Source organism: Siphateles boraxobius, unplaced genomic scaffold (genome assembly GCF_051911475.1).
Source record: "Siphateles boraxobius isolate OS27281-9 unplaced genomic scaffold, OSU_SipBor_1 26, whole genome shotgun sequence".
Lineage (NCBI taxonomy): Eukaryota > Metazoa > Chordata > Actinopteri > Cypriniformes > Leuciscidae > Siphateles > Siphateles boraxobius.
In genome coordinates this window covers 3,047,497-3,191,675 of record NW_027508876.1, presented here as the reverse complement: position 1 = coordinate 3,191,675, position 144,179 = coordinate 3,047,497, and the positions used below count along the sequence as shown (strand labels likewise).

Here is a 144,179-nt window from a genome sequence, read left to right as displayed (position 1 = left end):
GTGTGTGTGTGTGTGTGTGTGTGTGTGTGTGTGTCTGTGTGTGTGTGTGTGTGTGTGTGTGTGTGTGTGTGTGTGTGTGGTTATATGGTCATTTTTAGATGGATACTACTGGTGGCTGCTATGTGAAGTAGCCAATGTTGTTTGTTCAAACTCCTGACCCCAAGTAAAAGCCAGTAGTTATACTTGCATTATCAAACATGACTAATAATGTTTATGCGAAGTTGGGGACAAGTTACCAAAGTTTTCATTGAAAGCTCTTTGGTTCCTCCTTGTGGTACATAGTGGTGCAAAAATCCTTTGTTTCTGAAAAACATTTATTTGACAGTGTTTAGCACTTTTAGCCATAGTTTATTTATTTTATATTTCTTTATTTTGAAATGCAAGGATTATTTTAGATTATGTGGTTCATGGTTCTTATTCTGATTTACTGGTCCCATTTCTGCACTTATCCTCAAGGGGGCAGAATGTGGATGGGGATATGGATTGTGTGTGTCTAGTGAGGTTTACCATGTAGATATAGTGACACCTTGTGGAGGATTGCTTAGGTCTGAGGCATTAAGGCAGGGTGGTTCAGAGTTTTATTGTAGCCTATCCAAACGTATTTGTGCATTGCACTGTATGGACAACTTCTCTGCATCTCTTAACCTTGCTGATTGTTAGTCTTAGCTGGTCTCCCAGACTGGTCAGTTGATCTGCTAGTTTTAGAGGTGTAGCTGCTTACCAGCTGGTCAGGATTGGAGATCAGCTAACACCAGACAAACCACCTTCCACCATACATGCTCAATATGTTTGTGTAATTACATTTTTAGTGTCATTTTCTTTTAATTTGAATTATGTTTGATAATTTATTATTATTATTATTATTATTATTATTATTATTATTATTATTATTATTATTATTATTATTATTATTATTATTATGTGCCACAAACCTACCAGCATATAGGGACTGATTTCATGTATTTTTTTTTATAATACAGTAGAATATTTCACCTGACAAAGTCAAACAGTAGCATCTCTGGTTCTGGTGATGATTTGTGCTTGAATATTATCCAGTCAAGATAAATGCACAGACTTCCACAACACTTGAACTGGACTCCCATGCTTTAGTGGGACATTTAGAATTATCCCATGCATTAATTGGGACTGTTAAAACAGTGTCGTGTTAGCTACGACTAAGTTAATAACTAATGATCATCGCAACGGAAGTGAATCAATCAAAACTAACTTTAGCTGGACAATAACTTTATCCTAGAGCTGTGGTAAAGCCTAAACAATCTGTTACGGGAATTTCTATTATCACTGTAAAGCTCCTTTGAAACAATCCATACTGATAAAAGCACTTTATAAATGAAGGTGACTTGACTTGACTGACTGGTGGACTTCATTCCACTATTATTACATTCCCAGTGCATTAGTGCAGTCCTCACAAACTGTAAATGCTGAGAATTAAAGTGGTTGAGGTGCAGTACATTGATTACTTAATGGTATTAGCGTTTTTCAAAACTCTTCTTCAGAAAATTCAAAAATCCAATTGTACAGTATAAGTGTCCATTGTTTCACTGAAAATGTCATATGAGGTAAAAAAGCATTACATCTAAACAGCCTGTACTGTATTATAACCAGAGTTGGCCTTTGAAATTCCAAATTACTTTATTACCTCTGTTGTGTTGCACAATGTTTCACAATGTTATCTCATATTTCACTCTTAGTCTAAATAAAATGCATTCCATCTACCACTATCCAAACATCTCTTTAATCAGAAATGTTATTACAATCACAACCGAAAACAAAAACGGTGTTCAATATTCGTCACTCTCTCAGCCCCACAGCTAAAATGAAATTATACTTTTAAATATAATAATCAAAACTGCCAGTAGGTGGCGGCAAATAATTGTCTTGATAAGTGAGTCCTTGAATCATTCAATCAAACGATTCATTCAAAATAGCTGATTGATTCAGGACAAAGCAAAACTGTCTTTTTAAGTGAGTCATTGCATCCATTAGACCGATTTGTTCAGAAACGAAACATCACTATGTTGCTCAGAGACGTGGCGCTACTGAGAATATTGTCATTTGCCTCTATTTTGCCAACGAAAATAGTTCCAAACAAATCCTGAGTCTAAAATGTAACTCGCCTAATATTAACTTATTTTTTATTTAACCGTTTTATAAAATCAATATTACATTTGCAAACGTGTTGGTATTCGGGAAAACAGCACCCTTACTAGCATGGTATTGCTTAAATACTATCAACAAGAACTCATACAGGAACATTTTTGCCCCATATTCAAGTTTGGGGGATTTGTATTAATTGTGGTGGCATTTTTGCCCAAAACTCCTATTCATTTCTGCCCCGGTGTGTGCGGCGTGATGGCGGGCGGCGGCGTCTTTTTCAAGTCCAAGTGGAGGCCCCTTCTCTTGCGAGGCCCATTCCAAGTGAAACTGGTGAAACATAGCAAAGGCCCTTACTGATTATAACCCCCAGTAAGTTCTGATGTGAATGTTTCATTTCTGCAGATGTTAACAATATGTCTGGTGATTTTGTAAGGGAAACCTGACAAGAACTTTTACTAACATGCTAACAAAAGATTAAAAAAAATACGGGGGAAAATGGTTATAGTCCTGTTAAATGATGACATTGTTGCTAATACATAATTGCCAAAGATCCTATTGCACCAAGACTGGAAGGAAACAAAGTAATTTACTTTTCAACTAATGTGCTCAAAAAATTCACAAATGTCAAAAAAAAAATTATGCTCAGTCTGAGATTTGAATTATGATGTAAGCTCATTAATTCTAATGGGCTTTGCAGCCATTCCTTCTTTACATAATCGGTTCAACTTGGTCAGCACTGTCGTGTGAAACTGAACACCAGTCATGAAATACATTACAAATTCTCTCAGCTTTCATTCAGGCTTTCTGAATAGCCCACAATTTTATGTTCTTAGAGCAGACACACTGGATCCCCCACGGAGGCTGGCACTGGGTGGATTCAAGCCTGCTGGCTGACTGGAAGGGTAAAATGTTGTCTGCTTCTCACACCCAGGTCTATTTCATGCATTCATAACTTCCTAGCTGAGCCATGTTGTTTTGGCTAGAGAAAGATTTGTACATTCTACTGATCATTCACAGTTTAGACTTAGAAAACCAAAGCCCCACCACTTCCAGGGAGCTCAACTTGAGGCAGTTAGCAATTACTTAGCAATTCCCTTGCAATCACTTATCGACCACACACAACACCCAGTCAATGACCTAGAAACAACACTGTACACCTTAGAAATGTCTTCACAAACACCTGGAACAGTGGCAGCCACCTTACATAGATATTCTTTGTTTTTCCCCTTATTTCATCATTATGGCTAAAAAATTCCCATGATGTTTCCCATTAAACAAACCTTGCACCTTCAATTAGCTCTGATATGATTGTGTTCTTCTACTTATATTATCTCATTTGTAAAGCCAAATTTAATTTTTCATTAAAAATGTGTTAATGGGAATTATGTGATGTGAATTTTAATTTTCATTCTGTGACGGGAATTCCATTTATTTGAATTTCTGAATGTAATTTCACATTTCACATTGGACTCAAATTCAGTGGACCTGTGAATTGACTCATACACCTGAGAAATGCAATGTTTAATCAAATGTTTATATTGTTTTTAGTCATCTCTGCATCTTTAGTTGATTGATCCTTTCAGTCCATGCTCAATGCATCTTTCTTGTACATCATGTCTGCAAGTGTGTTCACTACTGACTTTGTAAACCAATCCGTGACTTAGCCTAGTTACAGCTAATCGTAAGATGATCACAGGATGGTCAGAAGTGTTTTTCTGCTTTTCTGCTCAGTTATTTGACAACAGAGAACATTTTGGACTGATCTGCTCAAGTCATCTTTGGCTAATTTAAAACACTGGTATAAATGGGAAGGACATGCTTCTTAACATGCTTCTTTCTTCTTTACATCAACCTGTACCTCTACGAAATGCTACCTGTCTGCCATTTAGAAGGTATGCAACATTAACTTACAGTAATGCCAATAATTTCTCATAAAATGTCCGCCAATTTCCAGGAACCTACCATATAACTTGATGTAGTGAATATGGAAAGAAATGCTTTTAAGTAATGATTGCAGAGCTGAAAGGGAGATAATAGATTGATCCATTAAACATCACTTAGTGTGGTTAGAGCTGTGTTTTGTTGAGAAAATTCCAGATGCACAAGGTAAAGACATCATGGAATGTGAGCAGGTCTGAAAGAGCAAAAGAAATTAGAGAGCTGCCAAGATTGTGCCCCGGAAGAGTCCACTGCTTACATGTCCACTAGGAAAAACAACCCACCTTCAGAGGCAGCCATTAGTCCCAATAGCACAGTATTTGGCAGGAACAAGAGAACTGGGAAAGGAATAAATGAAGGAGAGTGAGCTGTTTAAAACCCCGGGTAAGAAACAGCAAATCCTGTGGCTAAGAATATCTCTGTGATGTTTGAAGTTATTGGATTTTTATTGGTTTTCAGGGAAAAGGGGTTTTTGAGAAAAAAAAAAGAGATGTTGCTAAAGAACAGCCAAACGGATTCAGCTGCTTTGTCTCCATTCACTTTGTCCGTTCTGAAGTGGCAACCTATTGTTGTTTAGTCTAACTGCGTTTCTCCAGCTCATTTTCCTCCCTATGTGGCTGCTTTCCTGGAAGACATTGCCGGTTGCCATTAGCTATTGTGCTCTTTGAAATCCTAAAAGAGCAGAGGACCAGCCCAGTGAATCTGTTCTTACTGTAATGATGGGGCTAAAATAAGATGCTTCCAACTGGACTGACAGAGAGTTGGAGGGGACAAAGAGTAAGAATACAGGATGGCATGGTTATTGTGGTAAATGCCTTTGTTGTTATATTGGGCATAATGCAATACGGTTCATGTTATGCATCCATCACCAGGATTGTAAATTTATACAAAGAGAAAAGGAGAGAGGAATGGGAAAGGCACAGAGCCCAAAAGTAAATTAGACTTGCCACAAGACAGAACCTCAGTCTTCAGTCCAGGATCCACAGTGGGAACGGTTTCTAGAGGCACACAAGCAAGTCTTGAAAGAGAGACGAGAAGAAAAGTGACATATAGGACCAGTGTATATGAATGTCTGGTCAGGATCTTTGGAGATTCTGATGTCAAAGTCACTGGGTTAAAGCACAGCTAGATTTGATCTCCAGGTCTTTGTGGTCTTGGAGTAAAGCTGTACTAGGTACTAGTGTTTCCACAGGAGGAAAAGAAGGGTGATGGGTTCATGCTGCACCTAACGCACTCCCCTTTCCCAGACTTTGCTTCTGCGTGCAGCAGGGGACTTGGGGAAGTACTAAATGCAAATTAAACAAACACAGGGCCAAAAGAAGTATGCGATTACCATATTCAACTAGAGATGTACAGAATTCGAGGAACTGGGCTAAGTCTGGAATACTGATGCATGATTGGCTCTAATTGAATGGGTTATTCACTGTCATGGATTGTCAGCTTTGATATAAACCACAGCAGCAAAGAACTCAGTCTGTCTGTGTGGGATGTACTCTCTCTAACATAGTGAGAGAATTCATCATCCTTTCTAATCATGGAGACCCGTGATTAGCATACCATATTTAGGTTTGACTCAATGTTAGGTTTGTACTAAATCTGATATGCCTGAAGGTTGTATTGTAATTGTACTTCTATGAGGTTTTCTTGGCTAGATCTAACCATTTGATGATATACTATCAATTGAGTCCATATGGTGCTTTTTAATTACTGATGCTGAATGTTTGATTAATTCCAACAATTATTCTAACAGTTCCATAACTTTCTGTACTTTTGAAGTATTTCCTATTTCTTTCTGCCAGATAATTCAACAGCCATCTAATTTACTAAATTTGAAGAGAACTTATTCCTGTGAGTCATTTATCTTAAGCCAAGCTAACATTACAAGACTGAAGCTTGTCGCCCATTCATGTTCTTAGTCTGCAACAAAAATCCCCGGGTTGTAGCTATCTCTCTCAGCATGTGCCCAACCCAGGCGGTCTTCTAGTCTAATATAAGCAGTCTTGAGACGTGTTGTGACTAGTCACAGATGCTACAACAGATTTCAGACTGTTTTGAAATTTGGCCGACTAGTTAGGTGTGTGCAATGTCCCTACTACTGAGAAACAACAATGAGCAACAACCAATGAAATTGCAGGACAGCAAACAAATGGGAGAGGAAGGTAAGGCAGGAGCCAAAAAAAGACTCCATCATATTCCCCTTAATCACTGAATTAATCATATATACAGTTGGTGAGGACAGTGACCCCATAAAAGGCCCTTTTTTCACTTGACATCAGGTAACTTCAGTTTGGAGTATTAGAAGACTGTAATACAATGTTAGGTTAGAGTTGGGGTTAGTAGAATAAGTTAACATTAGTTACAAAGTTACGTAAAGTCAGCAGAATGTATGTTGGGGGACCATCAAAATTAAGTGTTGGCAGATATTAAGCAGACAGTCTATTATTATTCTAATGACTGCTAGTTGACATGAAGTTGCACATTTTCTTATACTGTAGTTAGCAGGATGTCTAAAGTGGACCATCGAGCTCTCCCAGGCCCTTGTACCACCTGCCACAAATCCGACTAGTGGATTGCAGCATCTATTCTCATCTAAATTCGAGGCAAGTTGTCTGGCATCACAAACGATTACCGATCAGGAAGATTTGTCGCTTACAGTCGGAGGAGGAATTGTAAATAGAGCAAACAAGTCTCGTTATTCTTACCGTAGTGATGCTCGCACAGTGTTTTATGTCTTTATTGCAAATAATGTGGATTAGATGCAATATGTGTCTAATATGCAGACGTTTCAGATGTTTGCATGTACAGTAGATACACTTTTCTAAATACTTTAGTACTGTTTAATACAGCGTTTTTTAAGTTTTTTAAACTTAAGTAACTTAATTTTTTATCAGTTTTATTTTGTTAAACAATATAGGATTAATATTATATGAAAAGAGTTTTTACTATTATAAAACAAGGTTTTGAGAGGATTAGCAGAACTGAAGGTGTCATAAAAAATGGATGCCATTGTTGTCCTTTTTAATTTAATACCACATAGCGCATAAAATAAAACAAAAATATTAGTCATAACAATAAGAATACACAAACAAAGAAAAAGGGGAAAAAAGAAAGAACAAGTAGGCTATATATACATGTATATTCAAATTAAAAGGAGGAATTTGAGTCATTGTATATGTCCATAGTCCTAACAGCTTTCAGTGTTTCACAATAAAGCTTTATTTTTTCTTGAATTGTATAGTATCAGGTTTTCTCTCAGACCACTTACATTTATGCATGTGAAACGTACCATTGTAATATGAGAAGATTTCATAACCCTCCTGTTCCCCTCAAATCTGATAACATCTTTTACCCACTTGGGTCGATTTGACCCCAGTAATTTAAACCTCCAGAATATGATTTTTTTTTTTTTTACAAAGTTTTGTGTCTCAGGTAATTTATGTCTTTGTTGACTACTTAAATAACCTTTTAAGTTGACATCCACCCACCACCCCCCTCCCCACCCCCTATACATCCAGAATACCCATTGCACGACTATGGACAAATTTACAAATCACCATAAAATCTTACTGATTGACCTAAAATTGGAAAAGTATATATATTTTTGGTGTTTTATTTGTTTTTTAATATTCCTAAGTATAGATTTTGGTAATCTATAACATTTGGAAAGAAAAACGTCTCGGCTACGTATGTAACCCTCGTCCCCTGAGTAGGGAACGGAGATGTTGAGTCGGATGGCGACGAATGGGGTTTCGCTTAGAAAGCCTATCGACTTCGAGTATAACAAAACGAGCCAAAGAAATGCCATGGGTCTGCGGAATTTTGCATTGCGTATCTCCACCTTACCCCGTGGCAATAAAAGGAGGACGCCGCAGGTGGAATATTTCAACCCCAGGGGTGGCAAGGTGGCTTGCCAAGGGAAAAACACATGCTCAGAGAGGCTTACAGTGGAAATACACATGTGGGGGTCGCTCAGAGGAGGGACCTTGCACACGGGGGGCACCTAGCCGACGCGCAGGCAATAGACACTGGCACCGACGTACTGGAGGAACTCAGGGCTTTCGGGGAAGCTCACCTGAGGAGAATATCGCACGTTTCCAGTCAAGTCAAGTCAAGTCAAGTCATCCTCATTTATATGGTTTTCAAGTGATTCTTGAAAAATGTTTTTTCCAGCTAAAGTTAGTTTTGATTGATTCACTTCCGTCTAAATGATCATTTGTTATTAAATTAGGGGCCGCTAAGACGACACCGTTCTCTCTAAACAGACTTTAAACGTGAACCTGTGATAGACGCTGATGGCGTTCACATGCGCATTAAGAATTGATTCTATAGTTATGTGCGTTTGAATATATGTGCGCAGGTTTGTAATTCCTTACAAATCATGCCTAAACGAACTACTTGTCTTGTCTATAAATTTTGATGCAGAATTTTATTTTATCTTATCACTTTGGGTAGGTACGCGAACTGAAGAGTTCCAAAACGCTTTATCTGTAGAGTGGTATAGGGATCCTCCATAGGGAGAGGCTAGTTGGCACTTCAGCACTCCATTGTCATCAGGTCCAGGCGAAAGTCCTTCGTGAGATCTGGAAACGGCCTGGATCCGGCAGGCTACGGGAAAACCTCGGGATAAACAAAGACACTAAAATTAGCGTAGATGCCATTCTTCTTATGATGTAACGAGTACATCATTTTTTAAGGGAAGTGTTCCCAGTTCCGGCTGACCTAATCTAAGCAGCCTAATATTGAATTATAGAAGTCTATAGAGTGTTATGTGAATGCTTCCCGGACAATGTTAGGAAGATTTTTCCAAAGTTTTGGTGCTAAATAGGAAAAGGATCTACCGCCAGCAGTCGATTTAGATATTCTAGGTATTATCAACTGGCCAGAACTTTGAGATCGCAATAGACATGAAGGACTATAATGCGTTAAGAGCTCGCTCAAGTTCTGGGGAGCTAAACCATTTAGTGCTTTGTAAGTAATCAGCAATATTTTAAAATGTATACGATGTTTAATAGGGAGCCAATGCAGTGTTGACAGAACCGGGCTAATATGGTCGTACATCCTGGTTCTGGTAAGAACTCTAGCGGCTGCGTTTTGAACTAGCTGTAGTTTGTTTATTAAGCGTACAGGGCAACCACCCAGTAGAGCATTACAATAGCTTTGAAGTCATGAATGCATGAACTAGTTGTTCCGCATTTGTCAATGAGAGCATATGACGTAATTTAGATATATTTTTAAGATGGAAAAATGCGGTTTTACAGACACTAGACACGTGACTTTCATATGTAAGATTGGTATCAAAGAGCACACCCAGGTTCCTAACTGACGACGAAGACTTAACAGAGCAGCCATCAAGTGTTAGACGGTATTCTAGGTTCCCTTTCAGTCGATAACGTCAGACGTAGTCGACGGTCGACTGAATGGGGACTGCGTCCTCCGTTCCCTCCTTCAGGGAACGGTGGGTTGCATACGCAACCAGGACGTTCCCTTTCAGTCGATAACGTCAGACGTAGTCGACGGTCGACTGAATGGGGACTACGTCCTCCGTTCCCTCCTTGCATACGCAACCAGGACGTTATTACGTGTGGACGTTTTTTGTCCAATAAATAGAATCTCGTTTTTTTTCAGAACTTAGTAGTAGGAAATTACTAGTCATCCAATTTTTGATATCAACTATGCATTCCGATAATTTTGTGAATTGGTGAGTTTCGTTAGGCTTGGAAGAAATATAGAGCTGAGTATCATCAGCATAACAGTGAAAGGTAATTCCATGTTTCCTAATGATATCTCCTAAAGGTAGCATGTACAGAGTGAACAGCAGCGGTCCTAGTACTGAGCCTTGTGGTACGCCATACTGAACTTGTGATCGATAAGACATCTCTTCATTTACTGCTACAAACTGATAGCGGTCAGATAAATATGATTTAAACCATGATAATGCAATTCCACTAATGCCAACATAGTTTTCTAGTCTATTTAAGAGAATGTTGTGGTCAATGGTGTCAAATGCAGCACTAAGATCAAGTAACACTAATAGAGAGATACAACCACGATCTGATGATAAGAGCAAATCATTTGTGACTCTAATGAGAGCTGTCACAGTGCTATGGTGCGGTCTAAATCCTGACTGGAAATCCTCGCAGATACCATTTCTATCAAGAAAGGAAAACAGTTGTGAGGATACTGCCTTTTCTAGTATCTCTGACAGAAAAAGTAGATTTGAGATCGGACTGTAATTGACTAATTCTGTAGGATAAAGTTGCGTTTTTTTTAACAAGCGGTTTAATCATAGCCAACTTAAACTTTTTTTGTTACGTATCCTAGAGACAAAGACGAATTAATCATGTTAAGAGAAGGATCTATGACTTCTGGAAGCATCTCTTTCAGTAGTTTAGTCGGTATAGGGTCTAACATACATGTTGTCGATTTAGATGAATTAACGAGTTTGCAAAATTCTTCCTCTCCTATGGCAACAAATGAATAAAATTTTACCTCAGGGAGACTATAATGCACTCCCTGATGTGATGCTGTAGTAGACGGTTGCATAGTTATAATTTTGTCCCTAATATTATCAATCTTATAAGTGAAGAAGTTCATAAAGTCATTACTGCTGGGTTTCTTGGAAACTTCTGGGCTTGAAGCATTTTTCTTTTTCGTTAGTGTAGCCACTTTTTCAAATACATACCTTGGATTATGTTTATTTTCTTTTAATAGGGTTGAAAAATAAGCAGATCTAGCAGCTTTTAAAGCCTCTCTGTAAGCAATCGAGTAATCCTTCCATGAAATCAAAGGCAGCGCTTGCAAGTTCACCACCTGGTCCCGGAAGGGAGTGGTAGGAACCTTGGGCACATATCCAGGCCGGGCCATATCCATATCCACCAACAAACTTGATGGAGGCCAATGCAACCAGGAGCGCTGTCTTCATTGACAGGAACTTAAGCTCCACTGATTGCAAAGGCTCAAATGGAGCATTTGCAGGGCAGTTAGAACCACTAAGAGGTCCCAAGAGGGAACGAGAGGAGGGCGAGGAGGAGTCAGTCTCCTCGCTCCCCTCAGGAACCTGAAGATCAGGTTGTGCTTTCCTACGGACTTACCTTCCACTGTAACATGGTGTGCGGCAATAGCTGCAACGTATATTTTCAGGGTGGAGGGACACAGCCTTCGCTCCAACCCTTCTTGAAGGAAGGAAAGCACGACACTGATCGAACATATCCGGGGGTCTTCTTGGTGAGAAGAGCCCAGTTGATGAAGAGGTTCCACTTCAACGCGTAGACATGTCTCGTGGACGATGCTAAGCGGAAGTGATGGTAATAACCACCGCTGGTATTCGGATACTCAACCTGCCTCATCCCATCCAGGAGCCACACGTGGAGGTTCCAAAGATCAGGACGAGGGTGCCAAGGGTGTTTAGATTTCATTTTCAAATGAGAGAGATGGAGAACATAGAGAGCACACAGAGCACAAAGAGAAATGGTTTAGAAGGCTTCTGTTCATGCTTTTATAATATTTGCTCCTCCCCTTTGTTTGGTAAACCTTGAGAATTATGTTTTCCCCTCCCCCACGGCACGGGGGGAATAAATTGATGTAAAATTATAATGAACATTATACAATTATAACATGTTATAGTGACCTCAATAAAACAACCAAAACAAATGTGTGTGAAATTTTAATATTACTTATGTTTTATACAGCTAAAAGTGCCTGGGGTCAAATTGACCCCAAGGAACACCGATGCTACAAAATGTGTACAGGACATTCGAAAAATATCAGCAGGTTAATTTTATGTTTACAGAGTTGTCCCCATTAAATTAGGAAAAGTCATTAAATCTGAATCAAAAAAAAAAAAGTTTTTATTTACAGACGTTAAAGATTGATGGGGTCAAATAGACCCCAAAGATAATACGAGGGGTAAATACATATTTCTTTTTATATTATTAAATAAATATTGCTCTTGTTTGTCCTTTTTCCCGTAGTAAAAATAGCATCACTGCATCGTTGTTGTACAACTCAATTCAATTACATTATATATTGATGTTGTCACTATAGCCTACTTTCCATCTAAGGCATTAGCAGATTATTAAAGCTAGGGTAGGCAATGTTTTTCATAAACACTGTTTGTTATACTTGTTGATATATATAACTCTTTTCACATCCTGATAGCAAACAATAATTGAAGCGGTCTAAATATATAAAACAATACATTTATCTTCTGTGGAAGTCTAAAAGGAAAGGTAAATGTTTGCAAAGGTAAAATGGAAGTACTGATTCACTGCTCTGTGGAAAGGCAGAAGTTAATTGACGTCATTATGAAAAGGGCCTATTTAGTGTTCCCAACTCTGTTCCTGGAAGCACACCAACAGTACAGATTTTGGATATCTCCCTTATCTAACCCATCTATTTCAGGTCTCTGCTAACAAGCTAGTGAATTTAATAATGTGTGTTGTCTTAGGAAGAGTTCAAAAAATGCCTCTTAGAACAGGGTTGGGAAACCTAAATTTATTAACCATATTTAATGCAACTATATTTCATGAATAGTTGTGTGAGGTGCACATCAACACAACACTAAGCAATAAACTTTAAATCTGCACATGATGACGACTTTCAGTCTTATACTGTGTGCCTTGGTTTTATACCTCAAAGAAGGGGCAGTTTGTGTGAGGTTTGGGAATTTAGTGTTTTGGTAAGTTGTGTTGTCATATAGAGACATAGATGAAGGTGCAGGACATGTAATTGTCTGGGATGTATAGTTTGTGTGTTGTATGTTTGATGTGTACATGTGAAGAGTACTCATTTTGGACGTCTCAAGAGAGACGGCTCCTGCGTGGGCAGCAATAATCAGTAATAAACACTTAGCAGACAGCCATGACACAATATCAGCACAAATACAAGATGACAGCACTGCAAACAAACATGACAGGGATGCGCCCAACACATGCATATTTTTCCCACTGCTATGTGTAACTTATTCTGATTTATCAGACAGATATATGATTAGCAGGTTTACTTTGTTGATATCCCTGAGACTCACTCACATACATACCTCAAAGAACCTGCATACATCTGTTTGAAAACAGCTGTCTTGATTATTTTGATCCTTGTAAAGGTTTTCCCACCGCACTGTTTGTTGAATTACTGAGGACTAGATTTTTGTTTGGTCTGGTCATGATTTGTAGCTGCTTGCACACATGTGATCCGGTTGTTAGACATTGGCCAAATTGGGCAGAAATGAGTGCTGAGGTTCACTTTGTGGAGTTACAGCCCTGTTGAATCAGGCCGTCAGATTTGATAAAGGAGTGTTTCGGTTCGTTGCTCAAGCTTGAAAAACACATTACATCCACCCCGAAGTCTTCCTCTTCCTCATCGTCTGGCAGTTCAGAAAGAGAAACACTATTGTGAAAAAAAAAGACTTTATTGGGTCCATTCATCCCATAAAACCACATGAAGTATGCATCTTTGTCAGAACAGACTGTTTGACACACAAACCTGACTGATTCTCTATGTACTCAGTGTCTGGCCATGGTTGGCACACCGTGCTGACAGATTGGATCTGTAGGCATCATGCTTTTATGATTATGATCACACAATAAAACATGCATGTGATCTATTCCACTTTCCAGAAACACCTCAATGTCAACATCATAAACCCTGGCAAACGACCTTGTTACCCTCAACTAGACTCATAAATCCACTGGAGAGAGGGTATGTATTAAAGAAAGAAAGAAAGACCGCCTTGGAGACAGTACCATGCACCCTTGCTCATGAAACTGTTTGTGGGTAAAGATCTCCTTTTGTGTCTTTTCCATAAGTTGAAGGATAAATGTCTGGGAGTGTTCGAGTTTTAGATTGTTTTTCCAGAGTGTTGCTGTGTAATTTTGCTAAATGGGCTTTGCCCTGCATTTAAAACAATCCAGTAAAGATTCTCATTGCTGGAAAGTAAACAAGCTTATGCACTCACAAGCATACAATCAACCCTAATTACTGTTTAGGAGAAAGGATATACCACTCACCTGACAAAGTAGTAATGGCTGGGTTTTAGCGTCAAATGACTGGTCTTAACTATGAGGGCAGTAGGCATTTTTATCACATATCTGCACACTGTGGTGTCTGTGTTTAGCTCTACGGCCTGCGAGTTGTCTGAAATGGACCTACAGGGCCCCAGTAGCAGCTGCCCACATTCACTGCCCACTAAATAAAAAGAATGAGAGGCCTTTTATGGGGTGTTGGCTGTGTTGCCCAGAGGCTGAATGTCCTTTAAACCATCTGGAAGTCCGTGTGATGTCACACCCTTGGCCTCTGAGAAATATGATAATGCCACATAAGCAAAATAACACAGCAAAAGGAGAAAATGCAGGCATTTTTTTGTTGTTCATTATGCATTTATGATAGGATTGCTAGGCTGATAAAATTATATTAGCTGTGAATTTCTGAAGTTATGTGTCAACAATTATTCAGAACAGCATACCTATATTATTATTTATTTGTTTAAAGTAATGTAGATTCACTTCCAAACAAAGCTGTCTCAAATTGTAGGTAGTAAAATTATTACTAAGACAACAAAACAACATATGTTACAAGAACAGCCTTTTTCCACCTTGGAACAGACTTTTTTCCACCTAAGAAACATTGCTAAGCTACGTAACCTGCTATCTGTTTCTGATGCAGAAAAGTTAGTTCATGCATTCATGACCTCAAGACTAAATTACTGTAATACTTTATTAGCTGGCAGTCCTGCATCCTCAATAAACAAGCTACAGTTAGTGCAAAATGCAGCTGCTAGAGTTCTTACTAGGTCAAGAAAATATTATCATATAACACCAATTTTATCATCTCTACACTGCCCTACAAAGCAAAAAGGCAGTAACTACGCAGAGTGCAGAACTGACAAAAATGACTTTAAAGTTATCCTGTTATCCAGCCTAAGTAGTTGTAGGTAGATTATTGGACATGTGGCTGTTTTGTTACTTTATATTAGCTTATTCTTTGTACATATCAATCCTCATATTTAATTTGATATTTTACCCCTATTTTGCAGTTACTGTATTCTTGCTTTGTATTACTTAACAAAAAACGTGGCACAATACCAAGGAAAAAGGCAGTAACTACAGATTCTCCAAAAACTATTTTGCCACAACTTTGGCTCTGGGTGTGTTAGATACACTGTATTTGAAACAATTGGAACCATTTGTTTTTCTGAACATGGATATACCAAACCCAAACTAATTTGACCATTTTAGGTCAATATTTTCCACCCGGAAGCTGTTCTGGTGCTAAAACGGCTGCTTAAAGTCTCACATTGCTAAGCTGTATCAAGGCCCAAATGGGGACAATTTATTTTGAATAGGACCACATTATTATGTGTGAGTATTAGATTAATGTGTGTCTGGGGGTGTTTCTGTATCTGTAATGTAGTATCTGCTATACCTACAAATCACATTAATGTTAAAGCACTGCAAAACAACTTTTCTTTGGAGCAATAATAGGCAAGTTAAACTCCAATTCAACAGAGCAAAGCAAAAACATTTTGCCAAAGTGTTTCTAAGGCTTTTCAAACTCTTATGATAACTAAGATAAACAAGTTGATGATTTTAAAAGGTGCAGTATCTGTTTCAGTAGGTTTATAAACACAAAGTACGGAATGAAATGAATACATGAGACAGATATTTCAAATTTTTAAACATACATTTAATAATAGATTGTAGATTACAAATATATATATATATATATATATATATATATATATATATATATATATATAAATAAAATAAAAAATAATGATAATAATATTAATAATAATAAAAATAATTTATGAACACATTTCATATGGTTATTACTCCTCATCCTCCACAACATTGCTCACAGGCAGGGAATACCAGAACACCCTCCTGTTTGGTGGCATGAGAGGACAAAGATTACAGATGATGTCTCTCTTCTTGACCTTCTCAACCCCTCTATTCTGTGGTCGAAAAAGATTGGGCACCTTCAGCGAGAATTTCTTCATGAGGAAGTCCAATTCCATAAATTCATTATCCGTATGGGACAGTTTGTAAAAGAGGCTCTTGGAGCCACGCCGCATTTGAATCTCCGCCATCTCCCTAAGCTTTGGTGCTTTGGCTTTCTTGACCTTGACGGTGGAGTGGCCATCCCTCCAATCTAGCACATTGGCATTCTCCAATTTGACAACATCCACCTTTCTGGAGTTGGAGCTTGCCACAACACTCACAAAGTCCTCGAAGTCGTAGACCACACCACCTGGACGGCTCCTCATTTGCTGCTCGACACCATGGTGGAAACTGTCTGCGCTCATGAACGTGTGTCCCCTCTCAAAAAACTTTAGTGTGATGTCCTCCTGTGAAATGGTGTCACTGTTCACAAGAGTGACAAGTGAGGATAGATGGCACCAGTTCTTATTCTGTGCACTGCAGTTGTCCACCCAGAATATGGTGTGCCGTACATCCCGCTCCTTCTCCAGTGCAGTTGTGTATGCTGATGTAATTTCCGCTGCACTTCGCCCAGCCATTCCCTCGTACCACAATACAGAGATGGTGTTTTTTTTGTTAGTTTTTTTCCCCACTGAGGCAAATGTTTCGTGGTATGCCACGATGCGACGAGTAAATACTGCTGACTTGACTCCTGGCATGCATGGCAGCATTATCACCTTCTGGAGGTCCACGCTCCGAACTGATGTCATGTCCGGCCAGTCCCTCTCTGCATCTGCCTGGTAGCTTTGGCGGCTCTCTAGGGCAGACTGCTTATGTTTGTTCCACCTTAGGCACTCTAGGCAATCTGAGCTTTCAGTCTCCCCTGCGTGGCAGTTCGCATGTTCAGCATGTTCCAAACAGTCCTCACATTGCTCCTCCCCAAGTTTGGCAAAGCTGATTTTTTTGTCTTTTACCATCTTCCTGTATGCTTCATAGGAGCAGGCGTTTCCTTTATCCAGGTAATCTGAATGCATCATCTTTATTGTGATGTCACTTGGCAGGTACCATCGATTTGGGGCATGCTCCCGTCTGTAATGGCTCACACAGGGATGGAAGGACTCAATGTGGTCATCAAGGGTCTTCACGTCCATCTTGTTGACTGCAGCCTGTCTTCCTCTCTGGTCCTTGGATGGAACCAGTGGCCTGGTGTTCAACTTCCCCATCATGGAAATGACTAGACTGTCATTTTTTGGGTGATAGCCCAATGATGACAGGAAAAACATTTTGCAGACCTGTCTTGGCTCTCCTTTCTGGTTTTGCAGCCGGTAGATGAATGAGCGGCCACGGCGACTTTCTAGGCCGGTTGTTGTTCTTTTGGTTGGCATTGGGGTAACTGAGTAAAACATCCATGATCGTCTTTCTGTGTAGGTCATCTCCCAGTATTGACTCCATATCTCCCTCCGTCTTTCCTCTGAAATTTGGTCTGTACACCTTTTTCGACATTTGGCACCACATGGCCCTCTCATTGGTGGTCGACTTGATTCCACATCAGGCTGTGACCCTGGCTGTGGCTCTGGCTGGGGCTCTGCCTGGGGCCCTGGCTGTGGCTCTGGCTGGGGCTCTGGCTGGGGCTCTGGCTGGGGTTCTGGCTGGGGCTCTGGCTGGGGCTCTGGCTGGGGCTCTGGCTGTGGCTCTGGCTGTGGCTCTGACTGGGGCTCTGGCTGGGGCTCTGGCTGTGGCTCTGGCTGTGGCTCTGGCTGGGGCCCTGGCTGTGGCTCTGGCTGTGGCTCTGGCTGGGGCTCTGGCTGGGGCTCTGGCTCTTGAACTTGTTCCCCTGGGTCTCCAAGTTCCACTTCAGTCAGTGTCATCGTAGGGGTTGGGACATAATCTAGGTCTGTAATGTCATCGAATAAGCTGTCCACGCTGGTGGTATCCAAAGTGTCCAGGATGGTCCACTCCATTTCTTCAGCGGGGGGCAGGACTTTCTGCCTCTTTGATGTAATATCAACATGTGTATCTTAAATGAAAAAGAGAGAAAATTAGTGGCATGAATGTAAATCCACATCTGTCTGTGTCTGTCTGTCTGTCTGTCTGTGTACTGCAACAAATTGTTATTATTATTATTATTATTATTATTATATGGACCTACAGGACAGCATCTTCACTCTGATCAATAATTGTATTGATGTCTGTATATCATAATATTTCATTGTACAGGAAATAACTTAAATTAGGTCCATGACAAAATAATGGATGAATTAGGCTAACACAATAAATTAATAATTTTGCACCCTTAATGAAAATGAAGAAAGAAAAGCCAACACACAAAAAGCAGCCTGGCTTCATAAGTTACATTAGGCCTATAATAGGATAAAACATAGAAGCTTGCTTTCATGCAGAGGGACAACATTTTCATAGGTTAATATAATTAAGGGGAATCCAAATTAAATATATAATTTTATATTCTGAAGAAGAAACCGTGCAATAAATAAATGCTTAGGAACAGGAACCAATGTGTTTGAGCCTTAGCGCTAAGGGGGGTGTAAATACCTGCCGGCTCGCTCTGTCTGCAGAAGTTTGTTTTTGTTGAAAGCATGGATGCTTACAACAGTAAAGAGAAAGATGTCAGTTTTGCTCACAACTTGCTAACTTATCTAAACAGCGGACATAGTCTTCAAACAGCGGCCGCGAAGAGAGTGTGTTTTAAGTTGAACAGACACCTGTCACGTTAAAGAATAACTGTTACACCGATAGCTGTGTTTATGGACACATATATTCTCCTGCTGGACAACAACGCTGTGAATGATTAGCCTATGAAAAAAGAAGACGCCGTTCATGTAGGCTAATAAGAGCGAAGAAGATCACGCTGAGATCACTAGCCTGATGCCTTAAGAAGTTTTACCTCCGCCCAAAGGTTATCTTTTGGTGCTGTGTATGTTTGTCTGTTCGTTAGTAAGATAACTCGAAAAGTACTGTACGAATTTGGATGACATTTTCGGACAACATGGGTATTAGGACAAGGAACAGATTACTACATTTTGGTGGTGATCCGGAACACGGGACATTTGGAATTGCCTCAGTGACCTATTAGGCTACCTTGACAGAGGTTAGTGCTCTCCGAGTGCTTTTCTAGTTATTGAATATTTTTTCACCGCTGGTTGGATTATAACTTTGTGACATGAACAACAAAATGATGACATGGCATCGGCGATGATGTGAAGTTACAGAGAATAAAGTTACAGCTCGAAGCAGGGGGGATCAGGGGCAGGTTAGCAAAGCTATTTAAAACATTGCCTGTCAATTAGCATAATGCTATCTGAATGGACCTCTGAGAGGAAGTCCCGCCCTGGCGGCTGACAGGAGTTTATATTGTGATAGCCTAGCCTCTAAATGTTTAATCTGTCACTCTTACTTACCATTCTCCGGGTATTTTCTTTTCAACGCCAGTTCGACCATCTTCTTTCCCCGGCTTTGTGCCATCTCAAACAAAATTTGTGTGAAGTTAGAAGGGTAAAAATGTTAAAACCGTCCCGTGAGGATGCCGCGAAATCAGCTGTGTGTTCACCATGGCAACAGTAACTACACTGTGCAGCAACACGGTTATTTTTTGTTAGGTAAAACATAACAAGAATACAGTAATGGATGTTACTGTATTCTTGCTTTGTTTCACTAGGGCTTTTTGCAGTTACTGTAGAAACGACTACCATTTTTCTCCAAAACAACACACATTTGAGATAAGATGTTTTGTCACATAACAAAGGATGCCTTGAATGTCATGAAAATGATAATAACTCATTTTTGACCAAAAATGCAGTTACTGCCTTTTTGCTTTGTAGGGCAGTACACTGGTTACCTATTAAGTTCCGTATCAATTACAAAGTATTACTACTGACCTATAAAGCCCTAAATGGTCTAGCTCCTGTGTATTTAATGGACCTTCTATCGCCCTACAATCCATCACATTCTTTAAGATCACTAAATTCGAGGCTTCTGGACATTCCTAGGATATCTAAGTCCACTAAAGGAGGGAGGGCGTTCTCGCATTTAGCTCCTAAACTCTGGAACAGCCTTCCGGATATTGTTCGAGGCTCAGACTCGCTGTCCCACTTTAAAACTAGATTAAAGACCCATCTCTTTAGCCAAGCATTCACATAATGCTTACCTTCTATACCACTGTTGAATCAGATCGAATGCATTAATATTATGAACAGCTGCTATGCTAATTATTTCCCATCTGCTTTTCTGCTGTTATCTCGGGACGCTAGTCCCGAGGTAAATAGCGTTCGTCAGCTCCAGTTTGTATCCAGCCTCTCACAGAGACTTCAGATCCCCCAACACCTGCGATGAGATGACTAAACGCCTGTGAAGAGACGACTCAACGCCGGCGATATGTTATGACCTAAATTACTACATGACTAACTAACTGTATTTTTTCTATCTACATTTCTGAAATACACTTTCTGTAAAGCATCTTTGAAACAATATGTATTGTGAAAAGCGCTTTACAAATACATTTGAATTGAATTGAACAACCCAATATTGCCATAATTTGAGGCTGCATTGCATGTATCTATAATGGATAAGTAAATCCAATGACATGTTGCATTGTTCCTGTCACATGTATGTCCTGTGTTTCCCCCCGTCATTGTGCAATTGGTTTAGTCCTGTGTCCTAGTTTTCCCGCTTACTGTTAGTGTTTAGTTCTATCACCTGTCTACCTGTCATTATCAGTTCATTTGCCCCAACTGTGTCTTGTTTCCCTAATCTGTTCCCTGTGTATTTAAGTCCTGTGTTTCAGTCTGTTGTTGTTACTATATGCGTGCTTGTTCTGTTCGCGTTCTACCTGTTCCTGTATATCCAGATTGTGAAAATTAAAGTCTGCTTCTATTGTGATCCTGACTCCATGCCTGCTTCAACCAGCCCGTGACGGTTCCCAGCAAACATCAACATTTTAAATCAAGATTTAGAAAATTTGTAAACTATGTGTTTTTATTTTTATTGTATGATTATGTCTTTCTATAAAGTAGGCTATCGGTAGGAAAAGTACAATGTAATAAATCTAACCAGTATTTGAGTGTTTTATTTTTGGACAGTATTTTTAGAGTTGCCTCTAAACTTGTTAACAAAGCCATATGATCAGTTACTATAAGGTTCTGTTTTTATTAGGATGCATATAGGCAATATACAGTGCATCAGCTCTCCTGGATTTTCAGAGACAGTACAAGTACAAGTACAAGTACAAGACTTGATCCATCCAAGATGGCGCCGCAGACGGCTGCCTCGGTGTGGGGCTCTCCAGCTATTGTGCTGTTTTTGTTCGTTTGTTCAGCGTTTAGTCATTCTTTTCCTATCAGTTTCACCAAAGACGAACTACTGGACATTAGGAAACACACACCAGATAACTTTTCTACAGTTTTTGATTATTCGGACGTCTTGCAGGACATTCTCATCGGAGGAGCAGCGTTGTTATTCAAACGCGCGGTCAGACGCAAACGCGGGAAGCTAGCCGGCGCGCTGGTTAAACTCCGTGAGCGCGGCCTGCGCACTGCACTCCCCAGAATTCATCCCGCGAATCTCCGATCCCTTCCTAACAAAACGGACGAACTTCTTCTCCTCACCCGCACTAACAAGGATTTTTTAAACTCTGCTGCTCTGTGCTTCACTGAAACCTGGCTGAGTGAAGCCATACCAGACAACGCAATACATCTGCCGGGATTCCAGGTGTTCCGAGCGGATCGCATCGCGGAGCTAACGGGGAGAACAAGAGGTGGTGGATTGTGTTTCTACATTAACGAAAGTTGGTGTTCAGATGTAACAACACTGAAGAAGATGTACTATCCTAATTTAGAGGCACATTTCATAAACTGTAAACCTTTCTACTCGCCTAGGGAGTTTTCCTCTTTCATTCTCGTGAATGTAAACATCCCTCCAGGCGCGTGCGTGAGCGCGGCGCTACAACAGCTGGCTGAACAAATAGCTGAAACAGAACAAAGGTATCCTGACTCTCTTTTAATCATTCTTGGGGATTTTAACAAAGCAAATCTTTCCCGTGAACTAACAAAATACAGACAGCACGTTACATGTCCCACCAGAGACAGTAATATACTGGACCACTGTTAAACCACAATAAAAAAATGCGTATCAATCCGTCTCACGAGCAGCTTTGGGGCTCTCTGATCACTGTTTGGTTCATCTCATACGACCTACAGACAGAAACTGGAATCAGCTAAACCTGTAATAAGGACTGTAAAAAGATGGACTAATGAAGCAGAGCAGAATCTACAGGCCTGCTTTGATTGCACTGATTGGACTGTTTTTGAAGCTGCTACCAACGATCTGGATGAGCTCACAGATACTGTAACATCATATGTAAGTTTCTGTGAGGATACATGCATTCCTACCAGGACATTCTTATCATTTACTAATGATAAACCATGGTTCACTGGGAAACTCAAAAACCTTCGTCATGCCAAAGAGGATGCATACAGAAGTGGGGATAAAATCTTGTATAACCAGGCCAGAAACAGACCGACAAAGGAGATCAGAGTTGCTAAAAGAAGCTACTCTGAAAAACTGAAAAAAACAGTTTTCATCCAACGACCCATCATCAGTCTGGAATGGTCTGATAAACATCACCAACTATAAGTCACCATCCCCCCGATCTGTGGACAATCAACACCTAGCTGATGATTTAAACTCATTTTATTGCAGGTTTGAAAAGCCCTCATTCACACCACACACCGGCTCTGACCTGCACTTCACACATTTACCATCACCTCCTGCACTCCCATTACTCCCCCCTCCTGCCATCCAACCTGAGCTTAAGGTCTGTGTGGAGGACTTGAGCAGAGTCTTCAAAAAACAGAAGACTAGGAAAGCCTCAGGCCCAGACGGCATCTCATTTGCTTGTTTAAAAGCCTGCGCTGACCAACTGGCCCCGGTCTTCACGCAGATCTTCAATAGATCATTGGAGCAGTGTGAAGTTCCCTGCTGCTTCAAACGCTCCACTATCATTCTTGTCCCCAAAAAACCAAAATCACTGGCCTTAATGACTACAGACCTGTCCCTCTAACGTCTGTGGTCATGAAGTCGTTTGAAGACTGGTGTTGGCCCACCTGAAGGACATCACTGGACCCCTGCTGGATCCCTTTCAGTTTGCTTACAGAGCAAACAGGACTGTGGATGATGAAGACAACATGGGACTGCATTATATCCTGCAACATCTCAACAGACCTGGGACTTATGCAAGGATCCTCTTTGTGGACTTCACTTCGGCCTTCAATACCATCATGACTGGTCTTCTCACAGCCAAACTGACCCAGCTCTCCATACCATCCTCGATCTGTTATTGGATCACCAGCTTCCTGACGGACCGGCAGCAGCGAGTGAGACTGGGGAAACTCACATCCAGGAATCTCATCACCAGCACTGGTGCCCCCCAAGGGTGCGTTCTCTCCCCACTGCTCTTCTCCCAGTACATTAATGACTGCACTTCTAAAGACCCCACTGTCAAGCTCCTGAAATTTGCCGACGACACCACTGTCATCAGTCTCATCTGAAACGGTGACGAGTCTGCTTACAGACTGGAGGTTGAACAGCTGGCTGTCTGGTGCAGTTATAACAACCTTGAGTTGAACACGCTCAAAACAGTGGAGATGATCGTGGACTTCAGGAGGAACAGCCCAGCACTCCCCCCACTCACCATCATGAACAGCACTGTGGAAGCAGTGGAGTCATTCAGGTTCCTGGGCACTTTCCATCTCTCAGGACCTGAAGTGGGACAATCACATTGACTCCATTGTGAAAAAAGCCCAGCAGAGACTGTACTTCCTTCGCCAGCTGAGGAAGGTCAACTTGCCACAGGAGCTGCTGATTCAGTTCTACTCAGTCGTCATGGAGTCTGTCTTATGCACTTCCATCACTGTCTGGTTTGGTTCAGCTACCAAATCAGACATCAGGAGACTACAACGGACAGTCCGGACTGCGGAGAGGATTATTGGTGCCCCCCTGCCAAACCTCCAGGACCTGTACTCTTCCAGAATGAGGAAGAGAGTAGGTAAAATCATCACAGACTCCACTCACCCTGGACACCACCTGTTTGAACTGTTACCGTCAAGACGGCGACTCAGATCACTGGCCACAAGAACATCTCGGCATAGGAACAGTTTCTTCCCGCAGGCCAATACCCTGTCTGCAATACCCTACAACTCAGGTGATACTTATATGTAGATTTATTTATTTATAATATTCAAAACACTATAAATATGTTCATAATCTGAAAATGTCTATTCTGACTAAACCCAACTGTGATACTTTTATTCTCATATATTTTTATTTTTATTTTTTATTCTTATAATTTGAAGTATTATGTTTCTTGTTGTATTTGTATATGTCCACTGGAAGCCTCAGTACCAAAACAAATTCCTTGTGTGTGCAAGCACACTTGGCAATAAAGCTCTTTCTGATTCTGATTCTGATTCTGAAGTATGGGAGCTTCTTTCAAAAGACTTTATCTTTGAAGTGAAATTTTGTGTTTACCAGTGGGAAACCTCGTGAATTTCAAACATTTTTAATTGGGGGCATGTCAATTTAAGAATAATTGCAAAAGCAAACTGCTATTTTTAATTTTTAATTAACTGGTAAGTTTTAATTGTGAATGACAGTGCAATTAGTTTGTACTCATTCTGTGTACTGTTGAAGAATAGCAGTAGCACTTGCCAGCTAATGTTAGATCATTCTCTGAGGCAGCATGAGAAGTCTAAATTTTTCACCTAATGTGCTATTCTTTTTAAAGAAAGACATTAAAATAATATTTTAACTAAATGATTGTTATATTTCAGCCAACTTCCAAACACACAAGACTTTAAGGCAGCATAAAACTAGGGTTTAGCATGGCTAGAACCTAAAATTCTGGTTTTGTCTTGAAGTTTACCTTACACAAAGAATACCAAACAGAACCATCCATGATTTCCATTACACGAGAGTAGATGTTAAAACTTCATGCTGATTTGTACTCGGCTTTCGCCAAGATAATCACCAACTAAGACGTAGCTTTACAGTAACCTATGCTTCTCCATCCATTTACGCTTCTTTCCATCTGGTGACGTGAATCTTCTGTCTGGTGTTAATACGGTGTATTGCGCGTCAGCACACACAACGGCTGCAACCACAGTGCGGTCCCCCATAACAACCCTCTGGATTGAGCGGAGTAGGGAACATCTCTAGGGTCTTCAAGTGGGCACCTTTCGTCCTCAGTGTTTCGTCGACTAGCCCACGACACCTCAAGAGGGCTCGACAGTGACTCTGGCGTCCCAGAGTCACCCCCCTCCGTCCCCCACTCAACTCAGCCCAGCTTACTGACCTCTACTTCCCTCTTGCTGCTGAGACCTAACCACAATCTCACAATCTCTCCGCAACCCAACCATACGCGCCAACCCGTTTGACTAAGGCTGTCGAGCCCCACTGGTGCGTTAATATGCAGTTTCAGTGGCAACGGTTCCGTATGGCATACCACTTACCACAAAACACAATATCTGCCCAACCACCCGTCATTCACGCAATATACACAGGAACGTAATGACTGTAAATACTATCTATACAAATAAACCAACAGTTGCTGCTGAGACCTAACCACAATCTCACCGCAACCCAACCATACGCGCCAACCCGTTTGACTAAGGCTGTCGAGCCCCACTGGTGCGTTAATATGCAGTTTCAGTGGCAACGGTTCCGTATGGCATACCACTTACCACAAAACACAATATCTGCCCAACCACCCGTCATTCACGCAATATATACAGGAACGTAATGACTGTAAATACTATACAACCTATACAAATAAATACTACATTCAGAACTGCACACACATAAAATAACATGTACAGGCATATTAACAGGCACTGTTATATTAATAGCACAGCACCTCCTCAAGATCTGTCTTCTCTTGACTTTGTTTCTCATAATTTTCTCCATCAGTACTTTTCCATGTGTCATAATTTGGACTGAGTTACCAGTTCATCTTTTCCCCATCAAGCTTTGCGTGCCGGTCCAGCTGTGGTGAAATTCCTCTAACTGAAGATATACTGAAGGCCTTCGAATCACACTCATCAGTCCCACTATATCCATGAAAAACAAATCAATATGGCATGCAAAATGCACAGACTCTAAACAGAGAGAACAGAGGTGATTTGTCAGCTCTTCAGATCCCAACAGGCTGTTCCCATTCACCAAGCTACTCCGGTTACTGCTTTGAATTCATACATTTATAGCGATGGATGAGTCATGACCCGCCCTATAGCCTTTTCCATTCGAAAAGCACTCAGAAATATCTCAAAAACCGAAATCAAGTGATCCATAAATTCCATTACATGACTAAGTTTTCTGAGCAAGATACTGATTATGAGGTGACATGAAATCAAAAATCAAAATGGCGAGATGCATTAGAGGTTAAATTTAAAATTGACATTTTTTATAAGTTAAAACAAATATTGACTTCATGAAATACAGTATTGTTTAATTGGACTCTGACCTTTTGGACTCAGGCTTGATTAAAGACTCGTACTTGACTCAGACTCGACTAAGGTGGACTCGAACCCAACACTAATTATAGGTAAGAATCCAGGTAGGAATACTAGAATACAGCAAATGATTTAGACTAGCATCCAAAATATGCTAGTCATTTTAGTAGGCTATGAAGAATATGTTTTTTCTTCTTCTTAATAGTGGTATGGATAGCTGTGCCGTAAACTGCAGAATATTTTCAATACCTAATCTCCAGCCTAGGCAAACACTATTTAGTCTGCTGTGTTGAATGGTTGGAACTGGCTTGTGAGCACCAGCTTTTAGTCAGCCAACTGCTAAACAAGAATCTCCACCTTGATGCCTCAGAAAACAGGCTGGTCCCACTCTGTGATAACTCTGAGACCCGGATTTACCTCCACTCCGCCCCATAATAAATGTGTGAAAGTGTAATTAGAGAAAATGAGAGGGTACTTTTGTGTCTGGATCTTTTTCTTAGACATAAACAGATGGGTGGCCAAGTTCCTTATGTGATGAGGCCTGCACTGTGTAATCATTGCCTGTCAGTGGGCACTGCAGTTGGAGGGACACGTCAATTGATTTGTCATTGTGTCAAATTATGCAATTTTGACTCCTTAATTCTTGTCATGTCATGGACAAGAAACATGTCAGACTACTCATTGCTTCCTGACCAATCATTGCTTGCCATCTTTAATGAAGTTCGTGATGTCACAGACAAGGTGGAACTAGGGACTGACTTCTGGAAAGAAGACCATAAACAAACAATGGCTACTGAAGCAGCATGTTAGCATAATGCTATATCCGTTTGCTAAAGCACCTCCATTATCATTCACCAGCATTATCAATTTTCCCTCTGTCATGTTAGTCCCTCAAGGAAACATCAAATAGGATTATTGCTTCCATAGCTCCACAAACATTTCCTCCATTTCATAATTTCTCCTGGCAGCACCAGTACAATTGTCTCTCTCTTTTTCATTTCATGTTTCAAAGTTGTGTACAGAACAGTTTGGAACACAGTTTGGGACTTTAAGCTGTTTGGGAACTGTCATGTAAGACAGTTCTGGCAGGTAATTATACCAAACCACTTTGACAACAGACTTTGCTCAGACAATTCAGAATGAGCAAAACAGCATTTTAGATGCTGCGCAATTAGAATCGGTCCGCTGGTTGGTCCAGTTATACCATCCCATCGCAAAATTACATATCTTTTTTGAGGTGCATCGGGAAATTGATTCGGTAAATTTGTTTCCATTGTAGTTTATACGCATGCTTTCTTAACGGATAAAAAGTTTATCCAACGCAATTGAGTGCTTACGTTTTTTTATGCGCATTTTTGAATTTCCTTATCCTTAGAGTTTCCATCCAGTGTTTTTTATAGGTGGATGGAAACATTGCTATTGCCATTTAAGTCAGATGGATTGTGCCAAATACGGACTGATATTGTGTAGTAGTCGGAACCCAGCATTATACCTTCAACAATGACTCTTCACAAACCATGATTTCCTGTCTTTGACCTTAAATGGACACCGAATGCAAATTTTGTTAATAGCTGTTTCAAATAGTTGTCTTTACAAATTAAACATTGGGTAAGCCATTGATAGTCTGATTTCCTGAACAGTCGAACTACCTGTTTGTACGAAGAATAAAAGATGCGGTAAATGTTTAGGAAGCCTTTTTGAAACCTTTTGAAACTACAGTATTTTTGGAATTCCATTTGGTGTTGCAAAAATTACACAAAACGGTTTTAATGTTTTACTAACATGTAACATGTAGGACCCTCTCGTTGAATGTGCAGAGTATCAGAAAAAGAAATCAATTAAAGTGGCCTGATCTGACTTCACACTTCCTGTTCACTTTCACATTTTACACTGATCGTCTTGACTACAGCTTTCCCTCTCAGCTCTGTTTGATAAGTTATCCTCAGCAAACCTGTAAGTTTATTAACCTTGCAAGTTTCCTGTGCCGCTGCCCTGCATCAATGTCATCTTTCAGAGCCATGAGAAGGGGGAAAGCGGCCACAAAGGGGTCTTTCTGTAGCTTGCTGCTGCGCTCGTGTCTCTGACCTACATGCCTCCCTCCCTCGCTGCATTTCTCAGCAGCTTCTCAAACCCACAGACACAGACGGAAACATTGAACAAGTCAGGGATCTCTTCCCAGCAAGCTCCAACCAACAGACGAAAGATGAAGGGAAGGAAAAAGATCTCACACCTCAGCATTAGTGGGCATATCCACTACCTTCCATCTCCATGGCAACTTTCAAACTTTACTCTGTGGTCTACAGCGAAAGGTCATTCACTTTGACGAGACTTGCAGGTACAAAGAATCATAAACTCATTTGCTTACAATGACAGTTAAGTTACATGAGTTACAGAAACTGCTGATACAACATGTATCAATCTATGCGTGAGTGGGATGTTTTCTACTTTTATTTTATTAATATTTTATTTATTTTTATTGGACAGGAAAGTATAGAGCAGGGTTCCTCAAATCCGGTCCTGGAAGGCCACTACCTTGCAGAGTTCGCTCAAACACTGATCAATTTCAACTAACTGTGCAAGCTGTCACTTTGTCACTTTGTGCCACTCACTTATACCATTCAGACAATAATAATTTAAAGAGTTTAACCATCTACTGAACACATTTTGATGGCACATGATACAAATTATTCCACATAATTTCTTGGGTCATTTGGGAACATTTTATTGATTTATTGACAATTCCCCCAAAAATATTTTCAGAGAGCAATACAAAAGTAATTTTTTTTTTTTTTAAATGTCAGGAAATCATTAAGTAAAAAGGGAAAAACACATGAAACACATTGATATATTTAATTTTAATACAGACATAGGTTTGTATCATGTACTGTGTCATGTCATATCATCTCCATATACACTATATTGTCAAAAGTATTGGGACACCCTTCCAAATCATTGAACTCAGGTGTTCCAATCACTTCCATGGCCACAGTTGTATAACATCAAGCACCTAGGCATGAAGACTTCTCCTACAAACATTTGTGAAAGAATGGGTCGCTCTCAGGAGCTTAGTGAATTCAAGCATGGTACCGTGATTGGATGCCACCTTTGCTATATGTCCATTCATGAAACTGTATTACTAACATACTGTACTGTATTATAACAAAGTGGAAGCAATTGGGAGCAAGTCAGCCACGAAGTGGTAGGCCACCTAAAATCTTAGAGCGGGGTCAGCACATGCTGAGGCTCACAGTGCGCAGAAGTCGCCATCTTTCTGCAGAGTCAATAGCTACCGACCTCCAAACTTCATGTGACCTTCAGATTAGCTCAAGAACAGTGCGTATAGAGCTTCATGGAATGGGTTTCCATAGCCGAGCAGCTGAATCCAAGCCTTACATCACCAAGTGCAATGCAATGCAAAGCGTCAGATGCAGTGGTGTAAAGCACGCCACCACTGGAGTCTAGAGTAGTGGAGAAGTGTTCTCTTGAGTGACGAATCACACTTCTCTTACTGGCAATCCGAAGGACGAGTCTGGGTTTGGCGGTTGCCAGGAGAACGGTACTTACCTGAGTGCATTGTGCATAGTGTAGTTTGGTGGAGGGGGGATTGTTTTTTCAGGGGTTGGACTTGGCCCCTTAGTTCCAGTGAAAGGAACTCTTAATGCTTCAGCATACCAAGATGTTTTGGACAATTTCATGCTACCAACTTTGTGGGAACAGTTTGTAGATGGCCCCTTCCTGTTCTAACATGACGATGCCCCAGTCCTGACCAAAACCCGATAGAACAACTTTGGGATGAATTAGAGTGGAGACTGCGAGCCATCTATCACTCTTTCTCTTCTCCACCAATAAGCTGATGTGTGGTGGGCGTTTTGGTGCAGTATAGCTTCCGTCGCAAAGCGCTTTGTGTACCCAGAAAAGCACAATATAAATGTAACAAAATATTATTATAATTATATAATGAGATTTAACTGTGTGAAACACCAAAAAGCAGTTATTCTCTCCTGTGCACTCAGGAACCCTGCATCTTCCCTTCTTGTAACACATTATATGCAATTGTCCAAGACATCCTTGAAAAGTACCCCTTATTGCACAACATTGCAAAAAAAAATAAAAAAATAATAATAATTGTGAACATGTAAATTAATTTTAAAAAAAATCATAAAACCTGCCAAAAAGGCCTCTCAATACCTTCAAACACACACAAACACACATATTTTTTTTTTTTTATGCACATGTCATGTTATTTTAAATAAGATTACTAAAGCAAATATTCTTGTAGTCTTCTCACACCATGTGCTCCTGTGACCATGTGTCAGAAAAGGATGTCTCACCTTCAAATGGTGCATGATAGTGACTCCCAAACCTTATTGGAATGTTCTTTGATACTTCTTCAAACATTATAATTGGTTGCAATCATTTAAAGAAACATGTACTGAACATAGGACTTAAGAAAACTTTCCATTGCCTAAGGGCAACACTGTGTTGTAGAGGGATAAGCTCATCTCTGATTCCAGTTAAATGATCCAGCTGCATGGAAGGAGGAACCAGTATCAACTCCCCCGCACAATCCTTAAATTGTTGAGTTAAAATTGCATCACCTCATCGATCATACTTAAAGACAAGTTCAAGTATGTGTCACTGACACTGACCATGTACTGTAACAGTGTTTGCGAAAATCTGGAGATGCATGAACACTGTCAACACATTCATTTCTCAGCTGCGATGACTGACTATAGACACATGCATGGTTTGACAAGCCAAGTGGCAAATGATGTATATGACACACAAGTGTATACATACACATTCCACATGTCATACTAATGTAATACAGGGATGGATTTGATCCATCTCTGAACTTACTTAAGGTGGACTATGAGGCTATTTTCTTCTAGAAACAAACTTTGTTGCATTATTGTCCTGTTATCACTGTAAAGCTGCTTTGCTAATCTGCTAATATGTATTTTAAAACGTACTATATAAATAAAGGTGACATGCCACAACATATTTTCTTAAATTAATGGTGTAAAAATAAATCATACTTTTCTAAAGCTGCATTGTATTTTACAAGGTCAGTTTAAATTATCGGAATGTTCCCAATCTTGATCTGTCTTGATCATATTTTTAGTGCAAACATCTTTTTTTATTAACACATTTCAACACAAAACATTTATTGTCAAATATAAAAAGCTTTTTCTCTTTAAAACAACATTTTTATTATTTCAACAATTTCAAAATAATTTAAGAGTTTGACCTGTCTGCGACATTTAAAAGGAAACAGAAAGTAAAACATTTGACATCTCTGAGATATTCTCAGTTCAGAAAATAAGGCATATTGTAACTTGTTTTTACAGAAAGAAAAAAAAGAAAGAAAAAAAAAACACCTTCAGCAAACTTTTGGGAAAAAAACGTAACCAGAATTATTTTAAAATCCTGTCGTTTCTTGTTGTGCAAACATACAAAATCTATTTTGTTGACAGCATATTCATAGTTTCATAGTCATGTAACCTCTTCATGTAAGTCATGTAACATTACCTTCATGTCTTTAAAAACATGGTCAACTGCTACATGAAAGAACTATTGAAGTCATCTTATTTCATTGCCAGTAACAGCTCTACAATCTAGATGTTTTTACAGTTATCTAGATTATTTTACAGTACTTGGAGCTCACCTTCCTTTGTACCAATTATCAATGAAAACTGAATTAAACAATTTTACCTTTTTATTTTATCTTACTGATGGTAGGATGCTGACAGTATTGCTGCCTTGAAATCATGGTGGAATAATTGCATTTATGAGTATTGTTAATTTGCACACTCTTATTTTTTTCAACCCAGACTTTGAGTTGGGGGCATGTCAGTTTGAGAATACTGGTGAAGCTAATCAATATTTATAAAAAAGTTGTAACTCCCAATATTGATGGTACAATTTAATTTTTTGACATTCACTGTAATGTGTTGGTGATGTTGAATAGCACTAAAGTTTGCTAGAAAATAAAAGTTTAAAAGGGTGACAGGCTTGTGCAATGTTTATGCAATTTTATTCTAATAAGAATGGCTTAAATGCACATCATATTGAAATTACAATTTCCAAACAAGTAAATGGGAACTTTCTAGCAGGACTTAAGACAGCAATTGTGAACGAGTGCCAGTGCTAAACACCCTGAACCAAAGCTTTTTAAATGAAGAGTTTACTGAGCTCACCTGATTTCTTTGTCGTTATAGTAGAACAATTATGATCAAATATCTCATGTAATTTTGAGTACTGACCGAGGTTTATATGTATGAAGTCTGCCGGAGTGAGTATCTCTGTGTTTGTGTGCACCCACTTTATTAAACTTCTGATGAACAGCATTTTCTCTTTCGACAGTAGTCAATGTTTCAAAAGATAGCAAACACAAACAGTCACACAACACAAAAACCAAGAATAAATAAGTAAAAACAAACAGCTGACACTACACAAACATATCAAGGCCAGTAAATTTCTAGTGTAGGAACTGCTAGAACTACCAGGGAGTCTAAGGATCAATGAAGGACACTGCTATGTAGCGTGTGCCGTTGGTCGTAGGTAGTCCTTCGTGAAGGTGGGTGAGTCTACCTGGATGCATGAAACTCCAGCCTTTTCTAGGAGACTCTATGGAGCAGTTATATCTGTGAAATCGGCAACCTCCACCCTGAAATAGAAGGCAATGTGTCATAAGTTTAACTACATGTGATTGAAGTATTTAAAATCAATTTTAGGAAAAGTAAGGCCAGCGTATCACAAGCTTGCCTGAAAATCTACGCCCTTGTTGTTGAGAGCAACATTAATGGTGAAAGTTGAGGAATCGTGATGTGGCCTCAGATAGGCTTGTCTGTTTGGAGTGTACTTCACCACAAAGTTCATAATCGCATAGCCCTGAAAGACATAAAAAGATAGGAGACACAATCAAAACCCAGTTCTCAAAAGTATCAGACAGATTTGCTTGACAAAGTGTACTAAAAACATTTCTTCTCGAACTGATGTTGTCAAAGCAATCCCCGTTCACATGGATCTGCGAAAACAATTAAAAACGCTGTACTCGACTGCCAGGCCAGTAATTGGCGATGTCCCTTTGTAAAGAAACACTACGAGCCTACGGACTGAAAACGTAATATGCATGCACGACATCACCATTTTCACAAATGCGCGTTTTTGTAGTTTAAACAGAGACAATAACGGTATCGCTTTCAGAAGTTTGTGTTTTCAGGCCCCCAAAACGCTGTTCCCTTTGTGAGGGAACTCGCGATGCGTCAATGACGCTTTGGGAACGCCTTTGCGTGACTGAGTCTGAAGCACTACTGTCAACTAGTCCAATGGAATGAATGAAGCGTCACGGGTGGGTGACGTCATGACCAGGAAGATATAAAAGCCCATCCGGTGCAATACTCATGTTAGCTTTTGTGTCTCAGCAAAGCGTTCTGTGTCAAAACTGTCTGTTATATTTATTATTGTCTGTCTATTATTTATATTGTTATTATGGTGAAACAACTATTTAAAGCCTGTGCTTCTCCTTGCCCTCGTTATATCACGGGTGGAGATATGCGATGGGAGTGGAGCATGTGATGTCAGCCTTCGAGGGGGCTGACTGTCAGCATTGTGAGCGTCTGCCGCTCCGCATGCTCCGCTCCCGTCTGTCCACATGTGAGGATGATGGACAGGCTCGCGAACCTTAGGGCTCTGGACCCGCGGCTGCCGAGGCAGCTCCGAGAAGATTCACTTGGGGTTCGCAAATGGATCTCTCGGTGGGGTTGGAGACCGGCTCTGCCTTATCTCCTCCTTTACCCGAGTGATCCATTGCTCTCTTGCCAGTGTTGGAAGCCCGCGTTGCGGCTTCTTCCACCCGGGAAGACAGCCCGATGCTTCGTTGCTCTAGCTCTGAGGAGGTAGAGTTACTGAGCATCGATGAGAGTGACACAAACAGTAACACAATAAGGGGAGAGGATTCGCCATCCCTCTCCCCAGCATATGAGGAGCTTATTGAGGTGATAACTCGTGCTGTAGATAAATTAAGTATTGACTGGCCAGCAGAAAAAAAGAGATACTCGTCCTAAAAGCAAATTAGACAAGGTTTTTTTCTCACATCTAATATTACATCTCAATCACGGGCCCTTCCATTCTTTCCTGATCTACATAGTGAGCTATGTAGATCATGGAATAAACCATATTCGTCACGTCTTTTTAGTCCCCATGTTCACACATATTCAAATATAAGGGGGCTGAAAGATTTTGGTTATGGGTCGATGCCCCCAGCGGAACAGAGGCTCGCGAGCTATCTGTCTCCTGGGTCAGCATCGTCCCTGATGGATCCCGTGTTGCTGAATAAACCACTAAAAACCACATCCAATTTAGTGGGAAAGGCTAATACGGCAGCAGGTCAAGCTGGAGCCTGTCTGCACACGATGGCAGTGCTCCAAGCCTATCAGGCAGATCTGCTGGGGGATATCGATAGGAGTGAGGGATTTAGTCCCGACGAAATCCAAGAACTTCGTCGGGCTACAGATTGTTCTCTCAGAGAGAGACTACTGAACTACTGAGAGACATAATTGGTTAAATCTTGCAGAGATTAAAGATAAAGATCGGACTTTTCTTTTAGATGCCCCTATGTCTCCCTCTGGTCTTTTTCGGTGACTCGGTGAATACGGTTGTTGAAAGATTTCAAGAAAATAAAAAACAATCTGAGGCTTTTAAAAAATTCCTTCCTCACCGAGTCCATCCCCCTGGGGATGCTGGGCATGAGCATCCCCAGCCAAGCTCCTCGCACCGTGTGCAACAGGAAATAAGTGTTGCGTCTCTGAGAGACAAAACTCTCAGTCGAAGTTGGCTAAGTCTCAGCGGATCTGAGGACCGCACTTATGGCTAAGAAGGCTTCGGCTCAGAAAAGGTCCTGACGCTATGTACGTCAGACTATCGAGGACAGCCCCAACCGGGGTGGAGCGGTGTACACCTCAGAATACGGTGCCCGCTCCACTTCGGGGTCCTCATGGGACAAGTCTGCCAACCCCGCCCCCCTTGGTGCTTCGGGGCGCAGTGGTATCCAGCGAAAGTTCGGCTTCAGGTCGCCATAGTGGCTGTTCCTTTAACACCAGAGGCCAGTCTTGAGAGACTGGTACCCTTAGTAGATTTTCTAACAGAGTGGAAGAATCTGACGAATATATCTCCTTGGGTCCTGCAGATAATAGAGAAAGGTTACAGAATCCAATTCGGTTCTCCTCCGCCTCGTTACAACGGGGTGTTACTCACGGTAGTACATCCCGAGCAGCTCTGGTAATGGAGCAAGAAGTAGAGTCTCTCTTAGCAAAGGGAGCTATAGAACATGTGTACTCCCCCGACAGAGAATCAGGGTTTTACAGCCGATACTTCATTGTTCCAAAAAAGGATGAGGGGTTGCGTCCTATTTTAGATCTCCGTTTGCTGAATCGTGCAGTCATGAAATTGAAATTCTAGATGCTCACACTCAAACAGATAGTGACTCAAATCAGATCCGAGGACTGGTTTGTCACGATAGATTTGAAGGACGCTTACTTCCATGTCTCCTTCCTCCCTCAACACATGAAGTTCGTGAGGTTTTCTTTCGGGGGCAAAGAATACAAATATCGGGTGCTTCCTTTCAGTCTAGCTCTGTCACCCCATACGTTCACGAAGTGCATAGATGCAGCTCTGGCCCCGCTCAGGCTGCAGGGCATACGCATTCTGAACTACTTCGACGACTGGCTGATTCTGGCGGAATCAGAGCAGTAAACGGTTCGGCATCGAGATGTCGTTCTCGCTCATATGAAGAAATTGGGGTTGAGGCTCAATGCCAAGAAGAGTGTGCTTTCTCCATTACTGTTACGGAATTATGTATTCCTTGTTGTTGTTTTTTTCTGTTTCTTGTTATTTCTGTGTGCTGCTTGTTGTCTGTTATTTCTGTTTGCTCTAATCAGGATCAGCTGTGGGATGGCTCCACCCCCTTTAATTGGCGTGGGTTTAAAACTCCAGCTTCCGCCCTTTGAAGTGAGCTGTTGCGATTCAGGGCCGGTCGCACTTCTCCTGTCTCTTCTCCAGCCGTCAGACCACTACCTGATTTAGATTGTCTGTTATTTTTCAGTGATGGTGTTTTGTAGGGTTGACCTGCCCTTTTCTTTGATATCACGTTCGTCTTGTTTTGTTAGTGTACTTAGGGTAATTTGCTGTATTTTGATTTGGATACTTTGAGGGAAGTTAGTTGGATATTGTTTTCTTTTATTTGTTTTGTTTGTTATTTTGGGCCTTGGGTCTTCCTGAAGTCTATACACCCACTGGTTTATGTTACTCTGGAAATACTTACATTTTATATTTTACTGTTTATCTTTCTTTATCTTAATAAAACGTTTATCGTTTTTTTTCTTGAATTTTGGGCTCATTGGTTTTCTTTTGGTCTGACGACTGGGCATGGGAGATGTTATTTTTCTTTTGTTACGATTTAGCCTAGACGGATCGTAATAAATGGGGGCTCGTCCGCTGCTTTTGATTTATGTTTGTTCGTAAGGCCATGTTTTGTTCGCTCGTTTTTTTTCTTTTCTTTTCTCTTTCGCTCGTATCTTGCTGGTGAGTAGGCCTACATTATTTGCTAAATGCATTTATTGTTGTTTCTGATTAGCAGTTTTTACTTGTGTGAAGGAGTTGAAAGATATATATATATATAATGGAGTTTAGCATTGAATCCTTTAGACTTTCACCTACTTTTCAAGCATTAGAAGAATGTCGTAAATCTGACTTGTTTTTGGTAGCTGATTTTTATGATATATCTGTTCCAAAAGCTGGGACAAAGCAGGTAATTCGAGAAGCGTTGTGTGATAAATTAGTGAGGATTGGAGTTTTGGAATGTGAGGATTCCAGTTCAGAGTTACGAGATGCCGAAGCCGGTGTGCGGGATGCGGAAGCTACTTTTGGGGAATCTGTTGCTGGAATAGTTGTTGCTAATCCACTTGTAGGTTTAAACACAGAGGATCTTAAACTGGCAGTTAGACTTAAGGAACTTGATTTAGAAGTAAAACGGCAGGAGCATAACACGCAGCTTTTGAAGATGAAGCAGTACGATCTGGAAAGCAGAGGCGCGCGTCATTTGCCGGTGAGTACTTTTAAAGTTCCTGTGTCATCACCTGATAGGCCTACTGCTAATGTTGATTCCCATGTGTCACCTACTGTAAATTCAAATGAATTTGATATTAGCAGACAAATTCGACTGGTCCCTACGTTTAGAGAAACTGAGGTTGACTCTTATTTTAATGCATTTGAATGTATAGCTGCCGCCTTGCATTGGCCTAGGGAAATTTGGCCGCTTCTACTTCAGTGCAAGTTGGTTGGGAAAGCACAGGAGGTATGTGCCTCTTTGTCAATTGAAGAGAGTCTTAACTATGATTCGTTAAAGGCGTCTGTGCTTCGAGCCTATGAATTAGTCCCAGAAGCGTATCGTCAGAAGTTTCGTTGTCATATAAAAGCTGCCAATCAGACGTTTGTGGAGTTCGCCCGTGACAAGGGAACTCTTTTTGATAAGTGGTGTCAATCCAGCAAGGTAAGCGATTTTGGTAAACTTCGTGAATTAGTGTTGCTTGAAGATTTCAATAATTCGTTATCCGATAGAGTTGTGGTGCACCTAAATGACCAGAAGGTGAACACCCTTTCACAGGCCGCCGTTTGTGCAGATGAATTCGTTCTAACGCACAAAAATAATTTTTTCCACCTAATCGTCGGGAAAATTCTCAAATTAGTGTGGGTAAAAATGTGAAATATTCGAAAGCTGTAGTTCCAAATCAATTAGAAAATCGTGAATGCTTCTACTGTCACGAATTTGGCCATTTGATCACAGTATGTCCAGTACTGAAAAGAAAGAATCAGTCACTAAGAGGGGATAATCCTAAAAGTGTTGGTTTCGTTCGTGTGAAATCGAAAATCAAGCTCAATGAACGAAATGTTGATTCAGTTTATGATCCGTTCATTTTTGATGGTACAGTGTCCTTCGTTGATCAAAAAGAGATGAAATCAATTCGGATTCTCCGTGACACCGGAGCAGCTCAATCATTTATACTTGATAGTGTGTTACCATTTTCGAAAGATTCGTCCTGCAATTCAAATGCTTGGTTCAAGGCATTGAACTGGGAATACTTGAAGTACCTTTGCATTATGTGCATATCAAGTCTGCTATAGTTTCTGGTCCTATTAAAATTGCTGTACGTCCGCAGTTGCCTGTTAGAGGAATTGATCTGATCCTCGGCAATGATCTTGCCGGAGAAAAAGTTTTGCCACTACCCGAAGTGATCGATGATCCGATTTATGAGCTTCAAAATTCAAAAGATTTGGCTTTTGAATTTCCCTCTGTGTTTCCTGTGTGCGCAGTTACGCGAGCGCAAGCTCATAGGTTCGGAGATGTAGCAGGCCTTTCTGATAGTTTCTTAAATCTGACTGAACCTGTTGATGAATCTAATTCATCTGATGTTCATGTGTTAACGCCCTCTAAGCCGCCCTCTAAGTCGCTGTCCACGCGCTCGAGTGCTGAAGTTGATCTGTCATTGTTTATTGACAGAGCAACATTAATCACTGAACAACAACAGGATGTTTCTCTTTCTCGTTGCCGAATGTCAGCGGTGGAGAAAAATGATTTAGATCAAAGACCTATTGCTTATTTCTGGGATGAGGGATTATTAATGCGTAAGTGGTCATCAATTGTTCGTGAATTTGAATGCAACTCAGTTTATCAGATCGTGGTACCTGTAAACTCGCGTTCTTACGTTTTGAACTTGGCTCATGACCATAATTTTTCGGGCCATTTGGGCATTACGAAGACGTATAAACGAATTTTAAGACATTTTTTCTGGCCTGGTTTGAAGTCGGATGTAACTAAATACTGTCGATCCTGTCATGTCTGTCAGCTCGTTGGTCCGTTGCCAAAAACGAAAACTGGGCACAAATATTTACTCACGATGATGTGTATGGCTACTCGCTTCCCAGAGGCTGTATCATTACGTTCTCTGAGTACTAAAGTTGTTTTGCGATCTTTGATTAAATTTTTTTCTACTTTTGGATTACCAAAGATCGTACAGACCGATCAAGGATCTAATTTTATGTCCAGGGTTTTTAAACAAGTTTTGACTCAACTGAACATAAAGCATCGTGTGGCTAGCGCCTATCATCCAGAGTCGCAAGGCGCTTTGGAAAGATTTCATCAGACTTTGAAGTCCATGGTCCGTACTTATTGTGCTGATTCCGCGAAAGAATGGGACGAAGGCTTACCATTGTTGTTATTTGCTATACGTGAAACCACACAAGAATCTCTGGGTTTCAGTCCGGCAGACTTGGTTTTTGGGCACACTGTCCGAGGTCCGCTTAAGCTCTTGTAGGAAAAGTGGATGTCTAGGGAATCCACTTCGACTAATGTGCGGGATTATGTGAGCTCCTTTCGTGAGCGGTTGCATAAAGTCTGTGATCTGGCTCGTAGTGCATTATCGTCTACCCAGGCGCAAATGAAAGCTCATTTTGATCAAAAGGCTGTTTCTCGCGGTTTCGACAAAGGCGATAAAGTCTTAGTTTTACTCCCAATTTTTGGATCTGCTCTGCAAGCACGTTTCCATGGTCCGTATGTTGTCGAATCCAAGCTGAGTGAAACTGATTATGTGATATGCACTCCTGACAGGAAAAGGAAGACTCGGGTATGCCATATTAATATGTTAAAAACATATGTGACGCGAGATAATGACAAAGAGTCTAGTAACCCTGTTGTCCCAGTTGCTTCTGTTTCTGTGCATGCGACATGTTGTTCTGATGAAGATGGTTTGACTCTACGTAACATTCCTGTGACTGGCATGCGATTGCAGAATTCGCAGATTCTGGCAGATTTAAAATCATTTCTGTCATATCTGCCTGATTTGTCTCGACGTGATGTATGTGAGTTAATACAGTCTCACTCTGCTCTTTTCTCAGATGTGCCTTCTCGTACTACTGCTGCATTTCACGACATTGAGATAGGAGATCAAACTCCGATTAAGCAGCATGCTTACCGTTTAAACCCCACTAAACGTGAATTAATGCAATCTGAGATGAAGTACCTTCTTGACAATGGTTTTGCTGTCCCTAGTAACAGTCCCTGGAGTTCACCTTGTCTTCTGATTCCCAAGAGTGATGGTTCAGTTCGTTTCTGCACTGATTATCGAAGGGTTAATTCAGTTACGAAAGCAGATTCATTCCCCCTTCCTCGTATGGAGGACTGCGTGGATAAAGTTGGTTCAGCTGTGTTTGTTACTAAGTTAGATCTGCTTAAGGGTTACTGGCAGGTACCCTTAACGCCCCGCGCTGCCGAAATTTCTGCGTTTGTCACTCCTGACAACTTACTAGAATACACCGTGATGGCTTTCGGCCTCCGAAATGCTCCGGCCACATTCCAGCGCCTTATGAATTCTGTGTTAGCCGGTGTTTCTAATTGTGAGGCATACCTAGATGATATTGTGATTTATTCCTCTACCTGGGATGATCATTTGAAAACTCTTCGCAATGTCTTTAATCGCTTTCAAGAGGCTTCACTTACCGTTAATCTCGCAAAGTGCGAGTTCGGTAAAGCCACTGTAACTTACCTAGGAGAGCAAATGGGTCAGGGACAAGTTTGCCCCCTGTCTGCTAAATTGCAAGCTATCCTAGAATTCCCTATGCCAAGAACTAAAACAGAACTGAGACGGTTCTTAGGCATGGTGGGTTATTATCGTGGCTTCTGCAGAAATTTTTCAGATATTGTTTTGCCTCTTACGAATTTACTCAGTCAATCACGGGACTTTGTTTGGTCTGATCTTTGTCAAACAGCTTTTGATTCAGTTAAAATTTTGTTATGTAGCACCCCTGTGTTAAAAGCCCCGAACTTCTCATTGCCTTTCAAAATTGAAGTGGATGCCAGTGCTAACGGAGCTGGTGCAGCACTCCTGCAAGAAGATGATCACGGTATAGATCACCCCGTGTGCTACTTCTCGAAGAAGTTTTTAAAACACCAATTGCATTATAGCACTGTTGAAAAAGAAGCTTACTGTCTCTTCAACATTTTGAAGTGTATGTGGGTTCTAGTTCGTTGCTAGTTAAAGTTTATACTGATCACAACCCACTAACCTTTCTTGCAAAAATGCGGAACTCTAATCAACGCATTATGCGGTGGGCATTGATTGTACAAGAGTTTAATATTGACATTTGTTATAAGACGGGAAAAGAGAACGTGTTAGCAAATGCGTTGTCACGCTCTGTATAGGAATGATGTTAACTCTTAGTGGAGGGGGTGTTACGGAATTATGTATTCCTTGTTGTTTTTTTTTTTCTGTTTCTTGTTATTTCTGTGTGCTGCTTGTTGTCTGTTATTTCTGTTTGCTCTAATCAGGATCAGCTGTGGGATGGCTCCACCCCCTTCAATTGGCGTGGGTTTAAAACTCCAGCTTCCGCCCTTTGAAGTGAGCTGTTGCGATTCCGGGCCGGTCGCACTTCTCCTGTCTCTTCTCCAGCCGTCAGAGCACTACCTGATTTAGATTGTCTGTTATTTTTCAGTGATGGTGTTTTGTAGGGTTGACCTGCCCTTTTCTTTGATATCACGTTCGTCTTGTTTTGTTAGTGTTCTTAGGGTAATTTGCTGTATTTTGATTTGGATACTTTGAGGGAAGTTAGTTGGATATTGCTTTCTTTTATTTGTTTTGTTTGTTATTTTGGGCCTTGGGTCTTCCTGAAGTCTATACACCCACTGGTTTATGTTACTCTGGAAATACTTACATTTTATATTTTACTGTTTATCTTTCTTTATCTTAATAAAACGTTTATCGTTTTTTTTCTTGAATTTTGGGCTCATTGTTTTTCTTTTAGTCTGACGACTGGGCATGGGTGATGTTCTTTTTCTTTTGTTACGATTTAGCCTAGACGGATCGTAATAATTACAGAGAACCACTTTCCTTGGTGTGGTATGGGATTCAGTCACGATGCAGGCCACACTATCGCCCGTTCTTGTAGCTGCTATCTTCACAGCCACAAAAGAGTTGAAGCTAGGCCAGTCACGCACAGTGAAACAGTTCGAGAGACTGTAAGGCCTCATGGCAGCAGCGTCCAATGTGATCCCCTTTGGCCTGCTGTACATGAGACCTTTGCGGTGGTGGCTCAGGACCAGAGGGTTCTCCCCGAGGGGAAACCCACTTCGTATGATCAAGATCACGCGGCGGTGCATCCGCACCTTGATTATATGGAGGAAACATTGGTTCCTGTCCCAGGGTCCAGTGTTGGGAGCTCTTTGCCATCGAGTTGCTATCTCAACAGACGCTTCTCTCACCGGCTGGGAAGCGGCAATGGAAGGCCGCTCAGCTCAGGGTCTGTGGAGGAACCATCATCTCTCTTGGCACATAAATTGCCTGGAGATGATGGCCGTCTTCAATGCGTTGAGACATTTCCTCCCAGATCTGAGGGGCCATCATGTGCTCGTCCGTAAAGACAACACATCGGTGGTCTCTTATCTACATCGAAAGGGGGGGTCTGCGTTCGCGTCCAATCTGCAAACTGGTGCACCAGATCCTCTTGTGGTCCCTAGGGAAGATACTCTCCCTGAGGGCAGTGTATATCCCAGGGTACCAGAATATAGGAGCAGACACCCTGTCGAGGCAGGGTCTGAGGCCAGGGGAATGGAGACTCCACCCCGAGGCGGTGGAGCTCATTTGGGAATTTTACGGCCAAGCAGAAGTGGATCTGTTTGCGTCTCAGCATACGAGGCACTGTCCACTTTGTTTCTCCCTCACGCAACCAGCCCCATTGGGGTTGGACGCTATGGTACAGACGTGGCCGAGGCTACGTCTGTACGCATTTCCCCCTGTTGCTCTGCTCCCAGGATTTCTGGAGAGAGTCCGCCAGGACGGAGTAAGTCTATTATTAGTATTTCCATGCTGGCCGAATCGAATTTGGTTTATGGACCTAATTTATCTCCTCGACGGCCCTCCTTTCGAAATACCTGTCAGGAGAGACCTTCTGTCTCAGGCAGGGGGCACAATATTTCAATCCCGACAGGAGATTTGGAACCTATGGGTTTGGCCTCTGAGGGAGCCCAACTTTTAAAGAGTGGTCTCTCGACTGAGGTCGTTGAGACCATTCTTAGCTCCAGAGCTCCAGCCACGAGGAAATTATATACACTTAAGTGGAAAGTTTACACATCTTGGTGTCACCAGCATCAGCGAGATCCAGTTAACTGTTCAGTCAACACAGTACTTGAGTTTCTCCAGTATCGTTTCACATCAGGTTTATGTCCTTCTACCTTATAGGTTTACGTGGCGGCCATTGCGGTCCACGCCCCTGTGGGTATTACATCATTGGGTCGAGACCCCTTGATTATTCGTTTCCTTCGTGGCAGCTTGAGGCTGAGGCCTGCAGTTCGAACTAGGGTGCCGGCATGGGATCTGGCGATAGTTTTGGAAGGCTTGTCTGGGGCTCCCTTCGAGTCCCTAGAGTTAGTTTCAGAAAGTTTCTGACGTTCAAAACTATCTTTCTGTTAGCCATTTCGTCCCTAAAAAGAGTCGGAGACCTTCAGGCTCTTTCCTGTTTGGAATTTGCACCGGGTATGGTTAAGGCGTTCTTATACCCTAAGCAGGGTTACGTCCCTAAGGTGCCAACCAATATTCCAAGGCCTATTGTACTGCAGGCATTCTGTCCTCCTCCGTTTACATCTTTGGACCAGGAAAAACTGAATCTCTTGTGTCCAGTGTGAGCACTGGAAACTTATGTCCACAGGGCTGCCCCGTGGAGAAGATCTGATCAGTTGTTTGTCTGTTTTGGTTCACCTAAGAAAGGTCTTCCTGCTTCTAAACAGTCAATCAGTAAGTGGATAGTCAAGGCTATTTCTCTTGCATATGAGTCCTCTGGCCAGCCGTGCCCTTTGGTGGTCAGAGCTCACTCTACCCGAAGTATGGCTGCCTCTAAAGCCCTCTTATCAGGAGTTTCCCTTCAGGAGGTTTGTGATGCGGCAGGTTGGTCCTCGCAGCTAACATTTGTGAGGTTTTATAGCCTGGACCTGGAAGCTGCCCCAGGATCCCAGGTGCTTTTTACTTAATTTGCTGACAGTTTTATCATCTGGCATTTTGTAATTATGGCGTATTGGGTATTACCGTTCCCAAAGCGTCATCGACGCATTGCGAGTTCCCTCGAAAGGGAACGTCGCATGTCACGACTGTAACCCTAGTTTCCTGAGAAGGGAACGAGATGATGCGTCTCCCAGCCATACTTCCTGCATCAATGTGATCGACTTTGCTTCGGCTCTGTAAGATAACGCGAGTATTACACCGGGTAGGCTTTTATATCTTCCTGGTCATGACGTCACCCGTCCGTGACGCTTCATTCATTCCATTGGACTAGTTGACAGTAGTGCTTCAGACTCAGTCACGCAACGGCGTTCCAAAAAGCGTCATCAACGCATCATCTCGTTCCCTTCTCAGGGAACTAGGGTTACAGTTGTAACATGAGTCGTTTTCCGTTTTGTGTAAACGGTACCTTAATTTGTGCAGCTTTTTCTTCCATGGAGAAAAAAAAAATTGTGGAGGACCTTCACGTTCACCCAAGTTTTTATATACAACAACAGATCTTGTTAAAATTACTCTTTTGTTCCTCACATAAAAATGACAATGTGGCTTTGGAAGACTTAATGGACTACTTGTATACCATACTTTTAAGAGACTTGGTAATTTTGAACTGTTGTTCCATGGAAAAGAGCTTCAAGAAGATTCTTCTAAAATGTAAAAACTTAAAAAGACAACAGCACAAGGGTTTGGAATTTTTGGGTGATCTATCCCTTTAATGGATGACCTACAAAGAACTCAGACTCATTGTGCCAACCAGGGGTTCACATTCCATGAGTCAGATCAACCAGAGACCTAATAATACTCGTCCACTCAATAGTGCATAGAGCCTTCCCGAAAGAACAGCGAGAGAGGGAAAGATGAAAATTACAGAGAGAAAAAGATGACTTGACTCATTCCATGAGTCATGTCAACCAAAGACCTAACAAAGCTCATCTAGCAAGCTGTGTTTTAGCTGGCTGCTGTTATAAGCCTTTGGAAACCATGCAGATGTGTAATGTACAAAAAATATCCATGTGGCCGACAAAAAAAATTCTTTAAATTGCTCAAATTATAGAAAATGCCCTATTTATAACTAACAAGCAGCCACTCAATGGTTGTATTAGAGTGTAAAGTATTGAGTCAAATCATCTAGACTTAACGGATGAATTTCAAGAAGCCTGTCAAGTAAATGTCTGGGTCATATTTCACCCCACAAAGAAAAAAAAATGCTGCAAGAACCATTTATGAGTTCAAAACCATTAGTTTCCAATTAAATTAAAATGGTGGAAAAGTCTAGTGTGGAATTTAAAAATAATGTGTGCGTTTCAAAAAGAAAAAACACACTGAAAATGTAAACACTGAAATGCAAATTTGCAGTAATTCAACAAATAAAACAGATTTCCCGATCCTTACTGGTGTCTTTGGCAAGTGTTTTGTTTTGAGCATGCCACCTGTGTTTGGTTTAAATGTGTAATTTCAGATAATAATACAGAAAGATCTTTATAAGTAAAACATGCATTACTGTAATGACAGTGATTAACTGTAATAAAAATGTCACAACTCTCAAAAAACATGTATGATCTTTTGTTCTTAATGATTTTAATTGCCTTAAATCTTAAACTAATTTGACTTGGGGGTGAAAAATAATAACCATGTTTTTTCAATAAGCTTCACAGATGTTTTTGAATTGTCTTTTTTATATACTTTATGTAGGCTATTTACATTATGCAACATCATTCATTTGTCATGCAAATGTACATGTATGGCACCTTTGAGCAACTGCATACTGTCTATGTAAATAAACATGCCATGTCAGATACAGCTTTTTTCCTCCTTCGATGCCTTTTGTTGATTTGGGGAATCTGTCTATAGTATTCTGGTTAAAGTAATTGATTAAATAAAAGATGACGCAGATACATTTAATAGGGTAATCATACAAATTACCTTTACAAAATAAAAAAAATAAAAAAGGCCCCTTAATTGAAAAGCAGATTTTTGACACTGGTTTCAACGTAGTAAACATAGGAAGACATAATACCTTAAAAAAAAGATCAAGTAGAGGTAGAAGAGACATTCTGATTAAACAGCTGATTATGAGAGTCCAGACCCAGAGAGACTGGCTCACCTTGGTGTAATAGCCAGAGAAAACCTTGAGAGTGACGGGGGAGATGAATTCTCTGATAAAGTGCAGCCATTCCTTATCGAAATCGATCTGTCTCATATGAATGTCATCTGTCGGGACACTCTCATAGCCTCCAGTGATACGCTTGTCCTGCAAAGAGAAAACACAATGACTGGGCAAACAGTCAATGATAAAAACCGCACAATTGCACTGCTGTGTAAAGTCTATTTTCAAGTTAGTTTACAGTGGGGAAAAAGTCCCCAAAATAAGGATTAAATATGTGCACGAGTAGATATTCACATATTTTCTTCTGCCAAGAATAATAATCTATTTTCTTTTGTATTTACACATTTTTAAGTAATTTTGTGCAGACTGTTTTAAGGCCGGCGGGTTTATCTGACCTCGTGACTTCCACCAGACCATGACCCATATTTTTCCATCTCCTCCACCAGCTCATCACAGGCTTTCTCCGAGAACACGGGGAACCAGAAAACATCTGGGCACGGCTGCAGAAAGATAAACAGGTGCTTAATATCAGTTTTTTTAATTTTTATAAAAGCACTAAAGTATGTAGAGATACTGTAGCTCCCAGCCCAGTCCAGCAAGGACATTTATAAAAAAATAATAATAAAAAAATAATAAAAAAAGATTCAGATTTCAGATTAAATCATGAGAATAATCTTTATGAGAACAGAATAATCATTATGAGATCAACAATGAGCATATTAATATATGGCTGCTCACATGTACATATCCATCTGACAATCATAACAGCCATTCTTTCTCCAAACTACATTTCCTATACAGTATAGCAAGGTTGGGCATCTCTGGCCCTTGAAATCAGCTTTCCTGCAGGGTTTAGCTCCAACTCTAATCAATGCTACAATATATCTAATGCTACAGGCAGGTCAGTTTGATCCAGGCTGGAAATAAACTCTGCAGGTCAGTGGACCTCGAGGGCCTGACTTGCCCAGCCATGCTATATAGGGTTGCGGGAATGTTGGAGCCCATGTCTTTGGGCGCTCCGGTTTCCCCCACAATCCAGAGGAAACTCAAACCAACATGGGAAGAAGAATATGCAAACTCCACACAGAAAGGCTGGGACTCAAACTAGCTTGGATGTTTTGACACTGTAAATCCCCAGATCCTGCCATAATCTTTCAAATAACTGTGCATCTTAGAAACTGCTGGTTTGAATCCTATCTCCTCTGTATTTGGAGAAGTTGCCATCAAGTAACCACAGTAGTGACTCTGGGTTCGGTGCTTTGCCTTATCTTCTTCTCAATATACACAACGTTGTTTAGACTTTGTAACAGTTTGACTCTTTGTTTCCCCCTTTTTTCTAGTATATTTTTTAGTCCTGTTTCTTATTTTCCCACTCCTCGTTTGTCTTCAGTTGTCTCACCTGTGTTTAATTAATTATCTTCATCCACTTCACCTGTCTCCTATTCATCATGATCATCAGTCTCTATTTAGTTTCCCTCAGTTCATTCAGTCTTGGTCCGTTCTCGTTCATATTATGACGTGTGTTACGACTCCCGAGTTTTCTTTAAATAAATTCCTGTTTCCTGTTCCTCATCGTCTTCCTCGTGATTCCTCAACAACGTCACCTAACAGACTTATCTTTAATGACATGGATTTTCTTAACACTTCTTTGCCAGAAACACAATTCAAATTCTCATTCTTGCCTTTGGCAGCCCAAATCTCAGCTCAATCTAACAAACACAAAGCCTCTTATCTTCAGCATCATAGTTCAGAAAATCACATCCAGGTCAGACAAGAATTTGAAGGTAGTGTTTGATGACCAGTTTAGCTTCACTCACCATTGCAAAGGCTGTCCAGACATGCAGATTTACACTTTTAGCCCCTCCAGTTCATACTGCCCCCACTTAAACTGCACATGTGGTTAATTTGGTCTTCAAAAGGGTCTGTGCTAAACACTACTTGCCTTGCTTCACTGATTGTGAAGTTCAAGATACTGATGCTTGACTATAGAACAACCACTAGTTCTGCATTTGTGGCCTCCTAATTACATCCAATTTTGCAAATCTTTCCGATAAGTCTGGTTGATAAGAGAGTGAATGAAGTCTCTTTCCGGAATATTAAGTTCATTATGTACATCCATGGTGGAATGATTTATCCCACTCTACCAGAACAGCATCTACTAAATTAATAAATACCTGCTCCAAGAGGTTGTCAGTAAAAATTCGAGTGTAGTTGGGATGGATGTATTTCTCTCTCCAGTCCTGTGTAAAAGAAAGAGAATTAGTACTTGAGCCATTCATTGACCTTCATTGCAAACATTGTCTGCCGAATGAATGCTGAGAAGCTTATCAGACTAAAACAGAGATGGAGGTCAACACAGACTCATGTTTACCCCATCAGTACTCCACTTCATTACTGATGACAAATGGACTACTAAATGAGAACTTCTGGGTTTTTGTAACAGACACTTTGTATACAGACAACATTCGATCAAAAATTGTGTAGTCACTCACCTGAGGGTTTTCAAATATTTGCCAAAGGTCATTGTTATAATGGGATGTGTTATAGCTGGCAGTAGAAATAAGCCTTCCAAACTCATGACGATTTGTAACATACATGAAAACTCCCTGTAGCGGACAAAGAAAATGTAGTTAGATACTACAAATTATATTTATAATGGCAAAAAGTCGAACATTCACAATTCAAAGAAAAAAATACACATGTACATGTAAAATAAGCAATAAACAAAACCCTAATATTTTAAAGTCAATGATAAAAAAAATCACAAAAAAGCGTCATCATCTGTTATAAATAATGTGTGATCAATAACAATGGAGGACAGATTTTGGAAACGGCTTTGAGAGGGAATGGAACGGGAACACAGGGAAAAGTGCAACTCCAGGAATCAACATTCCTGTGTATTATACTACAAGCAGGGACCAGGTTTCTTGCATCTAAATGTGGGAAGATCCAAGGCTTACTCTCAGTCTAGGTTTTTCCAAATCATGCTGCACCAATCTCAAAAATATTAGCATAATTGTTGAATCCAATCTAAAAATACAAAAGTAATAAGTGCTACATAAGTAGCTAGGCTGAGATAAGTCTTGAAGCTCATGAGGGTAAGTTTCATGTTATTGGTATTTGTGTGCTTGGGAGAGGGTCACTGCAGGGAAAACTATAATGCAGGATATCTAGAATCAAGAATCAAGAATTTTTATTGCCAAGTAGTGTTGTGCACATACAAGGAATTTGCTTTGGTAATAAGGTGTTACCGAGGCTGCTATATTCAGCGCCAACTTGAGAAAAACAAAAAAACAGCATGACATGAGGAGAGGTGAGGAGAAAAAAAAGGCGACCCCCAGACTATGCTCCTGTAAGGAGAACAGTCTGGGAACAGGAAAAAACACCTCAGCAACATTAGCACATAAACAGTACACTCTACAAACAAGACATTGCAACATGGTGGGGAGTGGGGGATGGAGGTAGTCCAGCCTAGGCAAGCAGCATCCGGTCCTGCAGCCATTATGGCGCTGGTCACAGACCCGCCTGTCAGACTGGGGGTACGAAGCGGCGAAGGCGTGGGATGGGGTGTGGGTTAGGTGCATATCTGTGTATGTGTAAGTTCATGTGTGTGTAGGCCTGGAGAGAGTCGCTAAGCCAGCACCATAATCTAGGAGCCTCAGTCCGCAGGATTGTCATAGCGATACACAGCAAGTTGCCATGGAGACAACCTTGATCATGTCCCAGGCAGAGTCAACAATCAGCAGGTGTCTGAGGAGTCGGGGAAGGAATGCAAGAGCGGCTCACTGCAGTGCTCTTCCGGGAGAGTTGTTGTTCCAGCAGCGGCCTTGGCCAAGGCCAGTGCTGGTAGGGGGGTGCCGAAACAGATAAGATTGGGATTGTTTGGTCTTCGGGCGAGTAGCCGCATTCAATTTATGCAGGCTATTCTCCTGGTCCGTTTTGGTCTCTGAAACGATCCATTTGCCTTTGCAAAGCTGTGAGCTTCTCCATGATGTTATCCATATTGTGGTTCATAGACCCAGTCTGAGTGCAGACAGCTCTGCCCACCGCTTCAATCATCACGGGCAGCCTTGCGGGGCTTTTGACAGCTGTCACCGTCTCCTTAGTTCCTCGGTAAACCAGGGCAATGCCTAATCCAATCAGCAGAAGACCTGTTATCATGGTGCCGAATAGGTAGATATCTTCAACGTCCTCCACGGAAAGAGCCGCCAGACACACGACCCGCCACCTCTCCCACGCGTCCATCGTGTAGCCAGCTGCGAACGTCCCGGCAGGGCAGTCAGGTTCCCCCGAACCCAAGCTTCTCGTCGAGAAGATGGTGTCAATTGCGTTGAGAGACCAGTTGATCAAATCCATAATTTCTTGGTTTTGGAGAGCAGTGTAGCGAGGGTCTCTCAAAGTACAAGACAGTAGACGTGACGAGAGAAGCAAAGCAGGAGAGGCGAGGGGAGGGAGAGGGAGAGAAAATGCGACCGCCTTCGTTGAGAGCCAAGAGGGATCTATTAGATCCTTCATTGGCTTTTCCACCGCTTAACTCAAGAGAGGTGTTTCATTTTATGGTTCTGTGTATATGTATATGTATATATATATATAATCTGGTGCTTTGTCCAAGTTAACCCCATCAAAAAGCAGAGGTAGTTTATGAAAACAATGGCGTCAATTTCCCAAAGGGTTCCGCTGGTTAGCTGTCAGTGCAAGATGTATTCTAAAAATGGCGTTATGTTTAAATCAAATGTTTGTATTATGACATGTACATAAAAATGTGGAATAGACAAAAACCATGAAACAACCACACTGAGCATAAAATGGAGGTTTATGGTTTTTCCACATGCATAGTAATTTCTCAAATCTGGTTTACACTTTCCTTTTGATTACATGTTCTGTAATCCGACAACAATGCAAGCAAATACTAAATGTTAGTGGGCCTTTTACTTCCAAAAATATGCATTTATTACTTCATTTAGTATTTTAGTATGGCTGGAATATAACTTTATAAACATTTGGAAAAAAGACGCCTTGCTTTAAAACATTTGAATCTTAAATGATATAAAATAGAATAATCAAAACAAGAGGAACCTTTGGGGGTCTGAGCATATGGAATCTTTCCGGAGAAGGAGATTCTCTTTCTCTGTGTACTGTCTAAAACGAAGGAAAAGCACCATGTAAATTATATAATGAGACATAAACAGTGTGAGTAACAGAGGGAGATTAATAAATTCGCATATTAGGGAAGAATGCCCATTTAGGACAGTTGAGGTGCCTGTGTTTTAGTTGGCTGATTTTCTGTTTACAAAAGAGCTGTGCACTGCCTTAAGGTGTCCTAAGCAGTAGACAGGAAGTATTTTAGTTAGAAAAAGAGCAGAGTTAGTTATTAGTGGTGTAGGATGTTTAAAGAGAGGCAAAAGCACACAGCCAGACATTCCCATCGGTTCAATGTCATGTTACTTGTGAAAAAGGGAGAGAGGAAAATGATAATGATTGAATGCATCACAGAGGCTGCCATAAAAGGACAGAGAGGTCATGCCTTCACAACAGCACACTGATATACTTTGACTACTTGCCAGTTACATCTTGGTCACAGAAGTGCAGCAGATGTTTAAAAGCAATGAGAAATCAGGCTAAAATGTCAAATGCAAACTAATACAGAACAATGGCTGTTTAAGAGGTTAAACTTTATTATCCACCTTCTTACATTCCCCCTTAGTCAAACTCAAATTCTATCAACAGAATCTGTAACATGCTGTCAGTTACCAAAGACAATGGGGACTGATCCCTCAGTTTGTAAAAAACAAAGATCTTATTAACAGTAATGAATGTACAATGGAAGTTTATGGGGAAATGTATTCTAGATGAGTTAATTGGATAACTGGATTTAGCACTGGATTAACTAGTGATATGTTACTAACATAATTCATGTGGGTGGAGTTTGAATGTAAGATGTAAACAGTATTTGTAAGCAGTAAAAAGTGTAATGTAAACATACTTTGTGTGTGTATCATGTTTCCGAGATAACGGACTCTAAATGTTGAAGATAAAACTTGAAATATTGGCCATAACTTTGCACAGAAAAGGTAGTTATCAATTATACCACTCATGATAGCACATAAAATGTTGACTATTTTTGAAATGGTATGTATTTTAACAGTTTTCCATTGTAAGCGCATTACTTTAAATGTTAATTTTATTTCTTATTAATAAACAGTATGTCATTTATGCTGTTGATAGAGCTTAACTTAAACATTAACCCCCAGTTTCACAGACCAGGTCTAAGCTAGTCCGAGACTAAAATGCATGTTTGAGCATTTTAAATGAGAGCAACTTGCACTGGTATTTCTTAAAATATGTCAGTGCCATTGTTTTGTCACAAGATGCACACCAGTAATATATTTTTTTTTTTTCAAATACACATTTATAAAAGCTATTTAAATGTCCTAATTGATTTAAGGCCTAATCCTAGCTTAGTCTAAGCCCCGTCTGTGAAACTGGGCCTTTATATATTAAATACAATATTAAATATATAAAATTTTTTTAGTTAGCATTCATTTTTTATATTAATTACACAGATACAAATTATATTAAATTGACATTGCATACCTAAATACTTGAAACCCCCCGTCTGTGAAACTGGGCCTTTATATATTAAATACAATATTAAATATATAACATTTTTTTAGTTAGCATTCATTTTTTATATTAATTACACAGATACAAATTATATTAAATTGACATTGCATACCTAAATACTTGAAACCCCAGACTATCATTAGATAAATTATATAATTTTGCTGATCTAGATTCAATTTTTATTATAAATGTACAGCTTTGTGTTCCAGCGGTCATACCAAGTCTCGGGCATTCCTGCACATGGCCATGTCAGGGTCCAGTCTCTCCAACACAAAGACATTCCTCCCTTTGAATTCATTCCTCAGAGTCTGGCCCTTAATGAGGTAGATGTGGGCCATAAAGGGGATGTTCCACAAACCACTATTTACACAAGAAAAGACAAAAGATTTGACTTATATATTCAACAAAAATATTAAGCAGCACAACTGTTCCCTTGCGAGGAAACTCGCACTGCGTTGTTGAAAACGACTCTTTGGTGACGCTCCCTTAGCGTGCACCTCTGAAGTATGAATGAAACTAATCCAATCCTGATTGGTGTTGCGTCATGACATAAATTACATTTTAAAATTCTAAAAAATGTATATTAAAATAAAAAAACAGTTATTTAAATTCGTAATAATGTGTCATAATATTACAGTATGTACTGTATTTTTATCAAATAAATGCTGCCTTGGTGAGCATAAGAGTCTGTTAAAAAAAATTGCTATTATTCTAAACTTTTGACGGGTTATTTGCTTGTGTGTGGCTCTGGGAAACCCTACATCATGGAGACAAAATGTCCACACAAAGAAGGATTTCAGGTATTGCGATCTTTGTGGGGACCCGAAATCCTTGTCTTTGTGGGGAAATGTTTTGGTCCTAATGAGCAAAAACAGCTTATAAATCATACTGTGATGTTTTTAATGAAAATGTAAAAATGCAGAAAGTTTTCTGTGAAGGTTAGGTTTAAGGTATAGATTAGAATATATACAGTTTCTACAGTATAAAAATCATTATGTCTATGGAGTCCCGACAAAGATACTGAAATGTGTGTGTGTGTGTGTGTGTGTGCATATGTAAATTAATCATTGGCCAATGAGAATAGAAACCATGTTTGGTATTAAATAGTCACATTTTTAATAGATAGATTAAAATAGATTGACTTTGTTAAATAAGTGGTCTGGTGAGAAATGTGCATGCTAAAAAGCAATCTGAGTTTTAAAAGAGCCTCTTTTTGATTCGGAGAAGGATAATTATGCATTTTCTTAATTGTCTAATAAGATTATATACACTGACATTTTAGATCTCAATAATTTCTTAATCACATTCCCTCAAGTCACTCACACACGCTTTCCTTGCACGATGTCAATGTAGTCCTCAGATCTTGCATAATAACCATCTAGGCTCAGGGCTCCCCAAAAGTTGGACCACAGTTTTCCGTGACGGGTGACAAGAGGGCCAATTATTTTTCTGAGGTGGAGAAAGATAAATGAAACAAAAATCAGCATCAGCTCATAAATGTACAATATACTGTAGGTCTACTAAGAAGGCCTACAAGAAAATCTGATGCTGAAAGATAACCACAAAACAGGTGTAGATTTGATGTGCTGAATTTTTGCAAGATGACACTATACCATATTGCTCTAACATAGCACAAGTGGTTAAGATGATTCAAGTGAGAACATTTTCTTGTGTGAGGTTGTGAAGAGTGCATCCTTTTATTCAGGAACACGAGAGCAGTTTTATATGGTATCGTTTCTATAATCATTAGAGTGACCCTGAAGTAACACAGTCAAGCCTTCACATCTAGTGTGACCTTAAACTCTACAAGCATACAAAATATTTTACTGAGGTAAACATGTCATTCAAAACACATTAGTGGAAATTATAGTGTTGGTCAATGATGTGAAAGCAAGCAAGTAAAATTCCACATTTCTACGGTCACCAGTTACAGAAGCCAGAGGCCAGCAGAGAGAGTTCCCAAGACCTCTCAAAATATCCAAAAAGGGCTTCCTCTATAGTCATCCGAAAGAGCGCTTAGGATGTCACGTTAAATGTGACTGAGTTCGGGCTTGTTTTTTAGTTTGAGTCAAGTGCCATTTTAAGAGTTGATGCGATATAGAGCAGACTGTTTCTATGTGCCATGGGAAAACAGGAAGCCACCCATGCTTATTTTTAAACGGTAAGGGATTTGCATTCAGTCGGCTGCAATGTTCCTGTGGTTTTAGCACTTGAGGGATTCAAGTCCTTTCCCTCAGACAAAACAGTTACTGTGGAAGATTCCAGAGTATTGAAATGCTTAGCATCAAAGTGAAGCTACCTGTTTTGCTCGATGAGGAGTTTCAGCGTCTGTCGGTTGGTGAGCATCACATCTGCATCAATGCTGAAGTAATAATCACAAGAAAGATCCTTTCGGCACAAATCCCTGTAAGAAAGCAATGAGGGTGTTATTAATATTGGAAACATTCTGTGCAATGTTGATTCTCTCAACCTCTTTACATGCAAAGATCACCATTCTTATTTAACTCTTTCCCCAGTAGAATTTTTTTTTTAAGTTGCCAACCACCGATAGCGCTATTGATCATTTTTACCAAAAATCCATGAATATGGAATATCCTCAGAATATTTTTTGTATATCTTATACAAAAAATATATTTTTTGTATATTTTATGAATATCTCAACATGCAATATTTCAAAAGAAATAATAGAGCATCTGCTTTTAAACAAAAGAAAACAATTGATTCTAGCTTTCTGCATTCTTTTTTAATCAACACTTGAATGTGGGTAGGTTTCATAAAAAATCAAAAAAAAATGTTTTTTTCTCAGAATTTTGAAAAACTGCTCATATTTGCAAAGTTACCAAAGTCTGCGAGGAAGTCAGAAGTCAGAGATCTGAATATAAACGCAAACATTTCTCAACATACTCATCCAAAACCAAATTGTATGAGACCTTTTGTCCCATAGTACAAGGTATTTTAGAATAATATCTGAGACAAAGTTGATAATTGCATTAAGCAAAGGACAATCCAAGTGTCTTTTAGTGAGGTTCATTTGAGTGTCATTCTGTTCAAATGTATTATGAATATTCCTCTATGTTCGGCTCTAAAGCACAATAGTAGGTGTCTGAAACAAACATTTTTTTAATGTCTGCTCTGACGTCTTATGCAAACCAGCATTTTTGGAACCTACTAATTAAGACAAACAACGTGAGTGATATCACCATGGCAGCAGCCACTAATGCCACACACAGACATGCAGTGAAAATAGCATCAGGACCAGCTAAGATAATCAACATATGTATTTACACATCCCATTGAGTAGTCCAAAACATATGAAGTCATATACCCTCAAATATATTCACTAAAATGGATGTTAGTTATTGGGATTGTCTGTGCAAATCTAAAACTGAAATTTAATATCTGAGTTTCAGGGTTTCCTGAATATGAACATTAGTAGTAGTGACACTTACGGCCGTTTCACACCGCAAGCGTGAGCAGCGCGTGAGCAGCGCGTATTTTTTTCGGCGTGCATGTTAATCAATGAGTGCGTTCACACCACGAGCAGGAACAGCGCGTGAGCGTCAAGCAGGAGCGTCGCGTGAGCAGCAGTGAAGCGGGGGTTTCGGCTTCGAGTCTATTTTTGCTGCGCTGCTCACGCTCAATTAAAGTGAAAGCACACTTTTGATGGACACAATTAATATGATTTCACACAAAAAGTGCCCAAAACGCATAGAATTTGCATGTCTAGTGTGTTTTAACAAGAATTGCAGTATGTCAGAAAAGGAAATGAAGACTAACATAAAGAAAATAACATTTTATAGAAAATGTACCCATCAAACTTGTTTTTAATTATTCAGTTTGGGCTTTGAACAAACTTCAAATGTGTTTATGACCACCAAATTCTAAAAACAAAATTTTCAAAAGTCCTTGTAAAGAAATGCTTGCTTATATGTAGCTTTATGTGTAGCCTGGGAGCCGCTATTGTGACGCTGTACAAACGCTTCCAGTGTGAATACTCGCGCGCGTCTGCAGCTTCAGTGACGATGTAGTTGCGCTGACGTGCTTACCGCTCATGCTTGCGGTGTGAAACGGCCGTTAAACAAACAGCAATGATTACATTGGAACCAGCTGGTTATAAGTAATTGTGAAAAAGCCTCAGGAAAGTCGATTGAGAAAATACTATGACATTAATACTTTTGTTAAGTGTGTTCATTTCTTTTGGGGTCACTATATGAAAGCCATCATGTACAAGCAGATTGAAAGGGTTCTGGAGCCGAGCTGGGAATCTTGTAGACAGCAGTGCTAAACTGAGTGCAAATAGAAGGTTTCACAGGAGTGTCTTCTGTGTTTTGTTGGTACATTGCTATAAGAGGGGCAGATATAGTACTTTGTGGCAAGTCGGAAGTTGTTCCTGTGTTTTTTATTTGTAAGGAGCTGAAAGTGTGCTGACATGTGGCAAAGGTTTGTATTTATCTTTGATCAGGAGTTAGAGCTTAAATTGCTCAGATTTGCATTGTAATTTACTTAGATATTTGCATATTTTCAAAAGTCACTCTTAAATTAAAGGGACGCTTACATTCCCATGTCCCTTGCTTCTCCTTGAGTTAAGCTCTCCTCGGGGCCAACAACCTTAAAACTGCGGAATACCTTCTTGTTCTCTTCCCAAAACTTCTGTATGTGCTTCTCATGGTAAACCTCCTAAAGAACAAGACATGGAACAAGAACGGTCAAAGACAGACTCTAAAATCCAAAAGGTAAAATGCCTCTCATTGCTTTGTCAGCCAGACACTCACACTGTTATGAACAAAGACATTCAGTTTATCTTTGGGATAATCTAAATTTAGGATCCGTTCAAAGAACTCTGGCAGGAATGGAGTTGGCTGCTCGATGTATACACCAACAGTCACTTGTGGAAATTCCTGTTTAGATAAAGAGAAAAGTCTGGTCAAAACATATCACAGCAGGAGTCATTTTATTGCACAGTGATTGTGTATTGCAACATACATATTTTGCTGGAAAAATCAACTAAATGTTTCTTTTTTAATAACCATGTTCCTCCAACCATTCTCCTTGGGCCGAAGGATGGATAGCCACACAGATTCATACTTAATAACATGTGGTAATGCTTATTTTTTTAATAAATCAGTGAATTAAATATTTGAAAAACAAAAGATACTTAATCTAATTTGATTATTGTGTCTCTTTATTTCATAGATGCAAAAAAAGATGAGGTTATTCATAAAAAACAGTCTACTATCAGTGCAAAAGCAGTCTCACATTATGTACTGTAACACTTAAATGAAAAACCAAAAGACATAAAAGAGTAAAACAACTATTAATTCTGAAAGGATAAACTACAATCAAACAGTAGTAAAATAGCTAATAGCCTATACCCCACCTGTGACCGTATCAGTTGATTTCTATAGCGCCTCTAAATAAGATTTCCCTTATCCTGGCTTGTTATCGCTCTATTTTCACATTTCTTTACGTTTCTCTCTCGCATGTAAATAATGAAAAGCTGTCCTGTCCTACACACTTATTATGGTATAGCAAAATAATATACCCATCCAGCCCTATTTCTCACATAGTAAGAGGCGCTGCTGGAGGTCTTAGAGAAAGTAGAAGCTTCTTTCCCATGACATTGAGCTTAAGGTTACATGGATCGGTCACCAGTACTTTTGTGGTTCTTGACCAGTCTACATAGCTCACTAGATGAAACGGGAGCTGACTGGCACCATGTAATTTCCCAGTTCCGACCTTGGCTTTGGGTTCCTGAAGGGAGTGTCCTAGAATCGAGCCAAATGTCTTTAAATTGTTACCGACAGTAGAGCAGGGACTAAACAGGAGACACAGGGGATTCTGCGGAGTCTAGACCAGGACAGTTTCCTTTAATGGGGCCCTTTCAACCTCTGCAGAAGCAGTATGAGAATTTGAACTCTCGTTCCTTTTTTCAACAACCAGTCCAAACCCACTGAGCAGATGAGAGTGGTACGACCTGGCCACTTCCTCGACAAACAACAGACTTTGAGCTGGGCCTCATCTCATCATCAGCCTTTACAGTGCTTTTTAGCATTAAATCAAATGTATCTGATGTGTTAAAACTAGGCTTCTCGTTTCACTTGACCAGTCATCTGTCAATGACCGAAATGAAAAATGGTCTTGCCATCCGTGTTTAATGCAAGGTACAGCCCAAGTATATCTTATATCTTTAGATACTTTTCACCTTAACAGACTAAGAAAAAATATAGTTGATACATTCCTTGATGCTGTTTAATTTACTCCATTTCGCATCGAGCCTAACAATGCCATCAGTCGTGACTAAACTCACAATACAGCATTGATTACATATCTCATATGCGGATTGATAAGGTAAAATAAGTGAAGGATTACAAATTTAAGAATAGGTTTAAGATCTGCTGATCCTATTTTCTTTACATAACATCACATTAAAAATTAAGGTAGAGTAAATTTAATTTAGCATTTAAGGTTATAAATGATGATATCAGAGTTATCAGTAAGAGAGTCCAGCCAATCCTGTTTTCTGTATTTGTCAGATTACTGCTCTCTATCGAGCCTGCCATTCCTGTTTCTCTATATTGTAAGCAGATTACTGAAACTCTTGGTAGCTTCTGTCTCAGCGGGAGAGTTTCTGTTTCTGTTCTGCCATTCCTGTTTTTGAGTCTCACTGTTTGAATAGTTATGCTGATTGGATTAGGACCGGTAACGGGCTGACTACTGTACTCCATTTACATGCTTTGTTCAGATTGTCCCCACCTATATGTAAATCCCTCCCCCTTGAAAGTATATAACACTGTGCTGAGCTATTGAGTTCAGACTTGGGAATACTACAGCGATGCAACAGCAAAAAAGTACCCTGCTTAAAAGATACACCCGAGTCTCCTGGTCTTCGCTTCTGAGTTGCCTACACTTTAGAAGAAAAAGTTCACAAAATTTGGTCAGATATGCGTGTGGCCGCAGTGGCGCCTGCAGCTGTATGGCTATACGCACTGTGAGTGTACCATGAGTGCTCCGACTGACCTGAGAAACGTTTTCAGTCCGAATGTTTCAGCATGTGTGTCCAGTATTTCTGTAGACTGAACCAGCGATATCAATCATTCGTGAATTAATCATTCTTTTGTTTGATTATTTCCTTTCCATGAATTGGCCAAACGCTCTTGCATAACGGTCTGAAACGATTCAGATTCGTTCGGGCCGTTCTGTCACTGAATCATCTGAAGCTGTTTCTCGGTCAGTAAAAACAAATAGAGAACAAATAGCGCTGTTTTCAGTTGTTTCACGAGTTTACGTCGAACTACGCAGCACGGCCCAGTGGATAACGGAACGCAAGCTTAAAGGAGTTGCGTTTACTCCCGGTCCCGGACACGATTATTAAACCGCTTTGCGACATCCAGTGAGAAGCGTTTCAGTCTGACACATCTCTCTGTTACAAACCACAAATCACTCAATGATTTTAACTAGTTTTAAATCGGATGGAACAGCCTCAACATTTCCAACACGACTGATGAGGTAAATAGCAGAAATATTGTGCAATGAATGAAGTTAGAAGACTATAAATCCCTAATCACCCTTACAAACAGTTACCGTGAATGTACTGTAGTAATTTTCCATGGTTTGGGGAGAAATGTGGAATATTTATATTGAATATATGTTATAATCATTTATATTGCATCAGATTTATTAGGCGGGTAGAGGAATATATAATTAATTGTGTGTGTAGTTTTTACCTGTTTAGGCATTTATTATACAGTGTGAGTGAGTAAGTAGCCATGCATGGTTTTACCTATGGTTACGAAGTCTCACTGTCAGAATATTTTAATTTAAGCCTATAATAATTATTAATAAATAATTCTTAACAATAGCTATGATCATTTATAATTCATGTATTTGTACATAGCTGTAAATAAGTTATTTATTATGGTCTTATAAATCTGCATACTGTTGGGTACCACATTTCTAAGTAAATACAATACTTTTATGTTTACTTTAGCTTACTTATTGATACTGTTATGTTTCAATATATAAGCAAAACCCATCAGCCCACCTCAACTTTTCGATTTAATAATCCGGCCCACGAATGAAGCTAATTGAATAGCCCTGACATACACTATATTGCCAAAAGTTTTGGGACGTCTGCCTTTACATGAACATTCACTTTAATAACATCCCATTCTTAATTCGTATGGTTTACTATGGAGTTCGCCCACCCTTTGCAGTTATAACAGCTTCAACTCTTCTGGTAAGGCTTTACACAAGGTTTAGGAGTGTGTTTATAGGAATTTTCGACCATTCTTCTAGAAGCTAGGGCTGGGGCGGTATGAATTTTTTCTAACCGCGGTTGAGAAGCAAGATATTCCCGCGGTATAGCGGTAAACCGCTTTAAATACGAAAATCAAAAAAAGAAAATTAATTAAAAAAAAATGTTGGTGCGGATGGATGGCGGACAGATGATGAGTTTTGTGATGCGGTTCCGTTGCGGATGAAATAATAATAGCCCATCCGCGCATCTCTAATAGGAATGTAATCTTATTATGTGTCATGGAACATTGCGCTCCCCAACTCGCGAAAGGTCAGATTTGCTCCATCTTTTGATGATAAGTTTTGTTTAGAAAACCTTGAATCCATGTAAGACACACTATCATTAGAAATAATCCATTTCATTAGAATCAATGAATCCATATTATTAGACACAACGTGCACACATGTGCGGGCCAATGTTTTGTTTTTGTTTTTTTGCGGTGATGACGGTGACGAGCTCAAACCCGCGGTTGGAGTCACGTGACCGCGGTATTGCGGTAATGTGGTAACCGTCCCGGCCCTACTAGAAGCGCATTGGTCAGATCAGGCACTGATGTTGGACGAGAAGGCCTGGCTTGCAGTCTCCATTCAAATTCATCCCAAAGGTTCTATCGGGTTGAGGTCAGGACTCTGTGCAGTACAGTCAAGTTCCTCCACACCAAACTCACACATCCATGTCTTTATGCACCTTGCTTTGTGCACTGGTGCGCAGTCATGTTGGTACAGGACGGGGCCATCCCCAAACTGTTCCCACAAAGATGAGAGCATGACATTGTCCAAAATTCCTTGGTATGCTTCAGCATTAAGAATTAATTTCAATGGAACTACTAAGAGGCCAAGCCCAACCCCTGAAAAACAACCCCACACCATAATCCCCCTCCACCAAACTTTACACTTTGCACAATGCAGTTAGGCAAGTACCGTTATCCTGGCAACCGCCAAACCCAGACTCGTCCATCGGATTGCCAAACAGAAGTTCGATTCGTCACTCCAGAGAACACATCTCCACTGCTCTAGAGTCCAGTGGTGGCGTGCTTTACACCACTGCATCTGACACTTTGCATTACACTTGGTGATGTAATGCTTGGATTCAGCTGCTCGGCTATGGAAACCCATTCCGTGAAGCTCTATACGCACTGTTCTTGAGCTAATCTGAAGGTCACATGAAGTTTAGAGGTCTGTAGCTATTGACTCTGCAGAAAGATGGCGACTTCTGCGCACTGTGAGCCTCAGCATGCGCTGACCCCACTCTGTGATTTTTACGTGGCATAACACTTCTTGGCTAAGTTTCTGTTGTTCCTACTTTGTTATAATACCACTAACAGTTGACCGTGGAATATTTAGTAGTCAGGAAATTTCCCAAATGCACAGGTGGCAACCTATCACGGTACCACGCTTGAATTCACTAAGCTCCTGAGAGTAGACCCCGAAGCCGCCGCCAGGCGCCGCCATTAGCGCCATTTAGAATTTCAGCCGGCGCCAGCCAATAATTTCGTAAGCCAAATTGAGCCGCCATCTGATAAAGTTTGGCTGAGCCGGCTAGAATTATTTGCATGAAATAATAATTCTATCACATAGAAACATACACACACGAAATATATAAACAATACCCAAGATCTATTTTCCCACTGGATTCATAAAAGCACAGTCTTGTGCTCGTTGCTACGATACACAGACGGACAGTGAATTGACGACCAATTAAAATTGCTCGTTTTCCGTACAGAAGCAGCGATGCATTTTTTTCTCGCACTCAGGTGAAATGGCGGAAAGAAGCAAGCAAGGTAATTTTGATCTCACTTCTCACATACTTTACTAATTCCAATTTACTTTTATTTTTTTTTTAACTTAGGCCTACCCAGACTTTTGTTAAATCTTCAGGGCACAGTTGCACAAACACCTGAATCAAAGATTGATGTTATGAACCAAATATTCTGGAACGGAGAGATTTATAGCACTGAACGTGATATTACTGCAATAACAAACCACCGTTTCCACATTGCTAATTCACGAAGCATGCTTCAGTGTACATTGAAGTGAAATGTGCAAAACTTTGTCCAAAATAATACTGATAACAGTGTGTGTTTATTAGTGATAGTCTGTTTTTTTTCCCCCTCCGGTCTCGACTTGGTCTCGGTCTTGGTCTCGACTTGGTCTCGACTTGGTCTGTCTTGCTCTTGGTCTCGTCTTGGTCTCGATACCCTCTGGTCTTGGTAGTGTCTTGGTCTCGGTTTAGGCTGTCTTGACTACAAGTCTAGTGTTTATATTAAGACGAGACACGGCATGCAAAAACATCGTTTTTTTTTTTTACTGGTCAATTGATGACCAATGAGTCAATGGTCAATGAGATTTTTGGATATTTGTCTTCAATAACATGTCTTCTTTCAGACTTGTGGTGAAAAAAAGTCTGAAATACACATTTAGTGTGCCGGTGGAATGGATGTTTAGTTCCACTGGCCTACTGCTCAATGGCAAACGATCATCACTTGCTCCTTCAAGGTGTAATATGATAAGCTTCATCCATGATAATGCCAAGTTATTGTATACAACTTAGCCTACATACATTTAGCCTAAACACAACACATTGTAGGCTATTTGAAAATGTTTAGTAGCATACAGACTACAAAATAAATATGTACATACGTTGTGAAAGTAAAATCTGATGTTTTCTTTATTACATTGTATTGCATTTTGTAGAAATATAGTGTAAGCCATGCATTGCTTGGAAATATTGAGATCTAGTAAATCAGTATAACATAGACATCTGTGGACATGAAGTGGCAGCTTCAGCCATTTGCAGCTATGAAAAGTTTGGCGGCTGCAGCAGCCATTTAGGTTTTGGCTGAGCCGGCTAGCCAGCCAATAACTTCATCAGCCAGCCATTATTCTCAAAACAAATGGCTTTGGGCTCTACCTGAGAGTGACTTCCATAGTATTTCGTTTTCCATACTATGGAAGTCAATGGTGCCCCACAACTGTTTGGTTACCCATATTCTTCAAAATATCTTATTTTGTGTTCAACATAAGAAAGAAATTCGTACAGGTTTGGAACAACTTGAGGGTGAGTAAATGATGACAGAATTTTCTTTTTTTGGGGTGAACTATCCCATTAATTAACAATGAGCACTTCTTACAGTATTTACTATTTTTTTTTAGTTGTCATGTTGTTTACAACTGTTAATTGTTAGTTGATGTTAGCTCAGGTCCATTAAATAATATTAACAGATACAACTTTAGATTTTAATAATGTATAAATAAGATTAATAAATGCTATTTTTTTATTGTCAGTTCATGTTAACTGATGTAGCTGGCTTATGTTAACAAATGGAACCTTATTGTAAAGTGATACTACTCAAATGTGCATCACAATGCAGAAAGAAATATCTGTTGCTGATTCCGTTTCATTGTGACTTTGATAATGTTCTAAAAACATTAACAGTGTGTTAGGAAATGCTGATAAACAAAAACATTCAGCTCCAATATTGTGGTGAATTTTGCACCAGCAAGTACTACAAGCAGAAATTAGCTATTTCTGCATCAGTAACTCAAGCTTAATGTATAGAACTCAAAGTCCTTTTCGCCAACCTTAGCTGAACCCTACAACAAATTTCCAGGACAACCGCTGTAAGTTGCCCTGTGGATAAAAGCCCACATTGAGCTGCCCGCTAAAGAGAGGTCTGGTTAACAGCAACACCCCAGTAAGTGAAACCGTTCTAAAACCAAAAGCCATTTCCTGCACCACAGCAGTGTACAACTTCCTCTTCCTCAAGTGGCTCCTCATGGGCATTTATAATTTTTTGAGGAGTGTTTAAAAGGACATAGGGTGCTTAAGATGCATGTTATTGTTGGAAACAACACAAAATTCTTCTTTTACCTTATCTCAAAGTGAAAACTAAAAAAAAAAAAAAAGATTCACTTAACATATACAAACATGTATTAATAGTGTTGGAAATGTTTCATTGTTTTAAATGGCAGTTTAATCTTTCTGGTGCTGAGAGGAAAAGGAACAAAAACAGCCAGTGTGGCTTTCATTAGATGACTCACTTTAAGCTGAGACAAGTCCACCATGTCTTGGTCACAGATGGTACAGCCTCGCTCATAGTTCCACACATTGGGGATGTAGTTGGCCAAGTAATTCAAGTATATCTGTGGGGAAAAAAAGAGTAATTTCATTTTAGTTATTTATTTATAATACATTTCAAAATATATAAAATATATATAAAAAATATTTAAATATTTTAAAAAATTTATTCTATATGGTCCAGATGATGTAAGCTCCAGTATAGGAAATGTCCACCCATAATCCAGCCCAGCCTGTAGTAGTTAAATCCAATTTTGGTTAGGGCAAAAACCCCAAAATGAATCCTGCTGTCAAATTTTCATGAACTACTGTAACTAGAACTATAATTATTGCTGGACTGTTACTTTAGATGTATAACACAACACACATTAAAGAACGAGTTTTGTATCTCAGCTCGGAATTTATAGGACACCATCGCAGGGAGGAAAAACTTCCATCTGGTGGTGATTTTGTATTTAAACTGTGTGATTGAACAAGCAGATTAACTGTGTTGAAAGGAATAATGTTCTTGTTCTTGTGTGTTGGCTTCTGGGGAAACGCCACATTTTATCTTAGTTTAGGATGATGAAATTAACTTGTTACCATAAACAGGTTGCCTCAAATTTTGCTGAAAGAGTAAACCTTAAATATTTATTTTTGATTTGTGAGATAAAGGCATCCATTTTCCAGGGACCCACCCTGTGTGAACCCCATGGGACCCCAGATCAAATACTATTTACACTGACAAACATTTATCACTGCTGTATATTTGTCACCCAGAAACAGAAGACTACTGTCACGAACATTAGAAGTAGGGGAATCTAGTAAGATACAATGACAACATGTTTCTATCTAAAACGATTTGCCTTTATATACGATTGGGTATTTGTTAAGTGATATTCCACCTTTATTTAAAACTGTCCATTTCCCAAAGAATTGAGTTTTTGTTTGCTGGAACACAAGCCCATATTCCTTGTTAATTTGTTCACTGACTGCTGGATACAGATTTTAGCAGGACAACTGCACACTCTTGTCATGCTGCTTTCGATTACAGGAAGTTAGAACGTAATTGTAAGTGGGCGATATTCAATTCAAACCAGCCTCAACCGCATTGCAGATGGTATCCAGATGCAGTCTTTCTTATTCATCCCATGTTAGATAGTTTTAGATAATTTAACATTTATTGTTGTCTGCTAAGACATACAACCCCTTGGAGACACAGGTCATGACCTCTAGTGCTGTGAGGTCAATTGTTTAAACATTACTGACAGAAAATAGATATTGCTCACTGATTCCAAATGAAAACAGGCAATAAACCAACCCGCTCACTTCATGCTCTGGTTGTAAGCTACTACTGTGTATCCTCAAGCCTTGTTACTTTTATTGGACCTTGTTTTAGTATTTACGAGAACATCTGTATTCCCCAGAGCATGTTAAAGACACTGGAGATCTGAGAGATCATCAGGGACGGACACAGGGTATCTTGAATGAATCAAAGAGCATAAGGGTGAGCTCTGGATGGATGATTATTCATTAGAAACAGCACAGATGGTTGGATATTAGAAGATGGCTCCACACAGTGCTGTGTTTGTTTAATCTGTCACTGAGACGCAGATGGAAAAGCTCTACGGGCTTGAGATTACATTATCACCCAGGCATCCTGCTAAATGTCAAACTCTACTGCTAGGCTGAGAGAGTTGGGTAATGACTGCGATATTCTGGCCAAAGGACTGTCTAGTATTTAGTTACTAACTGTACAATTACAGTCAGGGGCATCATTTTACAAATAAATCATGTAGTGTTATACTGGAAAATATTATCAGTTTCGATGAAGATGAAATGAATGAAAGCAACTGCAGAAGGTGCAACTTGAATGGTCAGACAAATTTAGACATGCAAATATGTAAGTTCTGCCACTGGCAAACACTTGGTTTACCGACATAATCTATGACAATTTTGTTTTGGAAGATAATTTGCTTTGAGTGACACAGTTTGAATGAGATTTCTTGTGCTAATTGAAAACCTCATTAAACCAACGTTCAGAACACTATCAAGTGTTTAACCCCTTAAGTGTCACCCCCCCCCCCCCTTTTTTTCGCATAGACATAAAAATCACTATACAAACTTAAATGGTTGTAATTCAAGAATGCTTTGGAATATAGACCTATGGTTGGTCTTGTTTTTTTACAGACATTTTCCAGATTATTGTAGAAGTGGAGAAATTATTAAAAATGAAACAGAAAAAAAAGTTATATAAGTTTGAGTTTATGAAATTCCGCAATTAAAAAATATAATTATTAATATTTTATATAAAATATATATATATATTACAAAATATATTTTACTCAAAACTGCAAGAAAATTAAAGCCAAAAATCTGAACAAGTTGTGTTCCAAATTTTAGGTTGATATCTCAAAATATGAGCTTTCAAAATATGAGCTTTCAGTAACATTTTATTCAGGCGCAGTACCCAACTTTTTCACTAGGTGAACACCAGACTCCATTACTGCCCATATAAGGGCGCCTCCATTTTCATATATGTTTTGAGTGATCTGAACCATGCATTTCCATAATTTTCATACAATTTATGAAGTAGACATCCTATTCAGAAGTAGTATGGGTGGTTTGGCAGTATTTTGTTTGAATTCAACCTCTAATAAATGCATAAAATGACCACATATGTGCGTTATAGCTCGCAGCCGCATCACAAATCGAGAATCCATAATTTTTTCTTTATATTTAAAACATTTTCACACCTTTTTTCCCTCATAAAATGGAAATGGTGTTATCTTTTGAACTCTTGGCATGAAAACAAACTGAGGTTTTTACCAATCTTTCATGATTTTTCATGTTTATTTCTATTTCAAAATAAAGGCCTAAATACTCCTAATGAATATGAAATATTATTGTTGCAAATTGATAAATTACTGCTCCTCAGTAATTTATTTTAGAAAACAGCCACCAAATATGAAAACTGCCGGTTCTTTGATCAAGGTCTACTTTCTGCACTGTTTGCATTTTTCATTGACATTTACCTTGGTGTTCACATTTCCATGGATAACCGCTGGCAGACTGTTGTAGACAGTATTCCTCACTCGCACTCGCTCCGTTCCAAACTTTAGGAGAACTTCATCTAAATAAAAAAAATGGATATTTACATTTTTACATTCAGTAAGTCCATGGATTTCAGTGTTTTATTGCCCAGCAGGCAATAATTGTAAGTCTGGGCACTGAGACTACATATTGTACACCTCTTCTCAAGTAGGCCACATAATTTGAGGTGTCTGTAGAACAAAATGTGTGAGTGCTTCACACTGGCAGTTTCACAAGTTCACACTTACAAATAATCAGATCAGACAGTGGTTTATGCGTATTTGGTGTGCTGTCCGGGGGAGGACTCAGAGCTTGGAATTTGGCCCGAACCCAGAGTACTCCCCCGTATTTCTGGTTAAGAAAGTAACCAGGTGAGTGTGAGGAGACGGGGTGGTGGAGGGATGCTGAAAATTGTCGAGGAACTTAGGTGAGTCGACTGTATATATTGCCCTCCACTCATTTGCTGATTGGGTAGACATGTTGATTACTGATTGTTGACAGCTGGTTGGTATGAATTAGTTTGAAACGGGACACGGTTCGCATGAAAACTTGTTAATATGAGATCTGTCTTGCAGACCCGGGTGCGCACCGTGATACCGAACTTGAGACTACCTGAAGGAGTTGGTCTGAGTTCGGTTGCACTCGAACTATTGCTCGATTCACGGGAATGTGAAAGCAACATGGATTTTGGGTGCACCTTTGTTCAGGAAGAAAAGTAGCCTGCGCATGCATTTTAGCCGATGATGATATATTTAGTTTAAAACACATGTATGGGATGATAGTGTTGATGGTTTACCTTGGATACAAGCGAGATTGAGCCTGCAGTGTAATCGAGCAGAGCGAATGCAATCAGGGCGGCAAATGAATGGCTATCCGCTATCTCCTCTAAAGATTCCATTTGCAAGCAGTAGAAAGCCACCATGCGACACACACAACCCAAGTGTCGTTTACTCTGCTGCTCATAATAGCACCAAATTGATTAAATATATATATATATATTGACTGCGTTGTGCTTTCTTTCATGTAGCCTGCACGTTTGTGATGACGTACAGTAAAATGAACGCAAGTGCACCAGGGTTTGATAGAATCAAGTTGAGTTTGAAACCAGACCAACTGTGCGGGGGCCACAATTCAAGCTTGGATCCGGACCACTGCAAACGTGCCCAGTGTGAAAGCACCCTTAGTGATGCTTTCCTTTACTTGATTACCATGAACTAATACTAAGACCAAAATTGTATTGATGCAAAATCTAAATCAAACTTTGGCAACCCTTTATTCACCAGTATGATGCAATGTATGAAAAAAAAAACCCTGAATTGTGTTTAATAGCAAGTTTTACGCAGCATCTTGGATTGACTCACCCACTGCTCCATTCAAATTCTGGAAAATCTCGCACTTGTGGTCCAAGGTCATATTAAGCCTTTCCTAAAATAGAGAAGAGAACACACTTGAGTTTGTGAAAAAGTGACGGAGCGACCTTTGTCCTTGTGTAAACGGTTTACAGTTTTGTATTTTCAACCAGTTTGTTTTCTTTTGAATGGTATGATATGGTTGTGAGCGTTTTATAAGTGACTGTGGTCAAGTTACAAGCACATTTGTGTTCTCGCAGAGTGCCTTAAGGCTTGTTTCTTCACTGACCCTCTGAAGTGGATCCACATAGATCTTCGTGTAGAATAGCTGATCATCATCGTTATCATGAAGGTCCCACTGGTTCATAATCTTCTGTATGTATGGAGCATAGCCAATAAAGCCTGTGAAAGACATCACATTGCTTGTTTTATGGACTGTCTGTGTTGTAAAAGAAAGTATAGGATGTAAAAGATATGTGTGAAGCGTTGACATTATGGGATGTCTGGTCACAACAATTTCAATTTCAATTATGCCTTTTCTGAGAATCTTAAATCTCACTCACAATTCTGGTGCGGTTCCTCAAACCCTCAAAACAGTGGGAAGTCTGGCAGAAGTATCTGACCAACAAGCAACAAGTGTTGTGTGGCCACGTCTAACCTCAGATGGCACAGACTTTCTACATCTACTCAGGACGGTGGACTCTGATCAGCATATGTGCTGGCTCCCTGTGTTTCTATAGTAACCTGCGTACGGATTTCTCATCATTTTCTTAAATCTCTAACCACAGTTGAAAATTGTAGGGCTTGCTCATATTGGCCTCTGTGCAGTTTTAGATACCATCATTCCACAGGAATTAGGAACTATTTTCAGTTAGTTACCGCCCTAGACATTTTTAATTCCTTATAACCTTTTTCTATTGCCTACATTAATAGGCTGATCTGAAAACCATTTAAAACACATCAAATTGATGTTTGCAGTGGCTTTAAAAGGAATCTGTACAAATCTGTTCAGAAGGCACCATCACACCTCAAATGATTTTACTGGAAATCGAGACTTGAGATATTTCAATGAAAAACCAATCCGCTAGAATTCAGAAGAAGATAAACAAGGCAAGTTTTCAAGCAAATATGATTTAAATGTTAGTTAATTCGCTAAATTAGCAGATATTCTTAGTCTGAAGGCGGTCACCTCATATGTGGTGACATGAATCTTGTTTTATTACAGTGCGATAAAGTTAAACCCTTGACATAATGCCCAGGTTCGAAAGCAATAGCTGAAGCCAGATGTAATGGATTATGACATGTGGTTTTAATCTAAAATCCAGAATGTTTTTTTTCCCACAGATCAAATCAACTCTACCTTCAAGAAGCTTGAATTTGGGCAACATAGGGGATGATCAGAAAGAGACGAACTGTGCAATGCAGTCTTTCTTATTTCCACAAACGCACTGGTCAACATGACATGCCTTGTCCAACTGAAACAAAACAGTAGTCACCGCAATCTACGGAGTAGCCGAATGGATAAAACCAACCTTCAATTTTGGATGTACAGGCAATCGAACAGGAAGTCCAACACAAACAAACTTGTCCTGTTAATGACACAGGCTCAACGCCCTGACAGGACACTACACAAGACGAAGTGACCACTGCAGTCAAAGCAGTAATTGACCAGATGAAAATAGAAAGAATCAGGACTACAAAGTTTAGACGAGCAATGACCACAGGGTTTTTTGAGTACAGAGGGGCTGACGTTACTGTTCTTCAATGGACAATCTGAGAAAGATGGATGGATGCACACGTACACACACTCAAATGAATGCACCATTCATGAAGACCCCTGTATGAATAGTCCACTATGCCTGGTGGCCCTCAGGAAATTCCACAGGGTGAGTGGCCGCTTCTTGGCAGTTTACACAGAAAACACTTTCTCTATCATATTATACAGATAATGAAATTCCACTGTTTGTACTTCGCTCTCTATAATCACCCTCCTTGCACTGTTCTAAATCCTACCAGACCAAACAAACCCACACAGAAGCGTCCGGGGCAAACTGCACTGTGATGATATGGCTGAATGGCAGCTGGCCATGACCTCATGTGCATAAAGTCTTCCAGTGATATGCTGCCTGAGTTGAATTCTTGAAGACTGACCTCCCAAACACACAAGCAAAACATGCAAACATGTGTATAAATAACATGGGATGTTGAAGAATGTAAACCATAAGGTATATGCTTATTTCACGCAGCCGTTATTTTGAAATCGAAAGCGAGGCTCCGGTGGGAAGAAAACCGGAAGTGTCGCCTTTAATCATAGGAGAGTCGCGAATGCGATGGCGTATTGTTGTGTTTAATGTAGAAATTAGTTACTCTAAAAATGTACATACATTTATTTCATACTTTAGACTATATAGAGTGAAAATCATTTATATATTTTTTTTTTCAGAAAGTAAAAAAATAAGCAGGAACGATATATTGGAAAGTAACATCCAATAGTGTAAATCGCGGCAGCAGCTTCATGTTGGTAGTCCAAGGCATTGTTGTTTATCTTTACTTCCGGGGTTCTTCCCACCGGAGCCTCGCTTTCGATTTCAAAATAACGGCTGCGTGAAATAGGCGTATTTCAAGCTGTGAAGAACCAATAGCACATTTACAGTCTAAACTGTTGTACAAATTAATTGTGCACAATCTTAACGTACATGTGCTCTTAAACCAGATTCAGGTAGGCTGTTATATACAGTACATGTCAACCATTTAACTAACTTTCTCAGCAAAGTTGTCTTAGTAGGTGCGTTTCCATTACAGATTTGCGCAAAACTTTTGCGATTTTTTTCTAAATGTCGACCAAAAACGATTGCGAAATGACGCCGTTTCCATTAACCGATGTTATGCGACTAAAACTTCATTTTTTCCTCTCGCGATAAGTAATTCCAAAAATCATGGCGATGGATATTGGTAGGTTTACGTATATCCCAGCCACTGCACTGGCCAGGAGGAGACGTTTGTGTGTTATCCAAGCATTAATGGTAAGGAAAGACCCTTATACTTGGAGCAGCTGGTGTTTCTGGGTGTTTCTCCCTCATATCTGCTTCGAGGTTTGATTGTGGCATTACTTTGAGGTTTAGAATCCTGTATTCTTGTAAATCTTTTGTCTTTTATGAATTTAATAAAGAACTCTGTCTCATATTCTGTCCAAACATACTGCATCATCTACATCAGGTGACCTGTAAATGTGCAAAAACTGTTTCCATTGCAGTTTTGCGAAATATTTCTTTTTCGAATTGCCTGAAAAACCACCTCATGCAAGCGTAAAAACTTTTTTTGCGATAAATGGGAGTTTGACGTGTGTTTGACAAAATTGAAGTGTTTCCGTTGGACATATTTTCAATTCGCAATTTCAATTTGCGAAATTTGCGCAATTTGAAGGGTAATGGAAACGCGGCTACTGTTGCTGAAACATAACCTATTTCACACTGGTCTTTATAGCGCCCCTTGTGGTAACAGTGTGTTTGACACATGTTGGATGATGCACGAAAGCTAAAAACGTTTGTTCATATACCTGAATGGTTTGTTTTAGTCCTTACATTTGTAAAATGCAAAAAGTGTTTACAAAATGCTGATTAGTGAAAGTGAATATCTATAACACAACAAAAAAATCGGTCAGGTTTTGACATAAAAATATAAGATGTGTACACAATGAATAAGTTACCAGATTGTCAGTAAAGGTGCTTACATGCAGAAATTAGGGTAACAGCCAAAAATGTGTGCCAATCGGATTTTAACCAGTTATATGCAAAAGTCTGTTTATTTATACCAAAATTGGTGAGAAGCTCAAGCACATTTATGAATGTAAAAATATCAGCTAGATCCAGCATTGTAATTGTGATACCAAGATTTATGTCTGAAACACTATATTCAAGTTAACATAAATGTTTCTAGCTTGCATGTGTGGTTTCCATGTGTTTATGCCTTTCCCTTGAAAAATAGTATTGATTAAGGCATTTGCATTACTTTGCATGACCTTTATTTGGTTATTTAGCATAATCAGTATAACATAGCACATGCAAATGCCCTCATACTGTTTTAATAGAATATAATCTAGGAAATAATATAATCTTTAATAGAAATCCAATTGAACCAAACTGAAGGAATCTCAATACAATGGCTTTGGGCTCATCTGATAAACCATTATGAGTAACTATGAAGCATCTTTCCTATTTTCAAATCCTATAGGTATTTGCAATTCCCATTTTTACACACCTCCAGAGTTAAGAAAGCGTTTCCCACTCCGGACAGAAGGATACTTCTCTACCAGTCGAGAATCGGGCCAGATGATTCCCTCAGCAGCGAACGCCAGCTTATGATTGGTCTGCTGGAACTTTCTGAGAATCTCCTCAGGTCCACCAGCAAAGATGAGGTCATAACTAAAGAGGGAAAATAAGTAAATTGTTATTTTCACCAAGCGTCCCAACGGATCAGCGATTTTCACATTTAAGACATTATCAAGCAGTTAAACAAATTATGTTTGCTAATCCCAGTCCAGTTTATTTAATCAGCTGTGTCTATTTTCACTGAACTGCTGGAAGGGAGTGGAGGGCATTTCTTAGGCCTTTTGGTCTTCTATTTCAGACACTATTAATATGCCTGGTAACGTTAGTAACTATAAATGTCATCAGAGGAAGTAAACTGTGAAGGAGGCACCATGGTTTCCGCTCGTCTGGGGAACACCTGTGCACACAAATCATTTCTCTTTTTTCCATCATGACTTAAAATTCATCTCTGGAATATGTGACACAGCTTTAATGTGGCAAAATGGTCTCAACTACACCTGTAAAGGAAATAATACTGTAAAATATATTTCAGAGGAACCCAGAACTCTGATTTGCTAGCTACTTCCTAAATGTTTAGCTTATACACAGGGCTACCTATTCACTAAAGTGCGGCCCTGAATGTTATTCTAAACTTCTCTGAACTCTGAGCTGTTTAGGAGACCTAGAAATATGAGTAATTCCAGATATGGGTGTGTATAAATAGCTGCTTCAGAGTTCAGAGAGTTCTGCAATAAGGACTTGATCCGATTTGAGGTGATTTATATAAATGACCCCTTGATAAAACAGCACTGCACGTGGCAGGTAAGCGTGAAGTTAACTTCAAACACTGATCCTTTTCTACTTTGTGATCATAATAATCACTCACAATTCTGTAGAACACACCAAGACCTGCACAGCAAAAAAAAAAAAAAAAAACTCTCGCCACACTTTCAGTATAAATTGACATGCTGTAATTTCCCTTGAATGATGATGTTAAATAACGTGCAATTTATTATGGTTGATTTGCATAAATTTAGCAAAACGCCACCAATTCTGCAAGAGCCTTGGTTTTAAAGGTAGGTCTACAGAATTGTTGAACAAATTCCTGACCGTTTTGCCTTCACACAGAGTCTTGATGTTTCCCATTGAACTGGAAATGATACTGTAAGATTTCTCTTACTGAGGTGGGAAAAGTTATGCATTTACACTTATGACACATTTGTTATAGTTGATGAAAAGCTACTATACATTTAGCCAGTTATTTTTCCTTTATATAGACTATATTTTGCTGGGCGTAATTTACTTTAAATTACAGGTAATTACTAAGTAAATAATTATGGGAAGTATTAAGGCAAAGTAAGTAGTAAGCATTTTATGGCAGATTAGAGTCTATTCACAGCTAGTCACTTAGAGAAATGGATATTGGAACCTTTTCTGTCTCTGGTATGTGTACCAGTATTTTTACTGTCTAGTAAATCTGATACCATTTATGGGCCTTTCACACATGAATTGTTAACAACGTTTATTAATCCTTAACACTTAATCTTGGGCTGTCTTGCTTCATGTTTCAGATTGTTCATGTTACCCAGTATTAATAGTTGCTTGTCAAAGGCTTCATAATGTAGAGTCTAAAGTGGTGCTAAACCCACTTTAAAAAAAATGTCAGTTCATTTTTTGTTTACCCAAGGTTAAACGTGTCTTTAACTAGTTTAAAAAAAAATACATGAATTAACCCAGGATTTAGTGTGGTATTTTGACAATACACCAGCTGTACTGGCTAAGCATCTCAAATTTTTAAAGTTGTTACTGTTAAAGTTAATGATGTAACATTGGTTACACTTTTGATAATACACTTTAGACATTCTACAAACTATAAGTAACTTTGCAACTACATATCAACTAACTAACATGTCATTGGAATATTAGTACACTGTTAGGTTAAGCATACAGTTAGTAGAATAAGGCAGAGTTCACACTGCACGATTTTCAAAGTAGTCAGATCACATTTTTTTTCACCCTGCACGACTATCTGGGGTAACATTCAGTTTCTGCTGTGTGCACGCTACACGATGGATCGGCGACGGGGGTTTCACGTTGCAGGACTTTACAAAAGAAAGAACTTCTGTCTGGTCCGCAAACTACGTTTCACAACCAAACAAAAAGCATGCGTGCGTGAGACCGGAGTTCTCGCTCAAGACTGAAATTGTTATTAAAAATGATAGCCCGCAAGAAGATTGCGATCCAAATTGTCTGTGCGCTGGAGTAAAAGGAGTAAAAAACAGATTATGCAGGAGGAAATGATTGGGGAGATGCGGGGAGCAATGATTGTGTGTTCTGCAAAGAGTTGGAGATAAATAAATTATTTTGTAATGTGCTGCTGTTGCTGCTGGTCAAGCAAATGTTTGTGCTTTGTTTCTGTTTGATACAATTGTAAATATATCTATTCAAATACTGATGTTCCGGTCAATAACTCCTCCCCGAACATCCCGCTGCCCTGTATCTCTCTCATTGGCTGTAGGTCATCGCCAATGTAGTTTTCAGTCAGAACACATTCACACAGTAGGATTTTGAATCGCCGACAGGTCCAGATTTTTAGCATTCTTTAGCGTCTTTGATAATTCACACTGCGTGATTGTCACTCGAGTGAACGAGCACTGATTTGCCTATGATTTCGGGCATTTGTCGGCAATCTCTCAGAACCTGTTGGTGAGTGAAAATCGGGCCTAAAGTCGTGCAGTGTTAACTCGACATTATTTGAGATGTACTTGCAAAGTTACTTATATTGAGTAGAATGTCTGTTGGGGGACCATCAGTCTGCTAATACTCTAATGACTGGTAGTTGACCTTAGTTACAAGGTCACTAATAGTTATGTTAAGTAAAATGTCTAAAAGTGGACTATCAATATAAAGTGTACAGCCTGATAGCCAGACCATCTGAAAAGTTCTCAAAACCTGTACAAACCCATCAAACTACTAAAAGAAACCAGCTCCATGGCCAGATAAATATCACCAAACCGTCTTTTTTTTCAACAGGCAATTGACAAGCACACCTACCTGTCCACAAACAAGACCACCAAGTCCTCTTGGTCAGCCAGAGACTCCATGGCTTCCTTCAGCAGTCGAACCTTTTGGCCTCCACCAATGGACCGACCGACATCCCCTCCTTTCCACTTCTCTCCCATCCCCAGCACCTGCATTCAGTATGTGTCAGTTCAAACAGCAGCTCAGTCAACATACTACCATCACACCTCCATCTACCCGCATGTTGTGAACGAGTTTAAAAATTAAGCACCCATGTGAGAAGCAGTGGTCTCGCATTGGGACATTGTGTGTTATTTTGGGGTTTTTTTGTGTGTGAAATAAATGAAGTGTGAAATAAATCTTACCTTCACATTGAAGTTGAAGTAGTTTGCTGACTGCATGAAACGGTGAAAGCCATCCGTCTCCTCCGTTGCGACAGTAAGTACAAGCAGTTTTTCTGTCAAAAGTTAATCAAGAGAGAAAAAAAAGCGTTAGAAATAAAGAGTAAATTAAACACTACAGACTGTAGAAACACTACAATTTCAGGGCTGTATTCCTTGAAAACCTGAAGGTATTTAGGATTCATGGGGTTTTCCAAAACCCTGCCATTCACTAAAAGACTCCTTACCAATATATATATATATATATATATATATATATATATATATATATATATATATATATATACATATATACATATATACATATATGTTGCGTTGCTTTTTGCCTACAGTATGAAGTAGAGGCTATCGTATTACTCCAAACCAAACTACAACCAAACCTCAAACCTATGTCAACACTCGCAAGACTGATTCCCAAAGTTCATCCCCTCCTCCTGTGAGGATAAATGCAGAGAAAAGTTAAAATCAACATGATTTGAAATAGTTTTGGCAGGACGTGTTCCATAATGTGTACAAGTGTTACATCTGATGGTGGTAACAGTGGTGCTGATGGTTAGCTGCAGAAGAGGGTCTTAAGTTTCTTAAGCTCCCACTACATTTCCGCTGGACGTGCCAGTGAGCACGTACAGACCCTCTAGTAGAGCAGTGTGGGAAAATAAATTCCAGACTGGGGTGTGAAGGGCTGGGTAACTTCAATCGTCCGTCATCTCTTGGGTTGTAAAACAGCCCCAGAGAAATCTTAAGCAAACTTAAAGAGTAAGGAACAGGATGTGTGTACGTCAGCTGTAACTCTGTAACACAGCGTATGTTTTACAACTGTACTGATTCAAACAAATGACAAGCATATATAGAATAAAACCTCAACTGTTCTTGAACATGATTGTGTGGCCTATGGAAAACTGCTTCAGTGCTTTGATTTACACTCAAAATTCATATCCAGATACATCAGTGTTTTATCACATGGTATTTGCAGTTCAGGTGATTGGCTTAAAAAACAGGTATACAGTGCCCATGAGCAAAGGTGGCACAATACTTGTCTTTGTTGAATCACCTGGATTAGAAGAAACTATTTGGGTTACCATATAGTGTCTTCACAAGTCACTTTCACTTTTTAACCACTAAAAAAACTGCACCTAAAATGATTTCTCTATGGTAGGAACTACGTTGGTGGGTTTCTAAATATCTCTGGTGAAAATGAAATTGAATGAGAAGTCACAACTGGTCAGTGCCTGTGCCTCATTCATTTCGTAATGGGTAACATTATTAAACATTCACCAATAAAATAAAAAGTTATGGCAGGAGCAAAAGGATTTCTCACCTCATAAAATGGCTCAACTGTACAATTTCAGAACAGTGTTAGTACTCCATATGTGCTGAGCAAAGCATGGAAATGTTAAGAATATAGCTTACTTAAAATAATCTATTTCTGAGCCCTTCTGAAAATGTCATGGTTAGATGTTTAAACCGGCCCATCTATTGCAGTAGGAACAACAATACCTACAGGATGAATGTGCAGTATTTTGTCCTACAGTTTTTTTGTTTTTTTTTTGTTTTTTTTATCTTACCAAAGAATCTTAGAGAGTTTTTCCCCAGTCACTGTTGCTTTTGGGCGTGCATTCTAGGGCTCTTAGCTCGTATCACCATTAAATAGACATATGCTTGCAATATAATCAGTCACATGGCTTTACGGCTCAATTGATCCAAAACTGAGAAAAGATGGCATCCTCCAGGTCACATATTTCCAGTGGGGTCGTGTACCATCCGAGTAACTGCCATTGAAATGAATGGAAATTACAACATATAGCTCTCTACAGGCTGTAGATTAGGGTGTGATACTTTCAGCAGATTTTACCATATTAAAGCCAATGAGAGAACTTTCCACTGAATTTCCTCCACAGTCAGAACTCAAAAGTTAGAAAAAGAGCACAGCTTCCATGGAAGCATAAATAAGTCAATGTATAAGAAAAGATCCAACATATTCTGAAGAACACAATACGATCGGTAGGGAGGGATTTCTCAAGAAAAGGTTGAAAGCCCTGGAGACTGTCACAAAGCAGGCTTCATTGCTTTTGTTGCTGAACTATGATCCCTCTGATTCCTTTCTAAGTTCCAGACGGAAATGCCTGGTTCCTCTCACATACATACGCTATATCCCGTTCTATAAGATGCAGTAAATGTTTAATCTGGATGCTTAGACGGTAATGTTATATCCAATGTAAGGCCACTAGAGTAATGATGGTCACGCCATGTGCACACAGCATCCTATATACATCTAGGTCTCATTGAGCCTCGTTGTCTGAGAAAGCCCCTTTCAAAGGGCAGCTTGAGTTTAAAGTAACAGCTGGGGAAATCTATACAATGAAATTGTCTAGACTGCTGTTTTTGTTCAGTGGTTACGTCAGCCTTAAACATGGGTCATGTTAAAGAAAATCTGAAGGGTCTTTAATCATTGTACTTTCCCATGGGCAAAAAAAATTTCACTTTATCTCAGTTGTTTCTCCTAGACAGCAACAAGATTAAAAACAAATAGTGACCAAATGGTGACGTGCGTTTGTGGTTTTAGGGGGCTTCAGCATCTCCTCAGTTTCAGAAAAGATATGCTTAGATTTTCCAATATGTCAAGTCTTCTATCAAAATCTCAATGTGTACTCATAGCCTGCATTTCGTTTCAAAAAGATAAAATAACCATAGCTATTATGGCCACATTAATTTTATAGCGCCATACATGTTTCTACTGTATCCCAGCAAAAGTCACCTTTGTCTCCATTTTGACTTCTCTTCTGGGATTTTATGAGAATTATCTCAGTTATATTGCAGTGAAGTATACGTGTAGGAGCCATACATTGGGTTTGCATAGTCTTTTGTGATATTTCTCTTTCCATCTATACTGTTGGGTATGTGCAATTAGAGAGATTAAAGACCTAATGCAAAGTGCTAATAGTGCTGAAGATATACGATCACACCTTGAAAATATATCAAGCCTGTTTAAAGATGCAAGTCAACTTCATGGTGTTTTGGTTTCTATGCTCCCACCTGAAAAACAGGAAAAACAAAAAACTTGGTTTTACAGCGTTGAAGAAAATAAAACCGCTTTTGTGGAAGAGACAAATAAATGGCTGTTGAATGCACCAGACATACCTGTAGAGGGCATTGATGCCCCATGTTTACGATCTACCATTTCCAATGCTAATGAGGCACAAATATCTAAAATTATGGAAAATACAGTAGAAGATGATATTAGGCCAAGTGTTAGCATTTCTAATTTGTCAGTGAGGTCAAAGAAATGCCGTACGGTGGTGAGTAAATCTATGTCTACTGCATCATCAGCTAGAATAAGGGCTGAGGCTGAGACCGCTGCTCTTAAGGCTCGCCAAAGGCTGCTGAGTCAGAAGCATGCCTTGGAAGAACAGCAGGAATTGTTGAGGAGAAAGAAGGAGGAGTTCGATCTGGACATGGAGCTAGCTGTCATGATTCTGCCTTAGTGTTCTTGATTTTCCCTGGTCTTGAGGCAGGATCATGACAGAATCTTGTTTTGTGTACATGCACATGGCCTTTTGCTTGGGACATGTGCTTGTCTTGTCTCGTTACGTAACCCCGCCCCCTTGTTATCCTCGTCTTGTCATTATTGTCTAGTCATTTTCACCTGTCCTTGTCATTAGTTCCCTTTATAATCCCCTTGTGTTTGCTGTCTTGTTCGGTTTATTGTTTGACGTTGTTTGATACTGCGATTCCTATCTGCGTGTTAACTTACCTGAGAGTACCTTGTGAGAGTTTTGTCTAGTGTTTTACTGTTCCTGTTTCTGTTGTTAGTTTATAGTCTAGTTTGGTCATTCCTGTTCCAGCCCTGTTTTGCCCCCTCATGGGTTTTGTTTTCTTGTTTGTTACCAATAAACCTTGTGTTCATCGCACTCTGTCTGCATTTGGGTTCATCTCCTGCATCCACATAACACTAGCAGCATCTATGGCTAAAGTAAGTGTGTTCAATGCTTCAGAAGTATCTTGTGCGTCTCATGCATCGGTGATTTCAGATGGGATGAACTCCTATCTTAAAAGAGGAGTAGGAACACAGCTAAGTCAGAACGCCACAGCATTTGTGCATGAGTTTAGTGGTCAATCATCGGCTGTGAAGGAGGTAGAGACTGTGGAGGAACCTTTGATTCCAGGTTATGCTGCTGTGAGGCCTAAGAGACACAACAAAATTGGGCTGCATGCTGTTGTGACCAGAGACGATCCATCCACTTTATCTTTTCATCCTGCTGTCACAAATAATGCTGGTCTCCTCACTCTATCAGAGGGTGCTTTTCATCCACCAGTTACTCACCTTAAATATAAAGCTGCACCTGTAACCGTGAATAATCCTGATCGTCGTTGTATCACAGTTTTGGAAAGACAAAATCAAATTACGTCTTTATAGGTTGATCAACAGTCACTTTTTCTGTTACCCAAGCAAGACTTACAAGTTTTCGACGGAGATCCACTGGAGTATCAAACCTTCATAAGAGGATTTGAACACAACATAGAAGGGAGAATACAAAGTCAAAAGGACTGTTTGTATTACCTTGAGCAGTATACAAGAGGTCAGCCCAGGGATTTGGTTCGAAGCTGTCAACATCTGCCCCTGTCTCATGGATACACTAAGGCAAAGTCTTTTTGGCGATCCATTCAAAGTGGCCTCCGCTTATATGGATAAGGTGATTTCATGGCCGATGGTTAAAGCTGAGGATATCAAGGCTTTACGGGCCTACAGTCTAATGTTACAGGAATGTTGCAACTCCATGGGGACCGCCGTAAGTGATCTGAATGTACCTACAAATATGCAAATTATTGTGAGAAAGCTGCCTTATAAGCTGAGGGATCATTTGGAGAAGTGTGGTTGGTGATATTCAGGAGATGTTTCGTCGTAGAGCTACATTTTTGGACATAGTGGAGTTTATTGAGAGACAAGTTAAGATAGGGAGTGATCCTCTCTTTGGAAATATTCAAGATACACCTGCGACAGGAAGAAAAGAATTAAAAATGGTCAAGCCTCAAACTGGTTCAAAGGCTAGAGGCAGTAGCTTTGCCACTGCTGTAGCACCTGCTGAGAAGAAAATTGAGTTTCTGAATAGAAGAGAGAATAATTCACAAATGAAAGCTTGTTTGTTTTGTGGAGCTGGACATTCTTTGGACGTTTGTCTTCTTTTGGATAAAAGAACTCAAGATGAAAAAATGTCTTTTTTGAAAGAGAACCGTATGTGCTTTGGATGCCTGTGCGTTGGGCACATGAGTAAGGATTGCAGAAAACGACTGATATGTAGAATATGCAATTATAGACATCATACGTTGTTGCATATCCACCCCAAAGCTTAACAAAAGAGTTTGACTCAGGCCATCGGTGGCTTGGAAATGACCAGAGAAGGTGCTGTGGTATCTGTTCAGTCCAGTGGTTTGACTGGGGCTGGTGGACAGGACTGCACGCTCTCTATTTTGAGAGTGTTTTCCTGAAAATCTGCAGGATGAACAACCTGGTCTGTCGAGAGAGGATAAGCGTTTCATTGAGTCAGTCTCCGAATCTGCCAAGCTCATTGATGGTCATTACAGTATTGGTTTGCCGATAAGACAATCCTGTCCATGGTTAGTTCGATTTATGACCCTCTTGGTTTCGTAGCCCCTGTCGTTTTGTTGGCCAAACAAATCCTCCAAGACCTTTGCAGGAGACGTTTGGGATGGGATGATCCTTTGCCCTCTTCTGTTGTCGAAGAATGGATGGCTTGGCTGGAAGACCTTCATGACCTTGAAAACTGGGAGGTCAGTAGGTGTTTAAAACCTGTGGACTGTGGTCGTCTTGTTTCTGCTCAACTACACCACTTTGCAGACGCAAGTGAGGAAGGGTTTGGGACTGTGACTTACCTGTTGCTCCATGAAAATAATGGACAAACTCACAGTGCATTTGTAATGGGAAAGGCACGTGTAGCTCCTCTTAAATCTATCACTATTCCTGGCTAGCAGGATGGACAAGTTGTGGAGGAAGGAGCTGCAAATGGACCTTGAAGAGTCGGTCTTTTGGACGGACAGCACTTTTGTTTTGAAATACATAAAAAATGAGATGTCTAGATTTAAGATCTTCATAGCAAACAGAGTGTCTGAAATATTGAAGACGTCTAACGTATCGCAGTGGAGGTACGTTAATACATCAAACAACCCTGCGGATATAGCTTCCAGAGGTGTTAAAGTTCAGTCATTTTTAAAGACTGATGCATGGCTCTGTGGTCCTGACTTTCTTCATGAGCCTGAGGACAGGTGGCCCAAAAATCCTGAGACCTTGAAAAGCTCTCTCTCTGGAGACCCAGAGATCAAAGTTGTGGCGGTGAACGCTGCTCAAGTTGAGCAGGTTAGTCCGGTGGAGAAACTCATTGGTTACTTTTCCTCCTGGTTCCGTCTTAAGAGGGCAGTTGGTTGGCTTCTCAAGTTTAAGACCTTGCTCCTATCCTTGGTGCGACATCGAAAGCTGCTGAGAGAAAAACTTTCTAATTTATATCTAAGTACTGATCAGCTGGAGAAAAGGTTACAGGTTCAGATGGAAGGTGTTAAGGCTCAAGTACCAAAGGATGTTTTATCCATGGAGGATATGGTCATGGCAGAGTTAAATATCATCCGTTTCTGTCAAAAAATAAGGTTTTCGGAGAAACTGTCTTATTTGAAGAAAGGAGAGTGTGTAAGAAGGACAAGTCATCTCTACAAGCTCAACCCAATCTTGGATGGTGATCTCATTAGGGTTGGAGGACGGCTCTGAAGAGCAGCAATGCCACTTGAAGTGAAACATCCAGTCATACTGGCTAAAGATCTACACATTTCTAATCTCATCCTTGCTCATGTGCATCAAGAAACAGGCCATGGTGGACGAAACCACATGCTTTCTCATTTACGTCAGAAGTATTGGATTCCTGGTGCCTGTGTTGCCATCAGAAAGGTTCTCACTAAATGTGTTTTCTGTCGAAACTGTCTGCTTCACCTGGACAACAGAAAATGGCTGATCTTCCTCACAACAGAATAACTCCTGATGAGCCTCCTTCCAGTCAAGTTGGTTTGGACTGTTTTGGACCATTTGAAGTTAAACGTGGAAGAAATGTGATCAAGAGGTATGGGCTCATTTTTACATGCTTGGCAATACAGGCTATACACCTTGAAGTTCTTTCGTCTTTAGACACGGACTCCTTGATTAATGGTTTCAGACGGTTTATAGCGAGACGTGGTCAAGTCCTGGAAATCTGTTCAGACAACGGTACTAATTTTGTGGGCGCGGAACGTGAATTGAGGCAGGCTATTGAGAATCTGAATCATAACCTCATAAATGATGTACTGTTACAAAAGGGTGTCAAATGGGTTTTCAATCCCCCAACAGCATCACACCATGGAGGTGCTTGGGAAAGATTAATTCGGTCAGTTCGTAGAGTGCTTAACTCGGTCTTTAAGATTCAGATCCTTGACGAAGAAAGCTTGGCAACGGTATTTTGTGAGGCTGAAGCGATTGTTAACAGTCGTCCAATAACGAAAGCATATACATTGGGTTTGCATAGTCTTTTGTGATATTTCTCTTTCCATCTATACTGTTGTGTATGTGCACGCGCGGTGTGACGTCATTTGTAACTATGGCACCGTGAGGGGGTGTGGTGTGTATATATTAGCGTGTGTGTTCACCTGTGGGTGGGGCAGGTTGTTTGGAGCATGGCTGCAGGGTGAGCATGGGGAAAAACTTTCTTTTGACCGTCACTACTGGCAATGACGTTACTACCACTATTATCTGTTACTATGCACTGTTTGATGTATCTTCACTCGATTGATGGAATGCATCTACAAAGTAAGTGATTGGTGTTTGTTCTTTCTTCTGGTGAAACGAAGTAATAAAGATAACATCAGATGTAATGCTTCAGTGTGACGCCTGCTGCGGCTTTTTATAGTTTTTTGGAGTATATGCCGCTATAATACGTTTTGTCTAAGATCTTTGAGATCTTAAAATCTTTAGAGCTTTGAGAGAGCAAGCACAGAAAAATAACATTTTCATGTGGGATTTGTAAATCATGGATAAATCAATGATTGCTTGTTTAACCAAGATATATTGAGCAATGTATCTTGTTTGGAATCAACATCTAAATGTCATTATTTTCAGTATACGCCAACGTTTTTCATTTACGTATACTTCATGCTTTGCCAATATAGAATGTATTACACCACTGGGACTGTGCTGGCATGCATCTTTCAATGTTTCCTCCTTGTACTTAAAGTTTCACAATAATCCATTTCTGTGTATAATCAATCGCAGCATGATATCTATCTGACTCTATTTCATTCTGGCTATGCAGATCTGAAAAGTCACACCAAAAAATAATTTGGAGGCTATTTCCCAGCATGTCTCAAACAGATTTGCATAGCAGATGAGGCTGGGCTATCGGGGGTGGATTGTTACATTCTCTGTCTGTAGTTTTCTCCTAAGGCCAACAAATAAACACCAATTGCTTTGACCCACAAGTGACCTAACCTTCCCCTGATCCTTTTAAGACAACAGCAATAAACAAATGGCCGCAGTAGCTGACAATGTGTATGCTAGCCACTGTCTTTCTGCCAGCCATGCTAGAGAGATTGAGGGCTGAATAAAAGCAAAAAATATGAAAGTGAGAATGTGCTAGTTGACAGTTGCCTTTAGTCCTTTTGGTGTGTTCAAGCGCTGCATTGACCACCAGAAAGCAGGTTGGTTCGAAAAATGTGATTTATGTGTGAGCTGTGCTCCCTGAATCACTTTAATAGACAATGGACTAACCCTAAAGCCAAATTTATACTTCTGCGTCGAACTTACGCCGTAGCTACGCCGTAGGCTGTGCGTCAACGCGGACAACGACACAGAAGTATAAATTAAAACCGATGCGTAGTCTACGGCGTAGAGGCTCCAGCGCATGTCCGACGCAGAAGTATAAATCAGCCTTAAGCTTAGCTTTTGAGAAGCCAAGTATGAGCAATAGTAATAGTGAGGCTTATTAAAATAATTTTTCGCTCAACTAAATGTGATTTCTAATTTATGAGATGATAAGATGTGCTGTTTTTCTTATTTCTTTCTCAAAACCCACTTTTGAAATGGTAAATACTGAATAATGATGTGCTATTAATCTTGACATGTCTGCCATATGGAGCTTCACGGGAACTGAGCAGAAGATGTGCTTGCTGGTTCTAAAGTATCTTCTCAAAGACTCAATCCTAGCCACCACATAGTGTAATCACTTAAAGCAGCTGCAATAATGCACTCGTTCGAGATGTATTTTCCATGATTCATTTAGCCTACATGTAAAACAGTAAGAATTGCAAAACCAGAAGAATCATATTATGGGAGTGTGCACCCTGTAGGGGCAATAATGTGTGTTAATGGAGTCCACAGAAGACATTCAGTGCAGACAGAGAGGTCACTGTCCAACACTCCAAAGAATTTCATTTTCCGCTCCTTGATGTAGGAACACTGTTTTTAGAGCAAAAAAATAAATAAAAAAATGTGGAAAAAGTGGTGTGGGCTTTTAAAAGATGGCTATTTTGAATGTAGTACATAGTCTGGGCTGACTTGAGGAGACAGTGTTTGACAGATCAGTGTGAACTGCTGAGGTCCAGAGGAATGCTGCTTGAGAGAGGCTAGCTGTTTCATTTCTCAGTGTGGTGCTTTAAAAGTTTTCCTGCTCACACAGTCTTGGGCTGTCTGTGTAAACTTTCACAATGCACAGGAAGGGCACCGTAATATGCTCAGAACTTCTACCACAAAGAACAAGTCTAACTGGGAGATTCAGAATCCAAGATAAAGCAAAAGAATGCCTCTTAAATTAAGCATTTCTCAACAAATTGACTGGGAAACTAGAGAACACACTTTGTATTCTCTGTGGCCCTCTCAGCTTATCTTCCAAGTAATGCTTGAGAATCTGGAGACGGTGAATGTTTAAGTAAGCTCTCAGTCTACAAAAACATGGCCTTTCACACTTTTTCAGTCAGCTCTCTGGTGGCTCGACATACATCAGGTGGGTAAATCATACTGGGGGAATGAACTAAAAATGAATTGTACTTGCATGGTGCTATTGCCCATCTGGTAAGATGGTTCTGATTGCTTGTGGAAGATAACACAGACTACTTATTTATCTGGAACTGTGTGTTATCACTCCAGGCACTTGAATAGGCTCTTTAAAATGCTGAAAGTTCTGGACTACACAGCGCATCTGCATTAATTCTGGTAATGGTGCTCTTCTCCATCATTTCATCATTATTTGATGAATTACTGAAGCCCTGAATGATATAAAATGCTTATTGTGAGGTGGTAATAGTGCAACGCTATAGGAGCAGAGTTTTGTCGAATATGGCCTTGTTTTACAGGCCTTATTCTAAAAGCAAATGAAAAATGATGCAATGATGTAGAAGCAATGCATATCACTACTCAGAAATACAAAGCAAAAATGTGTTTATTAAAAGTTTGTATACCTTAATGAAAGTTAAAGGGATAGTTCACCCAAAAATGAAAATTATGTCAGTATTTACTCACCCTCATGTTGTTCCAACCCCGTAAGACCTTTTGTTCATCTTCGGAACACGAATTAAGATATTTTTGATGAAATCTGAGAGATGGATCACTCCTCCATACTAGTCCATAGGCTTCTTCAGGGATTGAAACTTGCCAGCCCCGAAAAGTTATTAAAGACATCGTTAAAATAGTCCAAGGGACTGCAGTGGCTCAATCTTAAGTTTATCAAACGACGAGAATACTTTTTGTTCGCAAAAATAAACAAAAATAACGACTTTATTTCAACTATACATTTCCTTCTCTGTGGGCCTCGAGTCAGTTCACTAGTCAGCGTAAGCTTCTGTTGTTGTACGTCACACGCATCACACACATGACCAATAGTGTCGGCCAATAGTGAGCCTACGTGTGACGTAGCACTACGCAATCACACTACATTAACTGACCAGAGGCCCACAGAGAAGGAAATTAATAGTTGAAATAAAGTCGTTATTTTTGTTTGTTTTTGCGCACAAAAAGTATTCTCGTCACTTGATAAACTTAAGATTGAGCCACTGTAGTCACTTGGACTATTTTTACGATGTCTTTAATAACTTTTCGGGTTATCCAGCTCTCAGATTTCATCAAAAATATCTTAATTCGTGTTCCGAAGATGAACGAAGGTCTTACAGGGTTGGAACAACATGAGGTTGAGTAAATACTGACAGAATTGTAATTTTTGGGTGAACTAATCCTTTAATTTGAACAAACCTACGTAAAAAAAATAGTAGAGTAAAATTGTAGAATAGGACTTTATATTGCCTGTATGTTTTTTATTTTTTATTATTTTTTTTTTATTATTATTATTATTCAATTAAATGTTAATGGCCTGGTTTCACAGACAGGGCTTAGATTAAGCCAGGATTAGGCCTTAGTTCAAATAGGACATTTAAATAGCTTTTATAAATGTGCGTAAGAAAAAAAACATTGCTGGTGTACATCTTGAGACAAAACAATGACACTGACATATTTTAAGATATGCAAGTGCAAGTTGCTTACAGTTAAAACATGCATTTTAGTGCAGGACAATGCTTAAGTCTTGAGGATTTGGAATTCTAAAACAACAGTAGTCAATTGTATCCCAACTAAGACAATGTAGGACTGGAGAATTACCAAATCCTTACAATTGTTGCACTATAAATTGGTTTTTGTAAAAGTAAATGATAATGTTATCATAAAAGATAAAGTTTTTCACCGCATCAAATGCAATAATTCTGCAGTCTGATTGCATCCATTCAAGCAACACAACCATTCGCATGCCATCAATGCGACATAATATTTTTTTTATATTGAGTTGATCTAATCTCTATTCTGTCCCACTGTGAAGAAAACTGGCCAAAGAATAATATTTGGCACATTGGTATGAAAAAATTTTTTTTTAATATTATTATTTCAATCAAAATTACTAAAACTTTCAAATCTAATAAAAAGAAAATAATAATAAAAAAAAAAAAATATATATATATATATATGGACTATTTTTACGATGTCTTTAATAACTTTTCGGGTTATAAAGCTCTCAGATTTCATCAAAAATATCTTAATTCGTGTTCCAAAGATGAACGATGCGACAAAAATCAAATTATTATTTTTAAAATATTATTATTTCAATCAAAATTACTAAAACTTCCAAATCTAATAAAAAAAAAATATAAATAATAAAAAAAAAAAATATATATATATATATATATATATATATATATATATATATATATTTATAATAAAATAACACTGGTTGCACACTGTTTAGAAGCTACTAATGCATTATTGTTAAGCCTATAGTCTCCTAAAGCAACTGGGTGAAATCATTTTGTTTAAGAATCTAATAAAGAATGAAACTGAAAAAGTAATTATTATTATTATTTTTTTTATTTCTGCTATACAATTCTTAGAATTACTAACATCAGCTAAATCTATTTCTAAACATGAAGCCAGTTTTAATAAGAACACTGTGTTACGGCAGCAAATAAAATGGAGGCTAACAGAGGTTATCTCACTTCAGGCAGTTCTGGGAAACATAGAAACACTACTGAGTCATATAACTGACCTCATTAGGCAGTCTGATCCATCAACAGCCAGACTTTACCACAGCACCAGTTCATTCATTCATTCATTCATTCATTCATTCATCATAAGTATGTCACTGTGTTTCTCCAACAGACCAGCACTTCCGAATTGGTGTAGGGAGCACCCTCTTCTGCCCGCTTAACATGAGCATGTTAGTTCAAACTCAACCAAAATCACCAGAATCAACTGCCAGAACATATATACACAAATGTCTAGAGGTCAGACTTACACCTCATTACACTGCAAGAAAAAAACGAAATCGGATCGGAAGAATTTTAATGTAACCACAGGTAGCTGTGACTCAACAACGAGATACTTATCTATAAACACAGACATGATGATATTCCAAAATGCTCTAAATCTCTGTCTGTAGCCAGGTGGCTGCTAAATGTGTTATCACTTAGGGACCAGAAACCAAATTTGAAGGCTGGGTGCAAAACAAACTAGGGCAAATGGGTGGTGGGGTGATTGTAGACAGACATTATTTCAGCTGTTCGCAACTTATATAGAAAAACTTTCTCTCTTGGGGCCTGGAAATTTCCTTGATTGTTTAAACATGCCCCTGTGTCTATAACCCGAGAATCTTGTAGTACACTGGGTTGTGCTTCAAATGCACCCCTTCCAAAGCAGCTGTAATTGCCTCTAGAATGGAACATTGCATGACATCAGCAGCATCTGGTTTAACATGGGCTTGCCACAATATTTCGGTTGGGGCTTTAACTTACCAGTAACTCTTATTTATTTTTTCCTTGGCTGGAAAAACAATCACAAATATAAAGAACAGAGAAAAAGGAGGAGGATATTTGGTGAACATCACCAAAATTGCGCCTGCCGTGACCTAAAGCTTGCAATTACTGTGATCACTTCCTGTGCTGAGCTGAGTTGAGCGTTGCCATGGAGTTGCTGTTGCCAGAGCAATTAAACGAGCCAAACAAAGGAACAGCTTCTGTTTGATTCTGGAAACCCTTGTAGCCTAGACATTGAAGACCGCACACAGTTATAAGAGTTGGATAAGGATATGAACTATGAAGGCAAGCATCAGTGCTCTTTCTTAGAGTTCCACTGTAAGCATATGCTTAGTATTCAAAATTGTCATAACTGAAGTATACGTCGGCCTTTTCTGTGCAAGTCTGTTGAGTGCTGCTCAAAATTCAATCAATCTATTTAAACAATTTGATACACTTTTGCTAACCCAACTAGTCTAGTCACATTGACAGCATCCAAACTGCATTTGAAAAATATAGTTGTAAACCAAAACAGACGTCACTACCTGTACCTCACTGCGACTAGCTGCCGTCCAGCTCCTCATTTGCCATAAGTCCCGCTTTTCTCAACTTTTGGACTTACCCTTCCTAATGTCTCTACGTTCAAAAATCCCACGATCCAACATGTGAGCATTATGCTTGGCTCTCAAAGGAATTGATTGAAAATGCCCACAATGTATGGGTGTGACGGTACTTGTATCCGTCCTGAACTTTAGCCCCCTTTTTTATGATATCAAAAGCTACTTTGATGTCATACACCGATTGGCGATTGGTCTGCTCAGTGCCGTTTCAAGTCGAAAACACCTACAAGCTATGGGCACCCATATGGATGGGCGAGTGGCACCCTTAGCATTTTCCTATTCCGCCTATGCCACAGGCCGACCCTGGGTGTACATGTTATTAATTACGATTTAATGGATAAAGCAGGTGTAAAATCCCACAGACTTCCATTGAAGGGGGCAACAAACCTGCTCTAGTGACTAGAATATAATAAACCCCACCAAAGAACATTCTGTGTGTTTTCACCCTTAGAAAAATGGTTCTTGGCCAGATGAACTGTACACAGTCCGTGCACTGTCAGAGAAAATGTCCAAAAGTTGCAGCTTTAAGGGTAAAACAGCTTTTCATTGTGGCAGTACCCTTAAAAGAAAAACGTTGTACCTTATCTACCCCTAAAAGGTGCATTTTAGTAGCCTGACGTCGTCATACTCAGATTCTAGTCAGAATCTGAGTCTGATACTGCTCCATTGGGCTGTGATTATGGGGCGTGTGTCAACCGAACTAGGAAATAAAAGGCCTCTGCACTCAATTGGATAGACCTAGAACCAATCAGAGCAACGGAGTGAGTGACGTATGTTGAGAGATAGATTAAAGTTGATAGATTAAACTTTTTCCGAATCCCAAAGGAAGGACGGCAAAAACTTCTTTCCCATCGACAAATGCCTTGATCGCGATTCTCTGTTCCTCTTCTAAAATTAAAGCGCTGTCTATATCTTCTATAACACACGCGATTGCGGAATATACACAACTCAATTGTCCAGTGTCAGCCATGAATTCAACCCAAGCACTCTGATGATGTGGATGGTTACGTTACCGTTGCTCACATAGATATGATGTCTATGGTTGCTCATCTGTCCATCATCGTATAAAGCCCGCCCTGACAATTTGATTGGTCCGAACAATTTTTGTTCGGGCATAATAGCTCCTCAACGGATCGAGTCCAGACCGAACTTCCCGACCCAAAAATTTTGTGGGCGGGGTTCGGGCTGGCATCCAGGCTAGCATTTTAGTACCTTAGAGTAGAAATATGTACCCTAAGGTACTACTATGAACTTTAATGGGTAAATAAGGAACAACAATTTCCTGTTGTACCCCTAAAGGTAAAAGTGTTGCAAATTTTTTTCTGAGTTATTGTGTAAAGAATAAAACTCTTGTCGAAATATTTACAATATAGTAATGTATTTTACTGTAATAGTCAGTATTTAATGTGCTGCTGAAGGCTGATGTCTTATGTGTTGTCTATGGGAACAGACATGCTTAAGTGTCCCTCAGAGCTCATAGTTCATCAAATAAAAGTCACAGGTACAGAAATTCTCATTCCTGCCAGATCTGAGCAGCTGCCTGCAAAACTTGATCAGAGAAAAAGTAAAAACTGAGACTAGAGGCCACAAGGTTGTGGCACAAAGTTTAAATATGACGCTAAAACTGTATTTCTGTTTATGTGTCTTTTGGCTTGGACAGTCATTTAACTGTTTGTCAAACACAGCTGACATCCATCTAAACTGCTTTTACAAAACCATACTTCTTTAATCAAGAGTGTGGTTGACTGACACCATATTGCACAAGACCAATTACAGGTTTGTGCTGCCAGGTCCAGCGGTCAACACTATAGACTAGCATATATGTTCTCTTTTACTGGGACTTGGAAGTCATATATCTCACACTGCAGTTCAACTCACAGTGCAGTATTTCATTGTGAAGGGTTCACAGAGGGCTAAACGTGGGTGGACATTGAAAACTCACAGAAGGTGATAGTTCACCCACAGGCATTTGAGTAGTGACATCTAGCGTCATTTAAACGTTTGAGTTTCTGGTCTACGCAGGCTAACGGATGGGTTTTCAGACTGGGGTGATGTCATGCCGCAAACACTAGAGATTTCCTGTGCCGTTCACTCCCTTTCTGCAACACAAGCCATGTATTTTTCTTTCTATATCTTCCCCTGCGTTTAGGATAGCATCTACATAACTGTTAATGACTGTAGCTTAATTACTGTGTGCAAAGGTACGGAAAAAACTCAAATCGGGGGCAATTGAGAAACCAATTTAGATTTTAATCTGCTGTGCACCTTAAATTTAGAAATTTACAGCCGGATTTCTTGAGGCCGGTATGTGTCAGTGCAGTGGTTTAACCGACAGGTTACGAAACTTGGTACAGATTAAAGTTAACATGGTCAAAATTTACATTTTTTAATGCATGTCAATGGTCTTATTTTGTGTGATTCATCTGTGGATGTCACAAAATCAAATTATATTTTTTTGTAAACTTGCTTTGCCTTTTAAACAACTTTCCTTTGGCTGATGTCATCAAGCCCTCTTCTTTTTCAGACCCTCCCCTCCAACTATCTGGCTTCCATGTGAATTCTTACAATCCTATCAATTTCTGATGGATAAAACCAAGTCCCACACTACAGTTTTTCTGGATCCACTCATGTTTCTGATTATGGAAGTAAAACAAGTCACAAATGGTGACTGGGATTTAGCAATCAGACTGGGAGACAATCTTAAACTAGCTAAGACCAGCAAACAATCTTAGGCAGGTTTTTGTAAGCAGGGCTATTTGATTGATTATATTCCTAGATAATCAATCAAATAGCCCTGGTCTGCTTACAAAAACCTCCCTAAGACTGTTTGCGGTTTCGACCAAAAGATCGAAATTCAGTTCATGATTAGAGGAACAGTTAGCCTACAGTTGGAGTAATAAAAGGAAATAAATTAAATAAATTTGATAACTGGCAGCAGATTTCTTTTGCTAGAAAATGAAAAGAGTGGGGGAAAGGGAAAAGAGTAATTTTTTCTCAATGACAAGGGATATGGAAACAGCACTTTTGGCGAGTGATAAGGCTCATTGACTTGTACAGAAACACCTTACAAAGGCTTCAAATGTGAAACAGAAGATTGACTCCTTGAAAACAGTACTTTAGTTGTGTTATACTTAACGGCAGATGTTACAAACGTTCTCAGCAGATAGCATATACATATTCACATGAAATATTCACACCTTTGCCCTACATAAAACTGTGAAATCACAGTCGTACAATAATCGAATGTGACATATGGCTGCACTTTGGGGTATTTGCTCTTGGAAAGTTTTACCTGTTGACCTTTCAGGAAAGATGCTTATTAGATGAGATGTTATTTAGTAAAGCTTGCAATAAAAGTTTTGACAGTACATTTGTCCAGAACTTGACCTACATGTAATTTCCATTGCCTTAACTGCATTAATAAAACCTAATTGACTTTAGTCTACAGGCCCAATTAAGATTATTTAATTAGAGGATCCGGAGCACACAGGGTTGTTTTCTAAAATGTTTGACATTTAGTTAAGCAATAAATTGCGCTCTTAAGCACACATCACTTTGTCTCAAAGCTGGGTTGATGTGTTATAGGCTCATCGCCTTGTGCGTGTAATATAAATGAAGCTCTAGGACAGTCAAGTTTTAAGATTGCCACATTTCTCTTGCATGGAAATGATGAATGCCAAAATGAATGAAAACTGTATGGGTCATATTGTTCCCTTTGACTAGGCTTGTTGAAACTCAACAGAGCAACTTTATATTCCTATGCCGTAACTAAAAAGTGCACAGGCAACTGTGCACAAAACATAGAGACGTTTTAATTATAGCCATAGACACGTTTTTATGCTGTACATTTTCAACTATTGCAAACAAATTACTGTACAACCTAATGGAATCCAGAAAGTAATTAAAAAACGTGGTTGTGCTTCAAAGAAATGCTTGACTCATTATTGTGTGCATTAACTGTGTGCTTTGCAATTTTATAACAGTGTAGTTATTGCACTAGACAACTACACTCTCAGCCTTTAGTAGTTTGAACAGCATAGTGTTATATCTCTCACACACACATTCCCTCACAACACAAATGTGTGAGAAAAAAAAAACTACCTGACATCCCTCATGTCCCAGCAAGAAGCAAGGTGTTCTGTAGTGGAGACTGAGGCTAGTTTTCAGACTTTTTTTTCTCCAGTGAAAATTTCTCATGGTATTGGGAGCTATATGAGGAACACGTCATGTTAGGTTTTCCTGTTTTATGGGGACATTCCATAGACAATGTGTTTTTTTTTTTTTTTAATATACTGTACAAACTGTATAGTATATCCCCTAAACCCATCACAGAAAGCTTTATGCAGTCTTTTATTTAAAAAAAAAAAACACTTTGGTATGATTTAAAAGCTGTTTTTGCTCATGGGGGTCAAAAAAGGTTCCCACAAGGACAAGGATTTTGGAAATTGCCATCTTTGAGGGAACATTTTGTCCTAATAACGTAGGATTTACCAGGACCACACACACACACACACACACAAAATGTTCCCTTGTGACAATTTCACCATGTGACTTTGAGGGGGAATAATCTATTGATCAGATGAAAATGATTTAAGGTTGTCATTGATAATCAGAGTTACCATCACATTAGTTTATTGTTCAGATAATCATTTTTAAAGACGTTTAGAGTAAGCATAATTATAGGCTATTTCTAATTCTAGTTGCGTCGCATTCAGTGTCACAGAGCATGCTCCCAATATAACGGGCTCACTTACCTGTTGGAATATCCTTATTCCTCTCCATGCTCAGGGAATAATGAACAGAGGACATCAGCATCAAAACGAACGCGCAAAAGCACCGATAATGCTCCATCTTCGCTTCGGTGAAGTCCTCAGAGACAGCGTGAATAAGCAAGTTTGCCAAGTTTTGTTTAGCTCTCCTGCTGGTCAGCGCGCGGTGAGTCCGAGAAGTTCCGGGGTCAGTAGCTAATAAAACATTTTTCAAACATGTAAAGTAATTTCATTTGGAAAGCAGTAGCAACACACGTGTTGATTAGTCCCTCAAGAACGAGTTGAGTGTGATGGTGCCCTCTATGTTCCCCGGACAGGGTGACAGGAGCGTGTGTGATTGAACAAGTCCAGCTGTGTTTGAGCACCCCTCCTCCCTCCTGTACTGCAGTCCTCAAACACGAGCACAAATAATGCCCCCTGTACCGCCCTAATTCACACCCAGAGTCACGCTGCTTCCACTGTAAATACTTTTAAAAAGAAAAGAAAAAGGAAAGCAAACAGCACTCTAAAAGTGAAAACTTTTTTTTATTTTTTTATGTATTAGAGTGCTAGTGTTAGAGCACGTTTTGACAACTTTGAAATTAGTTATAGATGAATAAAACTTTGAAAATGTAAAGAAATGACAAAATAGAAAACAATGTGACAAAATGGATGCAACAAATGATGTTAAAATAAAATAATGGCTTTTTTACAGATGGGTGATTCTATAATTTCAGGTAGTACATTTTGTGTCCACAGTCATTATTTATTTCTGCTTTTTTCAAATGGTTATATTTTTAATTATTGTATCAATACTCATTGTCATGGATCAAAAGATGTTAAATACCATAACAATATAATATTTTCTGTAAAAAGTGTCTTATCTGAAAATCGTGATTTCTTGTTGTCTGAAGTAGTCAATGCATGTTCCCCATTGTGTATCATTGTCTATTCAAAATATTTTATTTTTATTTTCTTTTGATAATATTTTTATTTTTATTTTTGTGTCTAAATATTGCGTCAATTCTGTTACCGTACCATACTTTGCCTTTCAATTGGAGCAATTATCTTCCATAATGTAAGATACAGGAAATGATGTCACTTTTCCTTACTGATAAGATCTGAAGCACTGGAAGGTATGTGTGCTCTCTCTCTGAGAAAATATTTTAATCTAAAAAGGTCTTACACAAGTAATTTTGTGAAACGTCAAAAGTGTTACCACAATATCAAAAGAAATACCGTGGGTTTTTTTAAAAGTCTCTTAATAATGATTTCATTAGTGCCATGTGCTCTTAGCATTTGTGCTAGCAAGTGGAGTTTTTTGGATAAAAAGTTTAAAATTGTCAATTCTGTTACAGTCAAACTCTGTTATCAAGGTAGAGTAACAATGTTGACATGTAACAGAATTGGCAGTTGACAAACAATACTATAGGGGATTACTATAACTGTTTGAAATGTAAAATATCTCCAATTATAGAATCACTCATTTGAGAAATAAACTGAATGGAAATTATCACAATGCCTGTTTGTTTCTAAAATCAAAATAAGTTGAACAAAGCAAGATAGTAAGTAAAACTTAAAATTCTTGTGGAACAGCTTCATAAAGGAACAAAACAGCATCATATTTCAAATGCCAAAAGTCTGGGTTACTATAGAATTTACAGTTAGCTTTATATAAAGGGTGATCCTCATCATCATATAAAAGCAAATGTATGTAGGGGGTGTGTCGGGCTTTACATTGTGGGCACCAAATGACCTCCAAATAACCATACAACCAGAAATCACCTTCATTGTGGGGAGCAGCCAACAGCCCTCATGAGGAAAATTGCTTATAAACATACCAAATGATGCTTTAATGGAAATATAAAAGCTTTGGGGGTTAAATAGTAATGGATAGAAAATATCAGTGATTCAACAATGACAGAAAAAAAAATGAGCATATATATCTCACGTAATATAAGTACCCTATATATATGATGGTCCTTGAATGCAGTACAAGGACCATATGCAGTGTTACAGTGTAATTATACATTTAAGTAATAATAATTAACTGCATGTACTTACTATACTATTAGGATTAGGTTTGGTTTAGGGTTAGTTGCATAAGTATGTGTGATTTAAAGTTATTACTAACTACAGTACACTGTAAAATAACAAGGATACTGTAAAATAAATTGTTATCAACGGTTCCTCTGATTACTATACTATTCTTATCAATAGAAAAAAAATGGTTATTTTAAGAACTGTTCACTGAAAGGTTCTTTGAGAAACCCGAAATGGTTCTTCAATGGCATTCCAGCCAAGACTCCCTTTTGTAACTTTTATGTTTAAGAGTGTGGTATTATCATCTGAATTCCATCACATGGTACCACTACTGTACTTTGTGATAACTATAGATAACTATACTTTGTGGATAAAATTGCTGATACTGCCTGCAGGACATTCTTTTGGGGATGTCAGAGGAACCAAATTAAATGCTGAAACGATTAGTTCACCCAAAAATGAAAATTCTGTCAGTAATTACTCACCCTCATGTTGTTCCAACCCCGTAAGACCTTCGTTCATCTTCGGAACATGAATTAAGATATTTTTGATTAAATCTGAGAGCTGGATCACTCCTCCATAGGCTTCTAAGGGATTGACACTTGCCAGCCCCTAAAAGTTATTAAAGACATCATTAAAATAGTCCAAGTGACTACAGTGGCTCAATCTTAAGTTTATCAAGCGACGAGAATACTTTTTGTGTGCAAAAACAAACAAAAATAACGACTTTATTTCAACTATTCATTTCCTTAATGAAAGAATGGATAACTGGCCTCTAGTCAGTTAATGTAGTGTGATTGCATAGTGCTTCGTCACACGTAGGCTCACTATTGGCCGACGCTGGTCATGTGTTTGATGCGTGTGACGTAAAACACAGAAGCTCTACGCTATTACACTAGTGAACTGACTCGAGGCCCATAGAGAAGGAAATGAATAGTTGAAATAAAGTTGTTGTTTTTTTGTTTTTTTGCGCACAAAAAGTATTCTCGTCGTTTGATAAACTTAATATTGAGCCACTGTAGTCACTTGGACTATTTTAAAGATGTCTTTAATAACTTTTCAGGGAACAAGTTTCAGTCCCTTAAGAAGCCTATGGATTAGTATGGAGGAGTGATCCATCTCTCAGATTTCATCAAAAATATCTTAATTCGTATTCCGAAGATGAACGAAAGGTCTTACGGGGTTGGAACAACATGAGGGTGAGTAAATACTGACAGAATTTTCATTTTTGGGTGAACTATCCCTTTAAAAAAGACAACAAATATTGTCTTATTTTACTTCTAAAGTGTATTTTTAGCAATTTTTAAGAACAATATACGTCAATGGGAGGTCCGTACTGATATAACAAACATATATGTGTGTAGCAATGGTAATAAAAAAGTATGGTAACACTTTACAATAAGGTTAGATTTTTTAATAATTAATAGTTAACTTCGTTAGTTAACATGAACTAACAATAGAAAATAGTTGTAAAGCATTTATTAATGTTAATAAATATTAATTGCGACATTTACTAATACTTTACTTCTAATAAAAAATTGTATCTGTCATCAATGTGCAGCTATCTAATGCTAAATACTGTAACACATGTAGCTATTACTTAATGTCAGTTAATGCATGAACTAACTAATGGGACCTTATAGTAATTTTGTATACTTTAAAAAGTATAAATACCATCAAACATCGCCTGCATTGTGATAACCAGGCAACAGCCCACATTAGGAAATAGCATAACAAGCTTAATAAACATTCTAAATAATGTTGTAATGAAACAGTTCAGCATTATAACAAAATAAATCCCCAACTAGGAAAACAAATGTGTTGAGGCTGCCCATATACATTCACTGACCGCTTGATTACTGCTGTACTTAAAATATTGTATAATTTTCTTTGCGGGCATATAAATTGAGCTCCATTGCTATACCACAATGACATTGCAGTACAATGAAAAGAAATATCATCTGTGCCAAACAAAAACTATATGTCAGAGTTGGATCTTGGTCACGGCATTTATTCAATTTATTGTGGTCTCAAGCTTTCAGACATATGATGTTGTTGCACACAGTGTTATAATGAGGTAATCTGGTTCACGTCCAACATTCTTAATAGCCACTGATTGATGTCACTGAGGCCAATGTATTCTCATTCATTCCTTTTTACAAGATTCAGTTTCACTCATGCATTTAGCAGCCGAGAAATACAAATACTCAAAATACAAGTTCATCACAGGTTCACAGTTCTCTGTGAGCCATTAAAATGTCTTGTCACAGTCTTTGTCACTCTAGATGGAAAATGTTTCAGAGATAAATAATGGCAGGAATGATAAATAAGTGCAGAAATGCTCTCCAATAGATACTGTATATCCTGTGACATTTCACAGCTTTGTGAGACAGGGTTTGCTTGGACGTATTGGGGGATGGATGTGGGGGCCACTACTAAAGCGTGAACAGCTGAAATCACTTATGTATTATACAGTTAGAAAAACATTTGCCACATCTGGTTTTGGCTATTCATTGAGAAACAATATAGATGTGAGCATGGATGTGCAACTTACATGCATTTTGTGTGGGCGGCCAACTGTATGAGATTGCTTTTACATCGTAATAACTTTAAAGTTAAGTGAATGCATCTTGATTCATAGAGGCAGAAGACTGCCAGTGATTCATAAAAATCTGAACAATCTCTCACAAAACCACACTTCATATTTCATCCCAAAATCAAAAGAGAGTATAATTATTAATTTAAGACTGGCTTCTGCTAAAATAAAACAAATATGATTTTTCTACATTAAATAAGTACATTTTATAAGTAGACAATATCCTGACCAATTCCAATCAGTATAACGAGTAAAAAAATAATTGAATTTAATTTGTAACATTTTTACATCATAGTAGTATTTGTTGTACTGCCTTTTAAGTATTTGCAACACCTAACAATACAGTTAACAATGTGATTTTAGTGCATGTAACTTAACATGAACTAAAAATGAGCAATGCTTCTGCATAATTTATTAATCGTTGGTAATTTCAACATTTACAAATATATTTTTCTTTTAAATTGTATTTGCTAACATTTGTTAAAGCACTGTAAACTAACATGAACACACAATGAGCACTTAGTTTTTAATAACAAAGATTAACAAATGCTTAAAAAATGTATATTGCTCATTTTATTTCATGTTAGCTCATGCATCAACTAATGTTAAAAAATAAGACCTTATTGTAAAGCGTTACTAAGGCTATTGCACAACCTCTACGTCGGGAGATCTACAATCTCCACACTTCCTCTCGCAAGTATGGCCCTCAGGTTTTGAATTATTTGAATATCCTGGGGTTGAGAGACTATGGTTGTGGTGCAATTCCTAAGGTGGAGCAGACGCTTGCGCGCTATCTCTCCCCTCACACGACATCGTCCCTCAAGGCCCCGACCCTTCCCTCCAAGCCATTTAGAACAACTTCGGCTTACTCGACAGCAGGTCAGGTCGGTGCATGCCTGCACACAATGGGTATACTGCAGGCATACCAGACCGACCTGCTAAAAGACCTGGATGAAGACGAGTGAGTTAATCCAGATACAATTCGAGAACTGCAAAGAATCTCATTTTTGGGATGAAATGTAAGAATTACCCTATTTTTTATTCTTACTGGCCAAGGTTTTGGTGTCTATTCAAGGCAGTATACGATTTTATGGTGTACAAGTTCCCCCAAAAGGGAAATAAAGTTAAAGTGTTTCTTGTTGTAATTTCTTTGAAAGACAAAGAGATTAGTTTGAGGAGACACTGATGTCTGCAGGCAATAAAGGCGCTCAGGAATCTCCATCTATATTTCCATTCATCGAAAATGTTGTGATGTTGATGACAGAGTCGGGCAGTGGTAGAACCAATAAATTAATCAGGGATAAACATTTTAACAGACGTTGAGACGTTTTGTCTTGAACTAGACAATCTAAAAGCATTAGCCCACCTAGTTTTTCCCCCTAGTACAGGGAGCAAACCGAAAATATATATACGTGTCTTTTTGAAGTACTGGCAGGCCTGGCAAATGGTTTCTCGATTACAATGATGAGTCATCCATCCAAGACGCCATGATCTCATGGACCTGATGAATCCTTTGCTATAATTATTTCCAATAATAGCTTTTTTGTTTCAAATATATGCCTTTGATACTGCCACTTTGCAATAATTACAAACTGGCAACGATAGAAGACCTGTGCCTCTTGATAGACCAGTCGCTCTCAGTCTGACCACCTCATTTCCACATCTGTATACTGGTTTGAGTGAAGTTAAGATGGGAAATCCCACACTTCAGCCAAAATCCCAAAGAGAACTTGACCTCCAGGCAAACACATTTGTCATCTTGCTCTACAACCATCCTTAAGAACCTATCATTCATATGGGTGGCAATCTATGCATCCGCAATGGCGCCATTTGCAAGACTGAAGACAGGCAGATAACAGTGTTGGATATTTCAGAAACACACGATATAGGGTATGGAGTCAATTGGCCACACAAGCAGGAAAGCTAATTTGCTTTAAAAGACTACTCTTGTGAAAAAAATGTACTTAATATGAATACACATATTTTTAAATCAATGAAATATAAGGCCACTAAAGTCTACTTAAAAGAACAAACTTTCATATCTGTTTCTTAACACAGTTTGATGTGTTGACTAACATACTAAAGTACCTGATTATAATTTTATAATTTGTGTTATTTGTTTTTACATTTAGTTACTGTATATTTAGATGTACTTAATTACAACTTCTTCATTACTAATGTGTAAATACAAATATATTGTAATGCCTCAAATGTTTCAATACAAATTTAATAAGGAAAATACTACAAATTTAATTTATAAATGTTGTATTGTTATTGTCACTGAAAATCTTGACATTTGCTCATATTCAATTTGAAATCTTGCGTATTCAAACTTGCCACATTGATTGGTCATACAGGAATCAATGGTGTTCAATACAGACATCAAACCTAAGGTAATATGTTTTCAGACTGAATATGAATATACTCTAAATATAATTCGAATACTTTACATTTCAGTCTGGTTCTCACACAAAGCTGTCATTTGACATGAGATGACTTTGAATAGTATGGAAAACAGCAGCATGAACATTCTGCTTCATTCTGCTTTTGTCTCCCACTGAATAAAGAAAGTCATATGGACTTGTAAAAATTTGAGGGTGACGTCTTTTTTTCCAACTATACTTTTCAGTGACCATTCGAGACATGGTTAGACTACGGCATCATACGTTTGACCGAAGAGATGGTTATAAATCAATGAGAACTTAGGTGGAGCCAAGGAAGGACTCCATTGGGTAACTTTAGTTGTCCTCTTGGGAGACATCTTCATTTTAAGTTTAATTATACATGGTGAGCTTCATGAGCAGTCTCTCATTAGAGTAATACAAAACATGATCATTAGAGAGGCCAGCCTGAAATGAGATGCTCGGATATATTTATACACCCTGACCATCGCCATTTCCAGGGGGAAAAAGAAAGGACAGGCCTTTTGAGGAATGTGCACTAGAAGCAGGATTTAGAGTATATGGTTAGAAAAAAGTATATCTCAGAAAATCTCAGGGGAGTCCATCACATGTGGACAAGACTCAAGTGGAGAGTCTTGCCATGGCATTCAGTAACTGTGAACAATAACTCAGCTGGAGTGGATGGCTAATCATTGCAGTTTTCAGTGGATTCATTCAGCTGCACCGTATCTTGAGCCAGTTTACAATGTCCCATCCCACTGGAGACTGCAAGCTCCAAGCTTTATTTGCACAGATGTTTGTAGGACCTCTGTTTGACTGTGTGGTCTTTACACACTGATACAGGAAATTCCATACAGAATATTCTTTCTAGGGGTCCTTGAAGTTTGTATGTGTAATGACATAATTTATTTGTTTGCAGGTATGCCAGCACATTCCTAAACATCCTTTATATACAGCCATCAGTTAGCTTGGTGACTGAAAATAAATAATTACACTCAAATAAGAAAACTCACACTGTTGTTTTTTCTGACATATGCACTTCAATTGAACCCTATAAATCAAGGTAAAGTGTGCATTGTATCTGGAGCTGAGGTAGTGTAAATCCACCGCTCTTCTAGGAGTGTTCTGGTATTTTAGTATAAGCTTGTAGAGTTGTCTATCATGGAATTAATTTAATGAGAAAAGTGATGGATGTCTTAGGTTATATTCATTTTTGAAGTATTACTTTAATTCACTGTATCATAGACAATGTACAATATTATGTTCTTGGTCACTTAAATATTTCCTTGGGCGGCTTACTGTGATTTCGCCAATTGGGACATGTTGCTGGATCAGCATCCTTGTTGGTCTTGGAACAGCATTTCAATGATTTTCCATTCCATTTCCCACTCCTTATCCTAACCCCACTGTAAAAAAAATATACAACCAATAAGTTGACAACATATGTTTTTTCATTGCTTTATCTCATCAAAATAAGTTAAGCAATTTTCAACTAGTCAGTTTAATGTCATTTAAGTTGAGATAACAAACATTCAAGTTGATTGTATTTAAAAAGAGCCGGCAGAAACTTTTTTTTTTACAGCACATTTATAATCGAGCTACACTGGGTTTTTGCATATCCGAGCAATTGTTTTCATCTTTCCAAATAAATATGACAACGCATAATCAAATGTTTGAAGGATTAAATACATGCTGCATGTCACCTACTGTATATCTTTTGGAGCAGACACACAATGGCAAGGCCAAATATAAACTGATTATTATGTATTTATACATTCAAGCCAAGCTACTATCTAGGTTTATTAGTACAGCTTTGCAAAAAAAAAAAATTTGCCTGGTACATTTTCAGATTGCTTTAGTAATTCAATGTGACCATAGAAGATGTTTTTTGTTTTGTTTTGTTTTTTAAGGTTAACCAGCATCACTTAAAGGATGAATGAATGATTATAAAAAATTTTTTAGTAAAAGTTTAAATGGGATCGGTTAATTCCAGACTGTCACATTCACCACCTTCTTCGTCTGTGTCTTCACTACACTTCCCAGCATCCCCTGTCATCATCACCTGCACCTGCGCCTCATCACCCTCATCATCATCATCACCGTCACAATGTGTCCTTGTCGTTATCTGTGTATTTAAATTCCCCTCTCACGCCTGTTCTTTGCTGGTTATTGTTTGTGCACTAGCACACTGTACTGGTGATTTTGGATCTTTGGAATAAAGCCTTTGCTATTTTGTATCTCCGCCTACCGTCATCTTCATCCACCCGCGGACATTACAGAATAACCAGCCAAAAATATGGAGGAACGCATCCGGTTCATCAACTTGGCTCAGGAGAACTACGATGTCCTAGAGTTCTCCAGAAAGTTTTTTCATCTCGCCCTCAGCAGTTCCCTGGAAGATGAAACCCTCAGCACCCTGTTCCGGATCAGGATCACATTCCATCGTCCCCTCAACCTTCCAGACACCACCGGACTATCTTGGAGAGAGACTGGGTTCCAGTGTCTGGAGAGTGTTGTGTCCCAGTCCGGAACGCCACCGTCTCCAGCCATCTTCCCCACGCCACCCGTCATCATCCGGAATTCAGTCGCCGGCCCGACAGAGCCCTCATCGCTGGTCCCGTCCAGTTCAGAGTCTTTGGCGCTGGTCCTCGTCCAGAATCCGATGGAGTGGGATTTAATAGACTTTTTCACTGAGCCTTCACCGTTGGTTCCGTCCAGACCAGAGCCTTCGCCGCTGACGCCGTCCAGCCCAGAGACTCCTTGACCGCTGGTTCCAACCAGTCCAGAGACTTCGTCACCGCTGGTTCAGACCAGTCCAGAGTCCTCTTCACCGCTGAATCCGTCCTGTCTAGAAACTGTCACTCACCCCAAGTATTTTTTGGGGGGGGGGGGGGGCAATAGGCCCTCGCCGTGGGCGCCAAAGAGCCCGAAGGGTCCTCACCGCCACGGCCGCCCGAAGGGTCCTCACCGCCTTGGTCCCCCCTAGGGCCTGCTCTGTCCTGGCCGCCTGCACGTCCTGCTCCGCCCTGGCCGCCTGCACGTCCTGCTCCGCCCTGGCCGCATGGACCATCCTGGAGTCCGTCCAGCTGCACCCGGTCCGCCTTCCCTTCATGGACACCAGGATGCCCACCCCCCCTCCCGTGTTCTGTCTTGTACGGCACAGGTTGCGCCTAGCGGGAGGAGGGAGTTATGTCACATTCACCACCTTCTTCGTCTGTGTCTTCACTACACTTCCCAGCATCCCCTGTCATCATCACCTGCGTCTCATCATCATCACCGTCACCTGTGTCCTTGTCGTTATCTGTGTATTTAAGTTCCCTTCTCACGCCTGTTCTTCGCTTGTTATTGTTTGTGCACTAGCACACTGTTCTGTTGATTTTGGATCTTTGGAATAAAGCCTTTGCTATTTTGTATCTTCACCTACCGTCATCTTCTTCATCCACCCGCGGACATTACACAGACAGTGTACCATGCCCCATTATAAAAGGGTGTGTACATTTATGCAACCAGGTCATTTTAAACTTTATATAATTACACACCTATGTTAAAGTATGGGTATTGTGTAAAACCTACTCAATTAAAAGTCAAAGTGTCCCACTAAATTATATCACTTTAAGTAATTAAGTATTTCAAAGATGTAAACTTTTTCAAATGAAGAAAACAATTAATTAATGATGTTGTAAGAAAAATGTTGGCTTAGAATTTTCATTCAGTACAATGACTCCTGATTGACATTTGTGTTCACTTACATAAATATATTGTCTTGGGTGGCTTACCGAGATTTAGCTAACAGGACATGTTCCTGGATCAACATCCTTCTGGTCCTGAAAGATCATGCCTTTCGACCATATTTTAAAGACAGAGGAAGACTCTTCTTAGAGAACATTCTTATAAACCAATTTACTTTGATATATGGTTGACACAAAGGTTGGATTTTGGGAAAAGTTGTTACAAAACAAACAGAAGATATTTCTCCAGGTTTTAGATGAGAGTACATTGAACTCCCAGGGAACCATTTCATTCACTGTCATTACACAAAAGGGGAGACACAAGCCAGAGATGTTCTCTTCACACCGATCGCAGCTGAAGTAAACATTTAGCTGTTTCAGCAACCCTGCTCAGTTCTTTGTTTGACAAGTTCAGTGATGAACGCTTTATTTATACCATTCTCCCATCACAGGAGATTACAGAACAGCATCAGGGGTATGTATACATTAGTCCTTGTCCAAAAGTCTAAAAAACAAAACTGTTTTGAAATAATTTAGAAGTCATGAAGAGAATGAGTACATGAGTCTTCTTAAAAAAGGCTCTCAAAGCCACCATACAAGGTTTGACTATCCAGATAGCATTCAGTTATAAAAAGACAAATGTTCAAATCATAAAATCTGGGTCATTGCACGTGATGACACCACAGTGGTCTTGGCCAGATGTAAATATCCCTTTATAGAAAAAAAGGCAGGCTTTTCAAAGGGCATTGAGTTGCTTCAATCCCTCATCTGATTTTTTGTTACTTATAGCGGTTTGTGGTAAAACATTGCAACACTGGCCTGTAATGTTACCTAAGCAATTATAATTCTTCATTTGTTTTCTTTAGAAACGAATAAACAGCACCCAAACCAAGCTTAACTCAGGGACATCCCAGAGGAAACCTTCACATCCTCATTCTGCTTGGCAGATTGATTTGGCTCTGTCCAATCTTGGTATTTTGAGTGAGTCGTGAATCTGACTGACTTAAAAATTCTTCCTTTCAATAACACTGTTACAACTCTGACATTTGAGCTCCCCAAGTCTTTCCAAAATAGAGAATATTAGTAAAAAAATATATATTTCCTTCCTGAAAGCAGTTCTTGAATGAATATAAACTCACAGAAGATTAAAATATACACTACATGTAAGTGAAATAGACTATAAAATATCATAATAGCAAATACAAGCCGTACAGGTAATATTGTAATAGAACAGCACAGTAACGCTACCTGTCTGAAGTGACAGAGGAATAGTTCATCCATAAACTATTCTAAAATTCATCATTTATTTACCCTCAGTCATCATATGACTTTCTTCTTTCTACTCTTAAACACAAAAGGAGATATTGATATCAAAATGTTTAAGCTGTTTTTGTTTTCCTCCACTCAATGAAAGCCAGCTGTTGAGCAAAATGTTCAGAGCAAGATAATGGAGCACTATTACATTCCTTACATTTACATGTAATCATTTAGCAGACGCTTTTATCCAAAGTGACTTACAAATGAGGAGAGCAATAGAAGCAATCAAAGTAACAATAGGGCAACAATATGCAAGTGCTGTGACCAGTCCCATTTAATCTAGCATAGTACAAGTGGCAAGGTGTGTTTAAAAAAAACAAAACAGATATAGAATAGTCAGTGTTACTATTAATGGGTCAATGGTTGCCGAAAGAGATGCATCTTCAGCAATTTTTTTGAAAATGGCTAAAGACTCAGCAGCTTCGGTTGAGTTAGGCAGGTCATTCCTCCAGCAGGGAACAGTCCATGTAAAGGTCCATGAAAGTGGTATTGTGCCTCTTTAAGATGGCATCACCCTGACCTTAATGCAATATCACCTCCCACTAGCAACTGACGTTAGATACTATGGTCTTAGCGACTTGATTGCACTGACCCTGTTGGTTGAGAACTGAACTGAGCTGGATAATCACTGTTTTATCCAGAGCTCCTTTATCTGTAACCAGTCCTACTTGATCTGCTTCGAGTGGCATGCAAACCGGTGTCTCAGGGAGGTGGGCACACGAACAAGTATATTAAGACCGTACTGAGGCTTAGACATTAGCCTCAGTTACTAGTGCGAGGTGATCTTGCATCGAGGTCAGGGGAGTGAGGTTTACACGCACAGCTCTTACTAGCTTGCCTCCATTACCCTCACCCCATTAAAGGGGTGGTAAAAAACGATTTCACCTTTCTAACTTTAGTTAGTGTGTAATGTTGCTGTTTGAGCATAAACAACATCTGCAAAGTTACAGCGCTCAAAGTTCAAAGCAAACGGAGATATTTGCTTTTAAATAAATCAATTTCTAAGGACTACAGCAAACAGCCGGTTTTGGACTACACAACATTTCTCCAGGGTTGCTGACGTCAACAATAAACCCCAATAAACCCCTCCTCCAAGAATTCGAAATAAGGGGGGCGAGGCCATTTTATATTGCGTTGGAGAAGAGCTATTTTGGTATAGGAGTGTTGACAGAGTTTTCAGTCAATCATGTCATCAATGCAGAGAAAGTAGCAAAGTAGTGCAGAGAAAGTAGACATGTAGTGTAATGGACTCACTAAACACTGAACTCTGATCTGGAATACAATAAAGAGAATTATTTAGCTGAGGATTCATTTCTCCTGGGCTCTGATATTCAGTCCAAGTGCATCAAAGCAAACACTGCACATATGCCATTTGTTTTGTGTCACTGCTTGTGTTTTAATAGAATTATTAAATAACCCTTTAATAATAATTTAGTTGGAAACAAAAAAAAAATCTCTAACGACCTCCACTACTTCAGCTCACCCTCATGTTTTTCTAAACCTTTTATTTCGTAGAACAAAATTAAAGAAGTTTAGTAGAATGTCTGAGCTGTTTTCTTCCATACAATAAAAATAGATGCCGAGTCAAGTTACCTTTATTCATATAGCACTTTATACAATACAGATTGTTTTTAAAGCCGTTTACAGTGATAAACAGGAAAATAATAATTCAATGATGCAAACAGAATTAAATGATGTTTTAAAATAGCTCTAAAAAGGCAATAGTAAACCGTCATTATTGCGTTGAAAGACTGACTGCAGTCTTGTGTCCTTGTTAACGTCGGAGACACCTGTTTTAATTCCGCTCCGAGCGAGTCAAGTAGGCCCGGTTGCATTTGGTGCCGTGACCCGGATGAGAGCGAGGTTTAAAGGGGTTTTATTTTCATCCGGATTGCAGGTCCACTTTGTTCAGCCTTCCTAGGGTCGCGGGAGTTAGGGATCAATGGTTAATTATTACCAAAATCTCGCTCTCTGTGCTGCACATTTTACTCAGGAAAGCTTCCACAATCTTCGCGAGCTCAATGCAGGATTCGCACAACGGCTTGTGCTGTAAGATCGAGCAGTTCCAACTTTAAGAACAGAAGCTGTTGTTTACAGGCCACAACCTGTAAGTATGATTTATTTTTCGTCTATGTGTTTTCCTGTAATAGTTTGTATTGTTAATTGTACGCTGTAGCAAGGAAGTAAACAAATGACAATGCTGTTTGGCTCTGCAAACCAGCTTGTTAAATGCTCATTCATACTTAACGTTATCCGACAAACACCTAACGTTATAAACTTTTTTTAAATCTCAACAGCGAACTTGGAATTAGTGTAAATTACTCTTTGATTAGAGCTTTTATGTATTGTTTATCGCTTGTTTATCTACAGGCATGCTAAACATGGTTCTGTGTTTGATTTGGCTACTGTAGTAAATCCAATGTTTAGTGCTCGTTCTGGGTTAATAGTTCTGGCGACAGATATGTGTCTACAATCGTTCTAAAAATACAAAAGTAACAGTGCCATACAGTCAGTAACGATCACAGATCCGCAGTCTTTACTAAAAAAAAATCCCTTTGAGGACTGTAGTATAATTTGTTAGAACGATTATATGAAATTCTTGTTTATGAAGCTTATTTTTTTGTAATACTATAATAATTAGTACAATTAAATAACAGCGTATCTAAAAGGTAATGAGAGAACAACAACAAAAAAACCTTTCTGAAACGTCGTTTAACAGCCGTTCTTGAACAGGTTCTGCTCGATCATCTTCACTAACATTATCTGGGTCTGATTCGGGCTCAAATTGGTATGCTTTTATTGACACCATCGTTTATAATACACCAAAGCACAAACTCTACCGGTAAAGGTCGGTAAAAGTCGGTTAGCGAATCACAACACACTGGGCCAGTTAACCAATCTGAGCCCATTGCGTATTTTTGAGGGACTGGCTTCATAGAACCCGGAAACCATCAGACAGTTTGGTAACACTTTATATTACGACCTGCAAACAACTGCGTAAGTAAACCGAAATTTCGGTGTACGTTTCTGTAAATATAGTGTACTTCCTTGTAGGTATAAGGGAACAATATGTTAAGTTTGGGGTAATAAAGTGGTACAACCACATACAAGCAAATTATTTATAATGTAATTATTTTAAAACTAACAGGTACCTATTCTGTTAATATATTCCAGGCAAAAATTGTACGTCTGTTGTAAATAAAAGTTTTTATCACATTTCTGGCAAAATATGTTCTTGTGCATATATATATATATATATATATATATATATATATATATATATATATATATATATATATATATATATATATGGCTGTATGTAAGCACAGTATGATAAAAATTGAATTTATTGGCTTTTCTTACTAAATTACTTAATGTTAAGCCAAAAAATTTTTTTTTCTGCTATGATTTTAATTTAGAACGTACCATGTAGTACTTAGTACTTACCTTATCACATTGTATTGCAATGACACTTAAATGTCAGGGCAAATATACTGTGTAATTAAAACTTTTTTTTTTCTTAATAAGAGTACCTTTCTCTTTAATTACTGTGCAAATAGTGTTGTTTCGTATTGTTACATAGTAAGTAGTGTTTGTTACCCGTTTCAACTGTGTATTTACAGGGTAAGTGTAACTCCTGCGGACTGTAAATTAAAGTGGCGCTTGTTACCCCCTTGTTGTGTGTAATTACAGGGTGAATACAACATTAAACCAGTATGCTGAAACAGACAAACCTAGCTTCAACATTAGCATGATCAACAAATTTCTAAATTAGTACTTGTAAAAAAAACAGTAGCACAATTGACCCTTCGCAAAGACCCGTCCCCCTTAGCTACTGTCGCTATGTCCGACAAGCTACGCCGTCTCACGCACACACCATGTTCTCACACAGTGAAAAATACATCGCGGATCAGAGAAAAGACTGACAATACGCTGACATACAGGACAGACCAGGTTACTTTTCGGTTACTTTTGATATTAAACATATTAAACAAAGTCTCACCTTTCAAATTTGGTCATTTTTAAAAAGAAATTTAAACAATAAATACCGTTTTGTGGCTCTTTAATGTGTCGTGACAGATCGCTGTAGAGCCTCAGTTAAAGCTGCTCGTGAACCGATCATCTCTTCCTTCTGGTTCATTTATAGCATCAAATAAACATGAATGAACATAAGAAGCAATGTTGTTTTAACCGTGGAAAGGCGTCAGTATATTCAGTTTTTCAAGTTAAAATCCTCCCATGTTAATCTACTAACTCTCCTGACTGCTTTGTCGGACAAAATGGCGGATGGCGAAGTAGGATTGGTCAGATCACCTGTCAATCAAGCTCCCTGCGAAGGGTCAATTAAACCAAAAACATTTATTAAAACAAGTTTAACAATAAACAATCACAATGTTGAAATGACATTAACACTGTACAAACTGTAAACAGAACAGAAATAATCTTGAAATCACACTGTACAAAGTGTATAAATAACAATAAACCCAAAACTTATTACCCAAAACTTAACATATTGTTCCCTTATACCTACACGGAGGTAGACTATAATTACAGAAACATACACCGTAATTTCGATTTACTTACGAAGTTCTTTGCAGGTTGTATATCAGCTTGTTACCACTTTATTACCCAAAACTTAACATATTGTTCCCTTATACCTACACGGAAGTACACTATAATTACAGAAACGTACACCGTAATTTCGGTTTACTTACGCAGTTGTTTGCGGGTCGTAATATAAAGTGTTACCGACCGTTTTTACAAGGAGGGACAGAGCAGTGTAGAATAAAGCTAAAATATATGAAAAATAATGTTTTTTTTTTTTTTAAAACGAAGCATGAACACATGTTACAGTGCACCCCACAAACACAATGAAGCCTTTGAAAATATGTGTTTTACCACCCCTTTAAACCTCGCTCTCATCCGGGTCACGGCACCAAATGTAACCGGGCCTACTTGACTCGCTCGGAGCGGAATTAAAACAGGTGTCTCCGACGTTAACAAGGACACAAGACTGCAGTCAGTCTTTCAACGCAATAATGACGGTTTACTATTGCCTTTTTAGAGCTATTTTAAAACTTCATTTAATTCTGTTTGCATCATTGAATTATTATTTTCCTGTTTATCACTGTAAACGGCTTTAAAAACAATCTGTATTGTATAAAGTGCTATATGAATAAAGGTAACTTGACTCGGCATCTATTTTTATTGTATGGAAGAAAACAGCTCAGACATTCTACTAAACTTCTTTAATTTTGTTCTACGAAATAAAAGGTTTAGAAAAACATGAGGGTGAGCTGAAGTAGTGGAGGTCGTTAGAGATTTTTTTTTTGTTTCCAACAAAATTATTATTAAAGGGTTATTTAATAATTCTATTAAAACACAAGCAGTGACACAAAACAAATGGCATATGTGCAGTGTTTGCTTTGATGCACTTGGACTGAATATCAGAGCCCAGGAGAAATGAATCCTCAGCTAAATAATTCTCTTTATTGTATTCCAGATCAGAGTTCAGTGTTAAGTGAGTGCATTACACTACATGTCTACTTTCTCTGCACTACTTTGCTACTTTCTCTGCATTGATGACATGATTGACTGAAAACTCTCAGCTAAATTGTAATAAATATTTTTTTTCTAAAACCAATAAACAGTTTTGTATGACGTACAGCCATTCTCTCTTACATCAGTATTCATAACTCAGTTCATCAGGAGGCGTTACTGCTGACTTACTGACTGTAGCTTGAGGGTAAAAAGTTTCCACCAAATATTCATATCTACACTGAAACAAACAAACCAACAAAAACTTTCTTATTTGGTATTTTTGTCTTGTTTTCCAGGTACAAGAAACAAGATACATTTAGCTGAGAAGCAAAATTACCTAATATATTCTTTAAAAAACGATTAAATTGAAAACAAGATATTTTTTTCTGATTCCATGGGCACATATTTGTTCTCTTTTTAAGCATAAACTCACTTTTTACACTCACATTTAGTATCTCAAGTAAATGAGTATCTTGATTTAAAGGGTAACTAAACCTCTGGTCAGAGCCTCCACCCACTGGCAATATTTGAAAAATGCTGGAAAAGTGGGCAGAGCCCAGCGGAGGGGGCGTGCACCTGAGATGCATCTCTTTGTATGGAACCTGCCTACGTCACCAACAACCGCTGCGTCACGAACCACCGCAAACATCCAATAGAAAATACAACTGCAGTAGCCACCGTTCAACCTGAAGAGGGCAGCACTCAGACGTTTTTATACCATATATTGTAGAATTAAAACACTTTAAACCCAAATGTCAAAAAATTTACTGGAATCAATGAACAGCATTTATAAAGCTCCATTCTTACAGATCATTAACTAAAAAAAGTTGTTTTAGTGTTTAGTTACCCTTTAAGAATGTATAGATATTTGTACTGGAAAATAAGACAACAATAGGAAATGTATTATTATTTGTGTGTATACACATTCATATATTCCCTACGTTCCCCAACAAATACCATTTAAATTACGAGTTTATGCAAGACACAATCTTGTTGTTGTTTTTTTAAGACAAATTCAATCAAATCATTAAATTATAACTAGTGACTGAAAATAACAGTACATCGGATACACAATGATAAGACAAATGTGTGTAGTTAATACAATTATGTTTATCACTAGATAAAATATATATATACATAACATTTTAGACAAAACAAACAAACATAAGAACAGTGTCTTGATAGAAATACATTCTGTTAGTCAGACATAAAATATAACAGGCATTCATGTAGCGTCATGAAGATGAAGATATGCCTAAATTGCAAACCTGAGTCATAACAAACATTAACACTTAATAATAATCAATTTCTTACCTAAATAACCTAAAACATTGACATTTTTAAATACACTTAAAGTAAAGATCAGCATTGCCCTCTTCTGGAGAATTTGAGTACAACGAAATAAGTTCTTTAAAAAACAATCATATTTATAAGCTTATTGTTGACACTACAAATTAAACAAACAAAATATAAGCAAAATAAATCACACAACAAATAACAAATTACTACATGTTCATGAACATTTTGACCAATTGTTTAGCTGTTTGCATGCAAAATATATTTTTGTGAAGTAATCAATAAAACTAAGTGTTGAAAACACTGTTTCACAATAAATTATAATTTTGTGTTGTAAAGGATAATACTGGTCATTCAGTGCAGGTATTACTGCAAAATTGAATATGCATAGTCGTACTGACAGCTCTTAAAGGAATAGTTCTTCACACACATCTCTCGTATGGCTGTTGTGTCAATTTAATTTCATGGTGAAAAAGGAGCAGCCAGGACATGCGTAAATAGCAACAGATTTATTTAATTTGGGGTGAACTATTCCTTTAAATGCCATTCATAGCATGAGTTATTTTTTTATTAATCTGTTATGTGAAGAAAAAATAAAAAACAATGCACTTTAATCGGTACAACCAGTTCTATCACACACCTGAAGCTACTTCAGTCTCTAAAAGCACCGTTATTCCCCTAAACTTCTGGCTTTAAATTCACATGCATTCCATAGGGTTTCACAGATGTATGCAAGTGCAAGGGTAAACATTTCTTTTCACCCATTTCCACATAGCTGGATGTTACGACTCCCTCTGCATAGCAGTTAGTTATTCGACTCAAAAAACATGAAGTCCTGAAAAAAATGAACATAAATGTCATTACTAACACTTTCTTGGCCTTTCTCCCACACTACAAACCATATCCTCCATACACTCCAACTCACAATGAGAAAGCAGGCTCCGATCATCACTGCCTTCATTCTCACATCAAGATCCATAGGGAACTGTATCCCAAAGTTGTCAGAATCCGTGAAAGCCTCTCGGAGAAGTCCTGTCCATTGTTTGCTGATCTTTCCGATGCCAACTTCATCCATGGTTAGAATCTAGACAGAATAAGTAGTAAATAACATTTTCAATTGTACTTACAGGGATAGTTCACATCTTTTTCTCACCCACGTTGTTCCTAACCTGTATGAGTGTCTTTCTTCTGTTGAGCATAAAAGAAGATATTTTGAAGAATGCTGATGTACAAACAGTTGATGGACCCCATTGACTTCTATAGTATGGAAGAAAATACTATGGAAGTCAATGTGGTCCATTAATTCTTTTATTGACTTTCTACTGATTATATAAGTAACTTTGCAAGTACATATTAACTTATTCTGCTAACCCTAACTGCTAATGAGAGATAGTTGACATGTAGTTGCAAAGTTACTTATAGTTAGTAGAATGTCTCAAGTGGAACAACAATTTCTATTTAAAACATTATCTCATAACATTATTGCTATTATAATTGCATTCATGCCACCTCTAAGAAACATTAAACAGTGCGTAAATACATCTAGATGTGGTTTGTGCCACTGCCGTGTAAAGATGGCTTTTGTTGATACTGATTTGATTATAGGGTTGAAAAAACTTTGCCTTTATAAAGGTAAAAAATGCACCTGAAAATCAATTTAAGTGTGCAAATATTGACCCTTAATGGAAAAGGTGTGACTGCAGTCTAAGTGGAAGAGAGGGGGTACACAGAAGGACGTTTAAATGCCTGAGTGGTACGACACTAAAAAGTTTGGGAACCACTGATCTCCTGAATAACAGTTCCCCCTAGTGGGCATTTATAGACAGAGCCAAAAAGACAGCAGGCAGAAACGGATTGGCAGAAAATGACTTAAATGCATGTTTGAGCTGTTTAAAACTGAACGCAACTTGCACTGGCATATCTACAAAAATGTCAATGTCATTCTTTTGTCTCAAGATGCACACCAGTAATATTTTTTTAAAGACACGTTTATAAAAGCTACTTAAATGTCCTTATCCTAAAAGGCCTAATCCTGGCTTATTCTAAGCCATGTCTGTGAAACCAGGCCTATAACTAAAGTTTTCATGATTATTATTTATATACTTTTTCTGACAATTAAGCATGTTACATTTCCCCCAACAAATTCTAATGCCTGAATTGCAAAAAAAAAAAAATGTCTAACTAAAATTAGCATAAATTAAAGATGCAACATAATATAATGATGTAGAATTATTTTTCATTAGAGGGACAGAAATCTCTCAGATTTCATCAACAAAAAAAAATTCATTTGTGTTCTGAAGATGAACTAAAATCTTACTGGTAATTAATGACATAGTTTTCATTTTTGTATGAACAAACCCTTTAAGGGCTGTGTGATACAGAAATCATTCATTTTCAGTGAACGTTAGAATTATTTAGTGTCTGTGAGCATTTAATCACAAATGTTTGAGTTGATGTACCTCAAAGTCCACGTCTGGCAGGCAGCTCCAACCACAGAACGGCCCCTGGAGCTTGAGAACCGGCTCTCTGTGCTCATTCTGTATGGTGAACTTGGGGAGGAAAGGGTGCCATTGCTGTAGAACATATCCCACTGTGTTCCCTGGAGGAGCCTGGATCTCCATCTGAAAGAGGAGAGGAGAGGGTGAAAAGAAGGAATCAACAAAACTGTTCCATTAACCATAACTATTCTGGTATGTTCTACATGGTCTATATCAAAGCAAGCGACAACTGCAAACAAATGCTGCAATTCTCATAACTACAGTTGTAATCTAAATTATTCAACCCCTATTGCAAATCAGGTTTATTGGCAAAATGTGCAGACTTTCAGCTGTTTGCAATTAACTCATTAAACAAAACTAATTAAAATAGTTCAACACAACAAATGTTTCAAGTTGTTTCCCCAAATTCAACTGAAAATGCAACTTCTAATTACTTCTGCAGCCTCAAAATTAGTTAACCCCTGAATAGAATCCCTCATAACAGCACAAATCTGCAAAACAGGTGTTGTCTCAAGAACACCTAATCAAGGGCTTCATTAGTAGCACCTGGTGTGCTTGAGCTAGAACACATTAAATATCTGGCTAGATATTAGGTTTGTTGAGTGTCACGTTTGACTGCATGTTAGAAATATGGCTAAGTCAAAAGAATGGTCCAAAAAGTTAAGAGAAAATATCATCGTCCTTCAAAAACAAGGAACAGGATACAAAAAGATAGCGAAAGGCACTAAATCTTCCTAGAGACACCATTGGAAGCATAGTTCGGAAGTTCAAAGTTAAAGAAACAGGGGTTAAACTACCTGGACGAGGCAGAGAAGGGAAGCTATCAACGGCTGCAACCAGATTTCTGAGAAGGGAGGTTCAGAAAAACCCTTAAGTGACTAAGAAAGACCTGCAGCTGAACTTGGTGGCAACAGGCACTGAGCTTTCAGCTTGCACTTTAAGGTGCATACTAAACACATGAGATTTCCATGCCAGAACTCCAAGACGTACACCACTACTGAGCAAAAATCAAAAAAAAAAAAAAGCTCAAAATCAAATAAATAAGCCACATAAAAGTCTGTTTTCGGCCCTATGGATCAGCAGTATGTCTGGAGGAAAAGAATGAATAATATGCTGAAAAGAAAACTCTGCCTACAGTTAGGCTTGGTGGTGCTCAGTGGAAACCTGCAGTGTGTGGAAGGCAAGATGGATTCATCTCAGTATCAGGAAATCCTAAGAGAAAACGTAATGCCGTCAGTGAGGAAGCTGAAGCTTGGCAGTCATTGGACCTTCAAACAGGACAATGATCCCAAGCATACCTCAAATTCCACCAAGGCTTGGTTGCAGAAGATTCTACAGTGGCCATCACAGTCACCTGACTTGAACCCCATAGAAAATCTCTGGTTGAATTTGAAGAAGGCGGTTGCAGCACGCAAACCCAAGAATAGGCCATTGCTCATGGAATGTTTGCAATAAACTGGAATGGGGTAATATTCCTCAGAAACGCTGCCAGACGCTGGTGTCTGCAGCAGGTCATAACAACAAAAGGGTGTTCTACTAAGTACTAAACATGCTTGCCATGAAGGGGTTCAATAATTTTTACACTTTCAATTACAACTGCATATTTGCTATTCTGAGACATTATTGCCTTCCAGGCAGATCACCTCTTGCAGACAACATGGGAAGAAGCAGGACATGCATTTTAGAGGACGGTTGACTGTGATGATTTCCTGTCCGATGTTATCGAGGACACGGATGGTAAAGGATCTCAGCGGGCCGCAGCACTGACGGGTGAGACAGTCGTTCTCCTCCACCGCATAAAACACGTTCTGACCCATGGAGTTACGGATATCATATTTATTGTTGCTCTCAAAGCCTGCCAATGCTGCATAAAACACACAAAGGACTTATTATATTAATGAAATATAAAGTATTTATATTAAATTACCTATGCATTTTTAGGCTTAGGGCAAAAATAGGTCCATCTGTAATAAACTGTTATACATACCTTCAATAAGCTCAACTTTCTGTTTAATAAGAAGTTGATCTACCTGAGAAAGTTGGAAAAACAGGTGATTTAGATAGTGTTATATATATATATATATATATATATATATATATACACACACACACACACAAACACACAGTACAGTACAGTAAAGTAGTGGCTAAAAGTGATGTCCGGTGGGAATATTTGATTTTAATTAATATGAGGAAAGAACAAAACAGAAAACTTGGTTAATGTATTTTCTGACAAAATTGTTTGAAAAAAAGGCAAACTACAATCAACAAAAAATAAAATGCATAGGAAAACAAAAAGCTCACAGGAAAAACCATTAACTACAACACAATCAGTTATTACTATTTTGTTAATTCTCTTTGTTAATTTGTTGTTTTTGCATATGTTCATAATTTATACGCATCACAGCCTAGACAAAAATTATGTTATAACAAATAAAACAATTGACTCCAAGCACAACTACACAATAAGCTTTTTAATAATATATGAATAAAGGGTGAATATTTAAATGTTGCTACAGTAGGCCAGATATCACTTTTGACCTGTACTATATATATTCAGTTTGTTTTATTTTATTTGTATGATATTGATGCTGTTATCTAACCTGTGTCAGGTACTCTAATCCGGGTGGACAGCCAGGTATCGCTGGATTGGGAACCATATACATATTCATAGGTTGCATGGCTGCCTTATCTTCGCGGTGAGGATGGAAAAAAGAAACATTTGTATATTGGTCAATACGTTTTTAGCACCAACTACAGGTGGTTCATTGACAATAAACAAACATGGAAATGAATTTAAATAGTCCTGCATAATTGTTCGATAATTCGAAAAGATAGCTTTTGTAACAATAATACTTATCAAAAACATATATAATAATCATAAAATGTTCTCAGAAGAGCAGCATTCATTGAGAGAAAAGACAATAAGTCATCGAAATCTGAACTACATAAACATAATGAGACTATTTAAATCCCAAAATATCCCTGTATGGAATAGCCAGGAAATAAGAAGGAAATTGTTTCGTCATACAATTATTGTAATTTAAGAACATAACAAGAATCACAGCAGTTTATGTCACTCCGCGCGTGCGTTCAAGGCGGATCTGCTTGTAGTGTTTGACCAGATTTATCCCTCGTACAAATCCAAATCCAAAGTATGCTTTATAACCAGCATGACGCTTTCGGATGTGTTAAATCTACAGTACAAATCTATTTACAAGATCAAAACTCACCTGCGTCTTCATATGATAAGGGGAATAACGGGATGATTTAAGAGTCTCGGGCTCGGCCCCATATTAAACACCACATCCTATTGGCTGGCATGCTGTTCGCGTGCTCTTAACCCGTTCTACGTCATTACGCTTTGGTCGAGATTTCCCGGAAGCATATTAACAAATCCATGGACAAATCCCACTATGGTAGGTAAAGCCTTGGGTCATGAATATTAATTACGTTAAATTTTACATTCGCCATGTAATACTATCTGATTGGCTCAAAGGAAGACGTTTGCAGAGGACGTTTGTAAGTGGACGCTAGCAGAGCCCCTTTCTCAACCATAGGCGCTGGACGCTAGGAAAGACGGGAATAATGAATAGTAATTCAGCCACGTCTTCAACGTCAGCACGTCCTAATTAATATTCATAAAGCATTGGCCGGACGCAGACTGGTCGAGATTACTGTCACATCCGCAAATCATAACGATATTTGTTTTATAAGAAGTTAATGTTGACGTGAATCATCCTATTGTATTTCTTGTTTACAAAGGGGTTTATTATGCATTTCAATTTTAATTATCTAATGTAATAAAATAATTAGGGAACCGAGTAGCCTGTGGTTCTTAACCTTTTTGACTCAAAAGGCCCATAATAGTTTTTTTTAGCATTTTAATTTAGGTTTCAGGTTTTTTAAAAACATTTATTTTATTTTAATATAGGCCTGTTATTTCATTATATGAATAATAAGTTATTAATTTAAATACTTGAAATCATCCTGAGGCTCCCTGTTTGAGAACAACTGACCTAGAAACATGCCTGAAAATATCTCAGTATGAACAACCTTGCTTTCCATTCTGAATTTAGCCAAAGAGTCTGTTATTTTGAAATTTCCGATAGCTTGGTGCAGTATGTAGGTTTCACCTCTAGAGGTCACTTATAGTGTGGTGCAAGTATGACACTGGAAGTGAGTTAGTATTTTAGCACTCTTGGTTCCATCGTCCTGAAGTCATGGGTTTTTGGTTAAATGGCAGAAATAAGGTCTGTGCTGAACACAAACTCTAAACACCAGACGGCCTTTTCTTTTTCTTTTCTTTTCTTTTACAAAAGCACAACGTTTTCTTGTTATTGTGAGTTTACACTAATACAAGTAGTCGAATTATGTATTATTCTTTTCTGTTTGACCAGAAATTATGGAGTATTTGAAGTTGTTTCCACTGTTGATAGGAAAATGCAAGTGATCGCACCTACGCCTTCATGTCATGCAGTAAGCGCGCTCCACACTCTGCACAAACACTTGGATATGCGCCTAATAATAGCGAACATTTATCTAGGTTAACGTTAGAGCGTGTGGCCATGCCAGACGGATAAGTCCTCTTCATGTTTAACAAATCAAATCATGCATTCTGCATGTAATTCTACAGCGAGTAAGCACTGCGCCAGTTTGAAAAGGGCGGAACACATAGTCTATACAGATAAACGCCCAACACTGGTGTTTTGCTTTATATAAATTTGTTTAGGCTTTAAGATTAATATTGTTTGTGGGCTAATTAATGCAACAATAATTTATGTTTATTTTATAGGCTACTTATATTTTTCATTTTTGATTTGCATTGAAGAGCTACCATTCAAAGGATTTGTTGTGCACCGCAATGCCATCCTCCCATAGAAAGCCACGTTAAGAGTTTTCTTTATAATAAAGGATTTCTATGGGAGGAAAACATCTCGGTTACTAACGTAACCTTAGTTCCCCGAGAGTAAGGAACGAGTACTGCATAACTTAGCTTACGCTATGGGAAAACTCCTTTTCTAGAAAATATTGAAGCCAATTTTTTAAAATGCAGTGCAGCTGCACAGCAGACATATAGCTGAGCATCTAGCGCTCTCATTGGCTGTGCTGCGGCAACTGCACAAACCTATGGCGAGTCGGCTAGTATACACGAACCAATCAGGTCGCTTTGTGCCAGATCGCATCAGAGCCCGCCAGTATGGGCGTGGCTGATAGCTATATAAGCCCCCATTTTCGCCATACAATTCAGGTTAAATCAACTGAAGCGATTCCCTGATCGAAGCACAGTAGCACAGCGGTTTACGCAATACTCGTTCCCTAGTCTCAGGGAACTGAGGATACGTTAGTTACCGAGATGTTCCCTTTTGAGAGGTCTCTCGTATTGTGTAAGTTAGCTTACGCTACGGGAACCTTTTTCTAAAAAACTGTGCGTGCTTAACAACTTTGCCCCATACTATAGCCAAGGGTCAAGCGCCCAAGGCTTATAGAAGAGTAAAGTTATGAGTCCTAATATAGGCGAGATCAGTAATGAGCCTCATATAGGGAAAATATAGGAATGTGCCTTTGTTACGTCCTCATGTTTATATTGTTTTTTCTTTTTTTTTGGTCTCTTCTCTCTCTCTCACTTTCCCTTTTGCAGGCCATCGATGATTGGCTGTTTTTCTTGTCAGTCATCCATAACGAGTTGAGTAGGTGGGAGGCGGGATCTTCATCAGCGGAATGCTTGACACCTGGAAAAGCCCTACTTAAGACACATACTACTTAAGACACATGAGATGGGCCTCGGGGGAACTTCGAGAAGTATGTCCAGTGGGTGTTGTGGCATAATAATGAGTCTCATTCCAGTCCAGAGCTTCCACCGCTGATCCCGTCCAGCTCAGAGCCCTCACCGCTGGCCCCGTCCAGCTCAGAGCCCTCACCGCTGGCTCCGTCCAGCACAGAGCCCTCACTGCTGGGCGGGCAGATGTGGGCGGCCACTGTTTCTTCGAGGGGGGGAATTCTCTAGACCGGTGAGAGCCAAATAAAGGTTGTAACAGCCTCATAAAGGTCCAGGCTCCTTCTTATATCATATATAGAACTGTAGTTCAGTTCACCCAGGACCGGACAGACGTGTGCTTAAATGTGCTGAACCACTTTATTTATACAGAAAGATCCCTCGCTTGTAAAGTGGGAATCTCCATGTTATAAAACCTCATAAATGTGGACGGTGAAGCCCAGCCGGCCGCCACATAAATATCTTGAATTGGTATTCCACTCGACCATGCCCATGACGAGGCCATGCCTCTCATGTAATGAGCTTTGATGCCTATGGGACAACGGAGACCCTTAGACTCATAAGCCAGCGAGATAGCATCCACTATACAACGTGACAATCTCTGCTTCGTGACTGCGAAATCTCTTGTGCGGCCGCCGAAGCATACTAAGAGCTGTTCTGACTGCCTGAAGGGGGCAGAATGCTCCAAATAGACTCTGAGAGCCCTAACAGGGCAGAGTAGATTCGCGTCTCTTTCGTCTTCTGAGGAGGGAAGAGCTGATAGCGAAATGACCTGCGCTCTGAACGGAGTAGAGAGCACTTTAGGAACATACTCATGCCTTGGCTTAAGGATGACTCTGGAGTCGTTGGACCCGAATTCAAGGCAGGAAGCGCTCACTGAGAGTGCTTGCAAATCACCCACTTGCTTGATTGATGCCAGTGCTAGCAAGAAAGCAGTTTTGAGTGAAAGAGGCTTCAGGTCAGCAGACTGAAGCAGCTCGAAAGGAGCCCCTTTCATGGCCTCCAGTACCAGATAGGTACAGATGGGGGTCGAGGGGGGTTTAGCCTTCTGGTTCCCTTGAGGAAGCGCACAACTAGGTAGTTTCTTCCCAGTGATTGCCTGGCCACGTGAGCGTGAAGTGCTGCTATGGCCGCCATATATACTTTGAGTGTGGAGGGGGTGCGACCCGCGTCCACAAGATCTTGTAGAAAGGAAAGTACCCTTGTCACTCCACATAAGTAGGGGTCCAGGTTCCGTGCTGTGCACCAGCCGGAGAACACTGACCATTTTAGAGCATGAAGACGCCTGGTTAAAGGCGCTCTTGCCTCAGTAATGGTATTTAGCACCCTATACCCGTTGAGGGGCCATAAATGGAGGGCCCACAAGCCCACAACAGGGATGCCAGATTGTCCCATTCACTGCGTGAGGAGGTTACTCCTCAGCGGTACCGTCCATGGGGTTGATTCCAGCTGCTGAGTCAACTCGGAGAACCATAGCTGGTTCCTCTAGAGTGGGGCCATCAACAGCACTGCACACTTGCTCTCCCTGATCCGTTCGATGACCTGAGGTTGCATCGTGATGGGTGGGAATGCATACAGCAGGCGGCGTGGCCAGTTTTGGGCCAGCGCGTCCCTGTCTTTGAAGAAAAATGCTTGGCAACGAGCGTTGTCTTCTGAGGCAAAGAGGTCAACCTCTGCCTCGCCGAAGATGCTCCATATCAGCTGAACCGTTTGCGGGTGAAGAGATCATTCCCCAGGGGGAACATTGTCACTGGATAGCATATCCGCACCCTGGTTCAGAATGCCTGGCATGTGCGCCGCTCTCATCGAGCGCAGGTTGAGCTGAGCCCATAGCAAGATGTGTTTGGCCAAGGTTGCTCGACCTGAGCCCGCCTTGGTGATTTATATAGGAAACAACTGACATGTTGTCCGACCAGACCAAGACGTGGTGATCTTTTATGAATGGGAGGAAAGCTTTTAATGATAGAGCGACCGCTCTCATCTCTAGACAGTTTATGTGTAGGCGCCTCTCCGGGCTGTTGGAAGCATTTGGAAAAATCTAACCAGATCACTTTCCTCTTCGAAATCATGCCCATACTCACGCCGGACTGATACCAGTCGGCTGCTTTCCAAGGAGCTAGGGCTGTGACACACCGTGGTTCACTTTGATGCGTAAGTGGCCAGATCGCCACCTGCAAGCCGGTACACAGGGTTTCGACCAGCGCTGGAGGGGTCGGATATACAGTTGACCCAGCTGGAGTACTAATGATGCTGAGGCCATGGAGCCTAACATCCTTTGAAATCTCTTGAGAGCCGTGCAAGCGCCCGCTCTAAATGATGCTGCTAGACGCTGGATGGTGAGCACGCACTCTGACGTCAGCTGCGCTCTCATCTGTATAGAATTTTTGACTGTTCCCAGAAAAGATATACTCTGGCTGGGAGACAGTACGCTTTTTGAAGCATTGATCCTGAAACCTAGGCATTCCAGATGACTGAGGAGCCAGGATCTGTGAGTTATTAACTGCACCACCGATTGGGCTATAACCAGCCAATCGTCGAGATAGTTCAACACTCGCACTCCCCGTTGTCTCAGAGGGTGAGAGCTGCATCCATGCACTTCGTAAACGTACGGGTGCTAATGATAGACTGAATGGTAGGACTGTGTACTGATAAGCCTGCCCCCACAAAGGCGAATCTCAAGAATGGCCTATGATGAGGTGTTATCTGAATGTCAAAATAAGCATCTTTCGGATCAACTGAGAAAAACCAATCCCCTGGGTGAATCTGTGCGAGGATTTGTTTGGTTGTCAGCATTCTGAACAGGCACGTCATAAACCCGAGTTTCTTAGTGATAAAGGGACTGGCTCTACAGCCCTTTTCACTAACAATTTTGACACTTTGGTGCGATGGACGTGAGCCACGTCACTTCTCACCGATGTCACGACCACATCTAGAAAGCGCGGGGACTGCGAGGAAACTGTAGCGAGTAGCCTCGTTTTATTATGTTCAACACCCATTCTGATATTTTGGGGATGGCTTCCCAGGCCTTGGCCCGCATAGCAAGGGGTTGAATGAAGTCTGGGGACGGGCCGCTTTGTTATAGGGACCCGGCCGCCCAGCTGTTTTGTGTTTGTGATACTGTGTGAACAGTGGTTATGTGCAGGGGTGCGTACTTCATAGTGGGCACACAACATACATTCATTACACTTCCAGCGCGAGCCAGAGGGAAAACTGACACTGTGGGAACAGCGCTTATGTGCAGGGGTGCATACTTCATATTGGGCACACAACCTACATTTATTACATTTCCAGCGGGAGCTGGAGGGAAAGCTGATACTGTGGGGACAGTGCTTATGTGCAGGGGTGCGTACTTTATAGTGGGCACACAACCTACATTTACACCCCCAGCCCGAGCCGGAGGAAGAACAGACAAAAAAGTCGTTTCATGCTTTATTTTGGTCGCCGTAAAAACTGAGTTTGTTTGCAGGTGTGCATGTTTCAAAACAGACTCTTTACTGCAATATTTACATTCCCAGCCGCCTGAACTAAAGAGGGCACTGGGAGACGTGTAAAATACTTTTTGGAGGTTGGTCCAGCCTCGGCGGGACTCAAACACTCTCTTTTCCTTCCTGTCACCGTGGCTAGGAAGGCTTAGGAGGCTCTGGGTCTAAGACAAACTTGGGTCGGAGTCCCCGTCGTCCAGAAACTGCTGTTGCTTTGTTGAGCGAGAGCGGTGACGGACTTCAGCCACTGGGCAGGGCTGAGAGACAGCGGCTCCTTCTTATGGCGGCCCGAAGTAGAGCTTGATCGTTTAGGGAGGAAGTGACGTATAGCCTGCGACGCTTTCTGAGCCTCTGTTTAATGTTCCGCGAAAGCTTTGACTGCTGGGCCGAACAGACCGGCAGTGGAGATAAGGGAGTCCAGAAAAGCTGCCCTATCTGCATCCTTCATCTCTGTTAAATTTAACCAAAGATGACGTTCAAGCACCTTCAAGTACGCCATGCTCCTACCAATCGCCTGGGCGGTTGATTTGGTGGCCCACAGAACCAGCTCTGTGGCACTGCGCAGGTCTCTGAAAGCTTCCGGTTCAGGTCCAGACTCATCCATCGAGCGTAGAAGTTTGGCCTAAAAAACCTGGAGGACAGCCATAGTGTGAAGCGCCGAAGCAGCTTGACCAGCGGAGGCGTAAGCCTGGCCAGCGAGACCTGAAGTGGTACGCCAAGGCTTAGACTGGTGAGTCGCTTTAGCTTTCTACCCCATAGCTGTGGGCGGGCAGATGTGGGCGGCCACTGTTTCTTCGAGGGGGGGAATTCTCTCATATCCTTTCTCCACAGCGCCGTCGACAGTTGAGAGCGTTGAGGAGGTGGAGGGTTTGAGACGAGCTGAATGCGGCACTTTCCAACACTTCGATGGCTCGTCATGTACCCCAGGAAAGAAAGGGGTGGGCCTCTGCTGAGGGGCCTGTCGGCGCCCCTGCAGGAACCATTCGTCTGGTCTGCTTCGTGTGGGTTCCTCTGGTGAAGACCACTCAAGCCCGAGGTCTTCTACGGACTTAGTCATCACGCGGAGAATTTCAGCGTCAAGGTTTGATCTCACGCCGCTGGCGCTAGCTTGTGTTGAGGGTGTGGGGTCGTTCATGGAGCCCGCCTACCCCGGCATTCGGATGCAGCAAGTGAAAGGCTGTCATCCTTCTCTTCTTCCTCATCCGATCCGCCAAAAGAGACGACACCGGTTGCTCGCTGAGATGGGCACTGGTCTGCCTGTGTGAACAGAACCAGTTAGGGGGTTTCCCTGGGTGAGAGTGAGGCATGCAGGGACTGGGCCGGCATGTGCTCGCTCGCATCTGTCCGCTCTGGCATTCTTTGTCCACGGCGCTTCTTCTTGCGCGGCCCGAGCAAAGGAAAAGCGGAAGGCGCGGGATTGTCCCAGACAGGAAGCGCACAGGATGTTACGATCCGTGCCGAAGAGAGGACATCTGCACGAGGTGCAGGTGTCTTGAGGCATTTGCAACAATGCTTGGAAACTTGCTCTTTTAGAAAGTGAAATGCTTTTTAATGCACCATATATGCACGCCGAATGGCACAGCAAAACAGCGAGTTGAAGGCGGTGTCCAGTCAAAAACCAGTAAGCTGGCATCCTCAAACTGCTTAGCAGGTCGCTCTGTCCTGCTGAAGGCTTTTTGACGGTGGTGAAGGCTTCTCAAACCGGAGGTCAGCGAAGTGTGACTTGCTGAAGGAGATTAAATCTGAATTCTATGGCAAAAATGGGGGCTTATATAGCTGTAGCCACACCCATACTGGTCGCTCTGATTGGTTTGCGCATTTTCAGTCTGTTTATTTATTTATTTATTGAGGTATGTGATGAAAGAGAGCAGTAGCTTTTGTCCCTCAAATCTCTGATCCTTTAAATTTAAAACAACAGCTCCAAAGAATTTGAGGTTGTGCTGTCATAGGGTGACCATGATGTCCCAGGTTTCCGGAGAAGGATAGAGTTTTTTGGGGTCCTGACCCCATGTCAAAACAACACACAAATATACAGATTTTTTATTATAGCAGAACTTTTCTTTTTTAAGCGAGTTGTAAATGCTGTATACAGCATAGTGTGAAAATTATAATATTAGATACAATTAAAACGTTTAAATACAGCTTTATTTCTCATTATTTTGTCTTATTTTTGTAATAATACTTTTGTATGTGTTTTTGTAAAGTCATACATTTGTTATAATATTATACCATTATGATCCACACTATGAAAAGAAAAAAATCACAATATACTAAAAACTTGGGTGTATCAGGAATTTCAACTTAAATTATAAACTGACTTAAATTAGTTGAATCTTTGAACTTATAAAAAAGGTTGAAAATTGTAAACCTTAAAAAGTAATGTAAAAACATGTTGTCATGACTTATTGATCATAATTTATTGCTAATTTCAATGGTTTTATTTACCATTTTTCTGTTTGTTTTTTTGTTGTAAATTGTATTAAAATTAGTTGGATTAAAACATCATAATAATTCTTAATTTTAATAGCATGAAACCCACAAAAAAACATACAAAAATGTATTGTCTTATTTATTTTCATAGATTATAAAAAAGTGAGATTTAAATTATATTTTGACAACTGACCTAGGAAATGTCCCTTGTTTTAATTTCAGAAATCTGTTCATTTTAGCTGTGGATGAAGCTATACTTTCCCTTTGTTCGGAGTCAGACTAATACACCTTGGTTTGGCATTTTCTCTACATGGTATCTAGAAGATAACTCTGCAGTGACCACAGGAGTGCAGACTTTGAGCAAACACATAGCCGTAATAAGTGGAGAAACGGTCCAAAAATTGTGATCAGGTTGTCGGATCACCTGGGTTGAGTCCAAGGCTATGTTGAAATCACCCCTATACCCACACTATTTAAGGGGAAAAGAATTTGTTTGTATCCAAAACCAATTCAATTCCATAATGAACCTAAGAAACGAGTGTAAAATCAATGTACACTGAATGGCTTGCCGCTAGACTAGAGAACATCCATGGTCCACCCACTGAATTCGCTCACTCATTTTCATTCAGCAGACTATTAGTGGAGTCATGTAGGGAACAGTGAATAAGGGTATAGGAGGTGATTTTAGATACAGCCCGAGACTCCTGTGTCTGACTACAAAACAGTTTGACCAAACTGTTATAAAGACCAAGACTCAGCACAAACATGTAATGTAGAGGGGGAAAAAAAACAGCTCAAATTTTAAATATAATTTTGTTTTTAGGCTTAGATTCATGCTGGTTTAAACCAGCTATTCTCAACTGTTAGCGGCCCAAAAATGGATCACAGGTCTGTTCTGATAGAACAGACGGGAATATACTTAAACACGACCCAGGATATTTACTTGCAACATGATTTGTGCACTCAAGAATGCTGTCCAGCGGCCTACAATTTTTAACTATGCTTTAACTATTACCACCTTAGATACAATAGGTTGTATTTAACTATGACTCGCATTCGGAGGATGTAATGTTTGCCTGTCCTATAACTTTTCTATATAATGAGGTCAGAGAGCATTCTGTTCGTGAACAGGCACAGTGTGGACTCAAGGTTAAACCCGTCTGGCAAAAAATTCTCTCCACTCAGTAAAGTAGGCTAAAAATCATCCTTGCTGGTGCTGAAAATGTAGGCAATGGCAACTTAATCTAGTGTATTAAATTGTTACAATCTGTCCCTGTTTTAGTCCAAAACACAAGTCGCACTTCACTTCCTGGATGACAGTATCCTTACGAAAAATTAGTTTACTTAAAGGAGAACTCCGGGCAATTTTTAAGTTAATCTTGATCGTTAGACCTTTGTGAGTACTGACTATAGAAAAAAAAACGAAACGAAACGCGTAGTACTACGGGAGCTTGCACATCAAGTTGAAGTACAACTAGCAACAACTGCAGAATCTCGAGGTCATGAAAAGGAAGACGATGAAAATTGAAGCTCTTATATTTTCGCATTCTGTTGCCACAATTCGGAAAGGCACGAACACGAACCATTTCTTCTTCACTTATAAGCAACTCTGATCTTAACTCGTCGCACATGATCAACGCTCCTACCACCTGGACACTGTTTACCTTTTCCGGCTACAGCACGGGACTGCAGCGCGAGACTACAGCTTGCCGTCTAAAAGACTATTTAGGTGAGTTGAAACAATGGCTAAGTTGCTAAACGCATCTTGTTCACATGTAGGGTCCCTGTTCATGTTGGACAGACATTTTAATTGCATTTTGTGTCTGTTAAGAGGCTCAAAAACGCTCTTTATGTCCATGCCCCCATAGCTGCCGTTTTAGCTGGGTGGGAGCTCTGGGCATTCGCGGTCACAGCTCCGAGTAGCAAGCACCAATCCGGTTCGTTCTATAGACAGTACTCACAAAGGTCTAACGATCAAGATTAACTTAAAATTTGCCCGGAGTTCTCCTTTAAGTGTGCTATTAGTATATTTCTTTAAAAAAAAATGTTATGTACCTCTAAGAAATATATGTACTTCTCAGAAATATACTTCAGTATACCTATATTTTTATTTAATCTTTTGATCGAGATCTACTTATATGGAATTACTTTTGTGCCAATAATAATGAACGTAACTTTTCAAGAAACTGATGAAAATATAAATTGAAACTGAAAAAAATATCTTTGAAACTGAAAAAGAATAAATCGCGGGCACATTTTTTTTACTTCGTTCTTAATACACGGCATGTTTTGATAACTATTTCTCATATTTCGTTCGCTGATCTGAACTTACAAATGCGCTTCCAGAATTTTCAGTTACGCTTCTGAAGTTTTCGTTTACGCTCCCTGAGTTTTCGTTCGCAGTTCTGACACATTATCTCTCGTGGGGGCGGGGCTAGTAGCAGTGTGTTCTCATTGGCTTCTGAGTTTTTGATTGACAGCTTCGTGACCTGGAAGTGAAGACGTCAGTGTTGTGTTTACATGTTTGTATGTGAGCGTCTGTAAGCGCAGCTTTCTATTTCATTTTACTGATATTAAGTTATGTTTGATTTTTAATTTTATCTGTATTTACCTGCTGCTACTACTTTGTCGACAGAAGCTTTTAGGTGTGCAAGAGATCTATTGAGTCTATTCACTATTCAGGTGTAATTGTACATTAAAATAGGCCTACTGTATAATACTGAAAATATTGTATAGTGTCCAATGTTTTCGGAGAATATTTGTTTATTTCTGATGATTCTTTTGCATGTTAGGCTCTGATTAGGTTGAGCTGTTACAATTTAAAAATAATACTAGCATAGTGTGTGATATTCAGCCGTCAAGAAGAAAGTTTCACTTCAACCAGGTAATCAAGGTTGGCAACCATATCCATCACATTACTCATTGTCAGCATATGCATTTACACCATCAACATTAATGATCACTTACATAAGAGGAATTTAAACAATATAAAAATTACAATCGTGGCCTGTTGTCAAATGATACAGACCTCAAAGGGCATTTCATTACATATGTCACACAAAGAATGTTTTTTATCATGCTGATAATTTTATTTAGTTATTTAATTTAGTTAATATTATCTTCTAACATTTAAAATTTTAAATTAAAATTTTAACAATCATCAACAGTTTCAATTGTGATTTATACAACCAGTTAAATGAAAGTAATTACAAATATGAATTCAAATAAATGTACATTCTTTATTGTCAATACGGCATATACACAAGTATCAAAGTGAAAGTCTTGGATGCAATAATGTTGTGACAGGAAAGACCAGAATCCACAAAACATTACCTGCATACTATACATGTAATGCACAGTATTATCATGATATACATTACTATACAAAATGCACAATTACAAATACAGAATACATATTTAAAATTCATATACATTTTAAATGATGCTATGATCCTTTGAACAGTTCCTGTTATAGTAAAAGTAACAAAGCAGTGACTGGGTGGGTACAAGGATAGTCCGCCCAAAAAATGAGAATTCTCTCATCATTTACTCACTTCATGCCATCTCAGATGTATATGACTTTCTTTCTTCACATAAACATAAACAAAGATTTTTAAGGAAATAATCCATCTCTGTGAGTCCATATAATACAAGTGGATTGTAATTCATGTACATATGACAGTTGGTCGGAAGTGAGTTTTAATAGTTTTAAACGGTTTACAATTTACATTATTAGTATTTTTCTTGTCTAGCCTATTGTTTCACTCCAGAAGGCATTGATTCATCCACTGAGGTCGCATGGACATCACGGTCACTGTGTGTGGTTTTTAAAGCATCTTTAGGACTCGCAGAGATGGATTACTTTCCTTTAAATCTTAATTCGTGTTTATCCGTAGAAAGAAAGTAAAATGCATCTGGGAAAGCATGAGGGTGAGTAAAATAAGTGAGAATTGTATTTTTGGGTGAACTATCCCCTTAACATTCATATGCTGTTGGTATGCTAATCCATGATCAGCATAAACTAATATAAATCAAGTGCAACCTCTTGTGTACTTGTGAACTGTGTTTGTTTTGATCTAGAGGAAATTAAAATATTTGCTATTTTATAAAAACAAAATAAATCAGGTGTCTGAAGATCAAGATCCCAGTCGTTCAAATGTGATGTGTCTGAACAAAGTAAGATTATTGTCTGATGTGGACAGTGTATCTCTGGTACTATCACTCCATCCTCTGTGTCAGCATCAGAATTTTGTTTATGGAAAAGTTGCTCAACTCCCTGGAAAATGAGAAAGGAAACATATTATAATCAATACAAACTGATTTGAACTCCCACATACAGTAACAAGTTGAAGACTTAAAATATTTATTTCAAACAAATTATATAAATGTTTTAAGGGATTTTACAGTACTAAATATTTACATCTGAGTCATGCACCATTTATCATCTGTAATACTGTTGTGTAACCAGTAGATGGCTGTTATAGCCCTATATATAAACATATATCCATGGCTGTGTATTCCCTAGTTGCTGGATGTTTTCAGTCATAATTACTTGCATGTATTAAGTTTTGAATTTGGACATATATTTATTATTAAAGAGTATTAAAGATTAAACATTTTTCTCAGAAATGTTAATTTGAAGTGAACATTTTTGCATTATTATTAGTCAAATATGGACACAGAAAAAGCATTTTGTTACTCATACTAGCTACGTATAATAGCTTTATCAGTCATCTTTATCACACAAAAGTAATCAGAATAAATATTGTGACCAGGGTGATACTTCAAAATAATTGTGTGTTTACATATCATGAACAGAGACGTGGTCTGAGTTCAAAAACTCTGCATCACATATTCATCAGAAATTGAGAAATTCAGGTTTAAATAGCTTTATTGGCATGGTAAAAAAAGGCTTTACATTGCCAAGGTTGAATCAGGCAGTGATTGACAGCGCTCTGGTCCAATGGCATCGGTCATTGTCTGATACAGTACTTTTTGTACTGTAGGCTACACAGTACAGATACTGTACAGTACTGTAGCCCAATGTTTTTTGGGGTGGCTGGGAGGAATATTATCTAATCGAAGCAACTATGATCTAATCTAAGACATAATCGTATGTAGATAAACAAGTCATGTAATGATTGGGCTAACAGTTGAATCAAGACAACACTGTATAATGTTATGGGCTCACTGAGCTCTAAAATGCCTCACCACCTTAAAAAGCAAGTACTGTATTATAAATAGTATTAGTATTGTATATATATTAAAAAAAAAAAGACTTACCACGAGTATCCAGTATCCTGATAGTGACGATGACTAATGATAATGATATCATTCGTCTGTAGGCTACTATTCCTTCTATAAGAAATCATCTCAACAATATAGTGTACCAGCAAATAAATACACAAACTTAATATCAGTAAAATGAAATAGAAAGCTGCGCTTACAGACGCTCACATTCAAACATGTAAACACAACACTGACGTCTTCACTTCCAGGTCACGAAGCTGTCAATCAAAAACTCAGAAGCCAATGAGAACACACTGCTACTAGCCCCGCCCCCACGAGAGATATGTGTCAGAACTGCGAACGAAAACTCAGGGAGCGTAAACGAAAACTTCAGAAGCGTAACTGAAAATTCTGGAAGCGCATTTGTAAGTTCAGATCAGCGAACGAAATATGAGAAATAGTTAGCAAAACATGCCGTGTATTAAGAACGAAGTAAAAAAATGTGCCCGCGATTTATTCTTTTTCAGTTTCAAAGATATTTTTTTCAGTTTCAATTTATATTTTCATCAGTTTCTTGAAAAGTTACGTTCATTATTATTGGCACAAAAGTAATAAAAGTGGTTTGAATTTTTTTCAGAATTTTCCAGCAATCCATGTTTTTAGTGATATACAGTAGGGGGTGCCATTACGCATCTTCTGAAATAGTACAGAATCTCAGGATCAAAACACAGGTGAAGGAGAAGCAGAAACAAGCGATATGCTGCGTCTCAATTCGCCTACTTATACTACACCCTAAAAGTATATACTCTTTTTTTAAAGAAAAAGTACATACTTTTGAGTTGTTGTATTTATATTTTCCCTAAATGACTAATAATTCCATCACTCATCTCCATAACCTTTACAAATCGAAAAGATTTGGCATTACCTTCAGGTTATGAGCGCAGTCCACTGGTTAGAAATTTCTGGGGGAGTCCATGCCAAACTCAGTCTGGATTCGGGTGCTCTTGAGGCTCAATGGGATTATTATACAGGTTCAAATAATAGGTATGAAGAAAATTTACTCTGAGACTTATTTTAGAGAGGTTTACGATTCACCACATTCAATGGTTTCGGTTTAATAACAAAGTACAGAATAAAAAATCTGCATAAAAAAAAAGACACACACGAGAAGTCGTCACCACGAAGTCACTGTCAAAAGTTTCACATTTTATACTCTTCAGAGTTACAGGGTTTCTTCTAAGTACAGCATTTGGCATAACATAAATACAGCATTCAGCAAATCAACCAGTTTAGGCTCCTTGGTGTTCCTAGAATGGTGTATACAAGTTCCTCTTTTTCTGGTCCCTTGTAGATGCAAGCCTGTTGACATAACTGAACATTTGCTGAGCTCTTCTTGCCTGCAGCAACGGTTTTTCACACTTTCAACAATTTTCACAGCAAAGCAAATGCTATATACTGTATGTTTTGGTCTTCACTCTGACCTATATGCACTAAAAGCTATAACGAACGTTTGCAGTTTTGCAAGCTCTATTTTGTTTTTATTTACAGCAAATGTATGTATATCAACACTGTAGAAAATTACGGGGTTGCATGTTGATTCCATCTCTAACAGTGTTAATGTTTCTCTTTTTTCAGTAAAAAGAAGATCAACTCTCTCTGTTAGTTTTTATTTTTCATATTTTAAACAAATTTCTTCACAATGCTTTTCCCCAATTAACTGTTTTATAAGTTTCATCAATCTTTTATTTAATCTTTCTTGTTGCCTAATTATTTGCATCATCCTCTCTCTTTCTTTGGGGATGATTTTCTTCTTATGAGGATTTTCTCTTCCTCCATCTTCGTTCCTTCTTGCCCTCCTTCTTTGCTTTTTTGTCTTGTTTCCTTTGCAGATTTTCTACAATCAAATCATTAATAAAAAGTTCAATTTTTTTAAATTTTTTGTTTCTTTGTCTAGAGAGTTTATCATGGAAGTACACCTTTTGGGGTCAAATGACCCAACAGAGTGCATAGCAGAAGAGTAGACAAGCTTACTAGACATACTATCATGTTATAAAATAGCGTATTTAACAGTTGCTCTCTGTCGCTTAGTTACACAAATCCTGTCATGTAAACTGACCTGTCAATGATCTGGGCCATGCAAGGGACATGGCATCCAGACCGAGGAGGGCTGGAGAAGTCAGTGAGATGCAAACGGGGCATTGCACTGTTTCTTGTGCGAAGAGGTCCATCTTTGCTTCCTAAAATCTGCCTAGATCTGACTGACCACATCGGGATGGAGCTTCCAATCCCCGTGAGTGACCTCCTGTCTGTACTGTGGTAGATTTCCCCCAACACACCTGATTTAAGGTAAACCGAGTGTCCCAGACACCTATGAATTTATACTTTACTAAGCGTACTTCAATACCTTTTTAAGTCAGCTGATGTTTCAACCTTTTTGAACACTATCAATCAGGAATAAGGTCTCTAGTGCTCTACTAAACAGTTTCAATTGAGAATGGAAGTAAGATCTCTGTATAACCTGCTGCACAGCAGTAATACAGACTCCAAACAATGCCTTTGAAAATACTTTAATCGTGGCCGGAGGATCTCGAATAGGAATAGGATAGGAATATAGAATAGGAGCATGGCAAAGGTGACATGATTCATTACATAATTTTTCTACAAATTCTTTTTTGTTCTTCAATCTGTGTTGAGCAAAAATTCGATTAATTCATTACTGTAGGAAAGGAAGAATTTTCTAAACTCGTTAAATCATTTAAATCGACAACATGTATGTTAGACCCTATACCGACTAAGCTATTGAAAGAGATGCCTCCAGAGGTCATAGATCCTCTTCTTAATATCATTAATTCATCTTTGTCATTGTCACGTTTCAGTATGTTTGAGTTTTGTTTTGTGATCTTGGTTTCCCCTGTGTTTGTGATTTTGGTTCAGTCCTGTTAGTTTTCCCGCTCTGTCTGATTAGTTATTCCCGTCACCTGTGTTCTGTTTATTATCATATTAGTCCCTGTTCATTTAAGCCTTGTGTTCTCCCTCAGTGTTTGTTGGTCGTCGTCGATGTAAGGTTGTGTGTTTTTGAAGTCCTGGAGTTTCCTTTGTTTCTGTCTGTTCCTGTATGTTTAGTTTGTAAATAAATCAACTATACTTCAGTTCCCGTGTCCTCGTCTTCGGCATCCTGCAACAACCCTGACAGAACGACCAACCCTACAAAAACCGAGCCAAAAAAAATGAGCCAAAGGAGGAAGAACAAAAAGGTGAAACCATTTCACACACCAATCCTCTTTCAAGGTGAGCGCTCATTAGAAGAGTATGCGGGGCGTTACCTAGAGCTCTATGATGATGTGACGTTGGATGAAGAGGAACTGAAGCAGAGTTTCTGGGGTGGTCTGAAGGACCCGCTAGCCCAGATAATTCTGGTGAAGGACCTCAATATGTCCTTTTATGAGTTTGTGGATCACACGCTATGGGCGTGTGGATCCAACTACCTCGTAGAAGATCTCCCACTCCAATCAGTTCCAAGCCCGCCAGAACCGGAGCCAGTGTCTGCTGTTCCAGAGGCAGTCTTCGAGCAAGAGCCGGAGCCAGTCTTCGAGCCAGAGCCTGAACCCATCGCCTGCCTGCCTGAACACACCACACGTGAGTCCACACGAGAAGACACAGCGCTGATTGTGATGTGTGCGGCGATTCTGTGTGTGTGGGCTACACGCACATCAGCTCTGGCCCATGAGTCCAGTTCCGAGTCCCATGATGTGCTGGCCCCGTCCAGTTCCGAGTCCCATGATGTTCTGGCCCCGTCCAGTTCCGAGTCCCATGATGTGCTGGCCCCGTCCAGTTCCGCGCCAGAGCCCGTTGATCCTGTGCCAGAGCCCGATGATCCTGCACCAGAGCCCGTTGATCCTGCACCAGAGCCTACTGATCCTGCACCAGATGCACCAGAGCCCACTGATCCTGCACCAGAGCCCACTGATCCTGCACCAGATGCACCAGAGCCCACTGATCCTGCATCAGAGCCCACTGATCCTGCGCCAGTCCTGTCCGGCCCAGAGTTTCCTTTACCGCTGGTCCTGCCCAGCCCAAGACCCTCGTTGCTGCCGGATCCCCCCTTTCCTGTCAATTTCTCCATTAAAATTTTGGGGGGGCGGCCACCCGAAGGGTCCTCACCGCCATGGCCAGCCGAGGGGTCCTCACCGCCATGGCCGCCCGAAGGGTCAGCTCCACCATGGACACCCGAGGGTCCGACAGCTCCGCCCTGGACGCCCGAGGGTCCGACAGCTCCGCCCTGGACGCCCGAGGGTCCGACAGCTCCGCCCTGGACGCCCGAGGGTCCGACAGCTCCGCCCTGGCCACGCTCACAGCCGGGTCCGACAGCTCCGCCCTGGCCACGCCCACAGCCTGCTCCGACAGCTCCGCCCTGGCCACGCCCACAGCCTGCTCCGACAGCTCCGCCCTGGCCACGCCCACAGCCTGCTCCACCCTGGCCACGCCCACAGCCTGCTCCGCCCTGGCCACGCCCACAGCCTGTTCCACCCCGGTTCCCCGAGCTACCAGCTCCGCCCTGGAGGCTTCCCGTCCCTGCACCACCATGCCCTCGTCAGCCTCAAGGGCGCCCACCCTCCCACCCCTTTGGATGTTATACGGCGCGAGGACGCGCCTTCGGGGAGAGGGGAGGTACTGTCACGTTTCAGTATGTTTGAGTTTTATTTTGTGATCTTGGTTTCCCCTGTGTTTGTGATTTTGGTTCGGTCCTGTTAGTTTTCCCGCTCTGTCTGATTAGTTATTCCCGTCACCTGTGTTCTGTTAATTATCATATTAGTCCCTGTTCATTTAAGTCGTCGATGTAAGGTTGTGTGTTTTTGAAGTCCTGGAGTTTCCTTTGTTTCTGTCTGTTCCTGTATGTTTAGTTTGTAAATAAATCAACTATACTTCAGTTCCCGTGTCCTCGTCTTCGGCATCCTGCAACAACCCTGACAGTCATTAGGATACGTACCAAAAACTTTTAAGCTGGCTATGATTAAACCGCTTGTTAAAAAAACGCAACTTGATCCTACAGAATTAGTAAATTACAGACCGATCTTGAATCTACCTTTTCTGTCAAAAATACTAGAAAAGGCAGTATCTTTTTTAGAAAGAAATGATATCTGCAATGATTTCCAGTCAAGATTTAGACCATACCATAGTACTGAGACAGCTCTCATTAGAGTCACAAATAATTTGCTCTTATCATCCGATCGTGGTTGTATCTCTCTATTAATGTTACTCGATCTTAGTGCTGCATTATTGACCACAACATTCTTTTAAATAGACTTGAAAATTATGTTAGCATTAGTGGAATTGCATTAGCATGGTTTAAATCATACTTTTCTGACCGTTATCAGTTTGTAGCAGTAAATTAAGAGATGTCTTATCGATCAAAAGTTCAGTATGGAGTACCACAAGGCTCAGTACCAGAAGCGTTGCTGTTCACTCTGTACATGCTACCCTTGGAATATATCATTAGGAAGCATGGCATTAGTTTTCACTGTTATGCTGATGATACTGAGCTCTATATTTCATCACGCCCTGACGAAACTTACCAATTTATAAAATTAACAGAATGCATAGCTGATATAGAAAACTGGATGACTAGTAAATTCTTACTACTCAACTCCTACTACTCTGTTTTTAAAAAACAGAGATTCTAAATATTGGATCAAAAACTTCCTCATGTAATAACCTAGAATACTGTCTAACACTTGATGGCTGCCCTGTCAAATCTTCGTCATCAGTTAGGAACCTGGGTGTGCTCTTTGATACTAATCTTTCATTTGAAAGTCATGTTTCTAGTTTCTGTAAAACCACATTCTTCCATCTTAATATATATATATAAATTACATGATTTGCTCTCAATGACAAATGTGGAACAATTAGTTCATGCGTTCAACAAGGCTAGATTATTGTAATGCTCTTATGGGTGTCAGGGATCAGTCAGGCTCCACAATCACCCAATCACAGAGATCGCTATCACCTGAATAGTAATCACCTGCACCTGCACGTCATTCATGATCACCTGAACCTGCACATCATCATCTCATCACCACAGGCAGCATATAAGCACAAACATCACTCTGTCACATTGTCTGGTCTCGTTTGAGGAAGGACTCTCATTTACGTTCATCACTTACCTCCAGCATAGTGTATGTTACGTTTACTGTTTTGTCTACCTGCATCCTCTGTGTCGTCATTGTCTCCCAAGTCTTCCGTGGATTCCTCCTCCTCCCTCTCGTATAACGGCTAGGTTTAGTTTGACTCTGAGTTCTGCAGACTGCTACGTTGGAAGAAGAGAGAAAACAAAGACTCTGTTCCAGTGTTGGTGTGACAGCGTTTTAGTTTTTTTCAAACTAAAAGAGCAACACAAGCGTGACCCTGCGTCCTTTTCAGGATGTCATTCCGCTTGTGCGTTTTTGGGTGTGGTCGTTCGCTGGCGCCAGAAAACGGCCACAATAGTTGCCTCTCGTGTTTGGGCATTCAGCACGCTGAGGCAGCTTTTGTGAATAGTCATATTCCCGCAATGGGAACACAGACTATGACAGCGCTAAGATCGAGACTTGCTTACCTCAATGGAGGTGCAGTCCCCTCGCCCATTCCCCGATCTAGCGTCTATTTTGGAACTCAGAATAGCCCTACGTCTGTGCATGGCCAGGGTAATCTGAATATTACCGCAAGGACTTCCCCGCCGAGGCAATCTCCGTGGGTCCCTCATGCCTCACAAGCGTTGCCGCTGTTGGAGCCTTCAAAAGAATGCGCTGGCCCTTCTCATGGACGACCAGCCCTGTCCTTTGGGGCTCCGCCTGACGATCAGATGTTGATAGCAGCATCGAAGTGGGAGCTTCAGTCTGTTGCCCGAGTCTGATCCAGAATGGGCGGCTATGCTGTCCCGGGCCGCCGATAAGGTCGAGCTTGCGTGGAACCCTCCACCACGTCCCGAACCTTGTTGAACTTGCAAAACTTACAATCAAATCTGAGATTTCTCAACGGCAATAGGGTGAAAGAGACAAATTTAGCTGTCTAGCTCCATAGACTCCCATTAATTTTGCACTCATTGGCGATCACCCCCATTGGAACTCTGGTGGAACTACAACCAAAATTCGGTACAATAGGACTTAATAGGGAGTGTTGAAGGTAAGCCGTTGGGAAAGCACAACCTGATCGTCAGATTCCTGAGGGGGTCGAGGAGACTAAATCCGCCTCGCCCGCTCTCTATACCCTCTTTGGATTTGTCTCTGGTCCTTTCGGCTTTTCAGAGACCACCCTTTGAGCCTCTGCAATCAGCTGAGTTAAAAATTCTGTCTTGTAAAACAGTACTCCTGGTTGCATTGGCCTCCATCAAGAGGGTAGGGGACCTGCATGCCTTTTCGGTCAACGAATCGTTCTCCTGGAATTCGGCCCGGCTAACTCTCACGTGATTCTGAGACCTCGGCCCGGATACGTGCCCAAGGTTCCAACCACTCCCTTCTAGGACTAGGTGGTGAACCTGCAAGCGCTGCCTTCTCAGGATCTCAGAAAGTCTCAGGATCTCAGATCAGCTCTTTGTCTGTTATGGAGGCCAGCAGAAGGAAAAGGCTGTCTCCAAGCAGAGGATGGCCCACTGGATAGTGGATGCCATCGCCTTGGCTTACAAAGTCCAAGGCGTGTCTTGCCTGCCTTCCGGGGTAGAGAGCACACTCCACTAGGGGTGTCGCTTCTTCTTGGGCGCTGGCACACGGCGCCTGGCTGACATGTTCACTAGGTTTTATAGCCTACATGTTGAGCCGGTTTCTTCCTGTGTGCTCGCTTCAACCAGCCGGTAACACCGAAGTTCCCACTCTAGTGTCTGCTTGCTGCGCCACTCCCCTCCACATGGAGCGAATACGTGCGCTTTCTGCTCTAGTCGGGTTCCCCACTCAGGCAAGCCCTGTAGAGTTCCCTCGCACCCCTTCGACAGTCGGACTTTGCAGAGCGTCCGACGCCAGGCCTAGTGCTTGTATGCTTGTGTAACTTGTGTTTGGCTGGGTTCCATATGTGGTGATCCCTGTGGCGATCCCATATGCGTATTCTTCCACTATCAGCTCCCTACAGTGACCCTGTGTCTTTCCCTTGGCAGAGTCCGCTCTGCCGTCAATGTCTGGTGTAGCCTCCCCCTTCTCAGGCTGGACCCACCCCAGTGACATTCCATATGTTGCACTGCCCCTCCGGCCAGCTAATATGTGTATTCCTCACATGTTACCTCCCTTCAGGCAGGATGTGGCTTCCGCAGCGTCCCTCTCCCCTGGAAAGGCACGCTTTCCCAGTGTTATTCAAAGAGTTCCACTGTGTGGGATATAACAGAACAGCAGTTTGAACTCCCTCTACGCAGGCCTTCTGCCCCAGCCATTTGGGGGTCTTTAGAGTCTAGCGTAGGGTGCTGGATGTGGCAGCAACCGTGGCGTTTTCCATGGGATCCCAATTATGTCGTGATGTCGACGTTACGTCGAACGTGAGCGACTGAAAGGGAACGTCTAGGTTACTAATCTAACCCTCGTTCCCTGAAGGAGGGAACAGGAGACGTAACATCCCGTTGCCATGGTTGCTGAACATTGCTGTTTGGTCGTCACAATCTTGGCTCCTCAGCGAAAAAAAAATGAGTGCGTGTGCTTGCGCCCGCTTCCGCGGATGGATTCTGTATTTTACATTTTTAAGGCCAGACGGGTATTTTTTTTAAAGAAAGACTACACGCCTATGCACATATATATTCAAACGCGCATACCTATAGACTAAATATGTATGATATACGCATGAGCACGCCGTCAGCGTTTTCACATGTTTGCGTTTTTAAAGCTTGCGCAGAGATAAAATGTTTTTTTGTTTTTTTTCAAGGCTTGCACCTTGGAACCTATTTCAAGTTTTGCATTCTCGAGCCACCTGGCACTGTTGTTGTGCGAATGGGCAGGTCGGAGCGCGTTAGGGGTTTTCTGTTAGAACGGTGTCGTGTAAGCGGCCCGAAGTTAATAACTAATGATCTTTGCAACGGAAGTGAATCAATCAAAACTAACTTTTGCTGGACAATAACTTTATTCTAGAGCTGCTGTAAAGCTAAAACAATCTTTGTTACTTTAATTTGCTATTATCACTGTAAAGCTGCTTTGAAACAGTCTATATTGTTAAAAGCGCTATATAAATGAAGGTGACTTGACTTGACTTCATATGTATAATCCAGCAAATCCTTCTGTTACTAGGTAGAAGCAAACCCTGATTTCTTGATGACCTCACTTTGTTACTCAAAGTCATGAGT

At 39.8% G+C, this 144,179-nt stretch overlaps 2 protein-coding genes and 1 long non-coding RNA gene across 5 annotated transcripts; all 3 read right to left on the bottom strand.

Moving 5' to 3' along the window:
* Positions 1-31,676: 31,676 nt before the first annotated feature.
* plod2 (procollagen-lysine, 2-oxoglutarate 5-dioxygenase 2) lies at positions 31,677-96,979 on the bottom strand. 2 transcript variants are annotated; one of them, XM_077244157.1, is made up of 20 exons: positions 96,562-96,979; positions 77,805-77,896; positions 77,473-77,609; positions 74,369-74,532; positions 70,401-70,513; positions 70,124-70,187; positions 68,705-68,802; positions 65,654-65,755; positions 58,090-58,215; positions 57,873-57,994; positions 55,617-55,721; positions 54,641-54,766; positions 53,536-53,677; positions 51,770-51,832; positions 49,186-49,299; positions 48,868-48,933; positions 47,089-47,193; positions 46,691-46,837; positions 33,257-33,382; positions 31,677-33,158 (listed from the first exon to the last, which is right to left on the bottom strand). In XM_077244157.1, exons 1-20 carry the CDS (start codon positions 96,656-96,658, stop codon positions 33,003-33,005), a joined length of 2,265 nt encoding a protein of 754 aa, XP_077100272.1. In that variant the 5' UTR covers positions 96,659-96,979; the 3' UTR covers positions 31,677-33,002. The 2 variants fall into 2 exon arrangements, with proteins under 2 accessions (XP_077100272.1, XP_077100273.1); XM_077244158.1 differs by lacking the exon at positions 51,770-51,832.
* An 18,293-nt stretch (positions 96,980-115,272) lies between these two features.
* LOC143751580 (phospholipid scramblase 1) lies at positions 115,273-121,346 on the bottom strand. 2 transcript variants are annotated; one of them, XM_077244155.1, is made up of 7 exons: positions 121,210-121,346; positions 120,580-120,668; positions 119,964-120,006; positions 119,620-119,840; positions 117,938-118,099; positions 116,404-116,562; positions 115,273-116,313 (listed from the first exon to the last, which is right to left on the bottom strand). In XM_077244155.1, the coding sequence occupies exons 2-7, from the start codon at positions 120,655-120,657 to the stop codon at positions 116,284-116,286; spliced, it is 693 nt and encodes a 230-aa protein (XP_077100270.1). In that variant the 5' UTR covers positions 120,658-120,668; positions 121,210-121,346; the 3' UTR covers positions 115,273-116,283. The 2 variants fall into 2 exon arrangements, with proteins under 2 accessions (XP_077100270.1, XP_077100271.1); XM_077244156.1 differs by lacking the exons at positions 119,620-119,840; positions 119,964-120,006 and having other exon boundaries at positions 121,210-121,327.
* Positions 121,347-132,883: 11,537 nt separating this feature from the next.
* Positions 132,884-135,176, bottom strand: LOC143751440 (uncharacterized). Its single transcript, XR_013207215.1, has 2 exons — positions 134,948-135,176; positions 132,884-133,940 (listed from the first exon to the last, which is right to left on the bottom strand). It is a non-coding gene; the product is annotated as an uncharacterized LOC143751440 (long non-coding RNA).
* Between the last annotated feature and the right edge of the window lie 9,003 nt (positions 135,177-144,179).

Bases quoted from the DNA above. Each gene is read 5' to 3' on its own strand.
- plod2 (XM_077244157.1), bottom strand. From the start codon at position 96,658: ATGGAGCATTATCGGTGCTTTTGCGCGTTCGTTTTGATGCTGATGTCC. The intron at 58,216-65,653 runs GTGAGTCATCTA...TTATCTAAACAG, and splicing joins TGGACTTGTCTCAGCTTAAA to GAATTTCCACAAGTGACTGT. The intron at 33,159-33,256 runs GCAAGCTTGTGA...CTTCTATTTCAG, and splicing joins ACAAGGGCGTAGATTTTCAG to GGTGGAGGTTGCCGATTTCA.
- LOC143751580 (XM_077244155.1), bottom strand. From the start codon at position 120,657: ATGCAACCTATGAATATGTATATGGTTCCCAATCCAGCGATACCTGGC. The intron at 119,841-119,963 runs GTATGTATAACA...TGTTTTATGCAG, and splicing joins GAAAGTTGAGCTTATTGAAG to CATTGGCAGGCTTTGAGAGC. The intron at 118,100-119,619 runs GTGATCTGCCTG...CTCCTCTTTCAG, and splicing joins TCCCATGTTGTCTGCAAGAG to ATGGAGATCCAGGCTCCTCC.